Below are 142576 nucleotides of genomic sequence, written 5' to 3' on the forward strand. Positions count from 1 at the left end.
TGTTGTAATGTGTTAGTTTTTCTGGATTGAGAATGCTAAAAGTAAGAAATGACGAAAAACATGAACCAAATTACTATATTTACCAACAAATTTATCATCGAATTTTTTCTTCAATAATTATCAACATACATAAAATTTTGTCATTAAATATTACTGATGAATTTTAATCCGTCAAAAATTCACTTTTAACATTTTTGAAAGATCATATTTGTTTTTTTAATGTATGTTAGTTTAAAGTTAAATTATATCAACAAATAAATAAAAACAGGCAAAATTGATCATTGAATTAAAATTATGAATGATCTAAAATATGAGAAAAAAATAAAAGAAAAGTTAAAATCACGAATAAAAATGTAAAAGTATATATAATTAGTCTTTTCTTTATCTTCTTTTCCATATTTTTTTTTTCATTCTCAGTTTCTCTTCTAGTGATGTGATTAAAGGGACAATTTGACCTAATTAACATACAATGTATGATATTACGAACTAAAAAGAGTTTCAAAAGAATGACATGCAAACTCGTGTAACAAATTATATTTCATCAACAAATAATATTAGTTTTTTTTTAAAATAGTTTATTGTCCGTGATAATTATTGTTTAAAGGAGAAAGAAAATAAAAAAAAAAACTACTCAAAAGAGAATATATAATGAATTGAAGATTTAACATCAAAGTCAAACTCAAATCTTAAACAGAGAGTCAAAAGTCCAATAGCATGTTGGACGAGAGTGACGTTTCTATTTATTAACTGTTGAACAAAAGAATAAATAAAAAATAAATTTGTTCATCAAAAGAATTAAATCCCATTTAATAATAAAATATGATGATTTGAATCAAAGACATAGACTGATCAATTGTTTATTAAATTATTAGTAACAGATATCACATATTTGAAAATTGAAATATTGAAATTCATTCTTCGGGTCAAAGATAATAAATAACAAAAGAACTAGAAATGCCTACCAAGAGTAATAAAATATTGTAGTATGCTATTTTAATACATTTTTTCAACTACTTTATATTAATTAAATTGTACTTTTTTTGTAATTTTTGTTTTTATTAAACTCCAATGCACATATATCACTTAAATAATGTAACATCCCAAAAATACAGCAATAAACCATATGATAGAATAATTACATTAATAATAATCCAAAATCAGTCTTACACTAAAGTCGAGCGTACGCTCATGGCTGAACGGCCTTACAGAAAGAGTTACAAATTCAAGCCGTACCTCACTACCCAAAACTATCTGACCGGTTTACAAAATATCGACACCGATCATTCATACTTATACAAAAGGGAAGGTGAGCGGACATCCACCTTACTATAACTAGACTATTGACCGAACGTCCTACTCTTCGGTCTTGACTTCGATTTCTTCCAAATTTTCTTCTTCCAGCGCCTTTTCCAGCAGCTCGACTCCTTCTGCTCACATCCACACGGATGATCATTGCAATGACAAGGACGGACATACAAACCAGACACGACAGAAAACGCAGGGTAAGCTTATGTAATTTAATTCATGCATAAACATACATTCCAAACAATCCAACAAAACAAAGTACATTTCATCATACCTATCATATGAAGCCTAGTACTAGACTGACTGTCCGGACTGTATGAAATCTGTGTAGCTACAGGCGTTCATGCACCCGGGTGATGTAGTAACTGGAATACTCTCATCAGCTGCCACCCGAGGTTAATCTTATTCATCCAAAGTACCCCTAAGGACGGGACCTCCTGCCGTTTCCACACATGACCTACCCTCCTCTACGTGAGGACGAGTACTCATGAAACATCAGGATGAACTGCCAGCACTAGCATAACCACAGTCATACTTTACAAATCTTAATTCTCAATCCTGAGTCGTTCCTCCCTGGAACGCTCGTACAAATCCACAACATTCTATTCATCTCATATTTTTTTCATCATTCTTTATCAATCATCTCAAGTTTGTCTTTATTACCAATCATTTTAGTTTCATCTTTCACTTTCAACCATTTCAATTTCCTATTTGATCAAAAATTTATAAAGACGTCAGACCGAACGTAAATCCTCACTCAGAACGAGGACGAACACTTGAGACGAGACAGATAGATCTCTAGTTACATAATAGAATAAGACCGAGAGGTTTACTGTCGGTTTGAGAGAAAACCGAGTGTAATAGATATAGCAAGGAACGAATGAACCGAACGTTCATTACAAAGTGAATCAATTATATGAACCAACTCTTGATAACTCTGACCGAACGCTGAAAAGACCTCACCAAAGGCTACGACTCTAGGCTGGAACCAATCGATACATACACTTCAAGATATTCCAATAATAATACTTAGAAGAATTCTCATGAAGAAACCGAACGCTTATAAATATTTAACTTATTTGATTTTACATCAAGAAATCCGAATGCCAGTAAATGACCGAGCACGGTGGAGAAGAAGATTCTATTTAAGTTAGACGAACGCTATTTTTCATCAAGATAGATTATGTAAGAAACGAGAACGAGCGCTTGGTGTAAAACCGAGCACTACTCAGTACGAGCGCTAGGTGTAAGACCGAGCACTAATAACTTCTAACAAAAGGCTTGATAGTTATAATAAGATGTTATTGAAGTGGTGTTTACGAAAAACATTAGTATACAATTACATATATATATATATATATATATATATATATATATATATACACACACATTGAGTTTATCACAGTAGACTCAGACACAACTATGCTTAGCCGAACGCTCAAGAATAGTATTACCACACGAGGACGCTCGTCCTCAACTAGGATTCTCTCCAAATGAAAGAATCCAGTTTCAACTAGGTTCACCAGGGAAACCGAACGGTCAATGACCGTTCAGTAACGAACGTACACTTTTATATGAGAAATTTCATACCAGACTTGTTTATTTTCAAACTCATTTCTTAACATATAGTTTCTTAACTTTATACATTTATATCATAATCAACTTTCATACTTCATACAATACATATCATATAAGTTTCTTATTTTCCATACATCAGATAGGGCAACCATCATATATCATATGGTCAAATGTCACAATACTCATACTTCACTTTAATTTTAGTAACTCAACGAACGTTCATTCAATCTAATCACATCAGTCATCATGCATCAAAATCATTCAATCAACTAAACGAACGTTCAAACATTTCAACAGCATACAAATTAAATTAAATAAGCTTCCCTTACCTCTGAGCGTGACCGAACGTTCCCAGACGCAGAAATACAATTTGACCACTACAGGTTCTTCTACCGTCAACGCTTGACAAATTCAACTACACCAAGTGACAACCCGACACTATCAGAACTACTCATTTTAAGAATGTTTATCAACATACGAACCCAGAACTGGGTTTGCATGTTGAGGAAAACGAACGACAAAGCGAAGAGAAAGACTTACCAGCCCAGCTTCACAAACCGAACGGTTTATCTGGAAGCTCTGGACGCCGGAAGTGCTTCTATGGTGCCGGAATATTGACCGGAGGAGAGAAAGTGAGTGTTTTCTAAGAGAGAAGATGAAGAGGAGGTAGACAGAAGGAGGAGAAAATGGGATTCTTCAGAAATCTGGAAAGAGGGTGCATGCAGAGAGTAGAGTGTTTTTCTGAAAATCCAAGTTTTGCTTCCCACTCAAAAAACGTCCCCTTCTCAGTCGACACCTGTTTCCCACTAACTGATTTCTGACTCCTCTCAGCTTGACACCTGGCGTTCGTCACCTGAGTGTCGAGCTCCCCTCTTGACACGTGAATTCCACTAAACAAATACGTGTGTGAATTTTACTGGTTTTTGACTTTTGATTTTACTGACAAATAATATTTTATTTTAAGAATTTTATAATCAACTTACGGTATCCATTTTACCATCAAGTTTTATTTTTATTTTTTGTTAAATTTGTGGATACGTTAAATTTAGCTATAGAAATAATAAAGTAAAGAAAAATATTTTTAAGAAATGATAACAAAACAACGATGCTTTGATGATTTTATTATTACACGTCATCACTATATAAATATTTAACAAATCCTGTGAATTTTTGCGAACATTTAAAACTTTAATGACAAAATCACCAGATAAAATTTGCAAAAAATAATGATAGTTAAGTGATAAAATATGCAGTCAAATATTTATTTAATAACTTTGTTTTGGTAATTTTGAATTAATTTAACAGTTGGTTCTAATTAATTGTGACTATTAGAGGAAGAAGTGATAGCAATGTAAGATTATTTTGAACAACAATTTAAATGTATCATTTTTAAAAATAATGTTATTGAAATAATATTTCAATAAATGTAACACTTTATAATGAACGGCGTTGAACAGAGAGAAACCAAGTCAGACACGTATAGAACACTTGTTGCACCAAATTCTAGCCAATTAGCAGTGCACGAAAGACTTAACACACCGGCTATTACTTCCACGCCCATTTCCAGATCTCAACAACACTCATACTCATGGACAGTCGTAAAGAGGTTTTTCTTTTCTCTTTCTCCAAACTATTATTTTTCTTCGTTGCTTAACCTAATCCTTCTCCAGTGGAATGGATTCTTTCTCTGTATTGTTTGCGTCTAATGTTAATATTCACTGAATAACTGCATCTGGCTATTAAATTGCATGCTGCTGGTTGAGTTGAACTGTATGAAGCTGAAAAACTGAGATTGTGATTGTATGAAACTTAGTTTTGTCTGGTTTAAATTTAGACATACACAGGACGAAGATCTTGAGTACAGATACAATTGTTTACTTGTTTATGCTGGAATTTTTTTCTTTGCCAAAAGGCGAAACTCTGATTTTAATCTAAGAACTACATGTTTTGACCGTTTCCAGAATCAACATGCATATGCAAAGATTGTTGTATTTCTTTGCTTTGTTTGATTCTTTCTTGTTTTCTCTAATTTTTAAATGGAGGCATGGGTACCGTGAGTCATTCGCTTCTCTTTCCAGTTCAGCTTCACGAATAGTTTCGTTTTAATTTTTAAATCTCAAATGGATCCGGATCACCTGTAGCTAGTTTGTTACAGGTTGTTTTTTTTGGCTTTTACTGTTGCATTTTCTTTTATTGTTTTGTGTGTGCTTTTTCCTTTTTCAAAGGATGAAGATTCTCTACAATTAATTGTTTTTAGAGAAATTTATTTTTATTAACCTATAGGGAACCTTGATTCTTTTAAAAAGATTATGACAGTGTTGCAGTCGTATAAGTAATAATAAATTTTTTTCTAAAGCTAAGAAATAGACAAATTCTTCACTATACAATCCAACTCTTTCATTTGTACCAGTTTTTTTGGTATGCTTATTAAGCATAAAGTTGATATGAACAGTTAATTATTCTTATTAGCTGACTTTGTTGTAAATCTTGTGAACGTAGAAAAATGGCACTTGGCTATCAGTACCACAATTTGGAGACTGGGATCAGAAGGGCCAAGTGCCAGACTACTCTCTTGATTTCTCAAAGATAAGGGAAACTAGGAAGCAGAACAAGACAAACATTTCGAGGGCAAGTCTTGGTAATGAAGAAGAGTTCGATGATTCAACCTCGAGCAGCGCAAACACTGGTCACAGTGAGCACTCCCAACCTCACTACCATCAAACGGTTCCTCCAAATGTAAGATTATCCAGAAGCTTCCCAGTTCTTTGTTTTATTTTCTTAAAAAGGATCAATTTAATTGTTTAAAACAAATAAAATATAGTACTTGAAGATATTTTTTGCTTAAATAATTTTATATAAAAAATGGATTAATTTACTGTAGAAATGAGATTTCAAGGACTTTTTTTACAAAATTAGTGTAATTTTGGAGAGGAATTACGGAAAAGGTAGATTCAAAGTTTTTATTGCTTTTCAGTATGTTGTGTTATGGGAAAACGACTTTAGTGGAAGAAGTTGTGCACCATCAGCACAATTTCAATTGGAGTTGAAAATTGTGAGGGAAATCATGTCATGATAGAACAACTTCCAATTTTTTTTATGCACTTGAAGTTATTTTGGTGTAAAATGTGTTTAGAAAAAAATTGTGCTCACACATAATATAACGATTTTTAATTTAGAAAATAAAATTAAAAGTTGTGCTTATGTAGCAAGACTATGTGGATAAAATGGGAGGAAAAACCAGTGTTATGTAACACAACTTATTAATCATAAATTGTGTAAACCAAATATAATTTGAGTGTAGCTGGTATTGAATAGAAGTCATGTTCTTAGGTGAAGACTTTCATTTTTTTTATCATTAAATTATAAGTAGTTTGTGACTAGAAAAAAAAAGAGTAGAATTTATCCACGAATATAATTTTTCGAAAACAACAAATATTTATCAACAACTTTTGATGACTTATCGACAATCAAAAATTCGTTGATAATATCATTATTGGTAACCATTATCGATGGATATAGGTCGTTGGTAATTATCGATAGATACATCCTTCGATAAATTCATCAAAAAGACGTAACACCAACATTGCAATTCGCAACCAATTTTTAACCAAGCGGGCAAATCCCAACAATAGTCACTAACACCAACACGATCAATTGCAAAAATAGGGCTCACCATTACTCAGAATTAACACCATGTTACCAAGAATAGGGGATCAACAGTTATCACTTTAATCACAAACCAACTTACCTTGACGATAACACCTCACAACAACCTCTGACAATGACGACACCCTCCGTAGACCACGGTAGGGGAAGAAACACAACAGAAAACCTCCACCAAGATCCTTTAGTCAAGTTCCCTCTCACATACAACGCACACTCGAGCAAGAATCCTCGAACAAGAACCTTACAACCTAAAACAATAACTCTCGAACAAGAACCCCCAACGTCATAGCACCAGCCTCCCAATGAAAGTGTCAACACGATGAACCCTCCATGATAATCGATGAAACCCAACGTTAAATGAGGGAACGAAGCGTTGAACCAACCTTTGCAATGGAGGATCTACGATTGCAATTGAGACTGAGCGAATGACAAAGATGCTGGCTGACAGAGACGGTGGCTAACGGAGAGGGCCTCTGGCACTTAGAATCAAGGAATGCAAAGGGAATGTTGGGCGAAGAAGAAATGTGAAATGAAATTTGAACAAGAGGGAAAACTATTTTTTCCCAAATTCTTAATCAACTTAACTCTTGTGCTTACCAACAGATCTTGTCTATCGGTAATGAGTCATAAAATTTACCTATGGAATTCGTCGGTAAAGACCATTGTCACAAGTCGTCAATAAATCTATGAATAAATAACAATTATCAACGGAACAAAAGTTGTCGGTTATGGTCCGTGGGTAAATTCATTAATTCTTGTAGTGTGTGCAACATGACTTTGGCTTAAAAAGTCATGTTGGGTTTAAGTGACCTTATTGTAACTTTTCTTATCAAAACCAAAAAGAATTAGTAATTAAATATCGTGGATATGGAATTATTTTAAGCAAAAATATGTTTGATAAGTAAATAGGATAGGAAAATGATAAGAAATGCAAAATACAATATTTGTAATGTGATAATATATGATTCAAAATAATAATAAATATTTTAATATGAATAGAGAAAGTACTCATATAGATGGGATTTAAGTAAATTTGATATTAGAAAAAAAAATGAGAAATACAAAAGTATGAATTTGTATTGGCAAACCAAATTAGCTTCTTGTGATGACCTTTGATGCTGCAATAAGAACAATTTTTTGACTTATTCAGAATTGGTTAATCTATTTCGTTATGGAATCAAGACGTGAATGGTCTTCCAATCGCATTATCTCATATATGAGGGTTTGATATGAAATTTGGTCCTGTCCAAGTGGACATGTAATATTCATTTGCAAAAAGGTAAAATTGGATCTCATAAGCCTTGTTAATGTTCTAGAGTTTGTAAACAAGATCGATAAATTTCGTTAGTTGTAAGTGAGAAAAAGAACAAACGACTGTGACGTGATGACAAAGGATTCAAAAAGCTTGAAAATGGTCACAATGACACCAATAATAATTTAATTTAACTACATAAGACAGTCTAGTCTCACTAGACGATCTTGTCTTAACACAAAATCTGTATAGACCACACACCAATTTATACATCAAAGGATATTCAACAAATGAAATATTGACTAACATCTTTCGGAAGACGAGTATTATGTATGTCCTACCAAAGACTAACATACGATATCCAATACAAGACTTGGATTTACAAGTAAACTCGAGAATAACTATCATAGTAAGTTCATTAAAAATCATGCCACACATCTATATATGTCACGATATGTAAGAATTCCCTCATTAAGTTTCTTACCACATGATATCTTAGTCTATGTGACTCATGTACTCAGTTAAACATGAAAATCTATGTTACAACATATGTGTAAATATTTGATACACAACTTAAACAATGGTTAACACATCATTCTAGATTTATAACCCCAAATTCATACAAGTTCATCAATCTTAATAAACATTATCATACAATATAATTTATTTAAACAAAACTACAAAAATAAAAAAATAAATATTAAAAAAAGTATTCAATTTTGCATTTATAAAAAGATACCTAGTCAATAGATTAAAGAGACTAGAAGAAAATCACTTTTTTTTTTTAATTTGAGTGAAAATTGGTTTGTTTTAGCAAAAATGTACCTGCTTGAGCGAAAGTTAGGCGAATCTAAAGGTTGAGTTGTAGTGTTATTTTTTTCATGAGCAAAAAATCTTTTGCTTAAATTAAGATATGGCTAAGAGTAATTTTCAACTCTATTTTGGCCCAAGCAAAAATAGGAATGAAGAATCAGATATGAATCTCTATTCTATTTTCACTTAAGTGAAAATTGGGCTTTCTTAAGTGAAAGTTAGGCAAATCTAGAGGTTTACTTGCAGTCCTATGTTTTCTTGAGCAAAAGATCCTTCACTTGAGTGAAAATATGGCTAAGAGCAATTTTTAACTTTATTTTTGCTCAAGCAAAAATAGTACCGAGAGTTTGGTTTGAATCTATGTTTTATTTTTGCTTGAGTGAAAATTCTCTACTCAAGTGAAAGTATTAGAAAATTCAACGTTAGCATGAAAATCAAATCATTTTTCAAATATTTTTTCATAAACATTTTAATAATACAACTTCAATAAAATTCAAATGTTGAATAAAAAAACATGATTTGTTATCATCTTTACTTATTTGAAATCAACCTTAGATCCTTAACTTAAACTTTACATATTTATACTCACATCAAATTCATAATATATTATAAGGATAGTTATAGAATTTTACTCTACTTGTCTAAATATTTTCAAAACTCGATTTAATAAGAGTTTATTCTTAACATGCATAATTTGATACTAAATCAACTTATTAATAAGAATATACAATTTTAAACATTTTAAACAATCACATATAAAATTAAATCTAATAAGACTTTCTTCAAACCTTCAAACAAATTTTCAGTTAACCACAATCTTTATATAAAATTGAAGTGACATGTCCTCTTCACATATAGATTGTTTATCTTAAGCTTCTATAAAAAAAATATAAATAACTCTCCTTATTTACAATATTCATCTTCTAAGCAATTTTTTAAAGTCCAAATAATAATACTTTTCTAAAATCTAATGATCTAGAATAAAGTATTCAAAGATAACACAATTTTAGCATATGCTCAAGTAAGTTGAGAGAATATTTTTTAATTGACTTCACCAAAATTGATTAAAAACTCATAATAAAAATGAAAAAAAAGAAGAAGATGAAAAGAGAGAAAAACAAAGTTTAGAATTGATCTTTAGTTCCATAACTACTATGAGATGAAAAAAATAAAAAAAAAATGAAGATTGAAAACAAAAGTTTAGAGAGAGAAAATGAAGTGAAAAAGAGAAAGGAAAAAAGAAAAAGAATTGCGATAAGAGAAAATGAGTGTCACATTAAGTCATGTCATTAAGCTTTAGTTTTTCCTCTCTATTTTATTGAATTAAAAGCTATGTAATTTATTCTTTTTATCAATGTTTTTTTATAGCATTCTTAGTTGACGCGTTAATCAATTTATGAAAGAATACTATACTATAAAATAAATTACAAATAATATAACTCAAAATGTAATTAAAGAGTTTGTTAATGAACATATATATTTTAAGCAATATTATTCTAAATCAGTTTTCCTGCATCACAATTTTATAATCTCTATTTAAATTTTATCATTTTTCCCATCTTATTAAAAATGTATAAAAGAATATAGTACAAAAGAAAAAGAAAACATAATATATGTTGTGAAGTTTTAATAGAACGTGCTGCATATCACAGTTTTTAATACAATTTTTTAAAATATTTCTTTTATTAATTAAAATTTATTAAAAATATAAAAATTTAGTTTGTTTCACAGTTTTTTTCTAATGATGAATTTTTAATAATTATGTAACTTTTAATAATTTTGATTAATTAAAAAGAGTGTGTTCCAAACTGTCTTTTCCACACTCCTAGTAGTGTAACAATGTCATGTATATGTATGACAGACATTTATTTATGTATTTTTTTTCTTACAGGCAAGGAAGAGCTTCTTCAGCTACTTCAGTTGTTGTGTGAAAGCCTAATATTTATTTGAGGGCAATTGTTTTCAGACGATTCTGGATAGGAACAGTTATGCTTTGTTCGTTTGGTGATCTTCATTTCAAAACAAATATTTCTTTTTCAGTTCTAATCTTCCTGTCGTGATTAGGCGATCGTAGCTCAAAATTCGGTTAAATCCTCTTGGGATTATTTTAGGGTATTAAGAGATACACCGTAAAACTCATTACCAATAGATAAGAATTATTACATTCAATTTTAATACTTATTGTTAGTGGGTATTTTTAGTTGCTATAAATGAAAAATTTGAATAATAAATAATAAAAAAGAAACTCAAACTAATAATTTTATTGTGGGTTGAAGGTGGAGTTATACTTGTTATATGGTTAATTCTATCTTGTGGTGAATCTGTAAGTAAAATTAAACAAATACTACTTATAACCAAATAAATGTTAAGAATTTAAGATAAGTTAAAAATTTCACCTTAGAAATATGTAAGATACAAAAATGATATGTAAGTAGAATTTATAATCTATTTTTTTAATATTTGGAATTGGAAATGGTGGCTTATTATTATTATTTTAAATCTATTAAACGTTTTTAAACAAAAACATATATTAAATCAGATTTATCTTTATAATGACTCAAATGAATATAATATATAAAAAAAATTCAATAATATATATATATATATATATATATATATATATATATATCTATATATATATATATCTATATATATATATATATTATTAAAAAAAATTCGACCAAAAAACTAAAGAGGTGACAATGATCCATTTATGTATCTATAAATTTATTTAACACATTATAAAAATATAAATATAATTAAAGTCAGCCATTTAATTTTGTGATGTCAAGTGATTCATTTATTATTTTTCAAAATTTAATGGTCATCTGTCAATATGAAACAGATTGAAAATAATTTAATCAGAACTAATTCTTAAATTTAATGTTCAGAAATATTTTTGAGATTTTGTAATATTTCAAAAGAATTACTTTTGCCGATATATTTAAATATTTGTAAAAAATTAAAATTCTCTGTATAAACCAAAAAAAGGTAAGGGTGCAAAAAATCCCAATTTAATAAACAAACGAGTTCTCATTTTCAAACAAAAATCCTATGATGAAAAATCTCACAAGGAATAACAATAAATAAAATTAAGTAAAAACATATGTACATATTATATTATTAAATAATAACTATTTAGTTTTTAAAAGCAGTACAAGAATTTTCATATTAAGGAGGACTCTAAACACTCTTAACAGCATAACAAGAGTTAAATTTTTACCAAAATAAACACTCCAATCTAAAATATACTCTATTGATTCTTTAAAAATAGTCGCAATAACATATTTTGTGTCCATTTAAATTATAGCATTTCTCTTCTTTTTGAATGAACTCAAAGAACTCGACCAAAAGAATAGCCTTCCCGTGGATATACTCCCATACACGCTAACTTTGGTTTTCAAACCCCAAACTGCAAGCTTCACAAACGTGATTATCTACGTAGTATATCAGTTTCCAATACTCTTCATTTGACATGCTAAGATCAAAGCATATAAGATTTAAAATTCATACAATCAACACATACATTAGAAAGGAGGTAAACTTTAGAAAGAAATATCGGCCTCAAAATTGGTTGCCTACAATTTTAAGCTCTTCATTTGTCTGTTGAACAAAATATGGTGAATGCAGATTAGTAGAACCAAGCATCAATAGGTAAAAGGCTATGAAATACAAGAGTAACACCCCTTTTCCTCTAAAAGACTAGCTCATGAGGTTTCACACCATCCTTTAAAGAAAACCTGGCACCCAGATAAGCATTCAAGTCTGGCACACTCTCTATGGCTTTTATCAATGCAGAGTCCACACTTTTCTGATCATCTTTCTTCTGCTGGGGCAACACACTCTTTTCCTGTGTTCGTTTAAAAAATGTAGAGATCAATACACAGGAGTAAGTGAGAAGAACATAGGAAGCAACAAAATAAGAAAACTTGCAATCCCACCTCCTTCTCAGCCTCAAAAAACTCGCCCTCTCCCTTCTTCTTCTTTTTCTGGGATTCCTTTGAAAAGTATTTGTCATCAAATTTATCAACGTTAACAGCAGAAACATCTACTTTGGTTGATGTGGCAATAACATATGACTGGTTCACACGTCTCAATGGAACTCCGTTGATCTTAAAAGGACCTAAACGGCAAGTTACAAATATAAGACAGACCAGAAATGGGTGGAGAACAAAGTACATTTCAAAAAAAAAAACAAGTCAAATCCTATCCAAATTTCAGATCAATGTCAAACTAAACACTAAACCAATTATCATGAACTAAAGCATTAATCATATCGATGGAAAATATCACCAGACATGCTTTATAAGAAAACTCACCAGTTACGAGAAGCAACCCGGAAGGAAGCTGCTTCAAAAACACTACTCTCTTTCCCTTAAATCTACCGGCAAGAAGAATCAATACTGTGCCAGGGGTAACGCTAGCCCTGAAACAATTCCAACACAAATCCACGCCATAAGCTCCACATAAAAATAATAGTAAAACAGAGAAATTTAACTACAAAATGATGAAAATAAATTGAAAGCAATTAAAACTAAACTAAATTACTTAAAAACACAAATAAATATATACATATGAATGATTAGACATAATGCACCTGAGCTTAGTGAGTCTGGGTTTGTGCTTGTTGAGAAGGGGCCTCTTCACATCATCAGCAGGGTAAAATTTGGGAGGTTTAAGAGCGGGAGATTGGGGTTTGGGAGTAGGGTCGTGGCGAGGGAAAACGCCGCCGTTTTTAGCCTTGATCGCCCAAATCCCTCTCTTGTGGTACATCTGCGATCTCGAGTACTTCCCAATGCCCCTTATCAATTCGGGGTTTCTGCTAACCTTTCGCGTTCCCTGCTTCGGCGCCATTGTTGTTACCTCCGACCAACACAAACCCTAATTTTGGCTCGTGTCGCAGAAGATATCAAATATCTATATTCTCTAAAGAACTATCTGACGGGCTTTACCTGACCCAAACATCCATGCTCCAGGCCCACGAAATGTTGACATATTTTTTATTTATATTTCAAAAAATATGATGTGAATTATATTTTTCATTTTCAATTCTAAATTTTTTAATTTTATTTTAAAAGTATAACATTTAATTAAAAGTGAAAATCTTAAATTGAAGACTAATGCTAATGCAAAATTTGCTATGGTTAAAAAAGTATTTGAATGTTTTATATCTACAGATTCTCTAAAATGTTCCTGGGTACATAATGCATGAGAAGAACAATTTGGAAGAGTTGAAATTTAAAGATAGAGCAAAAAGAATTATTTGTTTCAATTCAAATTATCAATTCAATTATGCTAGAAATAATTTTGGAAAAGAAAAAGCTAAAGAAGATTCTCGACTCGTTAAAACAAAAATATCAAGGCACACATTTCTAAAATTACTAAAAGTGAAGTGAGCTAACTTAAAAATCTCAGGACATGGAGGAGAGATTTTGCAAATGAACGATGAAGAACCAATAAATTATTATTTTGCTTCTCAAACTATCACAGTTGCATATAATTGAAAAAAAGATGGAAATGTATGAGTGAAAAGTGTCTCAACTTAGTGTTCTTTAGATTGAAAAGGTTCTTGTTACATTGACTTTTAAGGTACAATTATCTAGGGTATATTCATTGAAAGGTCGCATTGATTCCATGAGTATATATAAGCTCTAAAAAAGTATTAATGTAGATGAATGAATGAATGGTCACAATTCAAGTAAAGAAAGAGCATTCAAGGGTTCACTAAGATAAATACTAGTTTTAGTTAGGGAGAAATATGGTAAGAAATGAACTTTTAGATTAATTTAATCTTACAAAATCAGTTTGTAAGGTAATATTACACTCACTTATATAATAAACATTATTTCAAATTGATGTGAGACTTCTAACACCTTTGAAATCGAGGCATATTTATTTTAAATGTGAGACTAGACATTAATGGATGATATGATAGCGAGTGAAACAATAGACATTAACAACAAACTTTGTTAGGGTAAGATCTAATTCATGACTCTGATACCATGTTAAGAGGTGAATTTTAAGTTTAACTCAATCTCATAAAACCAATTTCTAATGTAAAGTTAGTGTTAAAAATTCCAGGTAGACTAAATATAAGATCAATTTTCTGAGTGGTGCAAATCTCACTTTATAAGCTCATTTTGTAAAGTTAAGTTTAAAGTCTACTTTTTAAGAACTTAAAGAAGCCACAAGACAATTGATGGAAGACGATTTCAACAATCTCAAGCCAAATCAAGTGAAGCGTGAAAAGAAGACAATGAAAACAGAGCAAATATTGTTGCAAGTGGTGAAAAACCAATGTTACTCATGGCACAATTTTCAAAACATGAAAAATCAAATACATAAAAGATGTGATTCATTTATTTAGGTTGTAAAAATCACATGATACATAAAAAGACTAAGTTTTTATTAATGAAATTATAGACCATGTCACTTATGTATATGATAACAAGGGGAGTTTGAGCCCACAATACCTTCCACCCTCACTTTCAAACCCACCAAAATGAGATTGTATCTTCAAATTGTTAGTGTTCCAAATTATCAGTGGAAATAATTAAACTCACAACATCTTTCATCATTTCTTCCAACTTTTATCACTAAACCATTATTATATCTACTTTTATCTATCTAACAATATTTTTTATGCTTTTGAGTTGAAAAATAATTCATTTAGTATGAGTTAACTTGAGAAGAAAGGACTCACATGAAATGAAACAAAATAAGAGTGAATTATTTCAAGCACATGACCTAATTTTTGAAATCTTTATGACAAATATGATTACTATCTTCGTACAATCTTACTATGGTCACTTTGTGTTATAATAGATTGAAACTTTATTAGAACATATTACCTCCAATGGAAATCATGTTCACTTTCATTAATGTTTTTAGTAGGAAAGTTTGGTGTATATACTTAATAAGAAAGGTTCAACACTAGATGTATTTAAGAAATTAAAGCATTAATTGAAATTAAGTTAATTAAATTTTAAAATGAGTACGGTATTGAAATTTCATTACCTCATATACAAAATAAAAGTATGACGTAGTTAAGAGGAAAAATCATATATTATAAATATGATTTGAAATACTTTAATAGAAAGAGGAAAAAATCATATATACTTGATTCTTTTTCTATGATGGTAAAATGGGCCAATTCGGCCCATTTACTCCCGTCCAACTTTGGCCCGCCAAAAACGGGCTAGGTCGGGCTAGCCCGCCACTTAAGAACGGGTTGACTTTTACAATCCAATCTAACTGGCTGAGTGGGTTGCCAAGCTTAAATGGGTTAATGTCGGGCTACTAAGCTACTCGGCGGGCTATCGGACTGATGTCAATTTGCCAAACAGGGGGTTGATGTTGGTATGTAGGGCTACATTTGAATAATTTATCACTTATTTGAATGTAACATTTGTGTTTACATTTGAATTTTCCATAGTATATCAAAACATGTTCTTATATTAAATTCTTTTTGTTCAAACAATCATTCTACACTAAAATACTAAAAATTTAAAAAATTAACAGTTAATTCCATCATCATTTCCCTTTTCAGTTTTATTAGATGCAGCATTAGAAGAACTCCCCACCTCCACTCTTCCATCTTCATAAACATCTTCATCTAAATCATAAAACTCATGCTTCCAAATGGCAGTACAAATTATTACTTCAACATTTTTTGGCAATAGACGACTTATATACTTATTCAAAATCCTTGAACTAATGTTGAAAGCGTTGCAACTATAGTAATTGGGATACTTAGCAAATTATTCCTTACGTTTAGGGTTTTTTAGTGATGTTAGAATGTCGAGTTGGGCGAGAGCAAGTTGCTTACATTTAGATTTTTTTTAATGATGTCAGGCTGGCCTCCGGGTTGGGCAAGCTTCTTATATTTAGTTTTTTTTATAATGTCGGGTTGTCGAACTGGTCTACTGGGCTAGTTAGGATGGGTTATACTAGGCTGGTTTGCCGGACTCGATCCTTTTTGCCATCCCTACTTATTTTCATTAAGTTTAGAATATAAAAAAGTAATCAATACATATGTGATAACAATTTAGAAAGCAATTATGTTTCTTGTACAAAAGGTAAATGTTTAATTTCAATTTATATTTAATATTTAATGTTATACATTCATCAAATAGAAAAAATGTTGATGTACGAATATAAAGAGAATTATGTTCCCATTATAAAGGGAAAAAAGTAAATGTAAAAATATAAAGGTGTTTCGATCTCAAGTCTATCGAGTAACATTTTTAGAGTCAATCATCTCTCATCCAAGGTATTGTTCGCTTTGGATTTAATGCTCTATAACAATTTTATCATTAAAAGACACATCGTAAAGAGTATTTAAATTGTCTTTGACCTTGACTTCTAAGTGATGTGAACTATTATACATGATAGGAACATAAGACCCTTAGTCGATGTCTAAGAGATATTATTATTCATCTTCAATTGAGGGCTTAAGAGACCTATGATTCATCTTAGAACCTCGTTATCAACCTCATGATAAACGTCAATATTTTGATCCTAAGTTCAACGAGTAACCTCCTTTGGATTAATCACCTCTCATCCAAAATATTGTTTGGTTTTGAATTTTTGCTCGGCCTCGAAAGATGGAATAGGTATTTAAACTATCTGTCTTAAACTCTTAAACAATATAGAACTATTGGTAGAAATAAGAAAAAAAAGTATATTATTATAAATAGAAAAAATGTTGATGCACGATTATAAAGGGAATTGGATTTTCACTGCCTTATTTCTTGAGTAAAAGAAAAAACAAAATGTGGATGTCCGATTTAATTCAGAAAAGAACAGTCACTTCTCTACTTATATGGATGGAACTTATTTTTAAAAAGTTAAAATTTTGTGAGATCCAACAAATGAAAATGTATTATGATAACTAAATAGCTACTCAGGTTGCTTCGAATCTAATGTCTAATGGACTAAACACATAAAAGATGACTATCATTTTACTAGAAATAGAAGTTGTCTGACAATATGTTTGTCAGGATGAACTTAGAGATGTTTTAATAAAATCCTTCTAGGAAAACTCGTGGTGGAACTTACTTATTCCACACGTCATTCAATTTGTATGCCCCTGAGTTTTTTTTTCTCATTTTCATCCTTAAGTAGTGCCAAACTTTATTTTAAATAATATAAATATTTACTTTTTATAAAGTTAATTACGAATTTTCATATTAGGAGGAAATTAAACACTCTTAATAATATATCAGGAGTTGAGTTTTACAAAAATAACCACCCAATTCCAAAATATACTATATATTGATTCTTCAAAAATGGTCCCAATAAAGATATTTAATGTCCATTTAAATTATAGCATTTATTTATGTTTGGATGAACTTAAAGCATTAAACTAAACAGATTACGTACCCCGCGGATACACTTTTCCACACACACTGTCTTTGGTTTTCAAACCCCTAACCGCAAGCTTCAAAACAGATTATCTACGTGCTATAACTGTTTCCAATATTCTCTAAGACGAAAGCATCACTGTATAATATATAAAATTCATACAAACACAACCTCTAGAAAGGGGCAAAACTGTAGCAAGAAATATTGGCCTCATAATTCGTTGCCTAACAAAATTTTAAGCTCTTTAGTAGAACCAAGCATCAACAGAGAAAAGGCTATGAAAAACTGTAGCAAGAAATACCACCCCTTTCCTCTAAAAGACTAGCTCATGAGGTTTCACACCATCCTTTAAGGAAAACCTGGCACCCAGATAAGCATTCAAGTCTGGCACACTCTCTATGGCTTTTATCAATGCAGAGTCCACACTTTTCTGGTCATCTTTCTTCTGCTGGGGCAACACACTCTTTTCCTGCGTTAGTGTAAAAAGTGTAGAGATCAATACACAGAAGTAAGTGAGAAGAACATAGGAAGGAACAAAAAACATAAAATTTTCAATCCCACCTCCTTCTCAGTCTCAAAAAACTCGCCCTCTCCCTTCTTCTTCTTTTTCTGGGATTCCTTTGAAAAGTATTTGTCATCAAATTTATCAACGTTAACAGCAGAAACATCTACTTTGGTTGATGTGGCAATAACATATGACTGGTTCACACGTCTCAATGGAACTCCGTTGATCTTAAAAGGACCTAAACGGCAAGTTACAAACATAAGACAGACCAGAAATGGGTGGAGAACAACGTACATTCCAAAAAACCTAAGTCAAATGCTATTCAAATTTCAGATCAATGTCAAACTAAACACTAAACCAATTATCATGAACTAAAGCATTAAATATATAGATGGAAAATATCAGCAAACATGCTTTATGAGAAAACTCACCAGTTACAAGAAGCAACCCGGAAGGAAGCTGCTTCAAAAACACTGCCCTCTTTCCCTTAAATCTACCGGCAAGAAGAATCAACACTGTCCCAGGGGTAACGCTAGCCCTGAAACAATTCCAACACAAATCCACGCCATAAGCTCCACATAAATATAATAGTAAAACAGAGAAATTTAATTACAAAATGATGAAAATAAATTGAAAGCAATTAAAACTAAACTAAATTACTTAAAAACACAAATAAATATATACATATGAATGATTACACGTAATGCACCTGAGCTTAGTGAGTCTGGGTTTGTGCTTGTTGAGAAGGGGCTTCTTGACATCATCAGCAGGGTAAAATTTGGGAGGTTTAAGAGCGGGAGATTGAGGTTTGGGAGTAGGGTCGTGGCGAGGGAAAACGCCGCCGTTTTTAGCCTTTATAGCCCAAATCCCCCTCTTATGGTACATCTGCGATCTCGAGTACTTCCCAATGCCCCTTATCAATTCGGGGTTTCTGCTAACCTTTCGCGTTCTCTGCTTCGGCGCCATTGCTGTTACCTCCACCAACACAAACCCTAATTTTGGCTCGTGCTGCACAAGATATCAAATAGCTATGTCTATATCTAATCTAAAATGTTACATCCTACTTATAACTTTCACCCCTAATCAATTTCCTTTTTATTTTTCGTCATTTCATATAATTTATCACAATAGTCCTATCATTTTTTTAATATATAAAATTGTCACTCAAAAATATTTTTATTATTTTTTAATTTACAAAAGTTTCACTCAGAATAATAATAATAATATTATTATTATTATCATTAGTGTTATTATTATTGTAATAATAATAATTATTAGTATTATTATTAATGATATTATATATTATCATTATTACATATTATTGTTACTATGAATAAAGTTATTATTATTATATATTATTAATATTAATTATGTTTATTACTATTAATATTCTTATTTTTATTATTATTACTGTTACAATTATTATACATTATTAATATTAGTACTATTATATGTATTTTTATTATTATTGTGATTAATATTATATCTTATTATTGTTTTTTTATTATATATTATTGTTGTTGTTAACATTTTATTCTTACATAATATTAATATTAATATTATGTTTATTATTACTAATAAAATTATTGTATATTACTTTTTAAATATTATTATTATTATATATCTTTATTATTTGTACTATTGTTTGTATCTTTATTATTATTAGTACTATTAAAACTATTATTATTATTATTATTATTATTATTAACATTCCCACATTTCTATCAAATAAGAAAATGAAAATGGAAAAGAACGAGAAAGAAAGATTGATGAATCTAATTAATAAAGTTATCTTGTTTCACTTTTTTTCTTATCATTATATATAAAATTTATATTACTGTTATATTATTATTTTAATATTACTTTTTTCTTATACGTAGCATAGTATGTAATAAACTCATCCTTTACTGTTTAAATATTTTAATATTCATTCATGATATTTTACAAAGTCAGGTTGTAAAATTTATAACTTACCATTGAGTTGATTTATTTTTAACTTAATTCGTATTAGATTGATTCACTTTGAGACTCTTATATCTCTCTCCATCATCTTTCTTTCTTTCTTATTATTTCTTCTGCACTTGCTAATTCTATCTTCCCTCTTTTTATCCTTTTATTCTTCCACTTTTGTATTATTTTTTTTTATAGAGATAAAAGAACAGGAGACATTCCTAATTGATGATATTTTAGTTTATTAAAATCTCTCACAATTAACCAACCCCTTATCTTCCAATTTACATGGATCACAAAATTAACCTCGGTGAAAAAATGTCTTCAGGGTGAAAATAGCTTGGCTAACGAAGTTGCAAGCAATGTTCACACTTTCGGTTGATGAACAACTCAAAGGGCTTGGCTTAGTTGTAAATTTATCAGCTTGATTAATCTCAATCATCAAGAAAAAATGTGGCAGTGTTAGGCACATAACCAAACCCTTTGATTTGAAGAATCAAATTGTCTAAAACTAAAGATATAAGTGTAGAGTCACGATGGGCCGTGTCTCTAGCAATGAATCTGTGAACTTCATTATTCACTTCAATCCAACTCCAACCTGGTTCTTTCACAACCTTGCTCATGTCCATTTTCTCCCTCACCCTTCTTACCTTTGTCCACATACCTTTTGATGCAAAAATATTTGAAAGTAATATATATGATCCACTATCTAATGGATCACACGAAATTGCCATCTCAGCAGCATATTTTCCCAGTTCTACATGACCTGAAACTCTACATGCACTGAGCAAGCTCCTCCACACTACTGCTGCTGGTTTGATGGGCATTTTCTCAATAAATTCCTTGGCTTCATATATTTTACCAGCCCGGCCCAAGAGAGAAACCATGCAAGCATAATGATCAATCCCTGGTTCAACTCCAAACTGGGACATTGATTCAAAGTGGTGAAATCCAAGGTCTAGAAGTCCAGCATGGCTACATGCTGATAGTACACCTACATATGTGACATAATTTGGCTTTGTTCCGTCCATAATCATGTGTTCGAACACCTCAAGAGCTTTTGTTGCCTCTCCATGCTGGGCATATGTTGAAATCATGGAATTCCAACAGGCAATGTCTCTTTGATTTGTAGAACTGAATGTTTTGTGAGCCTCTTCAATGCTTCCACACTTGGCATACATATCCACCAGGGAATTTATGACAAAGGAGTCATCATCAAGACCCATTTTTATCACTTGGTTGTGAAACTGCTGGCCGTGTCGAAGACTCGCTAAGTTACTTCCTGCTGTGATTACGGCAGCAAAAGTGAATTCGTTGGGTTTTAGCCTTGAAATCTGTAGATCTTTGTAAAGTTTGAGAGACTCTTCATTTTCAAATTGTTGGCTGTATCCAGAAAACATTGCATTCCATACTACAATGTCTTTGTCATATACCTCCTCGAAAACTAGTCTTGCATCCCCAACACACGAGCATTTTGAATAAACATCTATCAAAGCACTTCCAGCAAAATTGTCCAAAGAAGACCCATATTTAATAATCAGGCCATGGATTTGGAAACTGAGTTTCAGGAGAAATAACGATGCAGATAGCCCAAGAAGGCTAACGAACGTTAAGAGAGTTGGTGGTGATAAACTTAGCCTCATTTCGTGAAAAAGATCCAATGCTTCGACCAGCATACTGTGTCTCGAGTATCCTTCTATCATTGCATTGTAGGATACTACGTTTATAGCAGCCACAAGGTCGAAGACTTTTCTAGCATTAGTCAAGGAATCACATTTGGCATACATGTCAATCAAACCATTTTTCACAAAATCATCATTATCAATATTGACCTTGATAGCATAAGCATGCACTTGTCTTCCCTTTTGTTCGGCCTGGAGTGTACCACATGAATTGAGAACACTAGTGCAACCAAATGCATCAGGCTTCCATCCCTTTCTAACCATTTCACCAAACAGGTCCATGGCATACCCATGGAATGAATTTTGCATACACCCGGCAATCATCGTGGTCCACGAAACAACATCTTTATCCATCAGTTGATCGAATAACTTCCGACCTGTCTTCACTTTGTGACATTTCAAATAAAAATCTATAATTCCATTGACCACTGAAACATCAATGTCAAAGCCCCTCCTTAAGACATAGCCATGAATTTGCCTCCCGCCTTCGAGAAACTCGAGCATCGAACAAGCACTTAAAACGCTAGAAATCACATATCTGTCTGGATAAACATCACCCTCTCTCATTTGGTGGAATAGCTTCAAGGATACTTCACTTCTTCCAAATTTTGCATACCCTGCTATAATTGCAGTCCATGTGACAGTGGTTTTAACTCTTAGGCCATCAAAAATCAACCTTGCTTCATCAACATAACCATGCTTGGCATAAAAATCAATCAAAGATGTGCCCACATAAACATCCTGAACAAACCCACCCTTAACAATTAAACCATGCACCAGAAGAGCCTGACCGAGACTACCCAATTGTGTACAAGCTTTGATAACACTGGCTAAAATGTACTCATTTGGATCCTCAGTGCAACTTCTCCTGAACCGGCAGAACAAAACCAATGCTTCTAAGCTGTAACCATGTTGAGAGTACATAGAAACCATGGAGGACCAAGTAACCAGATTCCTATGAGGCATAGTATCGAACAGCTTCTGTGCATCACTTAGAAGGTTCAGTTTTGAATATGCATGCAAGAGAGTGTTGACAAGGAAGACATCGTGTTGTTGAAAACCCAAAACCAAAATGTGGGCATGGATTTTCTTAAAGTAATTAGAAGTATGAACATTTGGCCGCGGAAACTGCAACAAGTTGGCCAATTCACGACCAATTTTCCGTTGCTTAAGGTTTGGAGAATCTTGTGGTTGAAGAAATTGAGGTGACAGAGTGAACAGATTCAAAGTTTTGCTCACTTTGATTTTGTTAAGGGAATTTAAGTAGGATCCTAGTAGTCTGTGATGGCTTCGCATCGTAGATACGAGGTGGATGAATCCTCGTATCGATTCGGTGCATTCTCTTAAATAAGATTGGGCATTCATGTTATGAAGAACAAAAAAAACTCATTGAAGAGTTTCAAAAGCATTGTTTTTTCCAATAGTTTGTTTGGTTTTAAAAACTATTTATAGCTGCCACGAATAAAATTTTGAGACATATATAAGCAATACTTGGGTGTAAAAAATATCAATATATTTGAATTAATTATAGTGAAAAAACGCACTCTATTTAACTAGAGTTGAACTAGAATAATATTTTTCAAGTGAAAAAAGGTTTAAATACTTTATTTGTATAAGGTTGGAGATTGTTCTCTTAGAAATAAAAATACACAACGACATAACTACCATGAAGAATAAATAAACATTTTAATATGAGAAAAGTGCTAGAGGAAATTGATGTTTCACTTGACAGTCTACGAATAGGGAGGTATATATGAATGTTTTGGTTTGGGTTTATGAAATTAACTAACAAATTGAAGATTTAAAATCTTTATTATAACTTTTGTATGTTTCTTATACAAGATAAAGCTAAAAAAAAAGTTTAGCAAACCAACTTTGGAAATATATAAAAAAAAAAAGAGTTAATAATAATTCATAAGTGGTAGGTAGGTTTGGGTTCCTAAATGGTAGGTAAGACTTTTCTTCTAATTAAATATTTCATCAACTATTAGTCTATTAAGCTTGAATAACTAGCCACACCTAGAAAACAATAAGTCTGATTTAAAAGTCTAATAATAATCTTCAGAAATAAACTTCTGACCTGAACCTACCCATTTCATTCTCCTCCACTTGTGCCACTGGATATTCCACTTGATAATATATAACATATAATGAAAATTTGCGGTTAAAATTAATTTTAATATTCATTTCCGATTACATTTCAGAGTAAAGCTTTAAACAATTTCTAAAGTAATAAAATCTTATTTATTGTTAAATTATTTACAATGTAATAAACTTCAATCAATTTAGCTGTTGGAATTTTAAAAAATGGCATTGTATAACCAAACAGATTATTTTAATAGTAATTTAATTTGTGTTTTATTAGTCTATTATCATGTTATTAAATTCGACCAATTATTAACAAGTAACATAAAAGAAACCATTGTACTTATTTTTTACTGTACTATAGTTTGCATTTGATCTCAGATTTTATTAGTTCAATCCTTACATAAATTAAAGTAGGTGAGGTGTTTTGTGGTTTCATTTTTTCTTGCCAAATACTAAAAAAATTACTTTATTTATATAGTGATAAAAAGGCCTTGGTTTCATTTGAATTAGACTATAGTGATAAAAAAATCGTCATCATCCCTTAATTTAAATTGCTTTATTGAATATCATTATTATATGAGAAGTATTGTGTGATTTCATCGAACGGTTTAACAAGGTGGCAAAAGTGTACATCATGTCATCATGAGACTTAACCTTGATTAGAGAGAATAGAAAATAAAGAAATAGAAAAACAAAAGTGGAGAATAAGATTTTTTAGATGAAAGAAAATAAATGAAAAGTGAAAGAAAAATTGATAGACACTATTTTTATATGATAAAATAAATTGTTAGTATATATTTTAAAAAATATAAAATTAGTTTTTAATAAAATTTTAATTAATTAATCATTTTAATATATAATATAAATAGAAAAGGTATTATATTACATTATTAATTATTTTAATTATTCATTTTATTATATCAATAATATATTTATAAATATTTAATTATTATTTATAATTTAAGGAGTAGTAAAAAAATAGTAAATATATTTTTTTAGAAGATGCTATTTGATTATTTTATTATTAAAAGGTTGAATTATATATAATTTTATAATAATTAATTTTTCTTTTATAAAAATCTATAATATTCTCTAAAACTATTTTTAAGATTCTTTTATTTTCTCTTTAAGTTTCTGACTCAAACGTTCATTTGTTTAACGATCAGGAATCACTGGTAGAATCACGTCAAAAAATTATACATATCTCCATTATCTATTTGAAAAGAGAGTAAGTTTACTTATACTCTATAAGGTCTATGCATGTACTTCAAATTAATTCAAAATCAATATTTGATTAATTGTGATCATGATCAATTCTTTATATGATGTTTGTGTATTAGTTAGGCTATTTGGTGATTTCTAGAGTTGCTCAACTCTGAGTCAAAAGTGTTTTTAGCATGAGTTGGGGAAGCTAATTTATATTTAAACATTTTTGTTATATGATGAGACTGAATTATGTGATTGTATATAGGGTGGTTTATTGTGTTGAAATTTAGTTTAAAATTGGTATTTTTATAGAAATAATTGTATTGATTTTAGTAGGTACTCATAACTTCATTTTTGGATAGATGTTGATTTAGACTGATTATGTGACTTGACTATATTTATTTAAAGCATTGACAAAATTATAATTAGGAATGTCAACACGACGGGACGGACACGAATAATAGCTCTTTGCAACCATTCCTGTTGGTTAACTATTAATCTCGTACATGTTCTCATATTCGTGTGGATATTTGTTATGTAGGTATATTCATATATTTTTTTAATATTTACATGAACCTACAAATATTTAGAAAAAAAATCTAAAACTATTTAACAAATATTTTAACCATAAAAATTTATATAAAAATTTTTGTAAAAAAATATATAAAAAATGTATAAAGTTATAAAAAATTGTATAGTTATGAAAATCTAAAACAAATTTATATAAAGTTTATAAAATATTTATATATAAAACTAAATTTTAAATATTCAATCAAAATTAACATCTAAATAAATTTAAATAAAATACAATACATCATTGTCATAATTCTATAAACTATGTAACCTATTTCTTTATATATATATATATATATATATATATATATATATATATATATATATATATATATATATATTGGTAAATTAGAGATTAATGGGTACGAGTATCCATAGGTATGGATCCGTACTCACCTTGTTAGCATGCGAGTATAAAAAATACTCGTACCCGTTATTCGTGGGTATCTATTTATAATATGCATTTCTTATCTGCTGCAGATTTTATCCACAAATATTTGCGTATACAATATTTTTTGACATCTCTAATTAGAATGTTCATGTTTTTATTTGAAAATTTAGCAGAATGTTAAGATATATTGATTAGGAAAACAATTTATTAGACCCTATGCATACTTAGTGGCAAATGTGTGGCTCGATAAGTAAGAATATGCATAAATTGCATTCCAAAGAGCTCCAACATTTTTACTCGCTGGGTGAGCTAGCCAATAGTGATGTCTAAAAGTTGGTTCGTTGGGGAAGAAATTTTTTAGCATGAGGTGTATGCTTGACTCATTAGGTGAAAGGATGTTCATTAGGCGAATTTTAAGAAATTTAGTTCCAATACATTCTTACTAAGCGTTCGTTTAGTGAGAATTTTTACGTGAAAACAAACATCATTACTGATATGTTTTCACTAGTGAGTGATGTAGTTGTTGGGCGAGTGTCCCTCTAGTGGGATTTGCTGAGTGAGAATACTTTCCTGAACTCATAAGTATAGTTTAAATTCTTATATTGTCTTGTATGATTAGTATGAATTATGTGAACTGTGAATGTAGTGATTCTCATGGTAGAAATATCAATGCATGATAGTGTGTGAAGTGTATCGATGACATAGACTGAAATGAGATTAACTTGATTTTGCTAATACGGAACTCATATATAGAGGAAGATACCCAATTATGAGAGTCGTAAGAGATTCTTATTTGAAGTTTCGATAAGAGATCATACTCGTAGATATAGATTTTATTCTGTCATATTTTTTGAATCAGGATGTGACCTGAACATGATATAGCTATAGTTTTGAGAGGTGAGAGTGAATGAGTAATGATAGGTGTAGGGTCTCAAATTTTACTCAATACACTCATCCTAAAAAGGTTAAGTCAAATTTCTAGTTGTGTATGAAAGAGACATTAGTGCCTTTGTATGTATAATATATTTTTTAAACATTTGATGATCTAAGTATAATTATTTAAGTATGAGTTTTGAAAGAATGTATGATTCTTATTATTTGTATTTCAATTTTGAAGTAGTATAATTTAGATTTTCTCTCAGTTACCTATGTATTGTTGGTTATAACTATGATATTATTCTATAATGACTCTATGTTTTATGAAAGTAGAGAATAATATAAAAATTGATGTTTAAAATTACATTGAATTGGATGTATGTGTAAAATTGATGTTTAGTGTTTATATATATATATATATATATATATATATATATATATATATATATATATATATATATTATAGAATTTAAAAAAAAATCATTTCACATAGAACTAAATAATTTTTTTTATTGTAAACTATATACACGTATGTATGTATATATGTTTAAAAACGTATACATGTAAATCAACCGTTGATATGATTTAAAGAATAACTTGACGCTTTATCCTTCATGAACGCGAATAAAAAATTTAAAACAAAAATTATAAAAAGGAGTATTAAACACCATGGGATAGTATTGAGCAATAAAAAAAATCATTTAAAACATAAAGTTTTTATTATTTATTTGTTTGAAAGAAACGAATTGAAGTCTGCAACACAAGACACGAGATTCTATTTAGTACTCGCTCCCATCTACCAACTACTCAGACATGTTAGGTGAACACGCACCACTCTTTGCCATCACATCACATTTCCATTATTTTATTTTATTTTTCATAACAATAGATAATAATAAAAACAATAAAATATATATTTTTCAACACAACCATTTTTAAACAATAATTTAAACAACGTTTGTATAAAGTTTTGCAGAACGTGTTCTAATAATAAATTATAATTTCTTAATTAAAAACGTTTTTAGACTTAAGCCAGATAATATTTAGCTTAAAAATGCTTTTATAACAAGCAACAACATTTATTCAAACGAGAATTTTCCTGTCATTATTATCATCATTTTATTTGACAACTACCACTCTTTTCATTAGTTTCAATCTCTAAACTGTATTTGAAATTTTTCTTATAAATAAGTAAAAAAGATTAGTTGCTATAATTGTATCAATTATATATTTTTAATCCTATACTAAAAACTTGTCCCTCTTAGTTGGTATAGTACTGTTTTAATGTTCTTAGTTTATTTTTTAATTTCTTAACTCTTGATATTTAAATTTACGAATACTATTATAGTTTAAATATATTATTAAAAGTAAAAGAATATATTATTTTTAAATACAAAAACTACAAAACAAAGTAAGTATGTTAAACAATTATTACCAATAATAATATAATTAAAGAAAATAAAAAAATGTAAATTCATAATAATACCTAACATTCCTTTATTTGGAAACTAGTATTACTAATAAATAATTAAATCAAATAGAAAAAAAGGCGAAATGTATTTTGTCATATGTGACTCTGAAAAAGACACGTGTGTATATTGCTGCACCAAACCAAACACGAATCCACCTACCCATCCATCGTTATTGAAAAGGGAAAAATTGTTTAATTAATGTGTTCGAACTTTTTATATCACTTACATTAAAAATAAATAAAATCCTTGTAAATTCAATTTATAATTAAATAAATAACGGTCAAGTAAATCAGAAGACAATATGAAATTAAAAAAAAAAAAAACTCAATCACAAAATAGTTAAGATAAAATAAAAAGAGAAGAAAACACTTGACGGTCGTACTAATACCATTTTCTAACGAAGAAGTTTTCTGACTCATTCAACCAAAATACACATAATAAAGCTTTGTAATTATGAATAAATTATATATATACACATTAAGATTATGATTATTTATCCATCCACATTATATGTATGTTAACTATATAATAATTGTTATCTTTAAATTCGTATTATATCTGACTTTATGTTTAATTGATGTTTAAATCTTGAATTTCACTAATGAAGAGCGAGAAAATAGTTCTTTAAACAATAAAATAATTCTATAATCATTGATTAAAAAATATGATAAACTTATTGATTTAAAGAGAATGTGAGGGTATTATGCAAAAAGAAAAAGAATGTGAAATAAAAGCATTTCAGTCCACAATAATCCATTTTCCCACGCTGACTCACGTCATTCCATTTTATTATAATTATAAATTAATATTACACTTATTATAATTATAAATTAATATTACACTTATTATAATTATAAATTAATATTACACTCAGCCTCCATTCCAATTAGACTCTATTGTTCCATTTTCTCTCTCTCTTTCTCTGCACCTTCTTCTTCTCCTTCACTTCCTCTGGATTTTGGTTCCGTCGTTTCGGTTATCTTGCATCGTAATCGAGGGGAAAACTGTGTCGTTTCAGCAATGGACGTGAAAGCTGCACGTGGGTTACAACTTTCAGCGGTTGTTCAGCATGAAAAGATTGGGAGAAGACCCAGAGCTGGTCGTTTGGGTATGTCTCCAGAACCGCAGAGGATTCGGCTTTTTGTTTCCACCAGGTTGTCTTCAACCGTGACACGCCGCAGAACAACCTCTCTGGAGGTTTCTTCTTCTTACGACAACGTTTCAGGTTGCCTATTAAACCGATCACCTCTTCATGATTTTTCCTTTTTAATTCTATTGGATTGCGCTATTGCTGCATTCCACTCGCTTTTGTTCTTGAATTGAAGGGTTGTTTCTCTCTCTCTTAAAAAATTGCTGAAAGGAATGTTGAAAAGAAGGATTAGTAATTGCGTAAAGAAGCTACAACGAAGAAATGAACCGTACTTGTAAATTGTTAATGGATTGGAAACAACGATCTGTTCTTGTGCGGAATATTCTGAATCTGCCTCCGGAGTACATTCCCATCAGTTTTTGAGTTTAATTTGATTTTGAGGGGGGATGGTGAGAGAGATATCGTGATAAATAATTTATGTGAAATTTTCGTCTTTCACCTTGCTGAATATTGTGTGGCATCCATGTAATTTGCCTTCACCTGGTGGGATATGCTTTTTTTTTTTGTTATTGTTTGAGAAAAGTGCTGACACTATCAACTTATTAGAAAAATTTTAGAGACGATTTTAAAATAACTACTACAGAAGTGATTTTTAATTTTATGTCAGTCTATGATTATGCAATAGCGCAAACGACTTTTAGATCGAAAGTACGTTCTGATTAAATTCTAGAGGTTCTGTGCATCCATTCTTTTTCTTGTTCCAATTATGTACATAAACATAGATTAAGGTTTTGTTTTTTGTTTTTCCAGCAATATCTATATTGAAAAAAGTTATGTGATTATGAAAAGATAATACTAGCATTCCCAGGTCCAGTTTTGAGCTAGCTTTTATTATCTACTTATTGAATTACATTTCCGTTTCTATTGTTTGGTTGAATAAAGTATTAAATCACATCTTCTTAGATGCAGAGGGTGTTTGGATACAAAGCTAGAAGGGCTTTTGAGAGTTTCTCTACTGCAAATAACTCAATGTTTCCAATGGAGAATATCTTAAAATCACTTCTAGCTTGTATCCAGATAGAGGTAGTATATAATATGCCTACATTGGATCTTGTTTGTTTCTGAATAAAACAAGTGCTATTTGTTTTAATTATTTACATCTTATGTCGTCATGTTGTTCTCTTAGCTTCAATATTGGAATCTGGACATGTTCGTTCTCCTCTTGACGAAGAATTGATTCTAAAGGTAAAAGCATAATGCATTGACGCTGTTTATCATGTTTAGTTCATTGAGAAAATTCAGTCTGGTTAATAGCTAGGAAAAACATCATAAATTAGTATTAAGTCAATTTGTTGCATCTTTGAGTATCTATTTGCTGACTCGAATCAATAAAATTGCAGAACAGATCGCAAGAGATCCAACCATATTTAAATGGACGCTGTATATATCTTGTTGGTTAGTGTCTTTCTTCACTTCTTGTGCTTTACATGGTGTGTTTATTTTGTCATTAAACTTGCTTTGAATTTGACAAGCAGGAATGATGGGCTCTGGGAAAACCACTGTGGGAAAGATAATGTCGCAAGTACTTGGTTATTCATTTTGTGACAGGTTAGTGTGTTAATTCTTCATCTTTTCTCCGTGGAGAGAAAATGCGTTTAATAACAAGTAAATCTTGTGTAATTGAATATCAATGGGCCAATAGAGTTCAGGAAGAATGATCTTTTGTATGTATAGCAGCTCTGTTATTTTTATTTCATTATATTTCAGTATACGAGCTTCAATATTCAATTAATATCTGAGGCAACTTAGAACATGTAAAAGATGTATATACGTTTGATTGAATTCAATAGATGAAAACAGGGTGGGTCATGGTTGAGCTGGGGAGTATGGTTTACTCTGGTGTACAATGTTTCTGTTCAGATCCTTATACTGCAATGTACATGTTCTTTCACAATACATTTACTCTGTTTCATGACCACATCAGAGGTCTTGCCAAATATTTTCTCTATTTCTTGTGCTTATGGGTTTTTAATTTGTAGCGATACACTGGTGGAGGAGGAGGTTGGAGGAAACTCTGTAGCTGATATTTTCAAGCACCATGGTGAGCCTTTCTTTCGTAATAAGGAGGTCAGTTTGAAAACACCACTTTTCACTTGTCATTCTTCAGTGTCCAGACTTCAGAGAGTTTGTTAGTTGTTTTAACTTTTAGATTTTCCTATTTCTTTAATCTCATCGAGAATCTTCATGATCTCGTATCTTCATATTATAAGCTTGCGGTGGTGTTTAACTGTTTTAATTGGGTAATAGAAAATAGGCTTACATATGTTTTTAGTCCTTGAACAATAAAAATATGGCTTTTCATTTTGTTCCCTATTCTTTTTCTTTTTTAATTCTTACATTTAGCAATGTGTTTGTAGTCCTTCATTAGAGACTAAAAGCACTTAATTTTAATCCAATAGATATCAGATCTTGTGGAAGGGTTAGTCATTCGCAAAGCAGAGAATCACTGTTCAAGTCCCTACTAAAAGAAGGGGCCCACATTTAGTATATGACCATCTTGAAAAAAATCCTAGTTGAACAGGGATTCTCATGATCGCCTTTATATTGAAGTAATTATTATCAAGGTTTTCGATGGTGAGATAGCTCACTTATTGTTGCATGCCACTTCTGTGCGCCACTAGTGAGCTATACCCTGTTCTACTTTAACCTGTCCCGGGACAACTCTGCTGCCTTATTCTGAAAATATGGAAGTGTTCTGATTTTGTATAGCTTTCTCCCCTCCTTCCAGTAGCTTTCTTCTCTATTTTCCACCTTTTTCCCATTTGCCTTTTCTATCCTGTTAAGCTATTCTAGGAACATTGTCCAGTGATATGTAACAGCTGGTCTCAGCCTCCAGTTGAGTCAATTTTCGTCTGAGTAAATCTCCACCTGTCACCTCAAACAAAACTCCACCATCCCCCATCTGTGATTTGTAGTTTGGTCATGTGTTTGGTTTATTTCATCTTGCACTTCAGTTGATTGGATGTGTTTTTAGTTCACGATGAACTTGGATATGTTCCAAGGGCTTGCTGTGTTGTCTTTCCAGCAATTCTCACTTCTCCATCTCCTGCAGCTCCGTGTTGCCATTTCAACTATGCTTAGTGGAATATTTTTCTTTCACTTAAGGAAAAAAAAATTGTAACAAGCTTAAAGCTTAGAAAGCATTAGCACGAGGAGCAGATTTGAATTATGTGTTGCTCACGTAGTCCATGTTAAAATGCATTTAGTATTAGTAGACATTAACGTTTAGGAAATTGCACTCGCTTAGTCTTGGGTGTTTGGTATATATAAGAATAGTTTCTAGTTTTATGGCAATCAGAAGTTGGGTTGGGAATGTTTGTTTCGTATGTTTGATTTGTTTTAAAAAAGTAGCCTTTTCTGGAAACCGTGTTTCCTGGGCATGCTTTTTGGCTAAGTCCCCCACAAAATCGTTTTCATGGGAGGTGGGTGGAATAACTTTCCTTAGCTAAAAGTTGTTTTACTATGGTAAAAATTCCTTGTTCATATTAAATCATTTAATGTGGTATATAATTAAGGTTTCTGGTAAAAATATCATCTTACTCTTTAATCCCGAAAAACCCGCATAAATATTTCCAAGAATATTTGTGACGAAGTAAATATATTTTAGTTATTCTTAGGAATCACGATTCTTAGGAATCACGATTCTGAGTATGATAAAGCTTCTGTTGTACGTACCACAGAATGTCCATAGATGGATGTTTTGACTTTTGCATAATCGAAGTACTAAACAAGAAAGCTTTTTTGTCCAGATCTTTCTCTCTACAATGTCCTGTCTATAGTTCTCTCTTCCACCCTCTCTAAATTCCATGGACACTTTGCTATCATGAATTGTTCTAGATTATTATCGAGGTCCTGTTATTTCATTTGCCGTTTCCTTTCCTTGCTTTACCATTTCAGACTGAGGTATTGCGGAAGCTTTCCCTGATGCGTCAACTTGTTATTTCTACTGGTGGAGGTGCTGTTATAAGGCCCATTAATTGGTATAAGAATTAACTCACTACTGAGAAAAGTTTAAACTTTACTCTTTCCAATTAAATCTTTTCTCATGTATATATGGACTTGCATGTGAATGGCTTTCCAGGAAATATATGCACAAGGGGGTTAGTGTTTGGTTGGACGTACCAGTGGAAGCCTTGGCACGGAGAATTGCCGCTGTAGGAACTAATTCTCGCCCCCTTCTACACTATGAAGCAGGGGATCCTTATTCACGGGTAGTTATTAATGTTCCATAGTATGACTTTATTTTATTTTTTTCGAAACACAGCATATTAATTTAGGTATTAAAGCTTGCAAGCTGGACCAACTTTTCATCGTAGGAATTTGTATTAAATTTTTTTGCCTCCAAATAATTTTTCCCTTTGGAATTCAAATGCAGGCCTTTATGCGATTGTCTGCTATTTTTGAAGAGAGAGGCGAATCTTACGCCAACGCCAATGCCAGGGTCTCGTTAAAAAGTTTGTCACTTAATCTTTCTCGAATGTTTTGAAATACTAAATGTGGAATTTTCCACAATATCTGGGAAAGAATAAACATGCTTTGTATTTATTGTTTTGTGTATGCTTCTTAGATGATAACATTTAACAGCAATATTTGATGTTCTGTTTGTACCAGGTATAGCAATAAAACTCGGAAAAAGAGATGTGTCGGAATTGTCTCCAACTGATATTGCAATTGAGGTCTCGAGCAATTTCTATCTGTATTTTCTTGGCTCCAGGCAAACTGAAAAATTCCTGGGAGCTATAGTTAAATCTGAATTTTGCATTTTAATGCTTATCTACTGTTATCCGTTTGTATCTTGCAGGCACTGGATCAAATTGACAACTTTTTGAAGGGTGAAGGTGACAGTTATGCAGAATGCTAATGCCAGCTTTGCTCACAAACTTCATTCGATTGTTCATATTTTTGTTCTATGCAATTTACGATTGCAATTAAGGTCAAGTCGTTGACCTTAATCTACATGTTGTGCAGTATCTCTTTGGTAAAAAAAGAAGTAATACATCATGGCACTTGTTTAAGCGTAATTTGTGTCAGCAAGTTAGCATGATATGATTGTCAATAGCAACGGTATTTAATTTATGTTTCCTTTATTGTTGATGTATATGTATATATTTACTGGAAAACAAAGTACTGTAATGCGAGTTGAGTTGATCAATATATGTATGTCCTCCTCGAACGAGGTTTTTGTACGTAGTAAAGCTGCACTCACATACTTTTATCTTACATACATCTCCCATGCGAGCATTTGGCGTTGTCGTGTTTTATGGTTGTTCTTGTGCGAAAGAAATCTAAAACACTCGCCAGTTATCTTTCAATTCTAAAAAATGTATTTCTTATTCTTGCGGTCATTGCACGCTCGAAATTGTAAGCAGCTATATTTAACTTAAGTATTAAATTGCATCAGATGAATAATTTGTGCTGTTATTTAAAATCATTACGTTAATATCGTGTTAAAAAGAAGTTTAGAATATCTCCTGTCGAAATAAAATTCCATAATTTCCAAGATCAAACCTCGGTTATGTGGTTCTGATCCTAATTTGGGTAATCATATAGGCGGCTGGTCGATATTTCTTTTATTTTAGGAGTAAGCAAAGTTAAGAATCTTCAGACATTAAAGACACATGATACACACTTAACACTCTTTTAATTGTGTGATGTAGAGGTATAAACTGAGTACAAATTGAGTTCCTAGTATGCTGCAAAATCAAATATATGCTTATCTTACCTTATCATTCATGAGATACAACATTCTACCGGCATCATTTGACCGGCCTCTTAGGGTAATAAGGTTTTATTCAAAGTAGGTTATTAGAATCCTTTGATATTTAACTGAAACTCGATAATACTAATGATAATGTATTATCTCTTCATTTGGACATATATCCTGTACAGACACAATTATGCTGTAAAATAAGATCTTGATCGAATGCCAGGGTATCTCTTTATATGGAAATCTTGAAATGCACATATTTAATAGTTTATCTATAAAGATTATTGCATTACAGACATCAAAGTTGAGATGGCCGAGTTGGTCTAAGGCGCCAGATTAAGGTTCTGGTCCGAAAGGGCGTGGGTTCAAATCCCACTCTCAACATAAAATGTATATTTTTTTTGTTTTATTTGTTATTTGGTCCTACCAACTAACTTATCTGCAGCAAACTACACCCTCCAATAAGCAAACAGAGTAGATAGCAAAGGGATAATGTGGGAGACAACCATGGCTTACTCACCCCTTCTTCCCAAACCCTATTATTACCATTATCAACATCGAAGATGTTTCAAGATCAACCTTCCAAAATGGACAAGAGCTTCCTCTGCTGCCCCTGGGGTCGACCTCAACACACTCCAATCTGCCATTTCCAAGGTCTTTGTTTACCACCAAATATCTATAATGATTTTCACTCCAAAGGGTAACAACTACCAAAATAGCTATGTTTGTTAATTGCTAGATACCAGCTGAACAATGTTGTAGAACACTGCAATAAAATATTATTCATATCTCCCTAAGAGATGTGTGCTTGTTTGTGCAGAAAGACAGTGATTCTGTTAAAGAGGCACTGAATCAGCTAGGTGAAGTTGGTTGGGCAAAGAAATGGAGTTCTCAGCCATATGTTTCACGTCGTACGGTCAGTCTCCAATTACAAACATGGCAAAGTGACAACTAAACATTAAGCTCTCACCAACCATTCTGGACATAGCCATAGCACCCATAAGTGCTTCCAGTGCTCATTCATATGTAAGCTAATTCATCCCTCATACAACTTTTCACCCTTCAATTTTTGTGTACCAGACATCACTGCGAGAGCTGACAAGCCTAGGAATAAAAAACGCAGAGAACCTTGCAATTCCTAGTGTTAGAAACGATGTGAGTTTTCAGAGTACCTTTATTTTTTAGTATCAAATGCAACGAGCAGTGTTTTTTTTAATCTGTAATATGCAAATATCTCATACTTGAAAATGTGGAAACTGGTTGTTTCTGATCACAGACTTTCCATCTTGAAAACATGACATATGTTTGATGTCAGTTGTGGCATTCTTAAGCAAACAAAAATGTCTCATGATGCAGGCAGCTTTTCTTTTCACTGTGGTTGGAACAACAGGATTTTTTGCTGTTCTGGCTGGGCAGCTTCCCGGGGTATCAATAACACATTTCTGTTTTGCTCTGTATGTCTGTTTAATGATATTGTATAAAGCTTTAGCAACCAATGTGGAACATTAAGCAATTATTTACTTTCCTACGCACTGTAATTAATGTAAGACAATTTTAACCTAATCAGTAAGAGACTGATTAATACATTTTAAAATACTTAAACTACAAAATAATTATTGATAGGAATCACATTAATTACATTATCTATGTTAGTTCTATCTTACCATCAAACATTAAAATGAGAAATTAAAAATATACTAAAATAAACAGACTTTTTTTTAAAAAAAAAATAGACATTAAGAATATTTTAGTCTTAATAATCCTATATTTACAACAACAAAATTACTCATGTGCTAAATTAGCTTTCATTGTTAATAATAACTTTAAAATTCTCCTTTCATTATTCACTAATACAAATACCCAATGTGAGTAAATAAGGTAAGCAAATCTAAGATTATACAGAATTATAAAAATGTTTTACAAAAATATCAATTTCTTTTAAAATGTGATTTATAAGAAGAACAAAGAAAATGCATTCTACTTCATTAGTGATTCTTAAGACTCTATTAATGCTTTTTGGTGGTTTGCAAATAAAAATGGCTTATTGTTATAAGTTGACATACTCATGCATTTAGTTTTACGACCTTGTGTATTTAAGAAAAGCTTATGGTTGTGTTTGGTTGAGACGTGCGAATGGAAAATTTTTGGATGAAAATACTTTTTTCTGATAATTTTCATCTTATTACGTTCCTTTCACTCAACCACGTAATTTGAGTTTTGTTTCTATCTCTGATCATGTATGGTGAATCTTGTAGGACTGGGGTTTTTTTGTTCCATACTTGATTGGGAGTATTTCCTTAGTGGTTCTGGCTGTGGGTAGCATATCACCAGGGTAAGAAATAAATTAAGAATTGTGTTTACAAGTAGCAATGGCTACCCATCTTTAGTATTAATTTGCTTTACACTAATGCTGTAAGTTGCTAGTGTAGGCTTCTCCAAGCTGCTATTAGCAGCTTCTCATCGTTTTTTCCTGATTATCAAGAGAGGATTACCAGACATGAAGCAGCTCACTTTTTGAGTATTACCCTTCTCTTTTTTTGGCTGATATGAATGCACATAGCATGAGACTGTGACTTTGCTCTAACTCATATTCTGTTTCATTCTAGTTGCTTATCTCCTTGGCTTACCCATTTTGGACTATTCACTGGATATTGGGAAAGAACATGTCAATCTCATTGATGAGAGGCTTGAAAAGCTTATCTATAGCGGTCAGCTTGATTCTAAAGAGCTAGATAGGTACTTATTTAATTGCTCTTACACAATGTTTAAGAAAAAAAGTCAGTAACCGCTTGAAGAAATTGAGAGTTGTAATTTCCCTTTGTTCATATCAGATTAGCTGTTGTATCAATGGCTGGACTGGCAGCAGAAGGTTTAACATATGACAAGGTGGTTGGTCAATCTGCTGATCTTTTCACTCTACAGGTTAGAAATCTCTATTATTTTGTGACATGTGATATTATACTAATAATAGTACTGAGAAGAAATATTATCCTTGCAGAGATTTATTAACAGAACCAAGCCACCCCTCAGCAAAGATCAGCAACAAAATCTCACAAGATGGGCTGTATGTTTTCTATTAACATATATATTTGCAGTTTGTTCATTTTTAAGAATACATGTACCCAGAAATTGTGCATTTTATGCTAAAACTCATGTTTTGCAGGTTCTGTTTGCTGCTTCCCTCTTGAAAAACAACAAGGTGCTTCATGAAGCCTTGATGGAAGCAATGGCAAAGAAGGCAAACGTATTGGAGTGCATTCAGACAATTGAAAATGCAGCATAGTTCGACGTTATACGGTTTCTGAGCGGATACATCAGTCTATAGTGTAAACAAAATTCGTGAATTGCAAATTACAATTTTAAGCTGTTTCTTATTCATAATAATCGTGCATTCAACTTCCCATTTCTTTTTGACACACATCAGAGGTTTTGAATGATATATATACCCGATGCTAATAAAACCACATTTCATTTCATTGTCTATCTATGCTTAAGAAATACTAGTTTACATATTTCAGCATCATTTATTTCCAGTACTTACGCTATTCTTCTCTCTCTCTCTCTCTCTCTCTCTCTCTATATATATATATATATATATATATATATATATATATATATATATAATATAATAGTTCTAGATACTAGAATTACATGTTCCTCTAACTGTGTCTATGATTTGGAGACACATTAAATGTGTAAAATTGTAAGAATGAAAATATTTGATCAGGGTTGATCAGGCCAATCAGTAGGGTCCCCTTCATAGAAGAGACCATCGACGATTTGGTCAATGACGGAGTCGATGAATGCGTTGCAGCTGACAGAGAAGATTCGACCGACTCTGTTTCGGGCACTGGAGAACCATGCAAAGAGGGCTGCAGAAGTTACAGCACCCAAACACACCCCACCCGCTTCAGTTATTCCTTCAATGTCCATCTTTCTGAACACAGAGTTTCCTGTCACCACTTCCATTGCCACTGTTCCTGCAAACACCATCTGCACCAAACCCAACATATCATATTAACAAATAAGTTTAAAATTATTTATATGTTATTGAAATAATCATCATTAGTTGAGATGGCCGAGTTGGTCTAAGGCGCCAGATTAAGGTTCTGGTCCGAAAGGGCGTGGGTTCAAATCCCACTCTCAACAAAATTGAAAACAATTTTTTGTTTTTTTCAGATGCATGAAAAATTGAAAGATAAAAAGCTTGTGTGCTAAGTATATATACCATTGCCAGACGACCTGAGATGATCTCAAAATCTTGACTCTTCTTAGAGCTCTCGATGTAGTCAGAAAGCGCGGCGAAGAAGGGTGAGACGTCGTCGCCACCGTCCCTGGGAGTCTTGATGACACCAAATCGATCCGAACCGTACGATCTCAGAGTACACAACCGTGGCTGCAAGACGATGTTCGCGTTCGTGCCTTCTGCCTCCACCGCTTTCGGTTTGGGGATCGTCACCTGAACCGGACCGCCCGGTTCTCTTCCCCGAACCGCCGGTCTCGCTGGCCGCAGCTCACAGTGAGTCACACGCGTAGTAGCAGCAGATGCCATAGAAAGAGAGAGAGAGATTTTGCAGAGTTGAAGAATTGAATATGGGAAAGGAAGTAAAGTGCAGGAGAAAAATTTGAGGCTAGGAGCAAGAAATTTAGACGGTTACGTGTCGATTCACTGGTCTGGTTCGTTAACGTGGTTTTCAAATATGAGGACAAGACAAGAGCGTGGGGTCGTGGAAAGGAATGATTGGTTGCGGGATCAATTAGAATACGTAGCCGCCTGGAGAGTCAGAATTTCTGAGTGGGCCCTTTTTTTCTTTCATTCTCTGCATAATTTCACAAGCATAATTTTCTATTAAATCATAATAGAAACCCACTCTTTCCAACTTTAATCTATGGACTTTAAGCAAACACCTACCATGCAATTTTGCAATGATAAAAACCCATATACGAATTTATGACAGAGTTGTCACCCTTTCACAACCTAACTATTTTTATACAACCATTCTACAATTTATTTTATTAATTTTCTATTAAATCATAATTGAATATCTCAATTCAATATTTTAATATTAAGATATGGTTATTATTTGGTTGTTTAAAAAAAGTTTAATTGTGAGTATACTCTCGTTTATGATATTATTTAGTTAGATTAATGTGTAGTGTGAGGAGAGTGTGATGGGAAATGAAAGCACGTGAAATAGATGGCTTGGTTTTTACAGTTTTCACAAAATAATTAATCTGAAAAGTGTAAAAAGCTCAAAAGAGTCTTACATGTTCGAGTATATGGTGTCTTTTAAATTTATTGTATGTTAAAACAGCTTTAACCAATAATAAGATTTTCTTTTAATATATCTGTTAATACAATAACAATAAATATTCAATGTATTAACAATAAATAGTCAAATAATAAATAATATTATAATAAAAATAAATTTTTATCATTTTTTTCAAATAATAAAAATAACACTTCTACGATAACAACACATGATCAAAGTTAAAGTATTGTGTTTATGACGTCAATTCTTATAGTCTAATTTGTAAAAAAATAGAGTGATAAGTCATTGCAATATTATTTTCATTCTGAAGTAGAAAAATGAGAGTGATACGTCATTGTAATATTATTTATATTCTAAAGTTTATCTACGTGAACTTTATCTGCTTTCTTTGTCTTTAAGAGTATTTCAATGAGTTATTAGTCTTAGGTGTAGATTAAAAAAGTTGTATTCAGAGAGATAGTATTTACTTAGAGAAGTTGAAACTCGTAACCTAGAAGAGAGTTTTGTGTATTTATTTTGTAATCAATTTTAATTTATTAGTGTAACCTCTTAAATATAGCTTTTAAAAGAGGAATGGACATAGCTAATAAATTTGATGAAACTAGTATAAAACTTTCTTTTATGATTGATATGTTTGTTCTTAGGTATTTCAATTTATTAAGTGCCTAATATGTTATATTCAATCCCCATTTCTATAGTCATCTACACCAACAAGTGATATCAAAGTCTGCATCTACATGAATTCTTTACAACGATAAGAGGTTTGTTCCAGTAAACTCAATGGAAGGAAAAAGTCAAGAAGTAAATCATCTACCTCATGTTCAAAGGTGAGAAATACGATCTATATGAAAGTTGAAAATGCTTGCTTGCTTGGAAGTAATGAACATGCTTTTACTAGATATTGTGGAAAATGGAATCCCTTCTCTATTGGATAGCAAGCGGAACACACTCTTAGTTTTATTTTTGTCTCCTAATAAAACCTATTCATGTACAATAAAAATGTTCACTAGCTCTTATGGGGAAATTTTGTAAAGATCTTTAGACACTTGGAAACCAATGTCTTGGGCTCTTCGTCTTAGTGGTAGAGTGTGCAAGACTTTGTCATTTATGTCAAAGTTGCAAATAATAGTCTTAAAAGATAGTAATATGAATATAATTATCAACTTTTATGCTTAGTTCTTGTGTAACGATAATATACATATAAACACATATGAATATAACTATGAAATTTGCTTTGTATATCAATTTCATATGATATGAATGAATCATATTTTATTTTAGTCTCGCACTTACACTCTGTTTACTTGAACAAATTATACTATTTAAGACGAAAAGCGAAGACTGATTTGAGAGATCTTTTGTATTCGTTTTAGGGGATTTGCGAAGACAAAATCAAGTGGATTTGCGAGATGGACGTTTTTTTTATCACTCGCTAATACGGTGCGATTTGGTGTGAATTGAGAGTGAAAGTCATCTTTTCCCTTCGTACATATGTGGTTGTTGCCATGAACATATGTTGAAGATAGAGAACATGAAGAAGAAAGGTTGAAGCAGGGGTTGAAGAAGCGTGATTTTGGTTCGTCCAAAGCTCTTGTATTTGGTTCCAGAGCTTTTGTATCCTGTTCCAACGCGTAGAAGGAATTGAACAACAAGTTGTATTCAGTTCCACTACATATTGGAGATATGAAAAGTGCTTGTATTCGGTTCTGGTTACCTTTGTATTCGGTTCCAGCCTTTCGTTCACCATGGTCTGTGGTTGTATTTGGTTCCGCGGTGGCTTATTCGGTTCCAACTTCCCAGTGTTGTTGGATGACTATGTAAATAACATGTATTTTGCTAACAACAAAGTTTGGTAAGAGTGTGCTGTTATATATGGCCCAAGTGCTTTAATATTATCTAACCATATACTAGATGACAATACAACCACGTTTCCTTTGTTATTTGTCATGCAGATTGCAAAGCATTTTATGTGAATGTCAAAATAATTTATGAACCTTGTATTGTATTGAAGAATGATATATATAGATTTTTAAAATAAAAATATATATTTCATTTTACTAAATTACAATTTTTGTACACTTTTTAAATTAATTTTAATTTTTTTTCTCTTTGTAAACATTTTTACAATTAAATATAACATTAACAATTATCATTTTATATTAGAGACATTTTTGTAATCTTCAGTACCAATTAAAATATTTTTTTAATATATGACATCGGTTAAATCCTACACTAATTCTCAGAAACTTTACTTCTAAAAATTCACTCTCACTTTCCTCCAAATTCACTCAAATAAACAACAATTAATTCACCTTCAAATTTCCTCAAATTCATCCACTCACTCTCTCCCAAATCATTCCTTCAAAGTAAACACAACATTAAGGATGACATGTTGACCTTGTGTCTAATTTATAAGTATTAAGTAAAGGAGCATGTGATAAACTATATATCCCTTTACTTCACAAATAGTTTTAAGTCACATAAATCAAGGCTCCAAGTTATGAAAAGTTGAGAGAAATTCTTTGTACACTTGAGACTTGTTGTAGCATAAAGGATGTCAATACATGAATTGACCAAAATCCCTAACTCTTTAGTCCATCATTGATAAAGGTCTTAAATTGAGTCTAGGGTAGCTTTTGGTAGAATAAACTTCAACATGAATCTATTTGAAGACATTTGTCATTTGTGGAATCTTGTAACATTACTCTTTGTTGTACATGAGTTTATTGTAGGGATGGAAAAAAGGGTCAAGCCCGACTGGCCAGCCCACTAGCCCGGTCAAAAAAGGCAGGTCAGGAGAGCATTTTCAACTTGGGAATCCAAATCAACTAGCCCGCCACGCCCGATAGCACGACAGGCTAGCCCGCCTTGTCTGACAGGCCAACCTACTGCCTAACTTCATTACACTAACACAGTTTGAGTTCATCTCCATTGTTCTCCTCTCATCTCCAGACCAGTCTGTCTTGCTCTTTGCCATTTTCAATGTTTCCATTGTTTATGTTTAATTGAAGAAACTCAATTAGGTTTTGCAGTTAGACATCGATTCGATAATTTGACAGCCCGACATTGACTTGTTTTCATATAAAAAATAAAAAATTTCAATCCGTTTTTGTATGATATTAGATTTTCGATAACAAAAAAAACAAGCAGGTCAGTTCAGCCTGACCCGTTTTTAGCATACCAATATTGAGTAGAGCTTAAACATAACGGCTTAACCCGTTTTATCACCCCTACTTTATTATTTATGTATGTGTTTAGATGTAATTGAAATATAATTATTATTTCATTGTTGATAATTTTATTTAATTAGTTTATCTTTAACATGTTAAAATGTTTTGTTGTGATTTTATGTTGTGACTCCACTAAATACATAGAAAAAGGATAATATAAATTTTGAATGAAAATACTAAAAAAACGCTAAGATGTTTTTTTGATATGGAACTTTTTTATGTGGGTAATAAGCCATGTGTGTGAAATTATTTTATAAACTTTTGATGGAGTAAGTTTTTAACATTAGTACAATATTAAGCGTAGTTGTACACAGTAGTACACGTTTGGGTGTAGATTTTGATAATTTTTAGAGTGTTTATTAAGAGTAGAGATTCTTTGACACACCTAAATATTTACATTCATTTGACACTATCCTTACTTGCTTTTTATTTTTTTTTTCTTGAAACAATACAAAAGTTTACACTTTTTTACCATTTTATCCTTGTAACATGTGTCAAATGAATGTAAAAGTGTATCATGATATCATTACTCGTTTATTAAACATGATTAAAACAAGACTAAAGTTTAGTAGAAGGAATATACATATTTCTATAAAGAAAATATATTGCAAAACTAGTTTTTTGTTTTCTTAATTTGAGTATCACTATCTAATATTATTCATAAATAACTCATTGGAGTTCTTTATATGATTTTGGTCACAAATGAGTCGCAAAAGTATTTATTATACCAAAAGAGGCTCACACATTTGTTATCATAAGATTTTGGATTAATTTTTTTTACGTTGAATTTTTTATATGGAATGTTAATGAAACATTATGCTTAATCTATCTAGCATTTCTCTAATGAAAAACTCAACAATTATAAAGTTTTATTATAATATAAAATTAATATTAACCGCACATATTTCCCACTTATAAGAGCGAGGTGTTAAAATACATACATTACTGGTGAAAAGAAAAAGGTGAAACAAATTTTATAAAGAGTGGATTCAGTCGTTGGAATAACTATTCTGATTCATGCCCTCACATTCACGAGTACCACGGTGATTCAGATCTTCTACACTATTTATTTCTCTCATACCCTCTCCAGCCTAAATAACAGCCGTCAGATTATCAGATTTCAAGTCAAACAAATGACACGCACAAGATAATTTGATAAAGGCTGCAAAGGATATTGGCTCCCATGTGGATCTATTATTAGCTATATTTAAAAATGAAATTATATTATATATAATTAACTTTAATTTATTAACATGAAAAAATTTGAATGGTTATAATTGTTTGAAGAATATAAATATAAAATAACATCTCAAATTAAAATATGAATATCAATAATTTAAGTTTTAATTATTAAAAGTATATATATATATATATATATATATATATGAAAAGTTTAATGAATTATTTACTAGCTTATTATAAGAAAGTTTGATCAATAATAACTTATCATAAAGAATTTCACAACCAATTTTTTTTTATATAAAAACATTTTTTAACTTAGTTATTATTTTTTCTTTAATATCACTCCAATACTTAGTGAACATTTTCTATCAAAACTAATCTCGAAAGATTATTTTGTTCTAGTAAACTATCTCACTTCTTCTTTAATTAAAAAAATATATAATTTTAAATATGAAATATCTTTTAAACCTCAATTGGATACCGTTAGATTCTTTTTCTCTAAAAGAATCCTTATAATATTGATGGAATACACAACCGTCTTTCCAATGTCTAAAAATTGTTTTAATAGCATAAAAATATTTTAATTTTTTTTAGTTCCAGTTACCTTCAAAATTGTCAAAAAATGTTTTTATAAGTTTCACACAAAGATTTCCATGTGGAGTGGTGGGAAACTAACTTTCCCGAGTAAAAAAAGAATCTCTTATAGAAAACATAGTTCATTTACTTTTATCGAATCAATTAACATGATAGAAAAAGAATGATTTTGGCGAACATTTTTAGAAATATTGTTCACCAACAAAATAAAATCTAATCATTAATATAAATCATAATATCTAATATTTCTAATTCTTAGGTGTACAAAATTTTCCTCCCACCAAGCATTCTTTGCAGAATAAAAAATAATAGTATAGTAAAAGAAAATGAATGATAGTAAATTTTAAAGCAAGACTCAACAAACGAACGAACGAACATAGTACTACGATTATTATATTTAAAATTCAAAGTAGTTGCGTTTAAGTTTATTTAAATGTTGACATTTTTTTCTTTTAGGTCAATTTATATCTATATTTTTCTATTCTTACTATTATTTGATGATGAGATATAATTATATAATTTGAACTGTGACAATATCCTAAAAGTTTTTGGATCTTTTATGTGAAAATAATTATTTATCATAGGTTCTTAAGAGTTGTTATTATATTTAAAGATAATATCAACTGTAATTTATGTTTTTATTAGACTAATAATTATCTAAAAAATAATAAGATAAATAGTAACAACATAACAAATAATAACTGATAATAAATAATAACTGAAGTGAAATTTAATTATAAAAGGAATGAAGCCTAAGGTCTTAGATTTATTCTATGATAAGAGGATATTGTTAAGCCGCACTCTTAATATACCTATTACGCCGATAGGAATTATTGTCTAGGGATGTGTGATGAAAGTTTTCGGCTTGTGAGTTGTTCGCTTGATTTTGAATCGTGATCGGTGAATTTGATCTTACGGCTATTACTTTTGAAGTAGAGTGAAAGAGCGAAACTGTCCCCGTAGAGGATCAATGCCCCTAGCTTTTCTAATTTGTAGCATCCGTGTCTGCTCTCATATGGTTTTAAACTCCAACAAATCAAAACATTTTTGCTGATTCTAAAAAAACAGGGACACACACTCTCTCTCTCTAACTTCTTTTATATCTAATCTACTATGTTGGATTTTGGAGAGGGGCTGACTATAGAGACTTTGAGTGTCCCATGGCTCATTTGGATTCAACTTTTGGTCTTGCTTCTTCTTCTTGCCCTTCTATTTGGCTTCTCCATCATTGCTTTAGATCCCTCTCACCCCTCTGTTGCTCCCACTGCCTCCACCACTCAACAACATCAACAACAACCCTCCAACTACCACTCCACCGCCGTCACCAACCGTCTTCAGACCACCCCGGTACACCCATTTCCCTTTCTTGCTTTTTTCTTTTACCCTTTTGGATTCTTATGTTTGCCAACGAATAAAGATGTCATCTTGCTCCTCTAACCTCTTCTATGTTTTTACCTTTCTAACAAAGCTAAGGGTGAAACCTGAGATCTTCTCAAAGAAACAAATCTAAGATTCCGGCTTTGTTTCGTTTTTATTTTCTTAGGTTGTTTGATGTCTTCTGACAATTTCATGTTGGTTTGTTAAAGTTCATATTAGGCTTCTGTTGTTGGTCTTTTCTTCTGATAAATCTATCTAGGTTGTTGATCTTTTGGGAGTTTATTGTTTCAATACTCCTCTCATTGTTGGATTTTAATTACCTTTAGTATTTAGACTGTTCTATGAATTTCGAAATGGAGGACTCTGATGTGGATCAGTGACATGTTTGCAAATATGATTCTAGGTTTCATGGATAACAAAGTTCTAGGTTGGTACGTAGCAGCTGTTTCTAATTAGGAGAAGAAAGCAAGAAACTGATTTGACTAAAATGTTCTGATGTTTTGAATTATGATAATCAAAATCCCAGAGAGAACTTTCAGCTCACCCCTCGTTCTCCCCCTTAATGCCGAATTTGATTATCTTTCTTCTAAATGCAATGATTTTAGACAAATTTCAGATGTAATTTTCTGAGTGTTTTTAATCTTGTTCTCTCGCTAAAATTGGATTTTTACTTAACATTCCAATTACTGAATTTTTTATGAATGCCAATGTAAGCTATCAAGATTAAATTCTAATTTTGTCTAAAGACCAGTGTCAACAACACCTATAAACCTGTACCAAGTTTCTCTTGTCTGATTAACGTTTTCATCTCAGAAAAAATATTCAAAACATGTATTTTAAAGTCAAAATAAGCAATATTTTGGCTAGCAGGGAAATTATGATGGCTTGAAAACAAGGTTCTCTTGCCATTTGCTTGAGGCCACCAACCAAAGTATCCCTACTCCAGTTCAAAATTGACTCTTCCATGTTTCTATTCATTCATTTCATTCCACCGACAATATTTACTTAGCTCTGTTAATTTGGCAGCACCCAATAATGTGTGCATTTAATTATTGGTTGGTGTTGAAAGCTTTAATATTACTTCAAAAGTTGTACAGTCAAACCTGGTTGGTTTTCTGTTGAGGAAGAGCATGTATGTAGTCAGTGTTATTACTTCTTTCGAAATCCTAAATTTGACTTTTCTAATTGTTCTTTTTTCTGGAAAAGAAGAACTCTTATGATAGCAACATGGTTAACTTGTCTCCTAGATTTACTCAGTCTAGAGTTTGAAATTGACAAAAGACTTTCTATATTGTTTGAGAATAACATGGAAGATAAAGATGATTATGCTGAAGGATTCTGAATAATGCACATTCATTTTTCTAAAGGACAACTGATAAATTATTTTGTCACTTTTCAATTAGTTGCTGCATAGAATACTCAGAGTAATGTCTTTTTGTTTTCCTTTTTGCTGAGTAGTGTTTGTTATTTTAGAAGTGTTGAATGAATATCCTGAGTAATTGAATTGACATGATATAATAATGTTTTTGGCAGGAAAATGCAAGAATTAAAAGTGAGATAGTAAGCAATGGAAGCAGAGAAATTGTGAGAGAAGAGATTGCAGAGGGAGAAGCTTCAACTTCGTCCCTATATTTTCTCCACCCTTGTTATTATTTCAACTTGGCCAAAAAAGCATTCCTCAAATGTCTTGGTCAGGATTCTACATCTGATGATCCTTCAACACAAAAACATAACAAAACTAAAGAAAGCTGATTATCATTATGAGTTGTTTTCTTTTTCCTTTTTCAATTTAATTTTTCCTGAATAGGTTGCTTATAAATTGTTATTAATTTCTTAAATTTTAAAATAGGGTGTATAATTTCTTAAATTATAGGGAGAGAAGGATCATGTGGCTCTCCCAAAATTTTTGCAATTCCTTTTATACACACGCACATTTATTAAAATATAATAAAGAATAAATAACTGGTGAGACGTATAGAAGAAAAAATTAAGATATTTTTATATTTTCTAAATTAACTTGTTTGATTCATCTAACCTTTAACAATAAAACACAAATTCATTAATTATATGGTTAAATATGTCTTTAGTCCATCAACTATCAAACGTTTTTGGATTTAGTCCATTTTTCAAACTTTGTTTCATTTTCATCATTTTTCTTCAGGAAACGGTAATATTTAGTCTTCCATAACCAACGATGTTAATTTTTTTCTCAAGGTGTGCCACATCATTTCTCCTTTTTCTGAAATGTGTTAATCCTTCCTTCCTGCATCTTCATGTTGAGGCTTTTGTCCCTTTCTTCAACCCGTAAGTTTCACCCCTTCGAACCCATTTTTCCTCCAAGCGATTCTAGGGTCTCGGAGTCGGTGAAGCTCAAATATCACATGGTGTTGGTGTTGTCTTTCTCGACCAACATTCACCGCATCTGATACGACAAGTGGTCCCAATCGTAGAACCTTCTCGTCGATCATCGCAATGGGATCTACCTGATCCTCGCATTTGAGGACGTCACCGTGGAGGACTTTTGTGCGGTTTACGGCTTCCACTGCTTCACCTTCCCCTCCAAGGTCAGCTACACCCTCTCATACCCCTGGGTAGGGAACTCTGACAATCAGTGCCCGAAGGTGAGCGCTTGGTACGCGCGGTGAGGACCCCACTTCACTCATTGAGATTGGTGATCTTTGCGAGGGCTTGTACGAAACGAGTGGTGGAGGTGGTTACATTGGGTTTGTTATGAAAGATGGAGAATGAAAAATGTTCAATATCAACAGTAGAAAGAGAAGAAAGTTCGTGGTGCAGTGGATTTAGAGCCCCATTTTGAAGGCTTGTGTTGGCCCCAATGCTTTAGATTGAATTCACATTGGATGAAAAAAATAGACGAGTGCTAGCAGCACCCTTCTACTGGTTAATATTTATTAAAAACTACAGAAGCATCGGTAAGGTTCATTAGATTAGTAAGACCTACATAATTTTATGATTTTCAATAAATTCAAACTATAAATGTTTACAAAGACAATATGGTACCTGGGTTCGGGGAGGGAACATGGAGAAACCAAGATCAACAACGGTTGATAGAGCATCGGACATTCCCTCGATATGTTTCACCGACTTTCTCCCTACCCAGCTTGATTCGCTTGCCATTGACATTTTCAAATCCTAACAAAAACAACAACAGTATTTTTAATTAAAGTCCCACCTCAATTAAAACCTGTTCAAATAAAAGGGTATTGAAAATTAATTTTGAGGAATTATATAAGCCTATAACAATGGTTTCTCTATAAACATAATATATATCACATGGTGGGTAAGACACACTATGCAATCTGGTACCTAAACCTAGCTTCAATTTGATGAAATCCTAACCAACGTGGTGTAGTGGATCTGGAGCCCCGTTTTCACTTTCCTACTTCAAAAGACCAAATTAATTCATATTATTTTTTTCCACCGTTTGATTTCACTCCCTGAGCTTATTAAACCATGCTAGTGGATTCTGCTATGCTTCTCATGCACAACCAAAAGGACACGTATTCTTTTCTAACTAAATAAAATATCCATCCTTAATCATAAAAATATCTAAAGCCAATAAATTATCTACAACATTGTACACTTATAATAATTGTTACTTTTCTCTCAATTAACCTTCATCGTTTAATCATGTAAACTTTCTTTTACTCTTCCAATTATGAAGCAAACAATTATGCTTGAGATTCATTTTCAACTGCCTATTAGCTATTTGTTTCCATATTATACTTCATAAGATTGTTTTGTTACAAATAAAGGAAACTCCAAAAAACTTCTCATGACAAAATGCCACAACACTAGGCCAATTCTGGCTTCAATCTCAGTTGATTGTATAACCATAGGCAGTTTTGAAGGCAATTTAATCAATAATATATTTGCCTTTAGGTTTTCCTCCAAAAGGCTTAACTCCATTGCTAAATTTGATGCATCTTCATCGTATGTTTTGGACTTTGCAACCTCTTCAAATTCCTCCTCATCAAGAAGCTCTAGATTTCCAAAATATAGCCTCCCTCATAGGAAGAGTTACTGGATAATTACTGTAGTAGTCATGGTTCTCTGCCACCACATTAGATGCCGAATTCTGATTGATGTTGAAACTTCTCCCACCCCTACTAATACCATATGATTTCAAAGAAGTTGATTCACCACCATAACCAAAAGCAATTTGAGAATGTTGAGGCTGATTCGAACAAGGCTAAGGATCTACTACAGTAGTGGGTACTACAATTGTAGCACCATTAGAGGGTGCCCGTGCGAGGAAGCACGTGGAATGTTCCTTGTTTTAGCACTAGCACCACTCAATCGTGAGCATCCTATTGCGTAAGCCGCCATCGCCACCAACCGCCATAGAATCCGATGCAACAACCCTAAATCACGTTTCAGAACCCTCTCATGGAAGCTTCAATCTTCAGGTTCCCATTCGCACTTACATAACAAACCCAAACCGCCGTCGTAGATAAGCCCTATCACGCTTAGAACCAATCGTGACCTCCATGATGGAGATGAATAAGGGAAGGAGATAAGCCTTAACGTGAAGATGCATGAAGGAAGGATTGTCATGTTTCAACAAAAGGAAAAGCGATGTGGCACATCGTTAGCAACCTAAGAAAAAATTAACGTCGTTGGTCATGAATGACTAAATATTATAGTTTCCTTAAGGAAAAGGATGACAATGAAGTAAAGTTTGGAAGAAGGACTAAGCCAAAAAACGCTCGATAGTTAAGAGACTAAAAACATATTTAACCCTTAATTATATTTATCTTTCAGTTATTTTGTTTCATGAAGATAAAGAAGAAAGTACAACATATATTTATTTTGTTTCTATTCATTTTTCAAGTTTCATTCTATTTTGAAAATTAACTCAAAGGAACTCTTTTTTTTCTGAGTTGAAATTGAAATATTAGTTTTTGAAAATGAAATATCACTTGATCATGTGATTCTCCCAAATTTTTTGCAGCAACTCTGGGATATATATAATAAAATTTGATGGATGTATAAGAGAGAAAAATTAAAATATTTTTATATTTTCTTCCTAAACTTGTTTGGTTCATTTTATTTGTAATAGTTAAAGACTAACTCATCGATTATACTTACTTTTTTTCATTTTTGTTTTGTTTCATATATGTCAGAGTGGCGCAGCAGAATGGTTAACACGTTCAACAAACCAAGAAGGGGGTGAATTGGTTTCTTATCGCAAATCATTCTTTTAATAAATTTTCTCGTAAATAAAAATTACTTTAAACAATTTAAACAAAATCAAAGTGTAAGGAATAGAGAAAATTGCCCAGGTAATTTTTATTCTGGTTCGGATCAGATCCTACATCCATTTGTTAATCTCAACTGAGAATTAATGCTTCACTAGCACAAATCAACAAACTGTTACTCTTGTTACCCCAAGAGATGAAAGTTACTTCTCCTGTAACCCACAAGAGATGAACACATCCTATGAATCTTCACAAAGGATGAACACCTCCTCTAAATGCTTCACTGATAGGCTTTTAACTCAACAACAGCAACAACACTCAATCACACTCCCTATGAAAGTTCTTACTCTATGCCAACAACAACAACACTCAATCACACTCCCTGTGAAAGTTCTCGTTCTATGCCAACACACCAAGTTCTCAAAGACACATCACAAGGGTTCAACAAACCCTAGAACACTTATCACTGCATAATGCAGATAAAATTTTCCGAAATACACTTATTTCTTATTTTATTTTTCGTATTTTAAAATGAGAGTCCCAGTCTAATTTATAGAAATCTCAGTAAAGGATACCTCCAAAAAATCTATTGTCAATTGTGATAATCAATTATCCAATTATGATAATTGATTATGCATCTAATGAATGCACAACAATAAAAAAAACTTGCTTAAAAATTCTCATAATTTCTAATTATAATCAAAAGTCATAATTGATTACTAAATTTTAACGCAACCTAAGGTAAACAATACATAACATCAATAAACCACATCCTATACATCAATATACTAAATTATAAAAGTTTGAATATAAAAGCAAGTCTTCATGAAGATCTTCCTGTAATCAAAGCCAGACTTAACTTTGTGACATCATATAACGTTATGCTAACAATATAAAAAGTGAGAGAGTAATATGTAGACTTGTTTGTACTTATTTATCAATTTATTTAAGTTAGAAGGTAATGTGTTATAATGTTTATCAGTGTATATTAAAAAGATATTTTATTTAAATTTAAAGTAAATTACCAAAGTTAAAATATTTATAAATTTAAATATTTATTTTTATAATCTTTTAAAAGTATCTTTTTAATTTTATTTCAAAATTAATAAATATTTTATTTACGTATAATTGTGTAATATTTTTATACAATTATCTCATCTTTGATTATATTTGATATTTTAATTTAAAATTTATATAATTAAATTTTGTTTCAAAATATCTTATAGTGAATAAACGAGAATAAAAATTTATTATGTTACTATTTTCGAAATTAATAGATATTTTACTGTTGTGATACTTATTTTTCATACAATTGCATAATATTTTATAAAATCTCCTATTGTTATTTAACTTTCTAATTTAAATTTTATACAGTTAAATTTTGTTTCAAAATATTTGATAACGATTAAATAAAAATACAGAATTTTAAATATTAAATATTTAATAATATTATACTTTTTACAATGATTTTTATTTTTTATATAAATAAAAAAATTCATATTAAAATCGTAAAAAAAAATATAAATATGACTATATATTGTTCGGGATGAGATAATTTTTTTAATATCTATTTAGTATAAAATAAGAATGAATATCATTTTTTTTTCTAGTGTTAATACTTTTAACAATCCACCTCTTATTAAATATACGTAATGCTAATAATTAACCAATTATTCAACTTAATTGTTTTATTCTTTAAAAGATAGGAAGTAAAATTAATTGTAATTACTAATCTTGCCCTAAAATTTATTTCAAGGTTTAAATAACAGTTATTTAACGGATCTATGAATTTGTCTAGATGCAGTGGATGTTCGATTGTACCATTGTCACTGCCAAGTGTTATTAGAATTTGTCACACGACCTTCTGCTAAATTCAATATCACACAAAAGTACCAAATAAAAACAAAAATTCTACTGAAAAACTAAAGATTCTTTTATAAAAATAATTTTAAAACCTATTTAATTTACAAAGATCTATAAAAATATTTATGTTTCGTTTATTTACGTCGATCTATGTATCTTTATAATTTTTATGCAGGTTGATTTATACAAAGGATCGGATTTATAAATTCATATTAAAAATACTATCATAAGCTATTCTTTTTATTTAAGTTAGTTTGACTCGCATTGCAAATTATATTTTAAATAAAGTTATTATATTCGACTTTAAAATAAGTTTATTACAAAAAAACTTAAACTTTAAAATAGAACATAAAAATAAAAAGGACATAAAATAGAACATAAAAATAAAAAGGACATAAAATAGAACACAAAAATAAAAAGGTGTAGGAAGAATAGCCGTGTGCGTTGTTTTCACGCCTCACACCCTCCCTATAAAATCTCTCATATTTATTCACTAATTTATGATTTATATTTATTTTCTGCTTGTCTCTTCATTTGAATCTGGATCCAGCGCCTTCTATAGTCTCTATTTGCGCACGCACGATCCAAACCCAAACCCTATTTTTCTTTCTCTTTCTCTCTCTCTTCTTTCGTTTATCTTTCTTCCTTGTTTGGCGTCAGCGTAGATTACTCATTGCACAATGAGGAAGGGGACTAAGAGGAAGACGAAACAGCAGCAAGAAGCCAAACAGGATGCAGCCGAAGACAACAAGCCTCGAGCTAAACGAGCCAGGACCTCCAAGCCTCAATCCGAGCCTGAGTACTTCGAAGATAAGCGCAACTTGGTTAGTGAACAACTTCATCTTCATCACCGTTTCAATGCTTTCATTACGATTCCGACCGTTTCTTTAACTGAGCATTCTCAATAATGGGATGAAGCGAACCGTTTTGTTTGTTCTGAAGAAACGATTTTTTCGGCGCTTTTTCTTTCTTGTGTTTTCGTTTCAGTTTTAGTTCGTTAAGCTAACTGTTCAGCTTGGAAGTGGCTATGATAACTTTTTAGCTTTTTATTTAATTTTATTTTGCCTTGTGTTGGTTTTACTGATGGAAAACGGGGGTTTGATATTTTGGATTCTGTAGGAAGATTTGTGGAAGGAAACATTCCCCGTTGGAACTGAGGTTTGTTTGTCAGTTCAATTATTTTGTAGAATTTTCTTCGTTTATGACCGTGCCGTGTTTCTTTTTGTGACCGTTTCGTGTTGTAATGGCAGTGGGACCAATTGGATACCGTGTATCAATTCAAGTGGGATTTCTCAAATCTAGAAGTATGGTTGGATTGGGCTGATTAGGTTTCTCGTTAGTGATATGTTTTTCAGTAAAGTTGAACTGATTTATTTGATTAATTGCTGATTGTGTTGTGATTTCTGGTGTATGTTTTCAGAATGCGTTTGAAGAGGGTGGCGTGTTGTATGACAAGAAAGTTTACCTCTTTGGTTGTACTGAGCGTGAGTGGCTTGCGGAGTTTATTCTTTTTTGTTGATTTGAAGGCGACTGATTTGCTTGGTGTGCTGTTTCCCCTTAAATATTTGGTTGTTCATCATCTTACGGTGATTTTCTGGCTGCAGCTCAACTCGTCATGTTCAAAGGGGAAAGCAAAGTTGTCTGCGTACCTGCTGTAGTAGCTGTAAGTAGTTAAAATGCACTGTCTACATGTATCTCAGCACGAACACTCTTGATTTTGTTTATCAATATCATTTTTGCTTCTGAGCTTTTTCAGGAAAATAGACTGTTTGATTTTACCATTTTATTTCCAGTATGCATTTTATGTTGCTTGTTTCTTTGATTTGCGAGTCTTTTCTTCTGGGGTGTGGTTCTTTGGTGACTTTAACATCCTTAATGATTTAGGTGTTACTTGGAAGTGCAGGTTCATTGAATGTGCTCTGTTGCCCGTTTTATGTGATGAAGCAACCTTATCAATTTTTGATGTTTTGAATGTTTGGATTTTAATTTTAATTTTGAAAGTATTTCAACGTCATTCTGCAGGTTGTATCACCTTTCCCACCATCTGATAAAATTGGAATAAACTCAGTCCAAAGAGAGGCTGAAGAGATAATTCCCATGAAGCAGATGAAAATGGACTGGGTTCCATATATTCCCTTGGAGGATCGGTATTAATCTCAATTAGTTTGTTTTTGGTGGTTTCTTTGGATTCTGTTTATGAAACATTGCTTCTTTGCCATCTCTAAACACCTTCGTACAATTTTATGTCTTAAACAGAGATAGCCAAGTGGACAGGATAAAATCCCAAATATTTATCTTGAGCTGCAACCAGAGAAGGTACAGCTCATTATTTTTTGCTTTTGTTTAATTTTGTGTTCTACTGCTTGTTTCGGATCTTCTAAATGGGCTATTCTTGGAGAAACATGGATTCTGACTGTTTTAGGGTAGCCAGCTCAATTAATCTCGTTATTGTGCTTTGACTTTTCTCTAGTTATTTTGTCTGGTGGTTGCATCATATTCTCCTCCCGCATCTGCATGCTGCTGCATAATACAATCTGTAGTTTTTTCAAGTAGTATGAAGAAGTCTTCAACTTTTTGCATCTTTTTTTTTTCTTCCTATTTTTACCCTCTCCTGTTGGTGACCTGCGTAAAGTATTCTTTACTGTCTAAATTTTCATTTAGATTGGTTTCAGGCCTTCCGTCCACTGTCCTCTCAAAATATGTAGCATTTAAATTATAATTATTTTAGAAATTTATTTACTCTGCTTCCTTTACTTTGATCTTTGTTGGGTGACCCGTGGGCCATCTCTGTCATCCAAAATAAATGAGTTTGTGGATCTGTAGAAAGTTAATTTGTGAAAACTGAGTATTTGACAGTTTATATCCGAAGGCAACTTGATGAAGTGATCTACTGTTGTAGTTGTCATTTTTATTTATGATCTTTGCTCATGTAATCTCTTCCTATTGACCTTGATGTAGCTTATATTGATATGAACGAGTTATCTTACCCATGTTGTAATCTGCTTTGCAGGTCTGCTTTAAAACACCTGAAGTTGGATAGATTAAAAAAATATGAATACTGCTTGCCTTGTAAGTCTACCGGTTTTAGAATATTGAAATTGTTTTTTTAGCATATTATGTATACTATTCTACTTCTATTTAATTGGAGGAAGATGATGGAATTTTATTAAACAAGTGAGAATGATGGAGATCTGTAGACAATGCTATTTTTCTGCTGATCAAATATTGATACTTCATTTTGTTCAATGCATAATGATTCTTCAAGAGATAGTGTTAATGTTCCTGTTAGGATAATTTGTTATTGACTGGTATTCTTTCTGCAGATTTTTATCAGCCATTTAAGGAAGATGAACTTGAACAGAGCACTGAAGTTCCTATAATATTTCCTGACGAGCCAAAGCCGGTAATTCATTGTAGACAACTTTTCCTAGTGAATCAGTAGTGTTTGGGATATTTTTTGTATGATATGGTTATATAATTACCTTTCTAAATAATTTTTTCATGAAAAGATAGGCAGGTTATTACCCTTTTTAATTTTCTATTTGGTATATGTTTACTTATGTGTTGCTTTTATGCAGGTCTTCTGTGAATTTGATTGGGAATTAGATGAACTTGAGGTAAAAATTCACTTATGGGTAGTTTGGAACATGTCAGATTAAGCCCCAGCTAACTATTGCAATTTTAAAATCAAATTCTTAGTTATTTTTCGTTTTCTACTGACAATCCTATAATAACCGAGTTTTCCCGAAGCATGACATTATTTTTGCTGGAATTTTAAGGGACCATTTGGTATTAGAAAATATTTTTTTCATATGTTTTTAAATTTTAATTACGAAATACTATTTGGCCCTCTGTTTTCAAATATTTGTGTTAGAAATTGTGAAAACAAGTCATTGTTTCTCATGCAAATCTTCAGTAATCGTTTCACATACAAATATTTGAAAACAAGAAATAGGATTTTAAAAGTGAAAAGGAAAAATTGAAATGAGAGAATTTTTTTTTTCCAAAACCAAATTACTTCTGTTTTTTTTCGTTTGTCATTTTACAGTTCCTCGTTTAAACTCTAAACTTTTGCATGTTGCTATGCTACTGAATTCGACAATATTGACTCTGGAATGTAGATTGTATGCGTTTCACTGTTTCTAGATTGTACTTCCCTCCTAATATATAGAGGGTAAAAATAAAGGGCAAATGGAAAGTCAAAGGACAATAGAGAAAGGCCTCATACACTTATTTATTCTATATTTTACAGGAGTTTACCGATAAACTTGTTGAGGAGGAGGAGTTATTAGAAGATCAAAAGGATGCATTCAAGGTACCAAATTATACAAGGCCTTTAGTTAACTCATAATTTCTTGGTTTTTTTAAGTAAGAAGTTAGGTTGATACTTTTTACTTTTTTTAGGAATTTGTCAAGGAAAGGGTTCGTGAAGCAAAGAAGGCTAATAGAGAGGTTTGTTGGTTCCGATCATACTGTTTTTCACTTTACACATTCTTCTATTTTTAACCTATTTTACCTCTTTTAGGCAAGGGAGGCTCGGAAAAAGGCCATTGAAGAAATGAGTGAGGAAACTAAAGCTGCATTTGAGTCTATGAGATTTTACAAGTTCTACCCTGTTCAATCTCCAGATGCACCAGATGTATCAAATGTTAAGGTGGGTCTTCAAGCATTCCATTATACTATTTTTTTTCTCTTGTTAAAAACATATACTCATTAAGAATAGGATTTTAGATGGTTAGTGCATGAAATATCTTCCTTTTAATAAAAAAAAGATACAAACTGTAAAGAATAACATTAATGAGTTAAGGGTACTCAATCCTCAACTTCTAAGTTAAGGAAACCCCTATAAAAAAATCGTTGGTTTTACTCCAATTTTGAAGCACATTGCCTAATCTTATTTCAAAGTATCTGCTCTACTATTACATTTATTTCTATTTTTGCTGCAAATGTCTTATTTGATCTTATGTTATTAGCCTGTTCTCTGAAAAGGGGTAATTCCTACGTTGGAATATTTAAGTCTTCTAATACATTGAGGGTGAGGGGTGCCTTCACAATGTGTATTATTTACGGGCCTTTAAAAGATGGCATTATGCCAAACGGGAGGCCAATTGCCTAATCTCTTTTCAAAGTAGCAGCTCTACTATTTACATTCTTTTTTTATTTCTATTCAAGCTGCGAATGTGTTATTTGATCTTGTGGTATTTAGTTTATTATCTGAAAATTGATAATATTAATACGTATAGCTAGGGGTGTTTATGGTACCATAAACCTAAACTAATGCAACCCAATCCCAACAAAGCCATCGTTCATTGGGTTGGATATTAGGTTTTGGTGGTGAATCCAACCCATCCATTATATAATATATTTTGAATTTTATTTGGTATTTGCACATGTTTTATAAAAATAAAGATTCAGAAAAATCACACATTAAACACCATTTTTTCTTCCTTTCTTGTCCTTGGTCTCCTTGCCCAAACATTCCATGTTAGATCTTTAATGGAGAACCCATCCATGGGCCTTATATTGTAGACTTCCATGTCATTTATGAAGTCGGTTTTTTACTCCACTGATAAACTTAACACTCAATTTTCTTTATAATATCCAGTTGTGAAAAGTGAAGATATTTTTATATTTGGTATTGAGTTCGGTTTAGGTAGAAAAATAATATATCTAACCCAAATTATTTTAATCGGTTTGATATTGAGTTTAGTGAAGCACTATCCAACCTTACTGTACCCCTGAACACCCCTAACAATTGAGGACAATTTAAGACTAATAACAATTGCGTCCATTGAGGGAGAATGGTGGACGTTTTAGGGTTGCCTACATAAATGTGTGTATATCAGTTTGGTAAACTCTTTTAAAAAGACCATGTGCTTTAAACCAAAGCAGAAGGCTATTGGCCTGATATTTTTTTTAAGAAGGGGCTCTCTAGGTAGACGATAGTGCTTGTAATAGCTACTATCGCGGTGGAGTGGTTCGGAGTGGCACTGTAGGACAATGGCAATTTTATTGTTTCGTGTTTTAAAGTCACAGCTGCTATTGCTCCAGCGTGGCTACTATTTCATTCCTTTCTTTTAATGACGCAAACGTCTTGTTAGTATTAGCTTATTCTCTGAAAACTGGTAATTCCTATGGTGGAACATTGAGGGAGAGTGGCGGGTATTTGAGGGGTGCATATATACATGTGTGTATCTCCTAGAAAGCACTCTTGGAAATAGGTATTCAATTTCTCATTTTCAACTTTGATGGATTGTATGAGGATACTGGCTATACTATATTTTGAAAAATCAGTTGGCTATTCGATATTAGAGTTATAAAATCGTTGAGCTATTAGGTGCTTTGCTTCTGTGGATCCTTAGTTCCTTTTTTCCTTTTCCCCTCTTCTCATCAGCTTGGTTCACATTGAATTTGGTACTTCGTACAATATATTGCTCTAACAATTCATCATGGTTAATAAGAGTGAAGAACAGAACTTGAATGAACGTTGTTGAATTTCTTGATTAAATTTATTGTCCATGTACTTATAATTTATAGAATATCATTATCTGTGTTTGCAGTCTCCGTTCATTAACAGGTATTACGGAAAGGCTCATGAGGTTCTGTGATTGGCAGCAAAACTTGTTATGCCTAACACAACAGATGTTTTGTTTATTATGAATGAATTTCAGGAGGCAACCCCCTGGTGCCCCATCGAAATTCCATTGCCAGTGTAGTTGTCTAAAGCGACATACAATGTAAAACTGTAGATCAGAGATCCTAGAGAAGTGAACTAGGTGTTGGAAGGAGTATAGACATGTTTCTTGTTTCATTGTTGAAGAGAATTCCTGAGCTTCTGGAGCTGCGACTTGCGTGGCTGTCGGATAATTCTTTTTCCCTTCAAAGTTAGCTATGTACGACAGTTTTGATTCTGAGCTAAATGAAGAAATTAATTCATTGCTGTTTGGTCTATAATTTAGCTTTTTTTGATTGCATGGTGGCTTCAATGGATTTATTCTATAGCAATGTGACTTTTGAATAAGGTGAGTTAATAGTTCCAAAATGTTAGTGATGTTGGTTTCATCCTTTGATATTTGGATTGTGTAGTTCCTGTTTGCCATCTAGATTAAGTGGTTGATTGGGGTATCTATTGCAATTACTAATAATGATTGATATAATTTTAAGAAATTATTAAAATGTAGTTGAATTTATCTTGTAAGTGGCTATTGTCAACTACAGAAAAAACCTGTATACACGATCATGGTTGCTTTACTTTATTTAGTTGTGAAAGTTTATCTCCGATACTAAAACTGTATAGTTAAATGTGATTTCTCTTGTAACAAAAGTTATATATTTTTGGTTGGAGAAAAGAACAGCAAAACATGACTACAATAGCGCGAAGTATTTCAAGTATATTTCAAGTATTTCACATTTTGTTTTGAATGACTTGGGGATTTTTCACATTTTATTAACGTAAAAGTTTGATATGGGGAAAGAATATATAATTTATTATTATTCTCACCCATAAATTCAAACTTCTCATTGTAGTAAGTTTATCATATTCAATTAAAATGAATATGTTAAAAAAATAATCAAATTAACAGAAAGTCATTTATAAATGATAAGTCTAATACCAAATATAACGTAGAAGTTTGATAAAAGAAAAAAAAAATACTAAAAAGTATATGATTTTTTTAATTCTCATTCATAAATTCAAACTTCTTCGCAGTAATGAGTTTATCATCTTCAATTAAAATAAATATGTTAAAAATTAATCAAATTAACTCAAAACTTATTTTTAAATGATAAATCTAATGGCAAACACACCAAAAGAAAAGAAAAAAATAAAAAATAATTAAATTGGTGATTTTCTCAATTAAAACAAAAAAAATAATCAATTGTTAATAAATGTAATTCAACCACGAATCAATGAGAATAATTACATATACAAAATTAATTATATTGATTCACACATACTAATAAAAGAAAAAAAATATATACTTTTTATAAAAGAAATTATTGTAATTTAATTACAAAATTAGCCTAAAAAATTACTCGTTTTATGTATATGTGGTAGATATTAAACTCAAATTTAGTAATACTAATTAAACTAGAACAGTCATGCTAATTAATCCACGTATTCATGGTAGAGTTAGGTATATAAATCAATATGTAAGTTCTCTAAGATGAGAGTTTAATTTCTGTTACGATTAAAGAAAATTAATCTACACAAATTTTTTTTATAACTAAACCTTTTTACTCGTCTTCTAAAACCTCACGTGAGTATCAATCTTTTAAATAATTATTAAATGAACAATTGTCCTACTAATTAATTTGCTATAAACCAGTTAGACTTAATAATCATTTAACATACTTCTACAATAAGATAGATTGCATTTAATGAACCGAACGTCACCTATAGATAAAATATACAAAATAAAATGTTTAACTAATTTTCTACTCTAATTTGACTTATTAAAAGATTAATTATTCTTTAATAGCATAATAGAACATGGCAGCTCACAATATAATCCCTAAAGAAACCACACTTCGTCTGTTTCAAAATATTAGTTCCTGTTAGAGTTACAAAAATTTATTTTATTTGCAATTTGATTTCTTTTTATCACGGTTAAGATATAATTTTTGTTGTTGCTAATACTATATCTTTTCTGTTTTGTTTCGTTTACACGTTTAATTTAAAATTTTAAATATAGTTTTAGTTATTTAACTATCCGTGAAAATTAAAATTATTTTTTAAAATTTATATCAATTTAATATTTTATATTTAGAAATGAACAGATTTAATTTTTTTTAACTAAATATATTTGATTTTTTAAATATGTTTTATAATAATATTTAAACTGTTTTTATAGTTTTATAATATTAACTAAAAAATGTTTAAAATGTTAAATAAATTTTTAAAAAATTGATTAAAAAAATTAAATTCATACACATTTGTAAGAAGAATTAAATTAATCCAAAAGTTTTGAAAATGTGAGAATTCAAATTTTCAAATTTAAAGAAAAAAAATATTTAATCTTTTTTTTAATTTGAAAAATGTACACTAAGCGACAACACTTATTTTTTTGCTCGCAATTTCTGAATTTCCTGTTACATTTTCCCCATTAGTTTGATCTCATCGTGATGTTCACAATGTGAGTTAAATGGAGATATATAGCTGTGAAAAACTTGAATTAACTTTAGATTCATTGATGGAAACGTGACTCTTGTTCATCAGTACTTGATAAAGTTGCAGTACTTTTGAAATGACGAAAAGGGTTCAAAGTAAAGATTAAGTCACCTCTTCAACAGCACGAAGAAGAAGAAGGTGAAGTCCATTATCTTTTTGCATCAAAATCTTCAACCGTACGAGATACGATCTTAGACCGATATTCCCTTCAACACTAGACTCATGCCACAAGATAAATACTAACACTGCAAACTACAATATACTGTGTTACAGAATGTAGCAATAAACGATGAAGTTGTTAATTATATCATATGATAGATCGTAATAAGAATATTATTTATATTATATATGATATGATATGTAATGGGGGAAGGCTGCTATGGTTGTCACATCTACCATTCAACCCTATAACGTAGGTCAGATGGCATCATTCTATTACCACTTGCATCTTGATCAGCACTGACCGCACTTTGAGCAATGACACTGTTCATGGAGGTCTCTCTATAACCGTTGATTCCTCCAATATCTGTGAAGCTCTTTGGAGGTGTTAATTGAGGCCCCACAGAATAGAAGCCAGCAGTGAAAGAGTTGTTGAAGTCTGGTTTTGTTGCAGAAGAATGAGGCAACTTGTTGAGTTCAGGCAGCCCATCATTGGTTTGATGAGTTGGAGAGTGTTCTTCTTGTTTGGCCATGGAACTCTTTTCTCCCTCAGTTTCCCGGTAGTTGTTGAGGTAGAGCTTCAAGGGTCCAACATAGTTCTCAAATCCTAGGGTTGTCATGGCCCAGAGAAGATCATCACCGTTGATGGTCTTCCTCTTTTCTCTCTGGCACTTGTCTGAGGCCTCACCGGTGATGAAGCTGATGAACTCAGACACACACTCTTGAACTGTTTCTTTGGCTTCCTTTGAGATTTTTGCATTGGGAGGGAGTGCCCTTTTCATGATGCGGCTAACGTTGGCTATGGGGAGGAACCTGTCTTGTTCTTTTGAGGAGCTGTCTGAGATGTTACCAGAAGTTGGACTTCCCACAGGACTTATTGTTGTTGCTGTTGTTGTTGTTGGTGTCTGGTTTCTCTTCCCTGTCATGTTGTTGAAGAGCTAGAGAATGGAATAGAGTCACTACTTAATAAGCTAAACAATTTAGATTCTCACCTTCTCTTCTCTCCCTATGTGTGCAAGTGTAAGTGAACAAGTTATGCTTAGCTTAGGTGCTGCATGCGGCCTTTAATAAGGGAACAAAAGTTGGGGGATATAAAATGGAAAAGTGGAAAGGTGCTGCTTTGATGTGGAATATTGGAAGAAAGTAAAGGGCGATTAATTGATGAAGAAGATCACAAAAGGTTGGTCTTTTATATCAATTAGAAGGACCCCTTTGATCATATAAAATAAATGAAAAAATGAACAAGTTTCAAATAACAAGGGTGATTAATTAGACCAGTTTTCTTATACATAAAATATCAAACAGATAGGGTCGGCAATGTTGATTAAATAAATATCATTCTGGAATCTTGTGTAATTGGTCATGTGAGAGGTTAATATTATATAGAGATTAAAAGGGTTTTGATGAGGGGCAGAAGAGAAGCGACAGAAAGGTTCAAAGTTTAATATGGAACTTATTCATGAGTGTAATGCAGTGGATTAAGTTGAAAGCTGTGACATTGGTGTTTGGAAAAGGAAAAATGTTTCGTATATATCCCATGTTTGTTGAGGTACGGGAAAAGAGAAAGTGCTTTCCAGATAGACGGAGAAGAAGTAATAGGAAGGTAAAATGATGAGAGAATGATTATGGTAAATTGTTTGGTAGAAGACAGTGCATTTGGCTTTTAATAAGTTTGGAATTCTTAATCAGACCCCATAACGTGAATTATTCGTACTGGTGCATATGTTATTTTTGTACGGCTTTTGAAAAAGGAGCTCAAAAAGATGAAGCAATGGGATATATGCTTTCACTTTGCCATGCTTTTGTGTTGCTTTGTCTCACTGAGATTCTTCCATCACATACTTCATATTGCAGTGCAGTATCATCTCAAGGCATCTCAGCCCACAGTCCCCTATTTCTTCAAACAATGAAATTAATGTGCAAATAAAAAATATGCATTGACAAAAAGAGACCCTTTTGCTTTTCTATTTCCCCCTTAACGAATATGTCTTAAACTACCTTCCTTCTTTCATCAGTTCCAACCTGTCAAGTCTCACCTCCATCATTCTCAGCAAACAAAAATACCACAACCTCACACAATAAAGCAATCGAACCGCCTTCTGACACATGGAAGCTACATCCACCAACCATACCCTAAAAATATTCATATATATAAACTGGACCGGCTCTTACGTATTCTTTTTTATATTAATCTCTTGTTTAAAAGAGCTAGCTGCAAGCTGTGCACATACACAGTTCAATCACAGCATGGATTTCAACAGTTTAGATCAATTGGGTCCTTGATAGATGCTATGATCATCTCAGGTTTCACGACTCTAACAATGTTCACTGTACTATACTTATGTTATGTTCAAACTGGGATGAAAAAAGAAAAAATGATTATGTGCATAATTATTCTATGGCAATGATGCCTATTTTAGTTTGACAAAGTTGGAAGTTTTTAAGTCAAACTTTGGATTATACTAACAACGTACGATGATACGTGATCAAACGCATAAAATATGGTACATACATAAAAAGAGCAAATTTGTCAAGATCTGAATTATTAAATTATACACAGCTTAAAAACAATATCAAATGAAGCCATCTTAATAAAACTGGTCTCTCTGCAACCGAAGTAGATTAATAGAAACATTTTTTCATGTTTTAAATTCCAGTTTAGTTACAGTAATTGTATGGCAGCGTACGTTTTCAAGGAGCAAGTTTTCTGAAACAGTTTCATTTTTACATTGTGTTCTAGCTGTCAGCAATCGTGATGAATTTCTGGTTTCTTATTGTTTTGGTTTTGACATATGTAACGTTGGTTTCTTACTGTAAACTTTTGTATGGTAGCTGTACTTGTGTTTCGATCCTTTTCTCCCACTAAGAACAAGTAAAGTTGTCTATATAGTGCTCTGCATCATCCACCCAATAGCACTTTATTTAATAGGAATAGTCTTGCATGCATGTAAGTTAAAATGATAGCTCCAAAAGCTTTGGCTATTTTTAGATACAAAATTTTGTTTATGGCAGTGTTGGTGAGAAAGTAATAGCTAGTAGTAGCAGTGAGTTTGGTCAATCTTAATTTGATTGTGTCTGGAAATATTGAAAATAAAAATAATTGTTTGGTTACATACGTGAAGTGAGATAACATCATGATTGATGGAATATTGATATTATATATGTGGGAATAGTCTTGGGTTGTGGTTTTGCTGATAGCTTGAGGATTGTTGACAACTGAATAAAACAATTTGAAGATATTGCTCCAATGGTGAATTTTAGTTATAATTATATTATTGAATTTGCAAATTTGCATGTCAACTTGCCGGCTTTCAGAGACTGCTAGAAAGTCAGATAACATCACAATCAGTGGTCAGAAATGTGATGAAGGAGAAAGCACAAGAAAACGTTATACGTAATGAGCACCTCACAGCAGGCCATATATAATACTCCTAAGATTCTCTTCCTCGTATATATATAATATAAGTAATTTGTTTTTATTTTCTAAACTTATAAGTAAAATTAGAATTGATATTTATTTGAAATTTTAATATATTTTTGGTTTTCAAACTAGTTTTTATAACTCAACTATATTAAATATTTTCATGTCTCAAATATGTTTTAGAATAATGTTTAAGTTATTTCTACATATATTTTCAGAGTCTGAATGTTATTTAACAAGTTTAACAAAATTAATATCAATAAGTTAAAAAATTTATATTTATTCGTCTTTAAAATTTGAAAACAAAAATATCAAAATTTTAAAAAAATTCAATTTCAATTTTGTAAATAAGTCTTATTTAACCAAATAAATACAAAAAACTAAGATTAAAATATATTACATTGGATACTATATCCAAGTGACAAATAATTGTATATTCTTAATTCGTTAACACCAATAAAACTAATTAAATTGATTATTTTTAATCAATAAAAATAATGAATTAAATTTGAAAGATACCTAAGAATTAAATTATTTAAGTGATTTTTTTAATGCAAGAATAATTTCAAGCAATAAGTAAAACTTATTTGATGACTCAATAAATACAAAAGAATGAGTAAATATCTCACTAATAATTTCGAAATATGCTAAGAATTAAGCATAAAAAATTAATTAAGAAGTTAACAGAAAAAAATGGAAATTGTATTTAAAGAATAATTCACCATGTTATGTATGTATCAAACTGAATAGTATTGAACCTGAGGATAAATTAGGATCTTCCATAAGTAATTACAATTTTTTTTTTGGTATTAAGATAAAAATATGCCTTTATTTTGTATATAAATTATGTTATTTTTATAAACAAGTAAAGTGTATTAAAAAAATATAATTCAGAGTTTAATGACTTTGAACTTTAAAGTTATATGTACTCAAGGCAGGTTTACACTGAAATAATCTGTAAGTACAATTTTTTAACATCATTAATGTGAAAATTGAGAAAGTTATGACTTGGTTGTTTGTGATTTGATGATAATATAAAATGATGTAAATTTTTTATATTCATTTAAATTTTCTTAATTTTCCTGTGTAGTTAATATTTATTTTGGCTTATCATAGTCATGGTATTACTGTTTGTCCTTAAGAGTTTCATTAAAAAAAATAATCATATTTATGACATTAGTTCATTTGTGAAGAATTGCATAAATATTAATAATTAAGAGATTAGAGACTTCTCATATTTATGACATTAACTCCTTCATGAAGAGTTGCATAAATATTAATAAATTAAGAAATTAGAGCTTTTTTTTTACCAAAATGATATAATACTTAATCTTAATTACAAAAATTAATTTTTTTCTTAAAAAATTACTGACATAGGAAAGTCGTATTAGCCTATGACTTCACAAAGAAGAAATCGTATCACTTGAATACAACTCAAAGAAATTGTTAATGATAATGACAATTTCAATAGATTGGAAGATACGATTAATATTAATCACGCATCCTAATTCACTGAAAGTTGTCATCGCCTTTGATAATTTCTTCTCGTCCATATTAATAATTATTCTAAAAGTTGTCTATTTTTGTAATTATGAATAAGTATTAGACTATTTATGTAAAAAAAAATGGAGATTAGAAGATGACACAATAAATGGAAATAATTATTGTAACTTGAACCAATGTAATAGAATTTTGTTTTTCTATATTAAAGGTGACGCTTTTGTTTCTTTATTTTAAAAAAAATTCACTTAAATTATATGGGGTGGTGGTTGGTAGGTAGCACTTTGTACTTTCTAAATTGCTTCAGTCCTGAGGAGTAAATGATTTCGAACACTTTTGTGAAGAATATTTTTTATTAATTTATATAAAAATAAAAAATTTATTATTTAGAAGAGAAAAATCATTATTTAAATAAATTATATGACAATATTTCAACATATTAACTCATATATAATATTTTTAGCTTATATATACTCATTATTTAGAAAAATTTTATGGTCAATAAGACAGTACTTGACTATTTTTGAGTGATTGAGACTTAATTATTTTTTTTTCTTCAAGAAGCCAATTATTACTTTTGTTTTTATGAATAAAAGAAATTAGGAAATTACGCGAATTTCATCTCACGGCATCTTCAACGCGATAAATGCTTGACAACTGTGCTTATTCGATTTCATCCGTTGGAGTGCTGTGTTCTGAAAAAGTGCTTATTGGTAAATTATTTTAGTTTACTTTGCAATTTATTTTTTAAATAATTAGATTAATTTGTCAATTTGTTGTATATGTACTTATAGTAAATTTGTCAATTTGTGCAAATTTTACAGAATATTAAAGATGATCACTTAAACCATCAATCAACGTACAATAACATAAATAGCATTAGGATTGTATAAAAGCAAGCAAACTTTCAAGATCAAGGAAGTAATGGTTGGAAGTCCTATATCGACTAGAGATAAAGTCAATTCAGTATATATAAGTGGGTGGTATTAGTGTCAAGTTAGAGCCTATCCTAACGATATTTGTTGTTTGTTGGACATATTGTTTCACCCGCTATTGGACCATCCATTCAAAATGTCTAATCTCACGTTCGGTATGTATATACCTCGGCGTAAGGGAGTGTGTTAAAAGTTTCAAATCAACTGAAAATAAGACCAGTATATATAAATGTATGCAAATCTCAACTGTACAACCCACTCAACCATTTTCACACACTTGGTAACCACATTTGAAAACTTAGTCACATTTCAAATCCAACAATAAGGAGTTACCTATTGTCAACTCATAACATTTCTAACTCTATGTGTTACTACGATTTCAAATTAAAACCACAACATTTTACCTTTAAAAAGAGAAGAGCGACAGTTCTTATGGCGTTTATGATCGACATCCAGGAAAAGGTCTTCTTGGAAAATGGAAGATGCCGTCACCCTCCCAACCCTTTAAAAAATTATGTATATTTTATAATGACAATTTATCATAATTAAATTAAACAAATTTTTAACCTTTTTATAAAACATGTCATTTAATATTAATAAATAGTAAAAAAATTGAATATAATAAATGATAAAAACTTATCAAGATATTTTTTTTTCTCTTCGGCATCTTGATTTACTTATTGTTTTTATTCATCTTTCATTCTTCTACGTATTTCTTTTTTGTTAAACACAAAACTCATTATTTCTGTTCTTATTTCTTACATGTTTTGTTCCAATTATGAGAAAAAAATGGATAACTCTCTCTTATCTCATCTAATACTAAAATATTATAGTTTTGTATTTTTTTTTATCTTGTGAGCTTTTGTATAGTAATTTTTTGTGAACATAAAAGAGTTAACTATTATGTGTTTTTTTTCATAACCTGATTTTATATTTGTGGCTTGATGATCATAGATTTTCCTTTCAATTATTAAGTTCTGAATATTTAATTAGAGTTTGATAGTTTATTTTATTTTTTAGTCTTGAACTTTTTTTTAAATAAGGATACTTGTGAAAAATAAAAGAATAATTTTTTTTAAAAGTGATAAAAGGGAAGTTACACGTGAAGGTGAAAACACAGATTCAATTTCTTCACCTACGAAATTGACATAATTGATAAAAAGAAAAAAAGTCTTATTTAAGAATATGAAAAGATGTACTTATAAGAGAGAAAATCTACTAATTATATTCAAAGACTAACTAATTTAGAGCCAGTATAAATATAAGTGATTTTATGACATTCTAATTACCAATTCACATTGTAAGAAAGTATTATCTTATAAATGTTAGATTTATGTTAAAAAGAGAAACTATTAATCATATTAAAGTATCAAATAACACCTTAAAACATATTCACAGAGATATACTTTAATTAATTTATAAGTTTAATGTTTTCTTTTTCTATTTGTTCTACATTTTAAATTAAAAGACTTATACTCGTATTTTAGACATTTATCTTATTTTCTGTTAAGATACTACTAAGAGGTTAAAAAACCTGTGTAACAAATTTTTTTAGAAGAAACATACTTTGAGAAATAGCATATATAACATATATTAACAAAAGAAAATTAGTTAAATAAAGCTTGTACAGTAAAAATCTTAGTACACTAAAGGAGTTTGGCATCCTATAAATTGAAATAAACTAATTAATTAATATATATACTGTGACATCCCAATTATATATAAATCATATATAATAAAGACGTCCACATGCATAATATAAAAAAACAGTGAGAGTAAATAAGATTACAGTCATCCTCTAAGTAGCTTCAGAATATAAGCTTAAACTCCAAAAAGATATAAAATATAAGCTGAAATGGGAAATAATATCCTAGAATATAAGATCAACTAATAGCATCCTAGGATACTAGGCAGCAACATTGTCCTCAACTTCCAGATCTGTCTCCAAAGGAACATCCTCGCCATCTGCTCCCATCCAATTGGATGATCATCGCAAGAAGAAACATACACAAACAACACAAACAAGCAAGGGTGAGCTAGATATAAAAATCATGTTATTCAATCACACACGACATGCAACAATCACTCAAACATATAGTACATTGACATCACAAGACTCATTGCTTTATAGACCAACTCGTCCGGACCAGAATGATTACCGAGCTATGGCGGGTTATGCACTCGTGGTGGCCTCTACTGCTTTGCAAAGTCGTTGCCAATGGGTTCCACCCTACCACACTCACGAGGTTAGTCCATTCCGCGCCCTGGAGCATACTGGAAGCCTCCAAGACTAGGATCTCCTGCTACCCCTCACCACATGGATCAATCCTCTCTACTTGAGAATGAAAGACCATTGGAGCGTCAGGAAAACCCCCAAGACTGATCTACCATGCAATCATTCTACACACCACCAGGGCACCACCATGAATCTTCTCTTTGAAGATCATGGAATTACGTCCATCAACCATACTGTTACACTTACGCCAATCACAACTTTGTTTCATACATACTTCCAAACTATAATTCACATACAATACAACATACCTTCAATCATGTAGCAAAATCAAGCCACCCAAATCAGTTATACAGACATACATACATCTTGGCAGTCAAACAACATCAAACAACTCAAACATATGAGGAAAAATGTGAAACTCACTGCACCAGGTCGCATAGCGCACCAAGGTGCAAGGCAAGACAACAAAAATTCACACAGCGCACCACCCTTGGTGCGCTGAGCGAATTTTTCTGACGGGAGAGTGTTTTTCAGCTAAATTCGCATAGCGCACTACCCTTAATGCGCTGGGCGAATTTTCCTGATAAGAGGACAACTAAAATTCGCATAGCACATCAAGTTTGTGCGCTATGCTAAACTAAAATTCTAATACACATTATCAGTCCCTAAACCCTCGCATAGCGTCCCTAATTCGCTATTCGAATTAAATGGGCAGTGATCCCAGACCACCACCAATCGCATAGCGACATGATTCGCCATGTTGAGTCGAAAAACAGTGAGCATCACCCTCTGGTAATTCGCACAGCGCACCAACTCGCACAGCGAATTACCAAGACAGTGAGCACTCTCTACAGGGTCTCGCTATGCGAGACAACTCGCATAGCGACACTGCAGAATCTGCAGAACGTGAATTCTGCAGAATCACACAATCACATTAATCCTTACCTTTTTCATTTATTTTCCCCAACTTCTAACCCTCCTAATTCTTGTATCACACCTAATTAAACTTGTCTAGATTATTATAACCATTCTTAGCATGATTCTAAAGTGATCACTAGCACATTTTAACTTAAACCTCCAATCCTCATTAACCCAAGGACCCAATTTCGATTCTACCATTTTGAAGATGACTTTACTCATTTTTATAATCCTAACCTGTTCTAATTGACTCATACAAGCTAGCCACACTGTCCAATTGCACTCAAGACCACCTATGCTCAAATTCCCTACCTTAGTTCCTCTCAAAGGACTAAAAACAATACTCTCTTAACCTTCTACTCCTCTAACATGACTAACACAGGATTTCCACCTCAACCACATCTTCCTAACCCAATTGGTCATTGGAGAAGAATCAGATGTCTGAACGCATCAGTCTCACCTTCGACGCTAGCACATATGACTAGTCACAACTAACTGGACCAGGCCAGGGCTGCTCTATGATCAGGGATGTGCCAACTCAGGTTTTTAAGATTCTTCTATCCTACCAACAAAGTGCTCTCACAATTTACAGTTAATTTATCTAAGTTACCCAAACTGTCCTATGGTACTCTAGACCCCCCATTGTCCAATTTCCCTACTCCACTTCCCTCACAGTAGCCTAAGACAGTACATGTACCCACTCACTACCCATTGTAAGTATTTTTATAGAGTCCTTACTCCATTCCAGAAATCCAGTACAGCCAACACACACTCATCCAAGTCAAACAAGGTTTAGTACACCATGGATACACAACTTCCACACATCCAGCAGATACAAATCAACATGCTTACCACAAAATACAATTCAACAGTAATAAATTGCAAACTATCAAGCATACCCACAGTACAGTTCAAACAAAACATAACTAGCTCCCCTTACCTTGAAGTTGAGCAGTACATCCAACTAGAGTGCCCTAACAGTGCCTTCACAGTGAAGACCCAAACAATGCCCTACAACCACCTAAATGGTGACGAAAACAGCTCTTAGAGTTAGAATAGACAGAGAATCAAAAGGAGCACCATGCAACCAGTAAAGTTGCATGCCCTAAGTTCAAGAAAAAGTGGAGAAATCTACTTACCCGTTCGAACGAAAATCTAATCGGATGGAATGGAAGCTCTCAACTCCGTGAATGAAAGCACACCACCTATTCGAAATTTTCACGGTGGAAAGTGGTGGAAAGGTAGAGAGAAGTCAGAGCAAGAAGAAAAAAATGGAGATGAGTCTAGAAAGAGAAAGAGAAACTGGAAATTGGTTCAGAATTGGAAGAATGAATAAACCCCTTCTAAGGTCATGGTGCCTTTGGCCCTTTGGACCTGGCTGCCTCAGAAAATAGGCCCCCTAACCGTAAATTTTCAGGACCTTACATATACACATATAAATATATATTATTTTTAATCTTTCTTTTATCTCATTTCCTAATAATTCAATACGTGATTAAAATGGGTTAATTTTTGAAAAGAGGTTTCTGAAGTTTTATTTTTTTTAAATGATGATTATTTTTTCTTATTACTCATGATTACTTCAATTCTAACCTTGTGAAAAAAATTTCAAACTGAATGAAGTTCTCACTTTTGATTAGTACATTATAATTGGAAGAATAAGGTTATTTTTATTAAATTTATTCTAAAAAATGCTATTTTCATTATTATTTTTAATATGCGTGAAATAGAGAAGAGGTACAATTTTATATAAAAACAAACATCTTTTTTAAAAACAACTGTGAATAATAGTTTATGAAAAAGTATGAGATGAAAAAATATATAGTTAATATCTGAAAAATATAAAATATAAAAAAAAAGAGAAAATTTAGGAGAAGATAGAGTAACAGTTGTGAATGGACCATGTATGCTATCTCGGATGCATAGCCCTGAATCGTAATTGGCAAGCCAAAATCATGGGAGCGGACACGTCATCATAAAGCGTCCAAATATCTTCCACGCAAGCCGAAGACCTTTGTGGCTGAACGCACTCGCGAAAATCCTGACCAATCACAATCTTACAAAACCTTGGTGTCTCATCTTTTCTTGCCACGTGTCCTCCTTATCACCACCCCTTCCACTCCTTTTTGGTTTTATGTAACTTCACTTCAACTCTTGCTCTGTCTTCGTTCCTTACTCTTCTTCCTCTGTTTCTTCACTCTCGCACTTACACCTTCCAATTCGATTCCAATGAAATCTAGGGTTTTGCTTTGATCCTCTCACACACTCTCTCTGCTTCTCGCACTCATCAATCAATGGCTTCCTCTTCGTCTCTACTCTTACTCCAGCTCAAATTTCTTGCTCCGCAAATCACCACCAAACCACGCCGTTCTCTCTCCAGATTTCACTCTCGCTCTCCCGCTCGGAGCTCCAGGCGCAATGCTAGTATCCGCGCGGTCAAGGAAGAAGGTGCCGTCATTGACAGAGTGAATGACGTGGAGTGGAGTGGGAACGGAGTTGCTGCAAGCGGACGCGGTGGTAACGGCGCCGTTAATGGTTATGTGAATGGCGTATCCGGCGTTAGGGAGAGTGGGAGCGCGAATGGAAGCTTGGTGAAGTACGTTAATGGCAATGGCAATGGTGTGGCGGCGGAAGTGGTGGTGGAAGATTTTATGGGAGCGTCGAAACGGAGAGAGGATGGACGGAAGAGGAGGTTGGAGGAGATTGGTAAAGAGGACGCGTGGTTCAAAAAACAAAGTGCGGAAGCACCGATTGAGGTATGGTTGTATTGACGGCTTTGATTATTTAGGAGTTCCATCTTAAGGTTCGTGTGTATGAAATAACATTTGCTAGGAGAAGATATACCTTTACATAAATCTTTGTATCTCGAAGGGATTAAGTCTTTGACTCTCTGCCGGAAGAGGGGGAACAAAAAAGGTTGGATGAGTGAGATGAACTTGTGATTTTTTTTTTGCAGGTGGCGGTTGCTCCTGGAGGTCGATGGAGCAGGTTCAAGACTTATTCGATGATCCAGAGGACGTTGGAGATCTGGGGATTTGTTATAACTTTTATTTTCAAGTCTTGGCTAAATAATCGGAAGTTCTCTTATAAAGGTTTGTTGTTTGGCTTCTTGGCATGATGCGAATGAGGTGTTCAATGTTCATGGATTTGCTGAAATGACTCTTAGAGTGTTCATGTGAAGGAACTTGGGATCCATTATATGTTGATTTTATTGATTCAATAAACAAATGCGAAGTGTATTCAATGTGTTAGTAGTGGGAATGTTTTCTAACAGTCGTGTATTCTAGAAACGGTACTTGTAGTACTAAATTACGGATATATGATTAAGCATTATTCCTTGGGTGTTGGAGTTCTAGTGTAAAGTTAGTTGAGTGAGCATTTGAGTAATTGCAATCATAGAGCATCAGCTAGCGATTTTAGCATTTGGTAGAGAAGTTTACCGATTTAGCAGTGGGAAATGGAAGCTAAGAGCAATAATTTAAATAGTAAGTATGTGAGCCCTTACAGTCATAATTTGATTATTTAGGTATATTTGTTTTTCTTGAGATTTATAATCCTGCAGTCTCACTATATGTCTATGAGATTTGGAACATATTTATTTCTTATTATGCGTATGAACTTGAGGTCTACTAGTTGGAAAAGTTTGGTAGTTATTATGGTAGCCAGAGTTGATTCATACTACACTTAATGCCAAGCGCATGTTTGAACCTAAATAGTTATTCTCGGTGTTATGAATCTATGATATTTATCAATTTTTCCTGTTTGGAAATCGTTTTCTAGCAACAACACATAAACTGGTTAACATATCAATTGTGAAGTGCTTTTTATTGATTTGAGGAATCTCAACAATGTTACCATTTGTTTTTGATTTGACGCAAAAAGATATTATTGACAGGAGGAATGACAGAGGAAAAGAAAACCTTAAGGCGAAAGACCCTTGCCAAGTGGCTGAAGGAGAGCATTCTGAGATTAGGTCCTACGTTTATCAAAGTTGGCCAGCAATTCTCCACAAGAGTGGACATTCTTCCGCAAGAATATGTTGACCAGTTGTCTGAACTTCAGGTGGAATTGGAGTTTTGGTTTGAACTTATGTTATAAGATTATTTCCTTGCATTGTGCTTATGTTGTATTTTTTTTAATCTAGTTTATTTATGGTATTTATAGTTTCAGAAGAACAGGAAAATTTCCCTAGCTTCTAGATTTGTTCTTCAATTAGATCTTTATTTGTTGTTTGCTTTCTATTAGTTGTTGTTATTTTGTGATGGTCTCCTTTTGTTTCTTGTTGAGTAATTTTTTATTAATAAAACCATTTTACTCTTTTAATCTCTTAATGATCTTATGAATTCTGATAACTTAATTGTGTTGAAAAGAAAAGAAAATACTTGTGAAATATGTTAAGGGCGAATGTCTCAGTCTGTGTGCATTTTACTGCTAAAGTTCTCTGAAAAATTGTTCATTACACATTGTCATTATGAACCCCTATGAGGATGTTTATTCTCTAGGTATTAATCTGAATTTTTTTTTTATATATTTGTTTGCCTACATTTTCTAAGCAATCATGTCTTGTTATCCTTGTATTCTTCAGATCTAGGTGTAAATCTTATTTATTTAGTTAGACAACAATTGGTGCTGTTTGACGTTAAATTGAGAAGTACGAAATATATTAAGTTTGCATTTACTCAAAGCCTAAGTTACCTGATTTTCTGGGTTCAGGATCAAGTTCCTCCATTTCCCTCCGAGACTGCTATAGCTATTGTTGAAGAAGAACTTGGATCTCCTGTAGCTAGCATCTTTGATCATTTTGACTATGAACCAATAGCTGCTGCAAGTCTTGGTAATCAGTGTTTTACTTCACACATATTTGTAATAGTAAATGTGAAATCAGGGAAGTTGGTTTTAGGTTTAATATTTGATGAGAAGAAAGAAATGTGAATATCTTTTTCCCCATTGCAGGCCAGGTTCACCGTGCAAGATTAAATGGGCAAGAGGTTGTTGTTAAAGTGCAAAGGCCTGGTCTCAAAGATCTTTTTGATATTGATCTTAAAAATCTGAGGGTCAGTGTCATATAATGCTTGCACTTTTAGTGCTGTGTGAAAATGTGATATTACGCTCTGATAATTCTATTACCTTCTCTTTAACTTAATTTCCTATATTTAATAACCTTCCAAGATTGACAAATCTTTTTTAAAATTTGAACTTGGTTTTAATTTTTTTTTTTCTTACATGAAGCATTTTTACTAATAGAACTTGCTTCCTTTGAAGACTTGCAGAACTAGGTAAACCACTGATACTTGGGCCTTTTTTTTACCTCCTCCAGGTCATTGCTGAATATCTTCAAAAAATTGATCCTAAATCAGATGGTGCAAAGAGGGATTGGGTTGCTATTTATGACGAGTGTGCTTCTGTTTTATATCAGGTGATGATATTCTGGAATGTTGTGTCATTCTTAGGTTAATTAAGAATAACCGAACAAAGTCACGTGTTTGGTTTACTGGCTCTCCATCATAAAGATGTCATTCTGCTATAGGGAAATCAAATATAGAGGTTGCACGGATCACAACTCATGCAGAGTTTGATTATGTTGAGGTTCTTGGAAAGTGTGAAGAAGCTGGCTTTGCTCTTTTTGGAATTTCCTGTGGGGAAATCAATGAAGTTCCATTTGATGATGGAAAATCTTATTGCAAAATTTTATTAAAGATTACTGAAGGATTATTTAAACGCCTTTATGTAAACAGAAAGGAGATGACTTTACCTGGCTAGGTGGTAGAGTAAAATGGAAAAGAGGGGCTTTTGGTTTTTAAATGTAATTATAATGCTTCAGCAAGAGTCATGCTTGTTGAGATTTCATGTCACCACTTGTTTTCTAAAACCTTGAACAGCTTATTGCTTTTCACGTTTTAAGTTTTAGAGCTTAGCGCCAATATATAAAGGACCATTGTAATAGATTAGTAGGTTTTTGGTATTCATTTATGGATCTTGTTCTTGTTTCTGCAGATGTTTGCACAAGTTTCCTGCACATCCTAACTTTATCTGATCCTTGTTAATGTGACACGAGTTAAATATTTTCAGGAGATTGATTACACCAAGGAAGCTGCTAATGCTGAACTATTTGCAAACAACTTTAAGCAATTGGATTATGTGAAAGTCCCTACAATCTACTGGGATTATACCACACCCCAGGTTTAACATTCAGTTCTCATAGATAACATATTGCAGTTTATACATCTTTACCATTTTTACTTATGTATTTCTTTTTTTATCCATATAATTTAACTATTTCTCCAATGCAGATTCTGACAATGGAGTATGTTCCCGGGATTAAAATAAATAAAATACAAGCTTTAGATCAACTGGGTGTTGATCGGAAAAGGTTAATGTCATCTGAATTTCTTCAAGCCAAGTTACTATTGACATTTTCTCTTCTACTTCTGTGAATTTGAAGAACTGAGGATGGCTTTTGAAATTCAGAATTAGCATAATGTCTACTTTATCTTTTACAGGTTAGGGCGATATGCAGTGGAGTCTTACTTGGAGCAGATTTTATCACATGGTTTCTTCCATGCTGACCCTGTGCGTACTGTTCTTGTTCTTAGAATTGTTGAGTTGTCTCTCATGACTTATCTTTTTAGAATGATGGAGAGGATATAGGGAGGATGTGTTTGGATGGGTGCGGCATATACCCCCCAACCCCAAAGTTGCCATGAAAATGAAGAAAAATGTGTTTTAGTGTGATTATTTGTGTTTCTCTTTTTAAATTCAATAAACATTTTTATAAAAAAAGATGGTTGTTAAAAAATATACTACAGTAAAAGGTTTACATCTTTTATTTACATTTTTTAACTAGTTTAAAAAGCTTTTTGTACAATTAATTTATTCTTACCCACTCTTCCTCTCAAGTGGAGAGAAATTTCTCCATTTCCTTCTTATTTCTATTCTTCAAAGCAACTTTTTACTTTATTTCTCTTTTACTTCCATCTATTGTATATTTTTAGCATGTATTTTACTTCTAATGCAAATAGAGGATTAATGATTTGTTTGGATTTTCTTGTAGCCGGTAAATTGTATGGTTTAGCCAACATACAATGCTTACTATCTCTGAATTTGCTCTTATACTATGATATTAGAGCATCTTTTGCCTGAGGTACAAAAAGCTTGCTGCTTGTGTCATATAAATTATCATCTATTACATCGGGAAGCTTCCCTAGGGCTTATTCATGAGGGTTTTAGAAGTAACTTTCTGTGTTGAGGAATAGTGACTGCCATGTATCCAAAATACTATGTTAGGGACTCGTTAAATATTGCGTTGCCATGCCTTTTTTCCTTCTCTGGGGAAGAAACTGTGTTGAATGAGGGATAAAGGTTTTTCATATCAGATCATTATCACTCTAGGGGGTCAATTCGACACTCTTGTAAGTTGTAAGTAATATTTATACCATTCATGCAGCATCCCGGAAATATTGCAGTTGATGATGTCAATGGTGGAAGATTGATCTTTTATGATTTCGGAATGATGGGAAGGTATTTTGTTTATCTTTTCTGTATATTTATAATATGATAGTACCAGTCAAACACACTCTTGGTTTGATGAATACATTTGCATTTATGATTGATGTTGCGCCTTACAGTATCAGTCAGAATATTCGAGAAGGTTTACTTGAAGCTTTTTATGGAATTTATGAGAAGAATCCAGAAAAGGTATAATTGGTTTTTATGGATGGTGTTCCATAAAGGTCATGAAGAATATAGCATGATATTCCATTCTCAATTTTAAATTACTTACCAAATGGAGCTTGTGTACCGATGCAGGTCCTTCAATCAATGATTCAAATGGGTGTTCTTGTCCCAACTGGAGATATGACTGCTGTTAGACGAACGGCTCAGTTCTTCCTTAATAGGTAATTTATTTAATCTATTTAGTGGGAATGCACGAAATAATTCAAAACATCTACATTGACTTAGAAGTAGTATTTCTATAAATCAATATCATAATGTAGCAGTAGCAGTAGCATGTAAATCATTGACTGATTCCTGCAGAGGCTGCTTAAAACTACCTTAAGAAAGTGTTGTGGATAGGAGATTCTAAGCCTTCTATCTCGGAAAAGGGAAATTTTGTTCATTGATTGCCTGATTGGGCTGTGGTATCTGGCTGTCCTGAGTAGATATGTCTTGTGTATAGTGATACTAGTGTTGGCTCAAGTGGTAGGATCAAATTGCACCGACTCAGAGTCAAAGTGCTTGACTTTTTTTTCCCCACCAATGAAAAAGAAATAGTGATATTATTTGAAAATTGTTACTGCAAATTTCTGACTACTTGTTGATAGTTTAAGCCTATATTCCCACTAATAATTTTATGGTTTAGAACGTCTATACTCATTAGTTATTTTAGAAACCTACTAGAATATCTGACGTTGAGCTCTTGAACTATTTTTTCTTTTTGTAGTTTTGAAGAGCGTTTGGCTGCACAAAAGAGAGAGAGAGAGATGGCAACGGCTGAACTTGGATTCAAAAAGCCATTAAGCAAAGAGGAAAAAGTAACGAAGAAGAAAGAGCGTCTGGCTGCAATTGGTAATGCAGCTGGTCTATTGTGTCTTTAAGTTTAGATTATCTGAATGTATGCATAAAACAATTATTGTCCATGAAATGAGTCATATGTGAAGATAAAAAAGGATGAGTCATAGTGAAGGATATATTGTTTTGGCTATGGGTTATGGATTGGACTTATTATTTTATCCAGTAGCACTCAAGTAGGTCAAAAGCTATATACAGTTCGACATACTATTTGTTTCTTGATTGGTTAAACTGATTTCATTCGTAAAGTTTGACATGACCTGTTGTGTCAACTATAAGAATTTTGTAAAACTTTCAGTACTTCCTTGGGTGTTTTTGTTCTATTAGTAAAATGCAGGTTTGGTCAAATGGATTTTATCATTCCCATTCCCATACCTTGTTAAGTTATTGGAATGGGAATGAACATTTGGGGTACAATTATGGGAATATGTATTCCATTGCAGAAGTGATGGTATCCGATTCCATTTTCCAACATGTTTTAAAACTGGCCCATCTCGTCTGGCTTACCTGTTCGGGTGCCAAATCCTTTGGGATCAATATATTTGTTTCAGACCAATTAAGCCCAAAAGTTTGATCGGCTCACACTTGGCAGGCCAAGTCTATTTTTCTTGTATTTTCTTAAAGTCATATCATATGAAACATAAAAGAGGGAATGAAGTCATCGTTTTATTTCTTTTCATAGCAAACACAACATAGAAATAAAAGTTTGATTACTATTCCCATTTCATCATTCCATCAAACCAAGCGTGATTTTGTTCAGTAACATTTTTTAGTCCCTTTTCACTTACTTGTAGCTCTTATACTTTAAACAGGTGAGGATTTATTAGCCATTGCAGCAGACCAGCCCTTTCGTTTTCCTGCTACATTCACATTTGTTGTTAGAGCCTTCTCAGGTTAATATTGGGAGTTTAATGCGTCACTTTTGTATCTTCTATGCCTATAACTGCAAGGTTACCAGTAATTATTTTTATTGCAGTGTTGGACGGCATTGGAAAGGGCCTCGATCCTCGTTTTGATATTACAGAGATTGCCAGACCGTGAGTACCCTATTCATCGTTAATAATGTTTTAATTCTTTTTAGACATTAAAAAATGTTTTAATTATATGCTTTGCATATCTAACATGGCCATCTTTCCTGATCCTGTAGTTATGCTCTGGAGTTGTTAAAATTCCGTGAGGCAGGAGTTGAAGTTATCCTAAAGGCAGTCACAGACTTGTTCTTCTATGTTTGAAGTCAGGACAAGTATTATGATTCCTTTCTCATATCTTTCTTCTAAATGTACAGGATTTGAGAAAGAGATGGGACAGACAATCTCAAGCATTCTACAATTTATTTAGACAGGCTGATAGGGTTGAAAAGCTTGCTGAAATCATCCAAAGATTGGTGTGTATTGGATTTTTGTAGACATAATTAGGTTGTGTGCTATGTTTAACGTAGCTTATGTTTATTCCGACGAAACAAAAAGTCGCTTCTCCATTCATGCATAAGGATCTGTAAATATATCTGTTTAGCAACTTTCAAACTTCTAACCAACACGTACACTCAGTTATTCGTTTGATTCACATCTGTTGTTTGTTCTGGATTTCTGGAATTCTACATCACATCCTCCTGTCCTTTGTTCTTGCACAGGAGCAAGGTGACCTAAAGCTCCGAGTCCGAGCATTGGAATCTGAGAGGGCATTCCAGCGTATTGCCGCTGTCCAGAAGACAATAGGGAATGTGAGTAAATCTGCCCTCTAACACAGTGAAATTTTAAGTTAACTTGTTTCTTGGGATTTGGTTTGACTCATTGAGTCCAATTAAAATAGCCAGTTATCATTTTCTGTAGCTATGCATGCCCATCAAACAGTATTGATTGTAAATCTGTTTGCTTTTGTATAAATAGAACTCTAAATTATGGAAATTTAATGGATACCTATTCCTGCTCTGATGACATAGAACTACATTGGATATGCTTACCTGCCTTCAAACATTTGTAGTTTTCTTTTTATTAGTTTGGGACGTTTGTGAGTGCCTTGCGGGTAGTAGTATTTTTATGTTTTGGGAAGGCTTGAATCATTATTTTTCAACTTAATAAAAATCAATCTAGCATTTCTTATCTTTCAAGAGATTTTTGAGTGAATAGTGGATATGTATAGTAAGTTGGCTCTTAACAGAATTATATTCCATGCACGTACTTTTTATAAACCATGTCTATGATGTTTTAGAATCAATACTTTGAATATATGTATGATATGTGTATATGACAAGAGATGAGAAAATTTGGCCGGATAATGCATATTTATGTTGCCTTTTTGTCAATTAATAGGCAATAGCTTCTGGGAGCCTAATAAATCTTGCAACAATTCTGTATCTGAACTCAATTAAGGTAAGCGGTTCTCGTTTCATCTTTTTTGGGGTGGTTTTCAATCAATTAATTGATTGTCTGGTGGTAGTGGCACTTTTTCATTTTTAATTTTCATGCCATCTATTTCAGGTGCCTGCCACTATAGCATATGTGTTCTGTGCAATCTTTGGTTTTCAAGTGCTCTTTGGCATTGTGAAGATCAAGAAGCTAGATGAACGGGAAAGGCTGGTTACAGGGACTGCATAAGCAACTACTCGGTGAATTTCTTTTCTTTTTAAAATTTTTTGGATGTATGTTTTTTGTTAAGATACTATGCTAAAGGGCAATTATGTGGTCAAAAAGATTATTTGGCATGCTTTTGACATGCCATTCTTCTGCATTCCGTATCATGGTATTTGTTTAAGCCTAGGGACCTGGTGGATATGGGTTTTAGTTGTGCAAACAGCCTCTCATTCTTATCGGTAAGGTTGTGCACGATTTACCCATCCCAAAGACAAACATGGAGGAGGCTTGTGCATTGTGCTGTTCTTTTTATGGTCTTCGTTTCTTTTTCCCTGCTCATAGTCTCTACGTGCATAGATTTGAGCCTCTTATTCAGACCCATGGTTGGGAACCTTGTGAATTGAATGCTTTTATATACTTTGGTCTTAATTTGAGAACTAATTTATGGCGAGTTTAAACATGCAACTTGCCAATTTTAGATGTGAGAAAATGTTACTTGATGGCATCACCCAGTTAATAGGCACAGTAGCATACTGTGTTCTGACAGTGGCTAATCATCTCGTTTATGTTACAATTTTGAAACAGATTAACTATTCATGTGGATAATAGGTTTTTTCTTTTGGCCATGATCGTCTATTGGTCCTTGAACAAAAAAAGAAAAAACTGGTATTCTGGTAACACCCTTTTAATTGTGTTCTATTTCTTTCTTTTTTATTTTTAGTGTAATCAATAACCTTGAGTCACAATCCTTGTTTGTAACAGGAGACAAATTCTCGTTGTTTTCTACCCTGGGGAATTCAAGTGAAGTGAGTATGAAATCCCACGCTGGTTAGACATAGGTTAAGTGAGGAAAATATAGAGGAATGGCCATATGTTCCTTGTCTTTGGTTTTAGGTTGAGATGGGGTGTCTAGCGTGCCTGTTCTTTCACTTAACCCACGAATGCTGGTCCATCTCCTCTGGAGCTTACTCTAGCTGCCCAACAAGTATTTAAGATGTTTTTGTTCGGCAGAATATTTGTCACGAATTCTTTCACAACCAAGTTTTTAGACGGATCGTTTAAGAACACTTTAGTTGCTAAACCCCATCTTGAGGGGGAGCAAACACATTTGGATTTACACTTTGAGAGGAAGAATGTTAGAAATTCAAGCGAACGATGAAGCCTTCACTGATTAATGATGGGTTACACTGAAGACAAATTTTAAGTGAAAAATCCGCATATTCGTTATCTTGAACTTTAGGGTAGAGATCTATCTCACCATCGCAACCTTGTGCTTAGTCCATTAATGGAGATCTACCTGCTTTTTGGATAAAAAAAATGTTATTTAAGGGGTTGCAGAATGCAAATTCTGATATTTACTTAATTTGAAGTCAAAGTATATTAATGCGGGTCTATGCGTTTTAGTCTCTGTATTGTATTAGTATGGATTTTGGTTGGTTGGCTCTCTTCTCCTAGGTATGGAAAACTCAAATTTAAGGAAATTCAAATTTCAAAAACCTTGTTTCGTGGTATGATCAATTAAATATAATTGTGTGAAAATTCTTAGATTTCTTGACATTATATATTCCCATGTATGTAATATGATGTTTATATACCAAGTATGAACATATCTTGTGTTTGTTAGAAATCTTACACGTAGTTATAATTTTCAGTCAGTTACATAATTGAAATACAAATAGGGGGCTTACCTGTAAATGGGTTGATATATATTTTGTAGTTCTTATTGAACACTGTTTTGGGTTCTTGGCATGCTGCCCTGATCCATGTACTTATATATATATGTCCTTTGATCCACTGCAGATTTAGGATGGACACGTATCTTTTGTTACGGTCATGATAAGAACATACAAGCCAACCTTCGGGTCACGAAATTGATTTGAAGTTCAAACTAAGTTAACATCTTGACATACATCAGCATGTGCCAAGGCTGGCAGGCATGCTGAAGTGATCGGGCTAAGGTAACCAATTGGCGAGCCACATTTTTGTCATTAACATTCTTACCTCATCCATATTGTAAATTTTATAGGCATTGGTGTAGCGTTTATTGTTGTAATCACCATATAGTATGGTGGAGCTTCCGACATAGTTTGACAGCTGGAAGCTCTACTTGTAACTCGTACATAACTTTGTCCAATGAGGATACAAATGTAAGTATTTGTCATAGATATGACGTTTGTCAGAAAATGCAGTTATTATGGTTACTGTTTATTGGCTCGAGCGTCTAATTAGGTTCGTGATTGTGCAATCACATTATGAAGACATCCACATGGGCATGCTCTGTTAACTTCATATCATGGGCTGTTTTCTATTTTAATACAGTCAATGTTTAATGTCTAATATACACGAATGTTAGAAATTAATTATGTTCGAATAAACTACACTTTAATTTTGTTGACGCTTTTTTGTATTATATTTTACTGAAACAATAGAGAATAAAATTATAAAATTTAGTTGAGGCATTCTTAATTTTCGCGTGATAAATATTCGTAAAAGCAAAAGCTTCTGAAGGATCAGTTAGTCTGAAACCCTCAGAAATTATATTCTCGTAAAAACTGATCCCAATCTCAGCATTGCACGTTATCTTTATTGCGAATTAGTTCAATAACACACTTGTTTTGTTATGGAGAAATTTCATTGTCATACACTAATAGTCATAAATTTTACTTAATAGTGAAAAATGTTGCAAGCAAGCATCTGTATGAGCCAACTCCAATCGAGAAGACAGAGCTTTACTAATCAAATACCACTCAACAGCAAGAAGTTATAGATCCTTTACATTTGGACATCAGCACATTATCCCGCAGAAGAATTCCTCTTACTACAAGACAAGCAACGAAGCTAAACTTTAACATCTAAGGCAAGGAGTTGGTATAGACATAATCTTCATTCTCTAATACACTTTCTTCCGACCCACTTCTGTCTTCCTTGCATTCACCCCTTTGCTTTTCACACCCACCTGTCTGAATAATTAAATCCATTTATCAAACCCTATTCACATCTCCATTTATCCTCTGTCAGTTTCATTACAATTGTATTTATTCAGAGAATGATAATGTATTACAAATTTGTTTATTTTTACAGTAATTATCTTGAAAAACATAATAATAATAATCCATGATAGATTGATATATCTAGTTACTAGCAGTAGTACACAAAGATTACGCTCTTAACTTATTCCCATAAAAATTATGAAGATGTAGATTACAGAGCAGAGATTGAAACTCACAATAGTTGCAGAACTCCCAGAAGGCGGAACTCCTTGGGTGATAAGTGCTTCCCCTTGAAAAACATAAAAGACATTGAAGGTAAAGATGAGAAATAGAAAGAAAGGCGGTATGATGAGTTTCATTGTATTATTGTAGATAGAAAGGTGTAGGGTATGTGTGGTAGAAAGGAGTAGGTATAGTAAGAAGGAGTAGAGGTTTTGAAAATTGAGGCGACAACATTGACAGTATTTTGATAGTTGATATTGTTTATTGAGATAATGTAGATCGAATGAAGAGTGTTTCAGTATTCTTCTTTGACCTGTCCCCGGATTCCTCGGCAACATAGCTCGATCCTCAAGAACTAGGTTGGATCATCTTGTTCTTTTCTCACATCAAATATATATAAATATATATATATATATATATATATATATATATATATATATATATATATATATATATATATATATATATATATATATATATATATATATATATATATATATATATATAACCACCCAACAGATCCCACGTAAGAGAAAAGATCTGCCACGTTCAACCCAAACTCACTCTCACTCTCACATCGTTACAAAACTCTATTAAATGTTGTATTACATGGACATTTTTGTCACTTTCTAGTAATACTTTCTTCTTTGTGAGGGATTCTTTCATTAAAATTTATATCATTTATTTATTTATTTTGTTGTATATATCAAAAGTTTTACCCTTCTTAATTAGCCAGAAATAAGTTGGATGAAAAATATGAAAATAGTTAAGATCTTTGACCCAAGAGAGTAAGAGGGGATATATATATATATATCCTTCAAACACTTTGAATTCTTATTTTACTTCTCACGTACTTGTATTTATTAATTCTATTTCTTTTCATCACACCAATGGAACCTTAAGGTTAGGCTTTTTCTTGTTCTACCTTCATCATTACTATCTCTAATTCCATACTATATATAACAAAAAGATTAACATATCGATAATTCCTCACTGCATCACACTCTATCACCGTCATTGTCCTTATAACCATTATCGTCATTATATCTTTTTCTTCTATGTTGTATCTTTGATTGCAATTCCATTTTCTATTACACTTTTGTTGAAGAAAAAGAGAGTAAAATGTTAAGTGTGGTGAAAAGTTTATTGTAAAACACATTTCGTATATGTTTTAGAAAATTTATTTTGAAAATCTTATTCCATATGTTTTGTTTCGAAAAACATCTTATCTCAATAGTGTTTCTCCTTGGAAATAATACATTCACATGAAGACATTCAATTCACAAATTATGCATAATAAATTATGGTTCATGTCTTAACTTCACTCGGCGTATCTCACATGCACACATACTCAAGGGCAAGGATAAAAATGAACCTATACAAAATAAAATTATGATAAAGTTAAGATTGTAGAACTTTATGTTAGGACTTATATAGTACATTCTTATCTTCAAACAAATGAGTATATCAGACAAAATTTTATAAAGAGTGCAAAAAAGAAAATGTGATAATTTTTAGAGTAACGAACTTTTATAAAATAAAATTCAATTAACTGATTTTTCTATTTATAACTGACATTTTAATAATAAAATAATCAAGTTTTATTTATAAATATTATTTTTACTTTTAGATATTTTCTAGAATAAAAATGTATTTGCCTTACCAAAAAAGAATTTTATTATTTCAACAATTTATACTCACTCTTTTTTATATTTTCAAAATTAAATTTCAATTTTGTTTTAAAATAGTCAATGATTAAAAATAATTGTATATCACATGAATTATTTATCTTATAATGTAAAATATAGTATAAATGTCAAAACGAGTCTGTTAATGAACTCGACACAAAAAGGTTGGCCAAGTCATGTTTTTGAACCCATTTTCTTCGTCATTCTCACCACCCACAACACAACACAAAGAGACTAGAGAGTTGTCCTATTATGCTAAGGAAACATAACATTTCTTCACACGGACAAAACACACTATGCACTCATAGAGTCAGCCCACATAATGCCATGTAACTTGTGAGCCACCACTACCACACAAACACGTCGCAAGCGATCACCACCATGTGAGATAGAGAGGAAGAGTGTGACCACCCACCACAAGAGATTGAGAGGAGGTTCACACGACCACCACCACTTGAGATCGAGAGTAGGCTAGCAACCACCACTAGATGAGATCGAGAGGAGGTGTGCATAGGGATCGCAAAAAAATCTGCGCTTGCGGATATCTGCGGATAAAATCTGCCACAGATAGTTGATACCTGCGAATATTTACTATCCGTGGATTGCGGGTGGATTTTTTTTTCGGATCGAGTTACAAGTAGACACTATCGTGCTCGACCTGATGTGTTGTCATCCCTAGACGTGCGCGACCCACACACCATAACATGCTACATGGTGCGAGAGAGAGCTAGATCAAGAGAGGAGTCTCCGTATTGACAAGGTGACCCACAATAACCCTAATTAAGATTTCATGTTGCCATAATTTTTGCTGATTGAAATTTCTAGTTGTCATAATTTTTATGGATTGAGATTCCTTGCAAATTTAAATTTTAGCGGCGTGAAATAAGTTCTCAATGTAAAGATAAAGATGACTATGATTAGGAAGAAGAAAATAGTGAATGGATTCTAATGATGATGGATGGTAAAAAAGATGATGGGTGAACTGGTAAAGATACGAAGAAAAAGTTGGCCAACCCATATAGTAACGGAACAAGTTCAATCTTCCAACTTACTTTCTCATTTAGACTAGCATGACCCAATTTGATTTTGATGAATTAGAATAGAAACAAACCTAAAACAATCAGAGCAGTCCGTTTTAACACTCATTATACATATTTATTTATTATAAATCTTAACCATAACATAATTCGTACATTACAAAGTATTTATTTATTATAAATTTAGTCTTATAAATAAATATTTATCTTGCAAATTATATAGACTAAAATAACTATGTACATGTTAAAATTAATAAAATATTCTTTCTAACTTCCTATTTTGAATAGGTTCTTTTAAGAAAGAGTTAGTATTTGAGTCATATCTTTGCTTCTCGTATTTGTGTTCACATTTATTTTTTAATTTTATCATTTAGATAAAAGTTTTTTTTTTAAATTAAAGTAATTATTTTTTTAATTTTATTATTTAAGTGACTGATTTTTAAATTTAACTTTTTTTTTTTCAATTTGACCGTTGAATGATGTTGTTTTGTTGGGCAAACAAGTGTTGTTGGAAAGAACCTCAGCAATGAGAAATGGTAAGACATTACTGTGGTGGTGTCACTCCATGCATCAGCCGTTCATGGACCCTTTTCACTTGGAACTCCAAAATAAGATACCTTGTGAATCAAGGTCATGCCCACGACGCTCTTCTTCTCTTTCGCCACATGAAGCGAACTGCCCTCACACCCAACAACTCCACCTTTCCCTTCCTCTTAAAAGCATGCGCCACACTCTCCCATCTCCTAAACTCCAAAATCATCCATGCCCACGTCCTCAAATCCCGCTTTCAATCCAACATTTACGTGCAAACTGCAATGGTTGATATGTATGTCAAGTGTGGTCAGTTGGAAGATGCACACAATGTGTTTGTTGAAATGCCCGTCAGGGACATTGCTTCTTGGAATGCAATGCTGTTGGGTTTTGCTCAATCTGGCTTTCTTGATAGGCTGTCTTATCTTCTGCGTCAGATGAGGCTTTCGGGGATTCGTCCTGATTCAATCACTGTTTTGCTACTCATTGACGCCATTTTGCGTGTGAGAAGTCTGACTTTTTTGGGTGCAGTTCATTCCTTTGGGATTCGAATTGGTATTCGTGATGATCTTTCCGTGGCTAACACTTTGGTTGCTGGATATGCCAAGTGTGGTGACTTGGGCTCGGCAGAGACAGTGTTTGATGAATTTGACGCTGGTCAAAGGTCTGTTGTGTCCTGGAATTCTATGATCGCAGCATATGCGAAATTTGAAAAGTATGTCAAGGCTGTTAATTGTTACAAAGTGATGCTAGATGGTGCATTTTCCCCAGACATTAGCACAATTCTCAATTTGCTTTTGTCATGCGTGCAACCTATGGCACTGTTTCATGGTTTGCTAGTACATTCTCATGGAGTTAAGTTGGGTTGTGATTCTGATGTAGGTGTGGTGAATACTCTTCTTTGTATGTATTCCAAAGGCGGGGATGTTCAATCGGCAAGATTTTTGTTTGATTGCATGTCTGACAAAACCTGTGTATCATGGACTGTTATGATTAGTGGGTACGCTGAGAAAGGATTTATGAGTGAGGCATTGACCCTGTTTAATGCAATGGAAGCTTCTGGTGAGAAACCGGATTTGGTTACTGTGCTAGTTATGATTTCAGGCTGTGGCCGGACGGGGGCGCTCGAACTCGGAAAATGGGTTGACAATTACTCTATCAACAAAGGATTAAAAGATAATGTTGTAGTTTGTAACGCACTAATTGACATGTATGCCAAGTGTGGATCTTTTAATGATGCTAAGGAGGTCTTCTATGGCATGGCTAACAGAACCGTCGTCTCCTGGACAACCATGATTACTGCCTGTGCTTTGAATGGAGATGTTATAGATGCTTTGGACCTATTTTTTATGATGTTAGAAATGGGGATGGAACCAAATCACATAACATTTCTTGCTGTTCTCCAAGCTTGTGCACATGGAGGTTTACTAGAAAGCGGATTGGAGTGCTTCAACATGATGACACAAAAGTATGGCTTAAGCCCTGGTATAGAACATTATTCTTGTATGGTTGATCTTCTTGGTCGTAAAGGACGTCTCACAGAAGCTTTAGAAATTATTAGAAGTATGCCTTTTAAAGCTGATGCTGGCATATGGAGTGCATTGCTCTCTGCTTGCAAACTTCATGATAAGATGGAGATGGGTAAGTATGTGTCTGAACAGCTATTTGAATTGGAGCCTCAAGTGGCAGTTCCATATGTGGAGATGGCTAACATATATGCATCAGCCGAAATGTGGGATGGAGTTGCAGATATCAGAAGGAAGATGAAATATCTTCGACTGAGGAAATGTCCTGGGCAGAGTATTATTCAAGTGAATGGGAAATCTACTGTATTTACAGTTGAGGATAGGGAACACCCTGAAACCTTGTACATATATGATATGCTAGATGGCTTAGCTTCCCATTCTAAGAAGGGACTGCTAGGTTATGCAGAAGAGATTGTTGAAGGTTGGGAATGAATGCAAAAAATATTAATAATAATAAAATTACAAAAATAAAATAATAATAATAATAATAATAATAATAATAATAATAATATCAATATCATAATTAATAATAAATACTAATTTTTCCACTACAAGAGGATCTGTATCTTTTTTCACTTTCTTTTACTTTCACCATTGTGGAAACCTAATTTGTTACGGAGACTTTCCTCTTTCACCAATCCATGCCTATGCACTCTGTTGCATCCACCTTTATTTTGGTCAATTCTGGAACTTAAAATCTTTTTTAACTTTGAAATTTGAATTTAAAATTGTCAATGTTGAGCTATGATGCCTTCTAATTGAGTCCAAATGGTCTCTTCAAGTCACTATAGTCAGGCGTTCAGGTAATCTGGAAGTAGTTGTCTGAAGTGAAGAACCATGTAGGACTTAAGAACAATTTTATCAGAACTTTATTTTTTTTTGTTAATTTAATATGTTACAATTCACTATACTTTTGTTAGTTTATTGTTGAATCCTCTGGTATTTGAGAACAAATAATGAGGTTTTTAATTATTAATATTTCGTATCTTTATTGTTTTTTGTTAGTTTACTGATAATTCCAGCAGACGAGTACAAGAAAGATTACGACAAGTAAAACTGGTCTTTATGTACTTTTTGTTAGGTCAAGTAAGTTTTGTGTCTATTAAGTTATTTCTTAAATTCCATATAATAGTGTATTTTCTCTATTATTTTAACTTATCACTTTAGAAGCATGATTTGAATATTGAAAAAGTTTATATGAAAATGTTACACTAGTTTATTTCAGTTTTTTATCATCTTTATAATATAATTTATAAATATGAACTTTTTCCTTTCTTTATATATATATAAAATAAAAAATTATTTTAAAATGGCATTAATATGTATTTCATATTTTTATTATAATATTTTTAATTTATATAATTATATTTTTATAAGCTAAAACTAATATAATATTTAAATATCCATGTGTTACACGGGTGTAAATACTTTAATATAATATTTGTGCTTGGTTGTCGACAAGTGTCTTTTACAAACCACTTTTTACTTGTTTTGGGCACAGTTTTTTTCTCCTTTCCATTTAATACAAACTTTTTATCACTTGATTCTATTTGTTTTCAGATTTTTTAATAATGATATAAATTACATTATTACTTACTTTATCGATAATACATAAGATTTTAAATATATAAAAATAAATAGTTTCTGAACGTTTGGATTATAATTTTAACATAATTGTAACATCTCCTTTTAAACTATTAAATAAAATGTCACAAAATATAATTAACAAGAAAACTAAAGATTTCTAAAAATAAAATATTTACATATGATTAACAAGAACCTAATTATGTTTATGCTTTACCTTTATCCCACACTAGATTAATTGAGAAAACATTCTTTTAAACTCACACCATTGAAGGTGATCATTATAAAAGGAAAAACAAGCACAAACAACATCAACACAAGAAGGTAAGCTAATATAATAAAAGAGTCCATTCAGACAATTGTGAAACATTATACAACATAATTCATCTCCAAACCAAAACTAATCTCAACATACATAATTTAGACTCGATCAATTCAAATATATGTATTGATGTCAGATTATGACAAGTTTTGGCACTTGTAGTGGTGGAACAGTTTGGCTACCCCAAGTTATCACAGAAGGTTAGTCCGTCTACCACTTATGGACAGAGAACACTAGACCATAGACTAGGACTTCTTGCTACTCCTCACCACATAATCCCCTTTTCTATCTAAGATGGAGCGATTATTGGAGCGTCATAATAACTCCCAAGGTTGAGTCCCTACATCAATACATCACTCAACAACACACCACAATGGAATCTCCCCACGAGAATCATGGAATTATGTCTATATACCATGCACATGATCAACTCACATACTCATCATCATCATATATCATACATCATTATATACATAATCTTATTTCCAATTCATATTATAAATTAATTCATACTTCATAATAAGTATTATAAACAAATCATTCAAACAATCACATACATTGAACACACCTTAAGAAGTATATAAAAACTTAATTGAAAATTATGATATTCTTGCTCAACCAACAGATCTGTTCGCTCAGCTAAAAGTGTCTGTCGGCCCACTCGCTCAACCACCATGGCTTGCTCTGCGAATACAGAAACAACGAGTTCTGCTCGCTCAACGCCTATACTCGCTTAATGAGTACAAAAACTGCTTGCTCAATGACTATACTCACTCAGCGAGACTATAGAATTCTGTAGAATAACAATTTAACAGAATTTGAACTTACCAACCTTGAATTTTCTAATTCCCACCCTCCACATGCATTTACAACTCCTATTTTCTATTTCAGACCTTAATTGAACTCATCAAAGTGTTTATGACTCAACTTAAACTCTAATATTTTCATGAATTTCTAACTCACTCAAACTAAAACATCATTTTAAAGTCCATAATTTAGTTATACTCATTCCTAGACGTAATTTGGTAAACTCAATCTCTAAACAAGTCGTAAATAGCCTAAAAAAAGACTTTAAAACTCAAAATTCTCCATCTAATCCTTATCTCAAAATCTCGCCTAACAAAACCCCTATTATCACAGAACTAGCATACAACTCTACCAAATCACACTCACCAATTCAATATCATTCCTTTTTAGTTAAGGTTCTTTACAAGTTTTAAATGACTTTAAAACAAATCCCAATTATTAGTTATCAAACCAAAGTCGCTCCTCTAGAATTTCATGTACTAAAACTTTAATTTAGACTAAAATCAGTCCAACAACACTCTCCATTTCCTACTTTCCTCTCTACATCATATTTGTACGTATAAAACTTCAAGACAACAACATCCAAAGCTCACAATATTATCAAAGCACAAGCACACACCGAAATATTAATCAATAGGTAATAATTCGCTCTTCAATATGCAACATCGCTCAATAAGCATTTCAATTAATATCATACTCAATCAAGCATAAATTTCATTACCTATCAAACACAAATCCATGCTTCTAAAACAAAAATTAAAGCGAATATTAGCTTAACTTACTTGATAGAAGACCAAACCGTTCTAAAAAGGCTAAAACAGCTCCAACGTACATAAATTCTTATCTGTTCCTAAGAACCACAAAAACACAATCATGATACATTATTAGAACCACTGATCATCAAAGAGTCTTATAGAAGACTTAAACTTCACATGCAAAATAAATAGAGTTAGCATGCAAAGAAAACAAAATTAACCAAAGAAAGGTGCATAAAACCAACTTACTCTATCTGAGAAACTGATCGATTAGACTTGAAAATCTCGTCGTGAGAATTACTCAAACGGTCTCTGATATTCAAATAAATGAACAGGGATGAGAACCCTTAGGCTTTGTTCACTAGAATGGACTTGGGAGAGAGTGATTGAATGGATTTGAGAGGATTTGAAGGTAAATTTTTTGTTGTTTATTTGAGTGAATTTGGAGGTTAGTGAGAGTAAATTTGGAAGTAAAGTTTGTGAGAATTAGTGTAGGATTTGATTTATGTGACAGATTAAAAAAATTTACTTCTAAATCCACTCTTACTTACTTCCAAATCCACTCAAATAAACAACAAAAAATTTACCTTCAAATCCTCTCAAATTCATTCAATCGTTCTCCTCTAAATCCATTCAAGTGAACAAAGTGTTAGAGAAAAGTCAGAAAATTCTAAAAAAGTGATTTCTAGATATAGTGTGTTTTAAAATAATGAAACTCATTCGTAACGAAACTATTTATATTAAAACAATTTAATATTAAAATAATCGAATATTACTATTTTTAGACTGTTATTATCTCTAAAATATCATTTTATAAGTCTCTACAATAATTATTCTTTTGTAATATTTATACTAAATTATTGACATTTATAATCAATAAATATCATAATAATATTTTACATCACCAACCTATCACTTAAAAATATTAAATAAAAAATATATAAAACGTTGATAAATTTTATAATTTCCATCTGTTAACATAAAAGCTATAGATAACATACATATTACTCACATAAGTCTCCATTCTAATTTATTATTAAAAAAGGAAAAAATAAAATTTTCACAGTGTTGTATTTAATATATAAAAGTTAGATTAATTTACGGTTTAAATATATATATTTTAGTTTTTCTAATAAGATACGTGAGTTTTAATTTTGTTCTTATAAAATGTTATGTATTTGTTTTAAATATTTATTTTTAATATCATTAAAGAAAGACTTTAGTGATGAATTTAAAAAAATAGGAAAAGTTTTACCTTCTAATTTTGTCGTCAAAGCTATTTACTTTCTAGCAGAGATGAGATCGATGTTATTGATAATTAAGGAATGAATAATTATTTTACATAATTTTTTCACGTATAATATGAAGAGAAATCTATCTCTGTCATTTTCTATATGTGAAGGTTATTGCAAATATTAGACATTAAAACTAGAAGAATTAGTTTAAGGTTATTATATTAGCATCCAAAAGTTATTGATCAATCCACTAAACAGTCAATAATCATTTCAAATAATAGTTACTTATACTTATTCTCTTACATTTTTTTTAATTCTTAATAAAAATAAGTTTTTATATAAATATCAATAATTAAAAATAGTTATTTCAAATTTTGGAGTGAATAAAAGTTATTTTTTAAAAAGACAAAAAATAAAAATTGTTAATTTTATAAGAAGTATAAATAATGATTTCGAAATTAGAAATATAAGAACAAATAAAAAGAAATTATAGAAAATCAACTGGAGAAAATATATCCTTGTTTTGCCCTGTTCTTTTTGTTTTTGTTTTGTTTAAATGGATGTAAAATTATCCCAATTAATAGCTTGTAATGTAATTGAAATAGTGCTAGATAACTTTTTGCTCATTTTAATACTTACATTCAATCAATGGTTACACCTAACCATCAATTAAATATTTTGATAGTCATCATCATTTACTGCTGCACTATGGCAACAAGTCTTTAAACAATAAGATGGTGATCCACCACCAATCAACTAACCAAAAAAATAGAAAAAAAGATAGCGACCCACATATTTTTTTTATTATAAATAAAAATAAATAAATATTTATTTAAAAAAGTAAAAAAAATCTAAGTATTATTTTATTAAAAATATACAAAAATGAATATTCCTTTTAAATTTAAAAAAATGTGAAGAATTTAGATTCTCTACTAATTTTTTATAAATATAATTTAACATAAATGTAACTTTTGTCTAATAAATAGTCAATGACTTGTAAGTACATCACTACAAAGTATCTTTTTAATCTACAAAATTACCTTTTAAATTTTCTTTTGTAAAAGAGTGACTTTAAATATATGATAGGAATATATTTGTTTACTAAATATTAATAGTGTTTAAAATAGTTGGGTCAACATCCGTCCCTACGACTACTAAATGGTAACGTGTCGTGAATAATCATTGTTAAGAAAAACAACATTAATACGAAAGTTTGATTAAAAAAATCATATTTAATCATTAATGTTGGAGATAAAATTTAGAAGGGAGAGGAGAAAAAAAATTATGTGGTGGAGCTTTTAAAATAAACAAAAGGAAAAATACATTGTAAAATGAGGTAAAGATTATAAAAAGCTTGAATAAACAATAGAGCTTAATTATTTTTTATGAAAATTATATTTTGACTACTAAAATATAAGCAAGGAGAAAAATGTACTACATCCGCAGTCATAAATAGCGGAACTCTCACGAAACAAACAGGTACAGATATTTTATGCTCCCGACACAATATTAAATAAAAACATTAATGTATAAAATATCCGTTTAATCGAAAGTTATCTTTTGGGTTTTTTTTTCCGATTATTTACATGACTTTTTTGTCATTATCTTATTTATAACATTTTTATTTCATTTATCACAATTGAAATAAAGAAATACAAATATATCAACGTCACTGTATTGCTTGAATAATTAATTCCATCATTTTCACTTATATAGTTTTTATTTAATTATATAAATTTTCATTATGCGGAAGTCCGGCTGCAAATCTTGGTGCAAGTAAAGACAATACTAAAAAAACAAAGCAAGCCGTTACAGGCATTTACTGCTATGAACAGGGAGAGACATGAGAAATTACATTTATTACAAATCTAAGGTCTTCTTTTTATTCATTCAAAACATATAATGTTGGCCACAGGTTTTGTTCTCTGGATCAATCAGTGTGACAGTGAAGGCGGTGAGTGGGAATGGCAAGAAGATGATTGGCCCTTGGCATTGCGAGTCCAAACTCCTCTGTCATGTCCAACTCAGATGGTAACATGTTATTTGGAAGCTTCCAATCAAAACAATGGACAACTTGTGACACTGTCTGACGAACCAGAGTTAGACCAAGTTGCATTCCTGGACAGCTTCTTCTTCCAGATCCAAATGGTATCAGCTCGAAGTCATGCCCTTTCAGATCTATGCTGCTTCCCTCAAATCTCTCTGGCCAGAACTTTTCTGCATCATTCCAAGCACTTGGATCTCTCATAATAGCCCATGCATTCACTATCACCTTTGACTTTTTAGGAATGAAAAACTCTCCAACCATGCAATCTTCCCTTGACTCGTGTGGTATCAGCAACGGTGCCACTGGATGCAGCCTCATGCTTTCCTTTATAACCATGTCTAAATACTCTAACTTCTCTAAGTCTGATTCTTCCACCTTCCTCTCCATACCCACCACGCTTTCCAGTTCCATTTGGAGTTTCTTCATCACCCTTGGATTCTTTATCAGCTCCGAAAGTGCCCACTCTATTGCTGTAGCAGAAGTATCTATTGAACCAGCCAACATATCCTTTTCAAAATAAAATAAACAAAAAAGCGTGAAAGAATGAGAGCATCAATCCAACTGATATATGGCACTGTGAATGAGAAAAGAAAAGATAGAAAACTGATATAGTCAGTGTATATCCCTTACCAGCAATATGGCTTTGATATTGGGTCTTTCAACGCAGTACTCCGATTCTTCAGTACCGAGTAATCCCAACATCACGTCGACAAAGTCCTTCACCTCGTTCTCCTCCTTCTTTGATTCAATATGCTCATCGATTATTTTGTCAAAGAATTCATCGAAGACTTTTCGCATCGCCTTCATTCGCTTGATTAGCCCTTGAAGGTCAAGTTTACCGATGTAAGGAATGTAATCGCCTATGTTAGGAGTTGCTGCCAAGTACATTATCTCTGTCATCACGGCCTTGAAACCCTTCTCATCCAAGTCCTGGTCCATGTACTTCTTCCCTAAAATCATTCTGCAAGCAGTGTCTGCAATGAGTGCTGCAACTCTGGCACTTAGATCAACCACAGCTCCATCCTTGGCTGCCTCTCTCAGATGCTTCACCAACAGGTCTAGCTCAGCATCCCTCAGTGGTCTAAAGGAGTTAATTTTGGCCTGGCTTAGTAATTCCAACGTGCACATCTTACGAGTGTTGCGCCAGTAAGAACCATATTGAGCAAAAGCTAAGTTCCTCTGCTCCCAAGAGATGTACTTTGCAGCTTCAAGAGGTGGTCTGCTGGCATAGATAAGATCATGGGTCTTGAGGAAGAGTTGAGCAGCTTTGGGTGAAGAAACAACTATGGTGGGCACAAAACCCAATCGCATGTGCATGATAGGTCCATATTTTTGAGCTAGTTGGTGTAGATCACGATAAGGGTGTTTCCCCAACATGTGAAGACTCCCCAAAATAGGAAACCCTTTGGGACCAGGTGGTAATCTCTTTCCATTTTTCTTGCTTCTTCTCCATAGCCACAGGTAAGTAAGAAATACTGCAAAAAGTGGTAACCAAATCATCCAAGCTTTTTGCCATATTTCAAACTGTACTCCCGACAGTAGCTTCATTCTATGCCCCAACAAAAAAAAAGAGCAACTTGGCTTAAAAGTTACCAAAAGGGTTTCTTTAAATTAATACAGATGGTGACAATGTAGTGATTTCTAGAGAGTGCTTTTATAATACGGAAGCCCCCACGTTGGTTTATATATAATAGAGCAGTGACACCTTGACACTATAAATTACTGACTTGACATGTTTTGATTATAATTATATATTTTTTAATTTAAAATTATAATATATATTATTATAATATTAAAAGTAGAGTGAAACGAATATATCTTTCAAATCAGTGTCAAACTAACTTTTTCCAATACAATATTGACAATATAGTTTTCTAAAAACAGTATCATGAAACTCCATCTTAGATACGACTTCTTCTTTTAAGGTAAATTTTATTAGATATGTTATTTCTAATTTATTGTTATATTTTGAATTTGCATAACACCAGTGAAAAAAAAACTTTTATAATGTTAAATAATGATAACTAGAAAAAACATGACAAAAAAAAAGTAGTGACATTTTTTCAATAAAAATAAAGTTTTCTACGAAATTACTGGATAACCATAATTAAAAGTAGAAATAAAATAATTCATTTATATAATTGTCAAGATGAGAGAAATAACATGATTTTCTATCTTATTTTCACATTTTTGGTACCATTGTGGATCCTCCGCTCTCACCAAGTCTGTCGTGCGTGTCTTCGATCTTGTCCTTTGGTGATTACATTTCTCCTTTCTTTAATGTCTCTTTCCTTGTTGTTGTCCCTCCCCGGTGCCACACTCTTTTCCAACGGTCTTTCTCCACATTTCTTCTTTTCCTCGTAGCTGCATTTCAGGTTAGACTTTGTATATTTTTTTAAAAATTTAAATTTCTTATTTTTAAACTTTAGATAGTATTTGATTTTAAAATTTATTTTATTTAGCAACTTAGATAATATTGTGAGGATTTAGAAATATTTGTTTGATTCAAATGTGTTGTAAGATTTTTTTAACCTATTAGAACTACTTTTATTAACCTTTGTATAAAATATGGTGAACTTTTGTCCTGAATTACTACAAAATGAGTTTGAAAATTTATGCAAGATGACGTTGAAAATAATAAATTTGAAATTAAAAAAAATACACCTATAACGACAATTATTTACAACAACCATTATCGTTTTACTTTAAACAACAATTATTTACTTCCAACTTCACCTTGTTATGCAGATCTTATAATGACGACAACAAATCCAAAGTCAAATGTAATATTTCAAACTCATTCAATTAAATCGGTGCATGATGGGGAGATTTGATCAGTAGAAAACTTATCTGTGTAATCACCTTCACCCATTTCATTTAGAAAAGAAGAAAATTTCGATATAAAATCAGAATTTATTTGAAAATCGAGAAATTGATAGTTATCCATCTTATATAATTAAATACAACCTACAATAAACATTATAATATTAAAATTTTAAAAATAACAAATAACAAATAAAAAATTAAGGAAAACATTTAAAATAAAAATAAAAGTTACCAAATATAAACATCTTATAAATTAAATCAAAACTAAAAAAAATAACAAATAAAAAATGTATTCAATAAATAAAAAATAAAAAAAGTATTCTAAACTAAATACTAAATAAAGAAAAAATTAAACTTATTCTAAATTAAATATAACTTTAAATTATTAACACGTATAAAACATTGAAAAATTAATAACAAATAAAAAAATCATAACAAAATATTAACTATTACGTAAAAAATAACACTTAAATTATTAACTAATATATCAAAAATAAAATAAAATATTTTAAATTAAATCAAAAGTTTAAAAATTAACACAATGTATATAATAAATACAATATAACATAAAATATTATAAACTAAATACTAAATAAAAAATTTAAATTAAATAAAAATTCATTAACACTATAACAAAATCAAAACTTCATAACAAATAAAAAAAATTTAACAACAAATTAACTACTAAAACATAAATAACAAAAACTTTCAAAAACAAAATAGTTACATAAAACATGAAACACATCATAAATATTACAATTTAAATAAACAAATATAATATATATATATATATATATATATATATATATATATATATATATATATATATATATATATATATATATATATATAAAACAACATAATACAAAACATAATATATTTCAAAAATTAATTAACTCATATAAATTAACAAATACAACACTTTGAGAAACTCATCACCCTTCAAACTATTTCCTCTCTTCCTATCCTTTGTCCATTGTACTTTTCCACCCACACACCACTTCATATTTGACAACTCCACACGCACTCATGCATAATCATTTATAACATTTTCTCACGTAAACACTATATTCCTACAAGCGATCACTTTCTTTTCCTATCACTAGTGCAGAATTGACCTTTAACGTCACCCCGTAGACGTTGGATCACAAAATAACCAACGTAAATTATTGACCGATGACATTTTTCTAAATAAGTTGGGCATATAGATGTATGTTAGGAGGGGCCCCGATGTCTATAATATTATAGACGTCGGGACCCCTCCTAACAGACGTTTATATGTCTGACAGGTAGATGAAAAATTCTTTTTTTTCGCCTTATAGACGTCTGATCCCGCCACCCCGACGTCTATATACGATTATAGACGTCGGTGCCACTTCTAACGGATGTGTATATGTTTGACAGGTAGATGAAAAGTTCTTTTTTCCGCCATATAGACGTTGGATCCCGCCATCCGACGTCTAAATGGCCTGACTCGGTAGGTGAAAAGTGGTTTTGGATATCATATTAGTGAGGGCCCCGACGTCTAGGCGAGAATAGATGTCGGTTCCCTAGGTGTCCGAGTCTTGTTTGCTGTTAAATCAGAAATCGAACCCGCGGTTACGCACACTTCATTATCTTCCTTCTCGCCTTTTCTCTCTGTAGCATTGCATTTCCAAGTGCGTTTTTGTCTCTTTTGAACCGTTTAAACATATTTTTACTCCGATGAAATTAGTCTTTGATTGATTATCTTCCATTTGAACCAATTAAAATGAGTTTTTGTTGTGTTTTGGTGCAGTTTTTCTCGTGTCTTTGGGTAGCGTAGTAGTACATTCTCCTTTTGCTAGTTTCCTCGTAAGAAAAGCTTGCGTCTTTTGGATGTCTTATAGCGTTTCAACCCAAAATCGAACCTGGGTCCTTGCCTAGTTCTCAAGTCAACGTATTCGTTTTCATTGCCGGTTGGAATAGAACTAGGCCAGGACCAAAATCGGTTTTCGGTTGAAATGCCATAAGAGGTTCAAAAGACGCAACCTTTTCTATGACGAAACTAGCAAAGGAAGAAGGTGCTACTACGCTACCCAAAGACACGAGCTGCAGTAGACGTCGGTTAATGCCATGTCCGACGTCTATAGAGCCCTTAGACATCGGTTAATGCATGTCCGACGTCTATAAAGACGTCAGACCTGTGGAGTCTGACGTCTGATTAACGTCACCCACAAAGACGCCGGGTCTAGATCTGACGTTAAAAGACCAAAATAACAAACATTAAATGCCTTTTCTGCACTAGTGTATTTCTTCCTAATCCATTCAAGTGAATAAAGCCTAAAGTTTCTTTACATTTTCTTTTCTCTTGTAACCCCTAAAACCTCCTCAAGGAATAGAACAATTTAAATCTCATGCAACACAAAAATAAGAACTCATTTCCTAATCATCATTTAAGATTTACATACACACCACCTTATACCCAAGCTTTTCTTCTTCTGTATAACATAATGTAACTCTTTCTTTCACACACTCAAACTTATGTAAAAAAAAATCTCCATGCAACATCCCACTATTCTTCTAACTTTTCTTCAACTTTGCTTACCCAAAACAATCCCAAATACAATAAAACCTAAAACTACCCAACCTAACTCATAATTAATACATATAACAGAGCATAATCCATAAAATAACACATATTAAAAAAAATATCATACAACATAATACATAAAGTACAAAATATTAAAAAAATGAAATCTACACAGTGCAACCGAAGTTGGAAGTGCGAACCCCTAAATCACGATTCGAAGTGCGATTCAGGCTAGCCGAAATTCAAAGTTCGACTATATAGAACCGACGTTCAGACGACGACACCCTTAACTGCAGCTCCAACGCCGGTTAAGGGTGTTTACTTGAAACATTAAACTAACCTCGATGAGCTCTTTGTCACCACCTTCTTCTTCCTCCAATATTCATAGCACCACCACCACAAATCACAACCACCATTGTATAACTTCTCAACTTTCAACTCTCAACTCAGAAAACAATCAAACAGTAGAAGAAAAGAAAATGCTACTGCGACGAAAGTAAAAAAATGGAAAGGGAGAAAGGGAAAGGAGATGCATGTAGGGTAGGGTTTATACAATCAGAGGAGATTTAGGGTTATTGATCGTTAAGAGAGTTATTGGTTGTTAGAAAATCATTAACTCATCATTAATTTTATTTTGACTTTAATAAATGAAAAACAAATATATAAAATAGGAGTGCAAGAGTAAAAGAATGAGGTACAAGGAGAAATAGAATAGGTGAGGTGAAAATAGCATCACTCCTTAAAGAAACAAAGCAATTCATTACACGCACTGCATGAATGAGAAATTACATTTATTTTATATATATATATATATATATACACACACGTAGGGTCTTCTTTTTATTCATTCAAAACATATAATGTTGGCAACAAGTTTTGTTCGCTTCATCAATCAGTGTGACAGTGAAGGCGTTGAGTGGGAATGGCAAGAAGATGATTGGCCCTTGGCATTGCGAGTCCAAACTCCTCTGTCATGTCCAACTCAAATGGTAACATGTTATTTGGAAGCTTCCAATCAAAACAATGGACAACTTGTGACACTGTCTGACGAACCAGAGTTAGACCAAGTTGCATTCCTGGACAGCTTCTTCTTCCAGATCCAAATGGTATCAGCTCGAAGTCATGCCCTTTCAGATCTATGCTGCTTCCCTCAAATCTCTCTGGCCAGAACTTTTCTGCATCATTCCAAGCACTTGGATCTCTCATAATAGCCCATGCATTCACTATCACCTTTGACTTTTTAGGAATGAAAAACTCTCCAACCATGCAATCTTCCCTTGACTCGTGTGGTATCAGCAACGGTGCCACTGGATGCAGCCTCATGCTTTCCTTTATAACCATGTCTAAATACTCTAACTTCTCTAAGTCTGATTCTTCCACCTTCCTCTCCATACCCACCACGCTTTCCAGTTCCATTTGGAGTTTCTTCATCACCCTTGGATTCTTTATCAGCTCCGAAAGTGCCCACTCTATTGCTGTCGCAGAAGTATCTATTGAACCAGCCAACATATCCTTTTCAAAATAAAATAAGCAAAAAAGCGTGAAAGAAGAGTGAGAGCATCAGTCCAACTGATATACGGCACTGTGAATAAGAAAATAAAAGATAGAAAACTGATATAGTCAGTGTAATAAGGACTTTGGGGTGGTTTATGTAAAACATATTTGATCTTTTCTGTATATCCCTTACCAGCAATATGGCTTTGATATTGGGTCTTTCAACGCAGTACTCCGATTCTTCAGTACCGAGTAATCCCAGCATGACGTCGACAAAGTCCTTTACCTCGTTCTCCCCCTTCTTTGATTCAATATGTTCATCGATGATTTTGTCAAAGAACTCATCAAAGATTTTTCGCGTCGCCTTCATTCGCTTGATTAGCCCTTGAAGGTCAAGTTTACCGATATAAGGAATGTAATCGCCTATGTTAGGAGTTGCTGTCAAGTACATTATCTCTGTTATCACAGCCTTGAAACCCTTCTCATCCAAGTCCTGGTCCATGTACTTCTTCCCTAAAATCATTCTGCAAGCAGTGTCTGCAATGAGTGCTGCAACTCTGGCACTTAGATCAACCACAGCTCCATCCTTGGCTGCCTCTCTCAGATGCTTCACCAACAGGTCTAGCTCAGCATCCCTCAGTGGTCTAAAGGAGTTAATTTTGGCCTGGCTTAGTAATTCCAACGTGCACATCTTACGAGTGTTGCGCCAGTAAGAACCATATTGAGCAAAAGCTAAGTTCCTCTGCTCCCAAGAGATGTACTTTGCAGCTTCAAGAGGTGGTCTGCTGGCATAGATAAGATCATGGGTCTTGAGGAAGAGTTGAGCAGCTTTGGGTGAAGAAACAACTATGGTGGGCACAAAACCCAATCGCATGTGCATGATAGGTCCATATTTTTGAGCTAGTTGGTGTAGATCACGATAAGGGTGTTTCCCCAACATGTGAAGACTCCCCAAAATAGGAAACCCTTTGGGACCAGGTGGTAATCTCTTTCCATTTTTCTTGCTTCTTCTCCATAGCCACAGGTAAGTAAGAAATACTGCAAAAAGTGGTAACCAAATCATCCAAGCTTTTTGCCATATTTCAAACTGTACTCCCGACAGTAGCTTCATTCTATGCCCCAACAAAAAAAGAGAGCAGCTTGGCTTAAAAGTAACCAAAAGGGTTTCTTTAAACTAATACAGACGGTGACAGTGTAATGATTTATAGAGAGTGCTTTTATGACACGGAAGCCACCAAGTTGATATTATATACAAGAAAAATGATTTTTTCAAACACTTAAATTTTTAAATTTTTTAAATCGATTTGATACTAATCTTTTTCACTTTTTACTTTCTTTTTTTCAAAAAAATACAAAACTTTATATGTTAAATTAATATAAAAAATGTCATAATATCATTAATTTATACTTTATATGTAATATAGTAGTGACACCTCGACACTGTGAAACGATAATATTTTAATTATAATTGTATTATTTTTTAATTTAAAATCATAATATATTTGATTATAATATTAAAAGTAGTGTGAGTCGTATGTATTTTAAGTTCAGTGTCAAACTAACTTTTTCCAATATAACATATTGACAACATAGATTTTCAAAAAACAGTATCATGAAACTCCGTCTTAGACCCGACTTTTCTTTTTAAGGCAAATTTTATTTGGTATGTTATTTCTAATTTATTGTTATATTTTGAATTTGCATAAACAAAAAACTTTTATAACGTTGGATAATGATTACTAAAAAAAGTCAAAGACATTTTTGTAATAAAAGTAAATTTTCTAATAGGAAAAGTAAAGTCTTCTACGAAGATTATTATAGTTAAAAATAAAAATAAAATAATTAATTTATACAACTGTAGATAAAAGTGTTATATGAGAGAAATAATCATGATTCTCTATTCCATTTCCATATTTTTCATATCATTATAACCTTCCTATGAGCATCTACACTGTCATCATTGCTCAGTCCAGTGCTACTTGGTTCTCATGGTTTGCATTCGTATTGCTGTTAGGGGTTCAGATATCGTTACTAAGATTTGTGTTTTGTGCCACTGCTGGAGTTCTTGTTCATATCGGTAGTGGTGGTGGATTCCGCGTTTACATCATTGCTGGTGACCTCAATATTGTTCGTTGTTTTGTTCGTGTGTCGTTCTTTCACTCTCACCAAGTCCGTTGTGCCTTCGAGTTTGTCTTTTGGTGATTGTAGTTCTCCCTTCTTTAATGCCTCCTTCTTCGTTGTTGTCCCTCTCCGGTGCCACACTCTCTCTCTCTCGAAAATCTTTTCCTATGGTTCTTCATTCCCTCCTAGTTGCATTTCAAGTTAGATATAGTAATATTGTATATTCTTTTAGAATTTAATTACCATTTCTTACTTTTAAATTTTAAATAGTATTTAATCTTAAAATATATTTTATTTAGTGATTTAGATTATGTTGTGAGGATTTATAAATATATGCTTGATTCAAACGTCTTGTGAGATTTTTTTATTATAACTACTTTTATTAACCTTTTTATACAGTATAATGATACTTTGACAAAATATTTTTTGACAACATTTTAACATCATTTACGTGTCATTCTGTGATTTGTTCAAAATTACTTCACAATCAATAATAATAATCATAAACACCAACATGAACCAATCACAGAATAACACGTAGATGATGTTAAAATGTTGTCAAAAAAATGTTGTCAAAATATTATTATCCTTGTATATAATATATATTGTGAATTGTTACAAAGTAAGCTTTTTGAAAATTTATGCAGGAATTATGAATTTTAAAATAATAAATTTGAAAAAAAAACACTTATAACGAAAATTCTTTACAACAATCATTGTTGTTTTACTTTTAATGAGGATTATTTACAACAATTGTTGTTATTTGTGCAATTATTATTTTTTTTGTTTTTTTCCTATTTTGTAGAATAATTCTCATTGATAGTTGTTGTTTTAAGTCTTGACGATGACTCTTTAAATCATTGTCGTTTGTTCGAACTTTTAACAATAACGATTTAAAAATCATCGTTACAAACATAATATGTATTTACAGTCCTCTATGAATATCAATGGTATATATTTCATAATATGTAACGTTTTTCAATAAGGGAAGATCTATAAAATAAAAAACTATATACCTTATGTATCATTTATACATTATCTGACTCTCAAGCTATCTCACTACTTTTCAACCATCCTACCAGCACTATCCTCTCCTAACGTATAACATATACGATCATAATAGGTGGAACCATAATAGATACAAACGAAAAGGGTAAACCAATATATTTTAAAAGGAAATACATATAATTAAATTCAAAGATTAAAAATCAAATAAATCATGGACAAAAAACTTGTTCAATCATACACATCATCTAAGCAAACCATGATAACTACCTTTGAAAGATTTTATGTATTGAGTCACACGTTAGAGATTATGCTCTATCATAAGGATCCCAATAGATTTTGGCTCATAAAACCATGACTCGATCCAACCTTTCCTTTGTGATCAGATTAGTTCAGTTATGACATCAAAAAATGGTCCATTTAAAACCAATTCCTCATCTTAGAAACCTTTATCATCTTTCACTGGCTAGATATCTTACTCTATGTGAGTTGAGATACCTAGTGGAGTCTAGATTATCTCTTTTCTTAGTCGTTATTTAATACACCTAACAATGGACTAAAACATTTTCTCCCTTGAAATTCATTCCACACTTATCACATCCCAATGACAAATCATCTCCCTCCATATTTAAAATCACAAACATTCATTCACATATATACGTCTAATTCAAGATAAACATTTCCAAGGTAGTAAGTACAATCACAAGAAAATAACTAAAAAAGCCCATATCACACATAACTCATTTATCACATGCTCATATAGTCTTAAATCACACCATGTCATAGATATTTATTTTACATCAATCCAAACTCATCTTATCGTATCACTCACCTATTGTTTATTTTAAATTACATGTCAATAATTTATAATTCATTTTCTATTACATTAACATAACATTCAATTAACATGTTTCCATTAAATACATCAAAATTGCAAGATGCATTACTCTATCTGCAATTCTCTAATCAAATATCCCAACGATTAAAGTGAAGAATCATATGTTTAAGACCAGTTGTCAAAATTTCATCTTGGTTCAACAATTAATGAAAAAGGAATTCTAATTTTCTAAAATGACTCAAGACAAAAATAAAAATGAAAAAAATAGGGTGATGCCCGATGCTGGATCAACCAAAGAATTAAGGAGACCAAATGTATAACTAATTAAGCCTAATGTATGACAATTATAACAAGAAATTATTTTTTACATTGTAATGACAAAGATCTCTTCAAATAGATCCTTGGTTTCTTGTTGTTAGTATTATTTGGTGTACATATTTGTATAAAAGTTTTGTCCAGAAGGATATGGTTAATCTCATAAGTTCATAAAAGGCTTGTTGGTGTTGATAATTGTACTAAAGTATCATCATACGGATATGGATCATCCCTCAAGTATGTAGAAGGTTGGTTAGTGATCATATTTGTAGTGCTGCCAAAACAGTTCATCTAGTTCGACTCACCACGGATTGACCACTTAGTTAGTCAACCCAATTCGGCTCAATTATTAATGAATTGAAAAAAGTCGAATTCGATCCGACCCACCACGGATTGATAGGTTAAACAGGTTAGCTCACTAGCTTACTTAATTAATTTTTTTATTAAAAAATAATAATTTTTTTCTAATTTAAATATAAATATATTTTAGTCTAAAATGATATAAGATTACAAAGATAATTAAAAAAAATACAATACAATCTAAATATAATAAAAGATCATTTTAAACTCCAAATACAATCCAAAAGCAATCATAAAAAACAAAAATAATAAGTATCTAACATTGATAATTTTTTGTGTCATTTATCCATTTATAAGATTAGAATTTTTATAAATCCACAATATTTTACTCTCTCAACATTTTTTTATCCCTATTTATAATATAATAAAAAAGAAAGTTAACTAATAATATTAAAATATAAAATAATAAATAATTAAATTAATTTCATAATACTAAAATAATCTTACATGTTAATAAGGCTTACTACTATAGAGTGAACTTTTGATGTTGATCACTGTTATCGAAGTACTCTTGAGGTTGATCACTGTTATCGAAGTGATGCAACTCTTTCTACACTTCTAAAATAAAAGGAAAAAACAAAATCCTCTTCTCAGGAGGAATAGAATAATTCGAAAAAGGATTTAAGTGTTGATTGTATAATTGAATTTGAATTTCAAGAAAATTATTGCATTAAGAAAGCGATAATATATAACATCATAACACAAAAATATATGAAACATATTTTCAGTGAACTAACCAACAAGTTTAAAATATAAACCAATAAAAATTATGCAGTGCAATGTAGGGTGTTGGTGCTTACAACTTACATTGACTTACATTGATTGAGGTGGTTCTAAGGGTTGGTGGACATGTGGAGATGTACCAGATAAGAGTTTCTTTTTAGGAAACGTCGAATTAGCTTTTGACAGTGCATTCAACATAAGAAATCAGAGTGAACATTGAAGAAAACGAAAAAAATGTTGGGATCTTAAATTAGGAGAAATATGAAACAAAAATAGATACTTATCAAGATAGATAATTTCAATCTTTATAGTAGAATGCAGAACAATCATCTTTTTTTAATGATTTTTTTTTTCACGTCTTATTTTTATTGCTGCTTGATGAACAATGTACACCTAACCCCTTCACCAATTGGGGAAAGGAAAATGATTTTTTAACAACTTTTTGACAAAGCAGATGTGACGACTTATGATTAGTTCATTTCAAATATTTTTTTGAAAATAAATTCAAGCATACTAATAAAACAATGACACGATGGAAACAGAGGTACCCTAAAATTTCTAAATCAGGAAACACACAAAGGAGATTGATTAACACCACAAGTTACAATGAAATGATAGTGTAAAACTCACAAACACTAATAACATATGAACAAACTATATAAGAGATCGACACCACTCTTCACTCAAAATCTTAAGACAATGAGTCTTTCACCTTTATATACTATTATTCTTTCTCATTTTTATCTCATGTGAGACTTGAACTCAAACTTAGATTTCCAACCAAACTTTGAAGTCAACTGTAGATTTTGAGAACATGGACATTTTTATTGGTAAAGTTTAAGCAATGTTTACGTTCCCCCACCAAATCTGAAAATGGGTATACACATTGGTACAGGAACAGAAAGAGAGATAGAAAAAAAAAATATTAACTTGCAATCTACAAGTTACACTAAAATTAGAATAAGAACTCTCAATTTAGAGAAAACATTATGTACTATGCAGAAAATTTATTTTTCATAATGTTGAATGTCATAAGAAAAGTTGCAAAAAGGCATGTTGAAGAGAAAAGAGGCCAAATAATAAAGTCATAAGCAACATGGAAAGTTGAATTCCAAGTAAAGAATTCCTATTCAAAATATTTAACTCTGGAATTCTACCAAATAATACTTCACTGTTCGAAGAGTTTCCTCTACAGCTAAAAAGCGAAACCCAAATCTTTATAGAAATGTGAGTGACTTTATTTAGCCAACTCCAAAAAACAAAAACCTATAGCTTCACTAAACTTCCTATCTTTATACTTTACTATATAACCTTATTATTTAATCTTCTCCCTTTATAAACACCAACTAATCTATGTACACAATTCTTTATTAAATTATAGCTAAAAGCATATATATCATGATCTTACGTACAATTTTTCTAGTTTTTTTTTCATCCTATCATAAAAGAAATTCAAGAAAGAAGTTTTTTTTTTCATCCTATCATAAAAGAAAATCAAGAAAGAACTGTTCTATAGTGAAAGATTGTATACAAGTTAATTATGTTTTTTTTCAATGACTAATTAAAGTATGTTTCTACTTTTTGTCCTCAAACAATTGAGAATTGTTTTGCTAATGAAACCAGCTCAATAACCATATTAAAAAACACAATCAAATAAGGTCTTTTAAGTTTCTTCATTATAAAGCAGTCTAAATCTATCCTTGTTTGAATAAATACATATATTATAACTAAATTTTGACAGTTTTGTGTGTTGATTATTATTTACCATTTTGTTATTATTTATTATACTGTTATCATACTTCTGGCATAAGTATTATTACAATAGAAACATAGGTCATAATTCATGTTGATCCTATAAATACAACTAGTACTCCCAAATGAATACTAACTTTATAAACACTTATATTTACTTACACGTAAAGGTCTTATATTATTGACTTGAGTGTAAGAGAGTTTTTCGTAGAAGAACTTCCTCCCTCTTAACCGCAAGAAATTCGTTAACCAGTCATCAAGAACAATCAGATAATCGCTACAATCTTATTATATGCAAATCTACACTTAAGATTACGGTAAGATCCAAAAAATTTATTGCTCATTAATAATTGATTTATTTTGGATAAAGAGGCTTTTAACTTTTTTTACATACACATTGAATTTATATATGAATATATAAATTATGGCATATACTATTTTTTTCTTACCTCTATGTTAGTTTAAAATCTATTGATTAACGTATAAATTATACATGATGTTTTTTTTTAATGTCATGAAATCAAAATGTCTTTTTTTTATGACAGCTTAATAATGTAAGAGAAGAAAGACGATGCGAACCCTTGTATGCTTATTTACTCGTATGGAAGAATGCAAAATACCAGAATAATTAATCATAAAGGAGGAGACAAAATGGGGTCTTTCCAATGGCCGTATTAAGCATGGATATTAGATGCTAGACCAGACTCCACCAGAGACTCTGCTAGATATTAGACGAAGACATAGACAACAATAAACTTTATTGGTTTCAAGAGTGTGATGTACATAATATTTATTTGTGAATAAGGAAGGGAAAGAGTGATCTACTTCCATAAATCATATTGAAAGAATCCTCACAAAATGCAAGGAAATTTTCTTCCCTGATTATATCTGAATGTGACAAATGGTACATGCAGCATCTTTCCTGCCCTAACAATCCCTCTAATGGGAAAGTCGATAGGTAGGAATGGCAAATAGATGATTGGCCCTTGGCATTGTGAGTCCGAACTTCTCTGTCATTTCCAACTCATCTCCCAACATGTCATTTGGCAGTTTCCAATCGAAACAATGAACAAGTTGAGCCAATGTCTTACGAACCACAGTTAGACCAAGTTGCATTCCTGGACATTGCCTTCTGCCAGACCCAAATGGTATCAGCTCAAACTCATGCCCTCTCACATCTATGTTCCTTCCTTCAAATCTCTCTGGCCAGAACTTCTCTGCTTCATCCCAAACGCTTGGGTCTCTCATAATAGCCCATGCATTCACCATAACCCTTGATTTTTTAGGAATGAAATACTCTCCAACCATGCAGTCTTCCATGGACTGGTGTGGTATCAGCAAAGGTGCCACCGGATGCAGTCTCAGGCTTTCCTTTACAACCATGTCCAAATACTCTAACTTCTCTAAGTCTGATTCTTTCACCTTCCTCTCCATACCCACCACGCTTTCCAGTTCCATTTGAACTTTCTTCATCACCCTTGGATTCTTTAGCAGCTCTGAAAATGCCCACTCTACTGATGTAGCAGAAGTGTCCACTGACCCAGCCAACATATCCTGTGCCAGAAAAGTGTCAAATATGACAAGCAGATGCAAAAATCAGTACAATCTAATTTATTTTTTTTAATGTATGAGGGAAAAGCCAAATGTTTTCATTTTTCTTACCAGCACTATGGCTTTAATATTTGCTCGTTCAATGCGGTGTTCAGAATTTTCAGTACCATGAAAGGCCAACATGACATCCACGAAATCCTTTGTCTTGTCTTCTCTTTTCCCTGATTCCATGTGCTCGTCAATAATTTTCTCGAAGAAGTCATCGAAGATTGTGTGAACCACCTTTAAGCGCTTAGTTATCCCTTGAAGGTCAAGTGCACCGATATAAGGAATGTAATCTCCCATGTTAGTGGTTGCTACTAAATGCAACGCCTCTTGCATCACAGCCTTGAACCTTTTCTCATCCAAGTCCTGGTCCATAAACTTCTTCCCTAATATCATTCTACAAGCCATGTCTAAACTGTACTTTGAAACCTTTGCACTGACATCAACAGCAGCTCCATCGTTGGCTGCCTCTCTTAGAAGTTTGATCAACAGGTCAAGCTCCTCTTCCCTCATGCTTCTGAAGGAATTAATTTTGGTTTGACTCAGCAATTCCAACGTGCACATCTTGCGCATGTTGCGCCAATAAGAGCCATATTCAGCAAAGGCTAAGTTCCTCTGCCCCCAAGAGACGTATTTGTCTGCTTGATAACGTGGTCTGCTGGCGAACAAAAGGTCATGGGTCTTGAGGAAGAGTTTAGCAGCTTGGGGTGAAGAAACAACAATGGTGGGCACAAAACCTAAGCGTAAGTACATGACAGGTCCATATTTTTGAGCCAGTTGGTGCAGATCACGATGTGGATTTGCTCCCAACTTGTTAAGACTTCCGAAAATTGGCAACCCAGTGGGACCAGGTGGCAAGTTATCTGCCTTCTTCTTGCTTCTGCAAAGCCACAGAAAAGCAAGAGACGCTAAAAGAATTGCCATCAAAATCATCTTATCTATTTGGCAGAGTTCAAGTAACAATTGGATATCAGTGTTCATCTTTGTTTCCAAAAGCAAGAAGGCTGTGAGGAGCTGGATGGTGTTGAAAATATGATGAGAACCAGAGTATCATATATATCTGCTTTATGGATCACAAATACACTCGAACAGTTCACCGTCACTGCCTTGCATTAAAAAAGCGGTGTTAATTCTTGTATATTTTTAAATATAACGAAATAAATATATTTGATAATATTAATTATGAAATATATTTGATAGTATTAGTTATGTTTTTAATTATAATTGATAGTATTAATTATGTTTTTAATTAAATTATATTTTTTTTCTAATTTATGAATTAATTAATTAAATTATACACAATAATTATTAAAATTTTGTTATAAAAGTTATTCTTGATTATATGTTTTTATATATAATGAAATAAATATATTTAATAATATTAATTATGTTTCTAATTATATTTGATAGTATTAGATATGTTTTTAATTAAATTATATTTGTTTTCTAATTTAATTAATTAATTAATTAGCACAATAATTATTAAAATTATTTTTTATTATATGTTTTTAAATATAATGAAATAAATATATTTGATAGTATTAATTATTTTTCTAATTATAATTGATAGTATTAATTGTGTTTCTAATTAAATTTTATTTGTTTTTTAATTTTGTCAATTAATTAATTATACACAATAATTATTAAAATTTTGTTATTAAAATTATTATTGATTATATATTTTTAAATATATTAAAATAAATATATTTGATAATAGTAATTTTGTTTCTAGTTATAATTGTAGCAATTAATTGATATGGTAACGTACATGACCAACAACCAACAAAACATATTGTTTCAAGGCTCAAACCAAACTACATTATGGCCACCTAAACTGAGTAATGATATTATGACACACTTTTACATTCATTTGACACAGGCTACAAGGATAAAATGGTCAAAAAAGTGTAAACTTTTGTATTGTTTCAAAAAAGAAAAGAATAAAAAGTAAGGATAGTGTCAAATAAATGTTAAATATTTAGGCGTGTCAAAGAAGCTTTAGTCCACCTAAATATATCAACCTAAAGACATAAAGACATGCACAACCCATCAACATAAACACAACACATCAACATAAACACACAACACATCAACTTAAACACATACACAATATAAGTATGTTCAATTTGGAGTTTCTTCATCACCCTTGGATTCTTTATCAGCTCCGAAAGTGCCCACTCTATTGTTGTAGCAGAAGTATCTATTGAACCAGCTAAAATATCCTTTTTAAAATAAAATAAACAAAAAAGCGTGAAAGAATGAGAGCATCAATTCAACTTATATATGGCACTTGGAATAAGAGAAGAAAAGATAGAAAACTGATAGTCAATGTATATCCCTTACCAGCAATATGGCTTTGATAATGGGTCTTTCAACGCAGTACTCCGATTCTTCAGTACCGAGTAATCCCAACATCACGTCGACAAAGTCCTTCACCTTGTTCTCCTCCTTCTTTGATTCAATATGCTCATCGATGATTTTGTCAATGAATTCATCGAAGACTTTTCGCATTGCCTTCATTCGCTTGATTAGCCCTTGAAGGTCAAGTTTACCGATGTAAGGAATGTAATCGCCTATGTTAGGAGTTGCTGCCAAGTACATTATCTCTGTCATCACGGCCTTGAAACCCTTCTCATCCAAGTCCTGGTCCATGTACTTCTTCCCTAAAATCATTCTGCAAGCAGTGTCTGCAATGAGTGCTGCAACTTTGGCACTTAGATCAACCACAGCTCCATCCTTGGCTGCCTCTCTCAGATGCTTCACCAACAGGTCTAGTTCTGCATCCTTCTATTGGGAATCCAAGTGAGTCTAAGTCTCACATTGGATAGAAATGAGAAAGTAGAGCAGTATATAAAGATAAAAGACTCATTATCTGCCTTAAGGTTTTTGATAAAGAGTGGTGTTGATCTCTTATATATAGTTTGCTCAGATATTATTTGTATTTGTATAACCCACAAAGTCGATAGACCCAACAGTAGTATCAGAGCCGATGATTTGTCTTAGTGACCGGCTCAGACGAGTGTGTTTATGTAACCCACAGAGAACCTCTTCCTCGATAAACCCAATACCCTCATCCTCGATAAACTCAATACCCTCAAGGATCTAAAGTAGTTAATTTTGGCTTGGTTTAGTAATTCTAACATGCACATCTTACAAGTGTTGCGCCAGTAAGAACCATATTGAGCAAAAGCTAAGTTCTTCTGCTCCCAAGCGATGTACTTTGCAACTTCAAGAGGTGGTCTACTGGCATAGATAAGATCATGGGTCTTGAGGAAGAGTTGAGCAGCTTTGGGTAAAGAAACAACTATGGTGGGCACAACATCTTACCATGTGTCACATTTTTAATATATATATATATATATATATATATATGTATGTATATATATATATGTATGTGTATATATATATGTATGTGTATATATATATATGTATGTGTATATATATATATGTATGTGTATATATATATATGTATGTATATATATATATGTATGTATATATATATGTATGTATATATATATGTATGTATATATATATATATATATATATATATATATATATATATATATTAATTTAACTGTATAGAAGGTTTAATTAGACAAAGCTTTAAAGGAAAAATTATTATGTAATGAATCAGGAGTCAACTCTATGGAATATTTGAACTTATGTTTAACAATAACATGTATTTATAGGTTTCAAAATGAGCTTCGAATTAGTACTAGCCTAATCACAACTTAACTAGTAATGATTGTGTTTTGAGTTAAGTTAATCAACACAACCTTAATTGTTGTTTAAAGATGATTGTTCAATCCTTGCGACTAATCTCTGGTGGTTTATTGGATGTTTCTAACTGTGTGGACTGCTCGACCCTAGGCTGATCGAACAACCACATAGTACACAGGCCCTCCAAGCCTAAACATATCTTGATGTGCAAAGGGGTTTGTTATGAAAAAAGTATCTTGCATTTTGAAGGATGTTGGCTTCTTTTGGTAACTGATTGGTTGGGAAACCTTAACCGTGTGACACATTTCAGGGAGATGTGTCAATTGGGAGAATTTATAACTAGCGAGAAAGGAATATGTGACATGTTAGGTTTTGTACATCCCGAGAAATGAAAGGTCGTGAGGTGTAAGTCGCCAAATCTTCCTCAATTTGACAATCAGGATTTGTTCATTAGAGCACTTTTTTGAGCTATATATATAAATATAGGTGGAGCTCAACGTCATTTTCACCATTGCTCTCAATTTTCCTGTGCCAATATCAACTTTATAAACACTTATACTTATTTTACATATAAATATTCTAATTCTTTTACGGACTTGAGCTTCAGAAAGTCTTTTGTAGGTAAATCTCTCTCATTCTTAACCACAAGAAGTTCGATTATCGATCATCAAGAATGATCAGATCACTACTAAGATCTTGTCACCTATCTGTAGATTCACTCTCAAAATTCTTATAAAAACAAAAGGTTTATTGTCTATTAATAATTAATTTATTTTAGATTTAATTTATTTTAGATTAATAGACTTTTCACTTTTGTATATATAAATTAAAACAAATTGGTAATGCATTATACTAATTTTTTTTCTTATCTTTCTCATACACATGTTAGTTTAAACTCTATTGATTAACGTATAAATTATATATAATGTTTGTTTTCATGTCATGAAATAAAAATGTCTTTTTTTATGCATAGCTTAATAATGTAAGAGTAGAAAAACGATGCGAACCCTTATATGATTATTTACTCGTATGGAAGAATGAAAAATACTAGAATAGTTAATCATAAGACAAAAAGAAAGTGGTGGACAAAACACGGATCTTAATGGGGTATTTTCAATGGCCGTATTAAGCATGGATATTAGACGAAGACATAGACAACACTAAACTTTATTTCAAGAGTGTGATGTACATAATATTTATTTGTGAATAAGGAAGGGAAAGAGTGATCTACTTCCATAAATCATATTGAAAGCAACCTCACAAAATGCAAGAAAATTTTTGTTACTATGGGCTCATAGTCGACCGATCGGTGAAATCAGCCCGACCAATGATACCTCTCAGGTCAATAAACCGATCGGTAAAATCAGTCCGACCGATGGTACTTCTCAGGTCAATGAACCGATCGGTTAAATCAGCCGTTAAGGTAATTAATAGTAATAACTGTCGGGGAGTTAATGAAAATAATTGTCATTTATTGACAATTAATATTGTCATTTATTGGTGGTTAATGAGGCAGACCTAACGGTAAGCTCATTATAATTTATAAATATTCGTCTAGGCAAAAGGTAGAAAAAACTTGAACTTGAACTGAGACTTAGAACTCTGGTAACAACATCTTGATTACAAGATTATTACGCAAAGTCACTAACTTGAGCGTCGGAGTGTCTTTTGCAGACACCCTCTCCCGCGGCTCGGACAAGGAGAAGAGAGAAGACAGCACAACTGGACATCGGAGTAGACAACTTTGAATGTTTTGGATTATGGTTTTAAATCCTGCCGAAACAATTTTCTTCCCTGATTATATCTGAATGTGACAAATGGTACCTGCAGCATCTTTCCTTCCCTAACAATCCCTCTAATGGGAAAGTCGATAGGTAGGAATGGCAAATAGATGATTGGCCCTTGGCATTGTGAGTCCGAACTTCTCTGTCATTTCCAACTCATCTCCCAACATGTCATTTGGCAGTTTCCAATCAAAACAATGAACAAGTTGAGCCAATGTCTCACGAACCACGGTTAGACCAAGCTGCATTCCTGGACATCGCCTTCTGCCAGACCCAAATGGTATCAGCTCAAACTCATTCCCTCTCACATTTATGTTCCTTCCTTCAAATCTCTCTGGCCAGAACTTCTCTGCTTCATCCCAAACGCTTGGGTCTCTCATAATAGCCCATGCATTCACTATAACCCTTGATTTTTTAGGAATGAAATACTCTCCAACCATGCAGTCTTCCATGGACTGGTGTGGTATCAGCAAAGGTGCCACCGGATGCAGTCTCAGGCTTTCCTTTATAACCATGTCCAAATACTCTAACTTCTCTAAGTCTGATTCTTTCACCTTCCTCTCCATACCCACCACGCTTTCCAGTTCCATTTGAACTTTCTTCATCACCCTTGGATTCTTTAGCAGCTCTGAAAGTGCCCACTCTACTGATGTAGCAGAAGTGTCCACTGACCCAGCCAACATATCCTGTGCCAGAAAAGTGTCAAATAAGAGTAAGAATATGACAAGCAGATGTAAAAATCAGTACAAGAGCAAATTAACTAGCTTTTTTTAATGTATGAGGGAAAAGCCAAATGTTTTCATTTTTCTTACCATCACTATGGCTTTAATATTTGCTCGTTCAATGCGGTATTCAGAATTTTCAGTACCATAAAAGCCCAACATGACATCCACGAAATCCTTTGTCTTGTCTTCTCTTTTCCCTGATTCCATGTGCTCGTCAATAATTTTCTCGAAGAAGTCATCGAAGATTGTGTGAACCACCTTTAAGCGCCTAGTTATCCCTTGAAGGTCAAGTGCACCGATATAAGGAATGTAATCTCCCATGTTAGGAGTTGCTACTAAATGCAACGCCTCTTGCATCACAGCCTTGAACCCTTTCTCATCCAAGTCCTGGTCCATAAACTTCTTCCCTAATATCATTCTACAAGCCATGTCTAAACTGTACTTTGAAACCTTTGCACTGACATCAACAGCATCTCCATCGTTGGCTGCCTCTCTTAGAAGTTTGATCAACAGGTCAAGCTCCTCTTCCCTCATGCTTCTGAAGGAATTAATTTTGGTTTGACTCAGCAATTCCAACGTGCACATCTTGCGCATGTTGCGCCAATAAGAGCCATATTCAGCAAAGCCTAAGTTCCTCTGCCCCCAAGAGACGTATTTGTCTGCTTGATAACGTGGTCTGCTGGCGAACACAAGGTCATGGGTCTTGAGGAAGAGTTCAGCAGCTTGGGGTGAAGAAACAACAATGGTGGGCACAAAACCTAAGCGTAAGTACATGACAGGTCCATATTTTTTAGCCAGTTGGTGCAGATCACGATGAGGATTTGCTCCCAACTTGTTAAGGCTTCCCAAAATTGGCAACCCAGTGGGACCAGGTGGTAAATTATCTGCCTTCTTCTTGCTTCTGCAAAGCCACAGAAAAGCAAGAGAAGCTAAAAGAATTGCCATCAAAATCATCTTATCTATTTGGCAGATTTCAAGTAAGAATTGGATAGCAGTGTGCATCTTTGCTTCCAAAAGCAAGAAGGCTTTGAGGAGTTGGATGGTGTTGAAGATACGATGAGAACTAGAGTACCATATATACGTGCTTTATGGATCACAAACACACTTGAACAGTTCACCGTCACTGCGTTGCATGAATTTTCTCAACACGGCTTTCAAAACATATCTCTTCACGCATTCCAATCCCTCATGCAACCATCTAAACCGTAGATTACATCATTTAAACTACGCGATAAAACCAGAAATCAGTCTTAAATAAGTAAAAACTGTGCCAAGAATACGACAGTTGTATTTTATTGTAATATTAATTGTTCTAAATGTTTGGTATACATGAAGCGATGTTGAGACCAAAGGTTTACCTGTCACAACCTAGAACACTTTAACCATTCGTTCCCAAGAAGCGATAAGATTGAGATGATATTTTTGAAGATGAAGAAGAGATATTAAAGATCGATGTTGATTGCTTAAGTTGAAATTGTGAGCAGATAAATAAAAGCTACGTGGATCTCATATGACCTTTTCATTTAAGTGATACCAAATGAAAATTTATCAAATGATTAATTTTTAATATATGTTGAATGCTTCTTTTTTTATTATATGATCTCTTACTTTTCCTGTTATAAATATTTACCAAGAGTTATCACCCAATCGGATTTGGACAGGTTAACCTAGTTGTTTATGGAACTACGACCACATAATCTATAAGGATAAAAGCATCTTATCTAAAAAAATCTTGATCCAATCGGTATTTGGATGTTTTCACCTAACTTGGACCTACACCACAGTAACAAAATTATATATATTAGAATAAAAGTTTAATAAAAGTTACGTCATTGTGTTCGCATAATGTCTACAGTGTAATACATGTAATTTATTTATAGGTTAATTACTTTTCTTCACAATCTTTTTAGAATAGATTATATAAGTATTTTATTAGTTTGTATATTTAAAATGAACTAATTACAAATTATTTCATAAACGATAATAAAAAAAGTTATAAAAAAAATAGTTAAAAAAACATTTTCGTATGGCATATTTAAAGCAAATATCTTTCTCGCCTTTGCTTATCTAAAAGAAAAATGACGCATAAATACTATTTAAGAAAAAAAATATCTTAAATGAAATCTTTTGATCTTTGAAGGTGAACATTTACAGTCTCATTTCTGTTTAGTTAGTCCAGTGAAGAGTTTTTTTTTTTTTTTGAGTTTGATCTTTTAAAAACCGAATTATGGGGTTTTTATCATTGGACCAGTCAAACAAAGTGAAAATCTAACTCTTCGAAAACTAAAGCTCCATTTTTGAATAGTTGAAAACCTATTTTTTCATCTTAATAATAACAAAAAAATTCCAAACTTTGGGAAATCAAATTCTAATAAAGTTTTTGTCCCCGACAGCCATATCTATACTTTACAGGTCTAAACAGACTTCAACAAAATGAAATGGTGCGCAACTTACCTCATCTTGATACTCATCAAGAGTTTGTGTAAATTGTCTTGTGAGAAAACAAGAAATACATTTCCATGTTATTTTTACGTGGAACCCCTTGGAGATCTCTCAAGTTTAAGTTCAAAATTCGTTTAATTTGAATGACTTTTTACTTTTGTACATACAAATTAAATTTATATCGATATATATAAATTAAAACAAATTGGTAATGCACTAAATATTGTTGTAGATTTTTAACACACAATCGTTAGACTCAAAAAAATGCATTAGTTTATGTAAAAAAAAAAATGTATGGATTAAGCATTTTGTTAACATAAATAACAAGGGTAACATATAATTATAGGTAGAACTTGTATATTTGTATTAAATTTTGTTTAGAACTATGTTTATTAAACTTTGTTTAGAACTATGTTCAATAGGTTTTGTTTAAAACTATGTTTATTAAGCTTTATTTATAATATATTGAACTGTTGTCATAAATGATTGGAAAATGAATTTGTATATGAAAATTTACGAGTGTTGTGGCTTTCACAATGGATCAATTTTTTTAAAAAAAAAACACTTGCCGAGATGATTATTGCTTCAATCGTCATGATTTATTACTTTCAATGATGGTTTTGAACCAAAACTGTTGTGATGCAACTCGTTTAATGTTTTTTTTATTTTTTGCTTTTTAACAATGGACCAACCGTCATATATCGAGTTACAATATTCTCTTTTCTTGCTTTTTTGTCATTTTTAATGACAATTTTGGATCAACTGTCGTGATTTTGTGACACTTTTAACGATGGTGGTTCAACCATCTTTGTTTTCTTGCACTTTTGAAGAATGTTAATCCTACAATAGTTCAAAAATCATAATCGAGACTTATTTTAACCATCATCGAAAGTGTAATTTGTATCCAGAGAGAGAGAGAGAGAGAGAAAATACATAGCTAGAACATAACATCCTCAGTTTAGTAAGATCACGTATCGATTGAATAATATCTCAAAGGAAAGAAATTTTTTTTATATGATTTCTTTCTCTCTTGAATGATCAAGAAGTGTTTAATGATCAAGAAGTGTTTAAGTGTCCAAATTAACAATAAAGAGAATTTACATTGAGTTTCATTGCTAAAGTGGTATACCATCGTTAGGGGTTTTGAATTTGACAATACACTCCAAAGTTCTAGTTCTCATTTCAAACTCTATCTTTATCACTTTCAGCTACTAGCTAGTCTTTGCTTGAATAATGAGAGAGTGGAGTAAAGAGAATATTGTTTCACCATCTCTTTCCAACATTAAGTCATAGATTAGCATCAATATTGCCATGTGAACATATTATTAAAAAATAAAAAAATAAAACAAAAATATGGAAGAACTACCTCCGATCATCAGTATTAGTTCTCGGATCAAGATCTACCATGGCTACCTCCGATCGTCTTCTCCTCTGCCGGTTGGGTGGATCAGATGAGGATGGCTGAACCTTCAGTCCGGCCACATAACATTCCCGGGCGATCCTCTGATCGGAGCGAACAGTGCAAATGGTTCCATTGTCCGACAGAAACTTGAGTGTGAGGTGGGGCGTGGAAACAATCGCCCCGAATGCATTTAAGCATGGTCGGCCCAACAACACATTGTACGATGTGTTTGCGTCTACCAGCAAAAACCTGGTCTTTAGCTCCTTATTCCGCTCGGTTCCCAAGCAAGTTCTCAGATCTACATATCATCTCGTATCCACCCTTTCCTCCGAAAATCCTATTATCTGCTCGTTATACAGGGCTATCAGATCTTCAGATATGTCCATCTGTTGGAACGTCTTCCAGTAAAGAATGTTAACAGAACTTCCTTGATCCACCAATACCTTTCCTACACTGTACCAAGCAATAACAGCTGTTATTACCATCGGATCGTCTTGATATGGATCAGGAGCATGAAAATCGTCATCGGTGAACGTGATTGGCGGCATAGAGCGCTTCCTCACATCTACCCGGTGAACGCTTTTAAGCTCCCTTAGGTTTCTCTTCCTTGCTGACGCCGATGACCCTCCAACAAAACCTCCAGAGATAGTGTTTATTGTGCCACGCAGCGATCGGTCATGGCTGCGACTTCTACTCCGCCTACGAAAATTACATCACACATGCAAACAAAAAATACTTATTATGAATAAACTAAGTAAAACATATTGTAAAATGGTGATTTTCTTCACAAAAAGCATTCTATAATTTGAACTCTATATACTTTTAAAACTCATTATTTTTAGAAGTTCTTACTTTAAAAAATTTAGTATTAACTTTTTTTCACCTACTACTATTAAATTGTTTTTAGTTTGAATTTATTTATTATCATCTTTAATATTAAAATATTCCTTTTCATCAAACATATTAATTTAATAATTAGAAGCTAATTTCAATTTTTCTGTAAAACGAGATTCCTTGTTCATCAAATAATTATATACATGCAATAATTAGCATAATCACTTAAGTGATAATCCATTGCTTAACAAGTACATGCATACCATATGAAAACTATGAAACCATTGCTCCCAATTCAATTAAACTAATTTTAAATATTCCAAAATGTTCTAAACACCCCCTTTCCGCTTATTGATACAACCAAAATCATAGTTTCATCATTAATTCAATATGATCTATCTGTTGGAAAAAACGTAACCCACATAAATAATAATACTCTTCAATTCAGTGGGTTATTTTTCATTAAATCTTGGCAACCTCTAAATAGGTGCAAATAGGGCCTTGGGCCAAGTACAAATAATAAAAAATAAAAACTAACAATAAAATATCAATTAACTTAAAATAAAATCTACCTAATCCATCTCTATCTTATAAAATAAAATAATACTCTCCTAAATAAAAGGAAAATCAAAACTATTTATATCTATTTTATCTCTATCAAAATCAAATCAAATATTACTAAACCCAAAACTAATAAAATAAGATTTTAATAAATCTCTAAAATTTAAGTTTATCCCAACACTATCAACCCTCAACTCCTCCAAAAATCAATGCACTTAGAATCTAACTCAAAACCAATCATTTTTCATTGAACAATAACATACAAGGTTAAATTAAAGAAAAAATAAATTTACTATTAATATGCACTTTATTTTTAAGAATATGTTAATATCTTTATCGGTGGATCTGTAATTTAAAAGTTAATCAAATGAAAGTATGTGAAAAATAGTTTTGACTACGAATTATTAAATACTTAAAAAGTGAAGATAGTTATCAAACATCAGATAAAATATAATTGATATAATTTAATATATTTCTCCATTTCAAAACTATAATGATTTTTAACAACTTATATTTATTTAAAAACTATAGTAAAGTATTAAATTTTATAAAAACAATGGATGTATATGGATGTATTCAATAGGAGTATTTTAATCCACAAATCTAATAATTAATAGGAGCATGTTTATTTCAATCTCCTCTCTACTTTCATGAAAGCTGTCCTTTCTACTCAAACATAGACTCGTTCCCACTTCAACCTCCTTTAACTTCTCATATTTCTCACCGATTCTTCTTTTCTCTATCACATATTCGTACATTTTTACCTTCTTCTGTGTCTTTTTCGACAAAGTGGGAGAATGGCTTGAAATATTTCAAGTTGGATTGCAGCATGAAGACGAAAAGGTGAGTGTGCAGCAACAATTTAAAATCTAAAGGTGCGGAAATACCCAAGTATATATATATATATATATATATATATATATATATATATATATATATATATATATATATATATTGTGCAGGCGCAGTCGTTCAACTATGGCGATGCACACGGAAACCTCTATGTGTCTTTGTCTCACCCCAGATAAATATTAATTATCATGCTTTTCACTCCTAAACATTCATCATATTTACCCCACATATCTATATATCTATATATATATATAGATATATATACCCTGTCACAAAGACAAACACCACTAGTTATCTTTTGTCAGCAAACACAGACCCTTTGTAGTAGCTATTTGAAGTCTGAGTGGCTACCATGATTTGGATAGCAATTCTTTTGCTTTCTCTTGCTTGTCTGCGGCTGTGGAGAAGGAACAGCAAGGCAAAGAAATTACCACCGGGTCCAAGAGGGTTGCCAATTTTGGGTAGCCTTCACAAGTTGGGACCAAATCCCCATCGTGATCTGCACCAACTAGCCAAAGAATATGGATCTGTCATGTACTTGCGGTTAGGTGTGGTGCCCACCATTGTTGTTTCTTCACCCCAAGCTGCTGAGCTCTTCCTCAAGACCCATGACCTTGTCTTTGCCAGTAGACCACCTCATGAAGCTGCAAGATACATCTCTTGGGAGCAGAGAAACTTAAGCTTTGGTGAATATGGTTCTTACTGGCGCAACATGCGGAAGATGTGCACGTTGGAATTGCTAAGCCAAACCAAGATTAACTCCTTCAGAAGCATGAGGGAAGAGGAGCTTGACCTATTGATCAAGGATCTGAGAGAGGCAGCGAAAGATGGAGCTGCTGTTAATCTCAGCGCCAAAGTTTCAACACTCAGCGCAGACATGGCTTGTAGAATGGTCTTTGGGAAGAAGTACACGGACCGGGACTTGGATGAGAAAGGGTTCAAGGCTGTGATGCAAGAGGGAATGCATTTAGCAGCAACTCCTAACATGGGAGATTACATCCCTTACATCGGTGCACTTGACCTACAAGGCTTAACTAAGCGAATGAAATCAGTTGGCAAAATATTCGATGACTTCTTTGAGAAAATCATTGACGAGCACATGCAATCACAGAAGGGAGAAGACAAGACAAAGGATTTTGTTGATGTCATGTTGGGATTCGTGGGTACTGAAGAATCCGAATACCGCATCGAGAGGCCCAACATCAAAGCCATATTGTTGGTAAGATAAGACCATATACATATTTAAAATTATGTCCACATATTAGATAATAGCAGAGGAAAATCGTCAGTCTTTCTTTGACACTTTGTTGGCACAGGATATGTTGGCTGGCTCGATGGATACTTCTGCTACAGCAATAGAGTGGACACTTTCGGAGCTGCTAAAGAATCCAAGGATGATGAAGAAACTCCAAAAGGAACTGGAAAGCGTGGTGGGTATGGAGAGGAAGGTGGAAGAATCAGACTTAGAGAAGTTAGAGTATTTGGACATGGTTGTAAAGGAAAGCCTGAGACTGCATCCGGTGGCACCTTTGCTGATACCACACCAGTCCATAGAAGACTGCATGGTTGGAGAGTATTTCATTCCTAAAAAATCAAGGGTTATAGTGAATGCATGGGCCATTATGAGAGACCCAAGTGCTTGGGATGAAGCAGAGAAGTTCTGGCCAGAGAGATTTGAAGGAAGGAACATAGATGTAAGAGGGCGTGAGTTTGAGCTGATACCATTTGGGTCTGGCAGAAGGGGGTGTCCAGGAATACAGCTTGGTCTAACTGTGATTCGTCATACAGTCGCACAAGTTGTCCATTGTTTTGATTGGAAGCTTCCAAATAACATGTTACCATCGGAGTTGGATATGGCAGATGAGTTTGGCCTCACAATGCCAAGAGCTAATCCTCTGCGGGCCATTCCTACTTACAGGCTTCAATAGTACGTATTTAATGTATGATTAGGTCAACTTCAATAATAGAATATCGAATAGAAACAATTATAATTTCTACTGCAAAATAACAAAGAAATATACAAGAGTATCGATCATAAATAAATAAACAATGTCATAGTCATGTTTGTAGAATAAATTACTATGTTGGTTGATATATAATTATTTGTGGGGTTTGGCGGTCGATTATGTATAAAAAATTTAAATTAATCAAGTTTAGTATGTCCGGTTTATTTTACTTTTAGTAAGGGTATTATACAAGAGAGTGTGTTAATTTTATTTTTTTTGTAGTTTTTGAAAGAAAAAACTCATTGGTATATTTATAGGGTGCTCTCGTTTAAATGTTGATTCCTTTTTCGTTAACTACCACATTATTATTGGAATAAAATTTTGACAGCATCTTATGGTTCTTTTTTCTTGTTCATTGGAAACTTCAATTGAATGTTCATTAAAGAAATTCGTTTTGTATTGTTTTTATATTTTAGTTTTTTTTCTTTTATTTTTTTAATTTGAAAATATTATTATTTTGGTGTGTTAACATTTTTTTATATATTTTTTTATATAATTTACTTGTATTCATATTTAATTTTAGTAGAGATTGACTCTCTTATTCTGTGCTGCAAGTTTGAGGAACTACTTTTGTAATTCTTATTTTTTTTGTTGCATTGTTCTCTCCCATTTTCGTTTATGCTATATTTTATAATCGATTCAATTATTATAATCAATTGTATAACCTTTTATGGATTATACTAATATTATTTACAAGAATAAAAAAATATTTAATATTTTAATTACCATAAAATAAGGTTGTTTTGGATTTGGTTTATAATTTTTTTGTTTGTTTAGTTATGAGCACTAAGTCTCTCTACAAGTTTTTATCCTAGAATAACTTTAAATCTTAATGACTGGACTTAGATAAAAAAATTTGTTATTTTTTTTATCTTGAATAAGAGATTATATATTATGTATTTTTGTTTTATGTATATAATATATAAGATATAAGTTGTAAATAACTAGTAAAAAAATGAATTGTGATTGATACTAATTAAGTTTAAGATTTCTTAATTCTTTACTAATTAGGACACTCATCATCAAAATTCTTTCAATGCTTAGATTTAGTTGACAAATCTAATATTCCATCCTGGCATGTCAAAGTTAGATATATATCCAAATAAAGTTAATTACATGGTGTTTCCTAATTTCGGTATTATTAAATCTAATTCCATTCAAATATTTCAAGTTGGACATATATTTTTTTTATATGTCCATGAGCATAATTGTATATATATATATTTTTTTATGGGCACTACTCCTAGTATTATGTTGTACAAATTGTATATATATATTTTTCCTAATGTTGAATTGACACAATCTTGATCTATATTTACATTCGAGAACAATAACACAAGGGAAACTGAAATAAATGAACAGCACTGATCATAAAGCTAACTTTCAATACAAGAAATTCATAAACCTAGGATTTTTCACTCATTTTGAACAACTTACTAAGACAACCAGACTTGATACCAATAAGTCATGATTCAATCCAAATAGGCTAATATCACACTTTTTTTTATATATACTGTTAAACTTCTTCTTCTAATACTTGACATATGACTCAAATTCACAATTAAATTCTTACTCTCAAAAGTTCTTACATTCATCTATATTGGTTGTAATAAAGGAAATGAAGGGATAAATTATTAAATATATTACCTTTGTTTTATTTCTTTTATTTTTAGTTAGTTTGTTATTATTTTTTATCGGTATTTTAGGCTTAGTTCATATTTTTTTTTATTATAAACAAAAGACTCTATGTGTATATTCAATACAAGTAAAATTATCGTATACATAGTTTTCATTATATTCAACATAGTATCTAGAGCCTAAGATTTTTTTGAGAAATTTTTTTTATTGCCTCTACTATTACACTTGTCATACCATCAGCAGTGTCATCTACCATTGTCGGTGGCGTCATTGTCTACCATTGTTACTACCAGAGTTTTAGTTTCGATGGATGATCACACAGTTTTGATCATCTCGGTCAGGTGACCACCATGTCGTCAATGATCAAAGCTCCTACATGCTTTCGGGGCCTTTTGAAGTATTGGATCTACTCTCTTTTCCGTCGTGCGTGGTGACAAGTCTCGTCTCCTCTTAGTTAGCGATTTACAGTGTCAAGGGTTTTTCGTCGTGCGTTTTCAAATGTCTCATCTCCTCTAAAACAACTATTCAGAGCATCAAGGGTTACCTTGATGGGAGAATCTTAGATTTTTTAAGATTTTTTACCTTCCTTTTGTCATCATTGTGTTTCATTCGTCCATATATCATTTTCTCCTGGAGGAAAGATGACTTTTGTTAGTTTATTTATAGTTGTGGTGACTCTTCAACAAGTCTCTTTGTCCACTGGACGGTGAACAATGAATTTTTCAAAGCCAACTTGTAATAAGAGATTTACATGGAACAACCTCCCAAATTGCTTAAGTAGAGCCTTTTGGATTGATATTTCATCTTCTATATTGTCTTCAAAATAAATAACATTTTAGTGTCACTTGAGTGCAGGAACAAATATTTTCATTAAGTATATTAATTATATTAGTAGCAAACTTAATACATATGATTTGTATTTAGCCAGACGGTTAGATATATTATCTTTATCTTTTATTTTTAATTAATTTGTTATTATTTTTTATTTGTATTTTAAACTTAATTTATATCTTTTCTATATAAATAAAGGGCCATAAATATATATTCAATATAAGAGAGATTAATTTTATACATAGTTTTCATTATATTCATTATATAACAATATAAATGTTTAACTATAAAATGTAAAAAAAACTATAAAAAAGTGTATCCTTTATATAACAATATAAGTAATTACAAAAACCTATTTCAATTTTTTTACATCATTGTTCCTCATCCCAGTTGATGGGCCAACAACCCAGTATCCTTATGAGTAAAGTTATCTACTCATTCAGTCCTACTTGTTCTTCCGTTAATTTGGTTCCATGTCAAGTCTCGCTTCGTACTCTTCTCCTTCCTTTAGAACTTACGGAACAGCTACCCATCCACGCGCCGCCCCAATTCCCTCAATTTCATGCGGCGGCCCAAGGCCCAAGAAGAAGCAACCGAACCACAATGCTGAAGCTCAAGAGCTGGTTCGTTTGCTCACGCGCAGGATAAGCGACAAAGAGCCTATCCTCAAGACTCTGAATAAGTATGTGACGCAGGTCAGAACCGAACATTGCTTTTTGCTCTTTGAAGAACTCGGCAAGGAAGGCAACTGGCTCCAATGTATTGAGGTCCCTTCCCCTTCTCTCTTTGTTAGGCAATAGTTAAATTTGTGTCTGCTTCTGAAACATTTTTGGTTTTCATTATTGTTACTTTCACTCGTTAAATCAAATTAGTATCTTCACTCATCATTTGCCTTGCTGTTTGCTTATGCATATAACAATATAATTATAACAATAATTGTGTTTATTTAATAATATTAAGGTCTTAAATTGGAGTAGAGCTTGTGTTCTTGTCCCAATTCTTTGTATTGTGCAAAAATTGACAACTTTGACCACAATTGCCGCTGTAGTGACCCCAAAAACCTTTATATATAGCCCTTGAAACTATAACCACGCCATAGTATTATGATCGTGACGGTAATATGACTCAAATTGTGAGAGATATCAAGAACAAAGTGTGGGAAAGTAGATAGGGAACAGAGACTGATACACACAAGTCATTGTTTTAATATGAAGAGTTTTCCCATAAGTAGGAGAGAAAGAAAAATAAGAAGAAATTATGAAATTTGTTTTTACGCAAGTTAATTTTGTTTTTCGGAACATATTTATAGGAAATAGAATATAATAGAAGTCATATTATGCAAGTACTAAGGAATATGCATTAGCTAAAATAAGGAACATGAATGTTTGGCGTTCAGGTTTTCAGATGGATGCAAAAACAGCGATGGTATATTGCTGATAATGGGATATACTCCAAACTGATATCAGTTATGGGAAAGAGAGGGCAAACCAGAATGGCTATGTGGCTTTTCTCAGAGATGCGTAATACTGGATGTCGTCCTGACACTTCTGTGTACAATGCACTAATCACGGCCCATCTTCATTCACGGGACAAAACAAAGGCTTTGTCCAAAGCCATTGGCTACTTTCAGAAGATGAAGGGAATTGAGCGGTGTAAGCCAAACGTTGTTACATACAACATTCTTTTGAGAGCTTTTGCTCAGGCTCGTAACCTCGAGCAGGTCAATTCTTTGTTTAAGGATCTCGATGAGAGCACAATTTCACCGGATGTTTACACTTTCAATGGTGTGATGGATGCTTATGGTAAAAATGGGATGATTCGGGAAATGGAAGCAATACTTGCTCAAATGAGAAGCAGTAAATGTAAACCTGACTTGATCACCTTTAACTTGCTCATTGATTCCTATGGGAAGAAGCAGGAGTTTGGCAAGATGGAGCAGGTATTCAAGAGTTTGTTGTATTCCAAGGAGAAACCAACACTGTCCACCTTCAATTCAATGATTTTGAACTATGGGAAGGCAAGACTCAAGAATAAAGCAGAAGAGGTTTTCGAGAAGATGATTGACATGGGTTACACCCCAAGCTTTGTTACCCATGAGAGTCTCATCTATATGTATGGCCTCTGTGGTTGTGTTTCCAGTGCTGTACAATTGTTTGATAAGCTGGTGGAGTCAAAAGTTCAAATAAAAGTTTCAACCTTAAATACTATGCTTGATGTTTACTGCTTAAATGGTTTACCTCAGGAAGCACATTCACTGTTTGAGAGGGCAAAAAGTATAAAAATATATCCATATTCATCAACATATAAACTTCTTTATAAGGCTTACACTAAAGCAAAACAGAAGGAGCTTCTAGATGAATTGCTGAAGCATATGGATAAAGATGGTATTATCCCTAACAAGAGGTTTTTCTTGAATGCTTTGGATTCTGTACCAGCAAATTCAGAATCTGCTAATGTTGCAACTGATTCAAACACAGCAAATTCGGAATATGCTAATGTTGCAACTGATTCAAACACAGTAAGTTCAGAATCTGTTAATGCCAACTCTGATTCAAATACGTCAAATTCAGAATCTGCTAATGCCGCAACTGATTCCAACAAATCAAATTCAAAATCTACTAATGCCAGCACTGATTCAAACAACTCCCAAGATTTTGCAAAGTTGGCAACCCACGTAAAGAACTTTTTAGCTCATAGGTGACTAGCATACAATCAGCACTGTTCACCTAAGATGGTATGCTATATCAATTTTCCGTCACTTTTCAGTCGTTCAATTTACATCTTATTGATTGTCCTGAGGAACATATTTTCCCTTGGTCATCACATGACATCACTTTCCTTGTTTACTTTATGCGGTGATGTTATTTACTTGAATTTAACTAATTCATCTTATGAGATGCTACTTCTCTGTTACTGTACTGACTTTCAAAGTTCAAACACAGACTTATTTTTTATTTTCAAATGATAAGCTCTAACAACTTTTCCTTTATTGTTTATGGTAATTCAAGATGATAATTTTAATAGTTTAGGAAGTTACAACAATTAAAATCCAGGACAACTTGCACACTTTAAAATGCGGGTTAAATTGATATTTGGTGACAAAATTAATATTTTTAGGACAAGAAACATGAATAGGAGAGATAATGTCTGTTCATTTTCCATAGATGTGTTAATGTTTCATTACTGGTCTATGCATAAAAATTATTTCCTTTAATTGGTTATCTTTTAAGAAATTTATGAAACAACATAATGTAATATGTTTTGTTCACTTGTTTTTGGTCACCCTATGTTGTTTCTATTCCCCTAAACATGTTTATTTATCTTGTTTGATAGTTGCAAATGAAGCACTAAACTCATTTTAATGAAGTTTAACCAAAAGAAATATAGACACAGAATATCCTCTTGCCTTGGCTTCAAGAGCTGTATATTCTATACTCAGATATTTCTTGTCTGAAATTACAACTGGTGTGATACAGTACAAGATGACAATGACTGTCAAATTTTGTAATGGATTTTAAATTTATGACTTTGGAAATTTCTTTTTTATCTAGTGTTTGAAAGAATTTGTTGGGGTGCTTTATCTTCTGACTTTCTAGTTCAATGATGTGTTAGGAAGTACAAAGAGAAATTCTCAGTTGATTGTCAGTGATTTGCTGGGGCAGAGCAATAAGGTAGAGGCACTTGTGAAGAAAGGAGATAGCTTGGGCTTTAATTGTATGAAAAGGAAAAAAGGGAGATCAAAAAGGTCAATGAAGGAAGTTGTTAAGATTTCATAGTTATGTAATTTATTTGGTCTTTTAGCCAAGCCAAATTACGTTATGTGATTTCTATTTCCAACCTCAAATAATAAAACTTTGGTTAGTGATGGTAGTTGACTACAACTATCTAAATAGTACAACATCACACATCTTTCAAACATTATAACTGTATTGAAAAACAACTGACTATATGAATGGGTACATTTTTATTCATGGGTAACTTGCAACCAATCCCAGAAGAACTGAATTGCTGGTGGAAAGCAATGAGTAAATCTCTAACTAAACAAAATTGAGTTTTTATTAATGTTATTTTCTATTCATGTACAATGATCACTCTGATGTGATTTGAAATCATGAAGAAAAATTGACTTGTCATTTTCTGCACTGTACTGAAAACTAACGAAACAATTTGTTGAAAATTTCAGTTGTTTATACACGTAGAGTATACGAATGATTGGACTTTCTAATGTCATTGTCTTAAATGTTTAGTTGAATTGCACTCTCTATCTTGATATATTCTTTCACATTAGAAGGAAGTGTGAATTTTTGAAACTACAGGTGGACAAGTAATGTATATATATTTCCAGAAAAGAAAATGTAAATTATCCTAAAATAAACACACAAAATATTAGACGAACTCAATAAAAAAAATAAATGGTTTAAACAAATTCATATATCTAACATATAATGGATGTTTGCTTCAAATATTTAATATTTTTAAAATTTTATTCTATTAAGTTTAAATTTGTCTCATATTATATACTATTAAGAAGTTTAAATTTGTCTCATATTATATACTATTAAAAAAATAAATGGTTTAAACAAGTTCATATATCTAACATATAATGGATGTTTGCTTCAAATATTTTATATGTTTTAAAATTTTATTCTATTGACTTTAAATTTGTCTCATATTATATACTATTAAGAACTGATACAAAATAAATTAATTATATTATATGTATCTCATTTGAACTTATTGTTATAATAAAATAAAAATTGAGAAATCAAACAAAAAAATTGAAAAAAAAATTAAATCAGATAAAAGTGAGTAATAAAAAATAAATAAGTTAAATTTTATTTTTAAAGACTTAAATCAACATTTATAATGTATTAAATATTTTAATTTAGAAAAAAAAATTATTGATTACTCAAATAAAAATAATTATGTTAGACACATTAATTTAAGCTTAGAAAAAAAATTTAACTCTAGGAGTTGAATTTTGGTAATCTTTTTTTCATCCCACTGGGAAAATTTGTTGTATTTCAATCCCCAACAAACTAAACTGCAATCACGTTTTCCTTTTTCAAATAAAGCAAAAAGGAAGAAAAATTTTAAAAATAAAATTATATATGCATTAAATCTTAACTATATATACACTGAAATTATTTTGATATGATTGTTGATAAATTTAATTTATTTTTTTAGTTTTGTTTGTTTAAGTACAATTTATGTATTTGGAAATACGAATTTTTGTATGCTGAAACATTGAGAATTTAGGTTATAATTTAAATCAATGAATTAAGTTAATATAATTATTAATTTTTTTACAGAAAATTTTTATAAAATAAAACATTGAACATTGATTGATGAAAAAAATGTTTATAATTGGAAAAGAAAATCAAAAAAATATTTTAAACATAATTAATATTAAGATTTTGTTGTGTCTTAAAATATAATTAATATACTTATTTGATAGTAAAAATTGAAAAATTAAGTGAGTGTATAATTAAATTAATTTATTAACTTAATTACATGAAACATGGAATAAATAATATATATATATATATATATATAAGAAATTAATTATAATTAATTATTGCACTAAATGTTAAGTAAGTTATAAATGAATAGATTAAAAATTAATATTTCAATAATTTAAAATTTTGATATTAGAATAAATGATAATCTTCAATTTAATACATTCATAATTTAATATTTAAATTATAAATATCTTTTTTTAACATTTTTTATTATCAAAACCGTATATTTATTTTATAAAAATATGTAACTTAAGTATATAATAATTAAATAATTTAAATTAAAAAATTAATATAAATTTGTTTTTAGAAACATCTAACCTGAAGTCCTAGACCATTAACAAAGCCCAAGGTTAGATGCTTTGAAAAAATTATTCGGAGTCTCTTTTTTCAATTAACTAAATTTGATCGGTCTAATTTAAACAAAATATTTTAAAAAAAAACTAAATAATATAAAATAAAATCAATTCAGATTTAACATATTTACATATCTTAAAAGTTATAAAAATATTTATTTAAATACAAATTCATGATTTTTATATATTTAAATTTTTTATTAAGTTATTTTTAAATCGTGTCTCTACTCTATTTAAATAATATTGATTTTGACATATTAAATTATATTTAGTTTTTTTTACCTTTATTTAATGGTAAAATACTACTAAATAAAAACATTTTATAGTTAATAAATAGACAACCTAGATAACTCATATATATTAGTATAGTTATCCTAAAGAAATATAACTATATCACCAGAAACTACCAAAACACAAAATTATTCCAAAACTAAACATGAGAAAAGGTAATATTATATGAACTTCCTTCCTTATCGACTAAAGATGCATCTCAACTTTTATATCATTCGTTTATAGCACTTATTGTAAAAAAAGATAGATAAAGCACAACACAATCACAAAGGTAAGCTAGTTGAAAAAGATATAACATATATTTAAAATATTTAGTCGTTTAATAACCACATCAAATTTAATTATAGTTATCACACAAGTTCATATATATAATTATATTCTTTTAGTCTCAATTTATCTTAATAAGTGCAATTGAGTCAGACTCATGAAGCCATGTACTTGATGGTGTACCATGCTCACCTACCTGAGCATCATACAAGGTTAAACCCTTTAGTCGTCTTTATAACAAGACATCTTACCATTCTCACCACTTAGTCATCCTTCTCTACACGAATATTAATAAAAGGTTTAAAGAATAATTCTGATGTATTATTTCAAAGAGTAGAGTATCATATATATACATTCAAGGATCCTATGATTCTTCATCTATTAAAGGAATGACAAGTGTACAAATCTGCACAAATTATAATAATATCTAAATTATAACTAACACAATATTTGATTGCCTAATATCCTTTAATAGAATATTTGACATATCTTAACACCCTAGTCAAGTTGGTGCATGAATATCACACATTCCTAACTTGAATAAACACTCATTAAACAATCTTCTTGATACTGCTTTGGTGAGAACATCAGCCAACTGCAATTCTAATCTTACAAAAGGAAATTAAATTATTCCAGGTTCAAGTTTCTCTTTGATGAAATGTCTATCAATCTCCACATGCTTTGTTCTATCATGTTGCACAAGATTGTGAGCAATTGCTATAGCCGAAGTATTGTCACAGTACAAACTCATAGCTTCATTTTGTTTAGAGCCCAAATCTAATAGCACATTTTTAATCCACAAAAGTTCACATACACCTAGTGTCATGCCTCTGAGTTCTGCTTCAACACTAGATCTTGGTAATATAGGTTGTTTTTTACTCCTCCAAGTTACAAGATTCCCTCCTATAAAAGTAAAGTATCCAGAGGTAGATCTCCTATCATCTTTTGAACCTGCCCAATCTGCATCAGTGTACCCTTCTACCTTTAAGTTTTCATGATTTGAGAACAAAATTCATTTTCCAGGAGCAGACTTCAAATATCTCAAAATCCTTTCAACAACATCCATATGAAGCTTCAGTGGGTCATGCATAAATTGACTAACAAAGTTCACTGCATAGGTGATATCTGGACGTGTATGACACAAATAAATTAATTTTCCTACCAGCCTTTGGTATCTTCCTCTATTTATGCTTGCTGAATTTGAGCATTGAAAGAGTTTATGATTTTGTTCATTGGAGTATCAGCTGGTTTACTCTCAAGCAGTCCAATTTTCGATAGTAAATCAATAGTATATTTTCTTTGGCATAGAAAAATACCATGTTTTGATCTAGCTACTTCAATACCCAAAAAATATGAGGTTTCTAAGTTGTTTCATCTCAAATTCAGATGTAAGGTATTGTTGTAAACTAGAAATCTCATCTTGGTCATTTCCTGTAACAATCATGTCATCTACATATATAATCAAAGCTGTAATTTTTCCTTTTCCTCTCTTAAAAAATAAGGTGTGATCAGAGTTACTTGCTCTATAGCCAAAAGCCTTCATAGACTTGGTAAACCTTCCAAACCATGCTCTTGGGGATTGTTTTAATCCATATAGAGCCTTCTTTAATTTGCAAATCTTCATTCCAATTGAATCAGTCATGCTTGGTGGAGAATCCATATAAATTTCTTCTGAAATTTCTCCGTGTAGGAAAACATTTTTCACATCAAATTGTAGAAGAGGCCAATCTTGGTTTGCAACTAGCGACAAAAGTATTCTCACAGTATTGAGCTTGGCTACTGGTGCGAACGTCTCTTGATAATCTACACCATAAGACTGAGTGTAACCTTTAACCATAAGTCGTGCTTTATACCTCTCAATAGTTCCATCAGCTTTATGCTTAATTGTAAAGACCCATTTGCAGCCCACAGTTTTCTTCCCTCTTGGTAAGGACACAAGATCCCAAGTGTTGTTTTTTTTCTAAAGCTGCCATCTCCTCAACCATTGCTTCGGTCCATCTAGGATCTACCAAAGCTTCCTGTATATTACTAGGAATAGAAATTGAAGATAATTGAGATACAAATGATGCATATGACTGAGATAACCTGTGAGATGACACATATTTACTAATGGGATATTTAACTTTGGCTTGGAGGTCTGGTTCATATTTAACTATAGGTTGACCACGGTTAGAACGAGGTGGAAGAATATATTGAACAGTAGTAGACTCAGTGTTTGGTGTGCTGGTGGTCTCACGTAGACAAGAATCAATTCCATGATCAATTTCATCTAAATTAGTATTATCAGAGATAGGATCAGAAGGTACCTCTGAAGAGTCAAGCTGAACCTATGGAGAAGATTGAGCCAATTGGCTATGATTAGAAGACACTATATTATCCAGAAAAGAAGGGTCCATATTTAGGATTGGCTCACTTCCTGAAGAATGATCCTCACACGATAATTTATCTTCACAATCAAACATACCAACATCATGATTATGCACTTCACTTTCATGCCTCCCTGAAGTGGAGAATCAACATAAAAAATTCATGCTCATTAAATGTCACATCCATAGAAATATAAAATTTCTTTGATGGTGGATGGTAAGCACGATAACCTTTTTGAGTTGATCCATACCCAACAAAAACACATTTGATCGCTCGTTTTTCAAGCTTTGTACGTTGATGTGGGTGTAAGTGAACATATATAACACATCCAAAAATATGAGGTGGTAAATAAACTATGGGAGGAAGGATACAATGATCAGACAACACATCAAAAGGCCTTCGAAAGTTAAGCACACTAGAAGGGGTTCGATTAATTAAATAAACGACACAACTCACAACCTCACCCCACAAATGAGATGGGACATTACCATCTATCAAAAGTGATCTTGTCACCTCTAATATATGTCTATTTTTCCTCTCAGCCACTCCATTTTGTTGTGGTGAATAAGGACATGTAGTTTGATGCAAGATGCCTTTAAAGTTCATGAACTCTATTAATTCAATCTTAAAATATTCCCCTCCATTGTTTGATCGAATGACCTTAATAGATGTGTTAAATTGTGTAACGATCAGATGATAGAAGGAACGAACTACATCAGACACATCATTTTTATATTTAAGCAAATATACTCAGGTTACCCGAGTACAATCATCAACAAAACTGATAAACCAATTTTTCCATTATGTATAGATTGCGGGGCAGGGCCCCAAACATCTGTGTGAATTAATGAAAAAGGAAAATCAGTTTTGTTATTGCTTAAAGGAAACATAACACAATGATTTTTTGCCAAAACACAAGTTTCACAAAAAAAATCAGAAATATTGCATTTATGAAATAGTGATGGAAATAATTTTTTTAAATAACCAAAAGAGGGATGTCCCAATCGTCTATGCCACAACCAAATTTCTATTTTGTTTTTATCTTGTATGTGATCGTTCGCAAGACAAGCCAACCCTCTTTTATGGTTTGATTGTTAGACATTTTCAAGATAATATAGTCCTTCATTCTCTCTACCACTAGCAATCTTCTCCTTAGAATGGATGTTCTGAAAAAGACAATGGGTTGGATAAAACAAGGCAACACAAGAATGTGATTTGATTAACTTGCTGACGGAGATAAGATTACAGTTTAATGTAGGAACAAATAAAACATCAGGAATCAATAAGGAGGGTAAGAGGGATATAGTACCTATACCTTCAATAGGAGATGAGACCCCATTGGCATTAATAATAACAGTTTTAGAACAATTAGAGGAAAAATTAGTAAATATATGAGGATCACAAGTCATATGATCAGTAGCACCCGAATCAATTATCCAATCACTACCCTTAGTAACAACAGAAAGATTAAGGGCAGAGTTAGATAAACCTAACTTGGTCACAAATCTGGCAGCACTAGAAATATAACTCTTGGAAGCAGCGGAAGTTACAAAATCATGTTTCTCCGATTGATTGTCATCGGAAGAAGCCATCAGAAATATTCAATGAAAAAAAGCATTGATTCCTATATTGTAAAGGATATCAGTGTTTGGCTTTGATACCATAATAAAAGGTTTAAAGAATAATTCTGATGTATTATTTCAAAGAGTAGAGTACCATATATATACATTCAAGGATCCTATGATTCTTCATCTATTAAAGGAATGACAAGTGCACAAATCTGCACAAATTATAATAATATCTAAATTATAACTAACATAATATTTGATTGCCCAATATCCTTTAATAGAATATTTGACATATCTTAACAAATATGAATAATTAGTAAAGCTCAAGATAACTTCACATGATGGAACAGTCTTTACCTTAATGTATACCCTAGTGAATCACACTTTAAATAGAATTTTCTCATGGAAATCCCAACATTTTCACCAATTAATATCTTTCCTTTTGAATCAATAAAATCACTATATAACCACTAATATAAAAAAAACATGAAATGTAGCCAACAAAATATACAAAGCAGAATGACGCCTAATACTACATGAGTACACCCAACACCATCTTTGCAAGGGCTTGACACCCAACAGAACCACTCTAGCACCTAGTGGTAAGACCCCTAAAACATCTTTGGATGAAAATTGAAGAATTTTGCCTAGCGACATAGGGTGGCACCTAGCGACACAAAGTTAATTCTTAACTTTGGTTTCATCCAGCGGAGTACGTGTTCGTCCAAAGACAACCAAGTCAGAGATCCATTATCGAAGTGGTGCCTAGCGGCACAAATCTTGTATCGAGCGCCTTGGGGCGAAATGCTCTCTAACTTTGAAAATTTTAACTCGCTTCAATGCCCCTTTATTGTCACCTAACATCATGAGAGTAACAAACATGAATGGGAAAGTTTAGCTTGCTCAATTGCAAATTGGTACTTCCACTCTTTTCTCAACACAAGCAATTGTAAAAACATTTTATAATTGATACCAATTTGACCAATTACTAAAATTATAACTCTCTCATTCAATCACATACCCAAATCAATAATTTTACTTCGGCAAAAACATGGTCACAATATACTAAAACTTCATACAAGGCAACACATAATCATAATACTTAACAACCATAGGTCATAAATTTTAATAGAATATTATACCATCTCAAATTATACACTACTAATAAGCATTCAGATTACACTCAAGAACCCAAGATTTCAAGAATTCATACTAGCTTCCCTTACCTGGTGTAACAGTTATAAAACACCAAACAATTTTAATCTCACATAAAGTTATATTTACATATAGA

General features: G+C 32.0%; 18 protein-coding genes, 1 long non-coding RNA gene, 2 other non-coding genes and 1 pseudogene across 26 annotated transcripts; 11 read left to right on the top strand and 11 right to left on the bottom strand.

Moving 5' to 3' along the window:
* Nucleotides 1-4345: 4345 nt before the first annotated feature.
* LOC124826283 (uncharacterized) lies at nt 4346-10808 on the top strand. Its single transcript, XM_047299072.2, has 3 exons — nt 4346-4489; nt 5383-5619; nt 10506-10808. Exons 1-3 carry the CDS (start codon nt 4472-4474, stop codon nt 10551-10553), a joined length of 303 nt encoding a protein of 100 aa, XP_047155028.1. The 5' UTR covers nt 4346-4471; the 3' UTR covers nt 10554-10808.
* Nucleotides 10809-12063: 1255 nt separating this feature from the next.
* Nucleotides 12064-13515, bottom strand: LOC124826297 (large ribosomal subunit protein eL6-like). The gene is made up of 4 exons (XM_047299092.2): nt 13212-13515; nt 12934-13040; nt 12556-12737; nt 12064-12464 (listed from the first exon to the last, which is right to left on the bottom strand). The coding sequence occupies exons 1-4, from the start codon at nt 13466-13468 to the stop codon at nt 12309-12311; spliced, it is 702 nt and encodes a 233-aa protein (XP_047155048.1). The 5' UTR covers nt 13469-13515; the 3' UTR covers nt 12064-12308.
* Nucleotides 13516-18097: 4582 nt separating this feature from the next.
* On the bottom strand, nt 18098-19521 carry LOC124826296 (large ribosomal subunit protein eL6-like). The gene is made up of 4 exons (XM_047299091.2): nt 19195-19521; nt 18917-19023; nt 18542-18723; nt 18098-18449 (listed from the first exon to the last, which is right to left on the bottom strand). Exons 1-4 carry the CDS (start codon nt 19449-19451, stop codon nt 18294-18296), a joined length of 702 nt encoding a protein of 233 aa, XP_047155047.1. The 5' UTR covers nt 19452-19521; the 3' UTR covers nt 18098-18293.
* An 855-nt stretch (nt 19522-20376) lies between these two features.
* On the bottom strand, nt 20377-23533 carry LOC124826299 (Tetratricopeptide repeat (TPR)-like superfamily protein). The gene has a single exon (XM_047299093.2). The coding sequence runs from the start codon at nt 23480-23482 to the stop codon at nt 20870-20872; it is 2613 nt and encodes an 870-aa protein (XP_047155049.1). The 5' UTR covers nt 23483-23533; the 3' UTR covers nt 20377-20869.
* Nucleotides 23534-29600: 6067 nt separating this feature from the next.
* Nucleotides 29601-35059, top strand: LOC124826301 (shikimate kinase 1, chloroplastic). The gene is made up of 10 exons (XM_047299095.2): nt 29601-29948; nt 31000-31058; nt 31214-31268; nt 31349-31421; nt 31853-31940; nt 33771-33853; nt 33955-34084; nt 34249-34327; nt 34485-34549; nt 34675-35059. The coding sequence occupies exons 1-10, from the start codon at nt 29744-29746 to the stop codon at nt 34732-34734; spliced, it is 897 nt and encodes a 298-aa protein (XP_047155051.1). The 5' UTR covers nt 29601-29743; the 3' UTR covers nt 34735-35059.
* An 824-nt stretch (nt 35060-35883) lies between these two features.
* TRNAL-AAG (transfer RNA leucine (anticodon AAG)) lies at nt 35884-35964 on the top strand. The gene has a single exon. It is a non-coding gene; the product is annotated as a tRNA-Leu (tRNA).
* A 65-nt stretch (nt 35965-36029) lies between these two features.
* Nucleotides 36030-39061, top strand: LOC124826300 (uncharacterized). 2 transcript variants are annotated; one of them, XM_047299094.2, is made up of 10 exons: nt 36030-36234; nt 36401-36496; nt 36661-36735; nt 36937-37005; nt 37836-37912; nt 38010-38098; nt 38187-38316; nt 38412-38502; nt 38579-38644; nt 38744-39061. In XM_047299094.2, the coding sequence occupies exons 1-10, from the start codon at nt 36073-36075 to the stop codon at nt 38861-38863; spliced, it is 975 nt and encodes a 324-aa protein (XP_047155050.1). In that variant the 5' UTR covers nt 36030-36072; the 3' UTR covers nt 38864-39061. The 2 variants fall into 2 exon arrangements, with proteins under 2 accessions (XP_047155050.1, XP_087959496.1); XM_088103370.1 differs by lacking the exon at nt 36937-37005.
* On the bottom strand, nt 39024-40256 carry SEP2 (stress enhanced protein 2). Its single transcript, XM_047299097.2, has 2 exons — nt 39809-40256; nt 39024-39573 (listed from the first exon to the last, which is right to left on the bottom strand). Exons 1-2 carry the CDS (start codon nt 40130-40132, stop codon nt 39304-39306), a joined length of 594 nt encoding a protein of 197 aa, XP_047155053.1. The 5' UTR covers nt 40133-40256; the 3' UTR covers nt 39024-39303.
* On the top strand, nt 39649-39729 carry TRNAL-AAG (transfer RNA leucine (anticodon AAG)). The gene has a single exon. It is a non-coding gene; the product is annotated as a tRNA-Leu (tRNA).
* A 6641-nt stretch (nt 40257-46897) lies between the features above and the next one.
* Nucleotides 46898-48997, top strand: LOC124826303 (uncharacterized). The gene is made up of 2 exons (XM_047299098.2): nt 46898-47206; nt 48770-48997. Exons 1-2 carry the CDS (start codon nt 46973-46975, stop codon nt 48986-48988), a joined length of 453 nt encoding a protein of 150 aa, XP_047155054.1. The 5' UTR covers nt 46898-46972; the 3' UTR covers nt 48989-48997.
* A 5828-nt stretch (nt 48998-54825) lies between these two features.
* LOC124826304 (protein HEAT INTOLERANT 4-like) lies at nt 54826-61261 on the top strand. The gene is made up of 14 exons (XM_047299099.2): nt 54826-55145; nt 55441-55479; nt 55572-55625; nt 55742-55805; nt 55926-55984; nt 56344-56468; nt 56578-56637; nt 57332-57390; nt 57645-57724; nt 57900-57938; nt 58574-58636; nt 58726-58773; nt 58847-58975; nt 60882-61261. Exons 1-14 carry the CDS (start codon nt 55002-55004, stop codon nt 60927-60929), a joined length of 1011 nt encoding a protein of 336 aa, XP_047155055.1. The 5' UTR covers nt 54826-55001; the 3' UTR covers nt 60930-61261.
* A 2452-nt stretch (nt 61262-63713) lies between these two features.
* Nucleotides 63714-64893, bottom strand: LOC124826284 (nuclear transcription factor Y subunit B-1 pseudogene; annotated as a pseudogene).
* A 9918-nt stretch (nt 64894-74811) lies between these two features.
* On the top strand, nt 74812-86005 carry LOC124826305 (protein ACTIVITY OF BC1 COMPLEX KINASE 8, chloroplastic-like). 4 transcript variants are annotated; one of them, XR_007027846.2, is made up of 23 exons: nt 74812-75415; nt 75616-75751; nt 76555-76721; nt 77373-77493; nt 77613-77713; nt 77977-78075; nt 78729-78839; nt 78950-79029; nt 79160-79229; nt 80104-80177; nt 80285-80354; nt 80466-80554; nt 81100-81224; nt 82040-82120; nt 82204-82264; nt 82375-82429; nt 82513-82611; nt 82858-82947; nt 83537-83596; nt 83705-83832; nt 84383-84471; nt 84560-84603; nt 85598-86005. XR_007027846.2 is itself a non-coding variant. In XM_047299100.2 (21 exons), the coding sequence occupies exons 1-20, from the start codon at nt 74954-74956 to the stop codon at nt 83819-83821; spliced, it is 2268 nt and encodes a 755-aa protein (XP_047155056.1). In that variant the 5' UTR covers nt 74813-74953; the 3' UTR covers nt 83822-83832; nt 85598-86005. The 4 variants fall into 4 exon arrangements, 1 of the variants encoding a protein (XP_047155056.1); XR_007027847.2 differs by having other exon boundaries at nt 84383-84463; XR_007027848.2 differs by lacking the exon at nt 84383-84471.
* LOC124826306 (uncharacterized) lies at nt 85626-87374 on the bottom strand. Its single transcript, XR_007027849.2, has 2 exons — nt 87024-87374; nt 85626-86757 (listed from the first exon to the last, which is right to left on the bottom strand). It is a non-coding gene; the product is annotated as an uncharacterized LOC124826306 (long non-coding RNA).
* Nucleotides 87375-90211: 2837 nt separating this feature from the next.
* LOC124826307 (Tetratricopeptide repeat (TPR)-like superfamily protein) lies at nt 90212-92694 on the top strand. Its single transcript, XM_047299101.2, has one exon. The coding sequence runs from the start codon at nt 90268-90270 to the stop codon at nt 92221-92223; it is 1956 nt and encodes a 651-aa protein (XP_047155057.1). The 5' UTR covers nt 90212-90267; the 3' UTR covers nt 92224-92694.
* Nucleotides 92695-98283: 5589 nt separating this feature from the next.
* Nucleotides 98284-100201, bottom strand: LOC124826308 (cytochrome P450 71AU50-like). Its single transcript, XM_047299102.2, has 2 exons — nt 99172-100201; nt 98284-99048 (listed from the first exon to the last, which is right to left on the bottom strand). Exons 1-2 carry the CDS (start codon nt 100087-100089, stop codon nt 98425-98427), a joined length of 1542 nt encoding a protein of 513 aa, XP_047155058.2. The 5' UTR covers nt 100090-100201; the 3' UTR covers nt 98284-98424.
* Nucleotides 100202-104657: 4456 nt separating this feature from the next.
* LOC124826309 (cytochrome P450 71AU50-like) lies at nt 104658-106557 on the bottom strand. Its single transcript, XM_088103371.1, has 2 exons — nt 105606-106557; nt 104658-105430 (listed from the first exon to the last, which is right to left on the bottom strand). Exons 1-2 carry the CDS (start codon nt 106521-106523, stop codon nt 104807-104809), a joined length of 1542 nt encoding a protein of 513 aa, XP_087959497.1. The 5' UTR covers nt 106524-106557; the 3' UTR covers nt 104658-104806.
* Nucleotides 106558-113267: 6710 nt separating this feature from the next.
* Nucleotides 113268-115332, bottom strand: LOC124826310 (cytochrome P450 71AU50-like). Its single transcript, XM_047299104.2, has 2 exons — nt 114189-115332; nt 113268-114080 (listed from the first exon to the last, which is right to left on the bottom strand). Exons 1-2 carry the CDS (start codon nt 115101-115103, stop codon nt 113466-113468), a joined length of 1530 nt encoding a protein of 509 aa, XP_047155060.2. The 5' UTR covers nt 115104-115332; the 3' UTR covers nt 113268-113465.
* An 811-nt stretch (nt 115333-116143) lies between these two features.
* On the bottom strand, nt 116144-118147 carry LOC124826287 (cytochrome P450 71AU50-like). Its single transcript, XM_088104642.1, has 4 exons — nt 118114-118147; nt 117215-117444; nt 116466-116906; nt 116144-116344 (listed from the first exon to the last, which is right to left on the bottom strand). The coding sequence occupies exons 1-4, from the start codon at nt 118145-118147 to the stop codon at nt 116144-116146; spliced, it is 906 nt and encodes a 301-aa protein (XP_087960768.1).
* A 1146-nt stretch (nt 118148-119293) lies between these two features.
* On the bottom strand, nt 119294-121677 carry LOC124826311 (cytochrome P450 71AU50-like). Its single transcript, XM_047299105.2, has 2 exons — nt 120439-121677; nt 119294-120312 (listed from the first exon to the last, which is right to left on the bottom strand). The coding sequence occupies exons 1-2, from the start codon at nt 121351-121353 to the stop codon at nt 119698-119700; spliced, it is 1530 nt and encodes a 509-aa protein (XP_047155061.1). The 5' UTR covers nt 121354-121677; the 3' UTR covers nt 119294-119697.
* A 4877-nt stretch (nt 121678-126554) lies between these two features.
* On the top strand, nt 126555-128617 carry LOC124826313 (cytochrome P450 71AU50-like). The gene is made up of 2 exons (XM_047299106.2): nt 126555-127661; nt 127759-128617. The coding sequence occupies exons 1-2, from the start codon at nt 126795-126797 to the stop codon at nt 128368-128370; spliced, it is 1479 nt and encodes a 492-aa protein (XP_047155062.1). The 5' UTR covers nt 126555-126794; the 3' UTR covers nt 128371-128617.
* Nucleotides 128618-131311: 2694 nt separating this feature from the next.
* EMB2453 (Tetratricopeptide repeat (TPR)-like superfamily protein) lies at nt 131312-134888 on the top strand. 2 transcript variants are annotated; one of them, XM_047299110.2, is made up of 3 exons: nt 131312-131684; nt 132314-133651; nt 134534-134888. In XM_047299110.2, the coding sequence occupies exons 1-2, from the start codon at nt 131391-131393 to the stop codon at nt 133616-133618; spliced, it is 1599 nt and encodes a 532-aa protein (XP_047155066.1). In that variant the 5' UTR covers nt 131312-131390; the 3' UTR covers nt 133619-133651; nt 134534-134888. The 2 variants fall into 2 exon arrangements, with proteins under 2 accessions (XP_047155066.1, XP_047155064.1); XM_047299108.2 differs by having other exon boundaries at nt 131315-131684; nt 134530-134888.
* The last annotated feature ends 7688 nt before the right edge of the window (nt 134889-142576 follow it).

This window comes from Vigna umbellata, chromosome 1 (assembly GCF_029865625.1).
Source record: "Vigna umbellata cultivar VRB3 chromosome 1, Vumbellata_1.0, whole genome shotgun sequence".
NCBI lineage: Eukaryota > Viridiplantae > Streptophyta > Magnoliopsida > Fabales > Fabaceae > Vigna > Vigna umbellata.

What these genes read in the sequence shown, in the direction of transcription:
- LOC124826283 (XM_047299072.2), top strand. An exon ending in ATCAAACGGTTCCTCCAAAT is followed by an intron (nt 5,620 to 10,505) that starts GTAAGATTATCC and finishes TTTTTCTTACAG; the next exon opens with GCAAGGAAGAGCTTCTTCAG.
- LOC124826297 (XM_047299092.2), bottom strand. Translation starts at nt 13,468, where the DNA reads ATGGCGCCGAAGCAGGGAACGCGAAAGGTTAGCAGAAACCCCGAATTG. An exon ending in CGGGTTGCTTCTCGTAACTG is followed by an intron (nt 12,738 to 12,933) that starts GTGAGTTTTCTT and finishes CTTGCCGTTTAG; the next exon opens with GTCCTTTTAAGATCAACGGA. An exon ending in TTTTTGAGGCTGAGAAGGAG is followed by an intron (nt 12,465 to 12,555) that starts GTGGGATTGCAA and finishes AAACGAACACAG; the next exon opens with GAAAAGAGTGTGTTGCCCCA.
- LOC124826296 (XM_047299091.2), bottom strand. Translation starts at nt 19,451, where the DNA reads ATGGCGCCGAAGCAGAGAACGCGAAAGGTTAGCAGAAACCCCGAATTG. An exon ending in CCCAGACTCACTAAGCTCAG is followed by an intron (nt 19,024 to 19,194) that starts GTGCATTACGTG and finishes GAATTGTTTCAG; the next exon opens with GGCTAGCGTTACCCCTGGGA. An exon ending in TTTTTGAGACTGAGAAGGAG is followed by an intron (nt 18,450 to 18,541) that starts GTGGGATTGAAA and finishes ACACTAACGCAG; the next exon opens with GAAAAGAGTGTGTTGCCCCA.
- LOC124826299 (XM_047299093.2), bottom strand. Translation starts at nt 23,482, where the DNA reads ATGAATGCCCAATCTTATTTAAGAGAATGCACCGAATCGATACGAGGA.
- LOC124826301 (XM_047299095.2), top strand. Translation starts at nt 29,744, where the DNA reads ATGGACGTGAAAGCTGCACGTGGGTTACAACTTTCAGCGGTTGTTCAG. An exon ending in TTCTTACGACAACGTTTCAG is followed by an intron (nt 29,949 to 30,999) that starts GTTGCCTATTAA and finishes TTGTTCTCTTAG; the next exon opens with CTTCAATATTGGAATCTGGA. An exon ending in GGTTATTCATTTTGTGACAG is followed by an intron (nt 31,422 to 31,852) that starts GTTAGTGTGTTA and finishes TTTAATTTGTAG; the next exon opens with CGATACACTGGTGGAGGAGG.
- LOC124826300 (XM_047299094.2), top strand. Translation starts at nt 36,073, where the DNA reads ATGTGGGAGACAACCATGGCTTACTCACCCCTTCTTCCCAAACCCTAT. An exon ending in TCCAATCTGCCATTTCCAAG is followed by an intron (nt 36,235 to 36,400) that starts GTCTTTGTTTAC and finishes TTGTTTGTGCAG; the next exon opens with AAAGACAGTGATTCTGTTAA. An exon ending in GATTCTAAAGAGCTAGATAG is followed by an intron (nt 38,317 to 38,411) that starts GTACTTATTTAA and finishes TGTTCATATCAG; the next exon opens with ATTAGCTGTTGTATCAATGG.
- SEP2 (XM_047299097.2), bottom strand. Translation starts at nt 40,132, where the DNA reads ATGGCATCTGCTGCTACTACGCGTGTGACTCACTGTGAGCTGCGGCCA. An exon ending in TCTCAGGTCGTCTGGCAATG is followed by an intron (nt 39,574 to 39,808) that starts GTATATATACTT and finishes GGTTTGGTGCAG; the next exon opens with ATGGTGTTTGCAGGAACAGT.
- LOC124826303 (XM_047299098.2), top strand. Translation starts at nt 46,973, where the DNA reads ATGTTGGATTTTGGAGAGGGGCTGACTATAGAGACTTTGAGTGTCCCA. An exon ending in ACCGTCTTCAGACCACCCCG is followed by an intron (nt 47,207 to 48,769) that starts GTACACCCATTT and finishes TGTTTTTGGCAG; the next exon opens with GAAAATGCAAGAATTAAAAG.
- LOC124826304 (XM_047299099.2), top strand. Translation starts at nt 55,002, where the DNA reads ATGAGGAAGGGGACTAAGAGGAAGACGAAACAGCAGCAAGAAGCCAAA. An exon ending in CCTCTTTGGTTGTACTGAGC is followed by an intron (nt 55,806 to 55,925) that starts GTGAGTGGCTTG and finishes TTCTGGCTGCAG; the next exon opens with CTCAACTCGTCATGTTCAAA. An exon ending in GCGTACCTGCTGTAGTAGCT is followed by an intron (nt 55,985 to 56,343) that starts GTAAGTAGTTAA and finishes GTCATTCTGCAG; the next exon opens with GTTGTATCACCTTTCCCACC.
- LOC124826305 (XM_047299100.2), top strand. Translation starts at nt 74,954, where the DNA reads ATGGCTTCCTCTTCGTCTCTACTCTTACTCCAGCTCAAATTTCTTGCT. An exon ending in ACCAGTTGTCTGAACTTCAG is followed by an intron (nt 76,722 to 77,372) that starts GTGGAATTGGAG and finishes TTCTGGGTTCAG; the next exon opens with GATCAAGTTCCTCCATTTCC. An exon ending in GAGTTGAAGTTATCCTAAAG is followed by an intron (nt 82,430 to 82,512) that starts GCAGTCACAGAC and finishes CTAAATGTACAG; the next exon opens with GATTTGAGAAAGAGATGGGA.
- LOC124826307 (XM_047299101.2), top strand. Translation starts at nt 90,268, where the DNA reads ATGGTAAGACATTACTGTGGTGGTGTCACTCCATGCATCAGCCGTTCA.
- LOC124826308 (XM_047299102.2), bottom strand. Translation starts at nt 100,089, where the DNA reads ATGAAGCTACTGTCGGGAGTACAGTTTGAAATATGGCAAAAAGCTTGG. An exon ending in ATATCAAAGCCATATTGCTG is followed by an intron (nt 99,049 to 99,171) that starts GTAAGGGATATA and finishes TATTTTGAAAAG; the next exon opens with GATATGTTGGCTGGTTCAAT.
- LOC124826309 (XM_088103371.1), bottom strand. Translation starts at nt 106,523, where the DNA reads ATGAAGCTACTGTCGGGAGTACAGTTTGAAATATGGCAAAAAGCTTGG. An exon ending in ATATCAAAGCCATATTGCTG is followed by an intron (nt 105,431 to 105,605) that starts GTAAGGGATATA and finishes TATTTTGAAAAG; the next exon opens with GATATGTTGGCTGGTTCAAT.
- LOC124826310 (XM_047299104.2), bottom strand. Translation starts at nt 115,103, where the DNA reads ATGAACACTGATATCCAATTGTTACTTGAACTCTGCCAAATAGATAAG. An exon ending in ATATTAAAGCCATAGTGCTG is followed by an intron (nt 114,081 to 114,188) that starts GTAAGAAAAATG and finishes TTTCTGGCACAG; the next exon opens with GATATGTTGGCTGGGTCAGT.
- LOC124826287 (XM_088104642.1), bottom strand. Translation starts at nt 118,147, where the DNA reads ATGTGTCACACGGTTAAGGTTTCCCAACCAATCA. An exon ending in ACTACTTTAGATCCTTGAGG is followed by an intron (nt 116,907 to 117,214) that starts GTATTGAGTTTA and finishes TCCCAATAGAAG; the next exon opens with GATGCAGAACTAGACCTGTT. An exon ending in TTATCAAAGCCATATTGCTG is followed by an intron (nt 116,345 to 116,465) that starts GTAAGGGATATA and finishes TATTTTAAAAAG; the next exon opens with GATATTTTAGCTGGTTCAAT.
- LOC124826311 (XM_047299105.2), bottom strand. Translation starts at nt 121,353, where the DNA reads ATGCACACTGCTATCCAATTCTTACTTGAAATCTGCCAAATAGATAAG. An exon ending in ATATTAAAGCCATAGTGATG is followed by an intron (nt 120,313 to 120,438) that starts GTAAGAAAAATG and finishes TTTCTGGCACAG; the next exon opens with GATATGTTGGCTGGGTCAGT.
- LOC124826313 (XM_047299106.2), top strand. Translation starts at nt 126,795, where the DNA reads ATGATTTGGATAGCAATTCTTTTGCTTTCTCTTGCTTGTCTGCGGCTG. An exon ending in ACATCAAAGCCATATTGTTG is followed by an intron (nt 127,662 to 127,758) that starts GTAAGATAAGAC and finishes TTGTTGGCACAG; the next exon opens with GATATGTTGGCTGGCTCGAT.
- EMB2453 (XM_047299110.2), top strand. Translation starts at nt 131,391, where the DNA reads ATGTCAAGTCTCGCTTCGTACTCTTCTCCTTCCTTTAGAACTTACGGA. An exon ending in ACTGGCTCCAATGTATTGAG is followed by an intron (nt 131,685 to 132,313) that starts GTCCCTTCCCCT and finishes TTTGGCGTTCAG; the next exon opens with GTTTTCAGATGGATGCAAAA.